We start from the raw sequence: 121,508 nt of genomic DNA on the forward strand, positions 1-121,508 counted from the left end.
TTCGGTGCGTTTCCTGTCAGGTTGGTTGGTTTTTCACTCGCTTCGTTCGCTTCACGGTCGTTTCGCTTTCTTCCGTTTCATAATTTAATAGCTGCCTGCTTTCGGGCTGCCGGTTTGGGGTTTTCCCATCGCATTTTCTTTCGGTTTCCTTTTGCCGCTGGAGTGCAGTTTTCGAGCCTTTAAAATAAGCCACAATTTGTGGGTTTTTTTTTCCTATGTCTTACTTGCAACTTTATTACTCACCAATGTTGTATATTTTCCACTTTTCCACAGAGCGCTGCTGTTGTTCATCTCAACCCTCTCAGGGGTGTCAAACACCCACTTGTGCCACTGCAGTTCCAGCAGATCGGCTGCATCCCACAGTAAGCTGGCGATAGCAAATCCCTAATGAAAAGTAAGTGTTTTCTGTTCTTTCGCCCAATCCGCCCAATGCCCAATGTCCCCCGTGTTTGGCGCTTTTATTTTAGCAAAGTAGCGTTCCATGTTTATCTCGCCACCCATCCGGGAACGTTCGCACGTTTCCCAGTGTCTCTTGCTGGCGCACGAGCAAAAAAAAAACCACGCATACCTCCAGAACCTCAGCAACCAGCACCATATCCAGAAGAGTTCGCCTGATTCTTTGCCATTTTTTTTGTTTTGTTCCTGTTGTTGGGTTTGCTGTTGCGCAGCGTTGATTTCATGCCGAGCGTCGAGAATCGCGAGCAACTCCGAAACCGAACGGTTGCTCACCAACACACAAACACGCCCAAGCGAGCATGCCCGGCCAAACACTTGCAAAACCCAGGTTTCCACCCAGCCAGCCCCCTTTTTTCCAACCTGCCCTACCCCGTTTGGTTGCCAATATGTTTGTTATGCTGCTGCTGTTGCTGCTGTTCGTTGCGTACGCGCGTACGTCCATTGCGCGAACCGCCATGCCATTCTACAGCCGGCCGGCGTGTTCTGGGACGGGTTTTTTTTCTTTTCTGCTGCTTCTTCTTCTTCCTTTTCTGTTCCGTTTTTGGAAACTCGTTTATTTTTGCAACAAACCGTACTACCGCGCACCCCAACCCATCGGAGGCGCATCCGTTTCGGCGCTTCGTCCGGCAGCATTATTCGCGAATTTTGCGTGCACGCTGTCTCTCTCTCTCTCTCTCTCTCTCTCTCTTTGGTGGGCTCGAACGAGTTGTTGAGAGGAGGCGAGAGTTCCGGAACCGGGTGTGGGACGGTCAGCATTCACTCAGCATGTGCGATGGAGCCGAGGTCGTGAGGAGACACCGGCTGGTGGTGCAATAATGGGTTTCGTAAATAATTTTTGAATTACAAGTGCCGTCCAAAACGAGCTGTCGAAAATTAGGGGTGGATTAGATGGCACTCTGTCGGGAAAGCAACGCTGTTTGTAGCGAACGTGGTCAGGTTTGGAGATATCCGCACATGCGTTCGATTAAAAGATTCAACAAATGCACTGTGTGATGATGTAATGTGAAAATGCCACTTTCAATGTGTGTTATAGCTCGTATTTCAAAGAAAAATAAAATATAACAGGAATATATTGTTTTTTTTTTTCGTGTGCTTTTAAAAGACTTGACACAATCATTCTCTTATCCTAGCACGTTTTGGGAGGCATTTTAAAATCCTGCTGTCATCGCCGTCACATTTCCGTCAGCGGCCTAAACCTTTGGCTCGCTTCTTAATCCCACGCTGCAACGCCGGTTCTTTGGTTTGTTTCCGAACTCCGGCATCGGATTCTATTCCTAGCCTACCCTTCGCACCCCTTGTTTGGTACGAGAAGTAACTAAAAGAACACGCGAACGTTGGACCAGAGCCAACAGAAAGCGCGAGTTGAAGCAAAACGTTGCATTCACTCCGACCTCAGCCGCAAAGAGAACTCAACGTCGGTGAAGAGCGGAACCTCCACCTGCTGCCGCATGCAGCTTTTCCGGAAATGCTGGAAAATGCTTCCCACTCCTCCCACGCACACAAAGGCGCATTTCAGGTTCTGCTGTTCGTTCGCTGTTGACCTACAAAGAACCTCTGCCGGATTGCGAAAAGGGCCCCACGATAAGGCCTCCAGGAACTCCATTAGTGTATTTTTAAATCCTAACAGTGGCCGCCTTGGTTTTGCCGATTCGCCCAACAGCGGGCGCCATTTTTCTTTTGCTTTTGTCGGCGACGAGTAAAAAAAAGGGTCGCTTTTTGGGCGGACTGCGGGCTTTCGCTTTGCTCTTTCGCATCTTTGTCGCTCCGGTTCGCTTGAGACCGGCGCTCTTTCGCTATCTTTCGCTACCTTCCGTCCCATCGCCCGGTCCCGGAAAGCCCAATCTCATCCCCTGTCCCGTGTTCGCTTCCATCATGGCGGCCTATTATGTATTTGCCGTGTTTGCGAAACCCATTCCCGGGGTCGGTCCTTTTTCTCCGCTAGCTTGGCTAGCATCCATCATGCAGCATCCCACTGCCCTGACGACGACGATGACGCTGCTGCTGTCGGCCTAATGAGAGCCCACGTGTATGGGTGCGATTTTCCACCGCACGAGATCGCATTTCTCTTTCATTCGCACCACCGTCCCCAGGGGCCATCGGATCAAACATAATGTGCGGCGTTCTTCTTCCCGTCGGTTGCATGCCCATGCGTTTCGTGCCCTTGGCCTTCAGGGGGGAATTGTGTGTGGTAACTGAGGCACCCCGCGGACAAACCCCACCATCTTCCGTCGTGCCGCGCAGTCGACGTGGAGTCTTCACTTTCCGTTGGCGATAACCGGGACTCGCGGAACCGGTTATATCATCGGCCACAACTCCCCAAAGACTGGCTGCACATGCACCACGAGCGCAGTGTATGGGTGTGAGTGTGTGGGTGTGGGTGTGAGTGTGTTTGTGTGCAATTTCCCGAGCAGGCTTTCAGTCAGTAAGTTACCAGGATCGTTTGGGCGTTTGTGCGACTTCTCGAGTGGAGAAACACTCACTTTCTCGCGGCGATTGAGACAAAAGAGGTTGGGAAAAAGAACGGAAAAAAAGCAGAACGATTCCTTGGTGGGGGTGTGCTTTTCTAAAAACAAAACCACCCGACGCGACTCAAGCGCAATCCTTTGCCCTGCTGACCCTGAGCGTAAAACCGGTGACGTTCGTTCGGCAAGCGCACTAGACGAGGTTTGGGTTTTACTCCAGATTCGATTCACTGGTGGTTCGCAAATTTGCGATTTTCCGTTTCTTTTGCACAATCTCTCTCTTTCTGTTTCCCACTTTAAACTGCATTGTTTTGGGTACAAACGTCGAAGCTGGACAATTTTCGGGGACGGTTTTTTGCCCCATCGATTTCGACCTTTAATGTCGTGCGAAAGAATGCGCACCGTCGGTGGAATCTTCGCTGATTAGCGTTCGCAAACAGCGTGAAAACGTGCCGTTGCATAAAACGCGTTGCTTCACATACATTCAGTAGAGTCTGGGAGTTTACCTTTAAAAAAGCAACCTCTACCACCGAAAGCCAACGCGCGCCTTGAGCCGCGCGTCGAATTTTGATTTTTATTTCTTCTCATGATCCTCACAACCGAACGACATTGTTGCGATAAAGAGGCGATTTTTCGCCTTCAACCGAGCCGCTTAGTCTCGGTTTGCGGTCGGTTTGACTCGTCAGTGAGCTAGAACTATTCCTGAGAACCCGGTGCGGATTTTTTTTCTCTCGATCCGGCCCGTTCCTCCGGAAAAAAACAAAAAAAAACGATGAAAAGAAGCCTCCCCGAACACTTTTGGCAATGTGCCGAGGCAGCCCTCGGTCGGCTAAAAATAAGCCCCCAGACGGAGCCGGGGGCTAAATTTTTAATTAGACAATTAGACCACTTTCCAGCCGGTTCGGGAGTGCCGCAAAAAGTCTTAAGGCCCAAGTTGCGTCCCGGGGCGCGCATTTGCGAAAATCGAGACCCAGCCCAGTGTCGCACCGCACTTAAGCAGTCATTTAATTTAATTAATGCCCTGCCGTTCTCGCACCGATGCCAATGTCGGGGTGGTTTTTCTTCGACTTTTAACTCACTCCCGGCCTTTATGTCACCGATCCGGGCCGCGCCCGGAGATTCGGGTGGGTCTAATTTTAGGTCCAGTCCGTCCGCCTTTTGAACGGGTCGCATCCGGGCAGGGTTTTTGTGACACGCATTGCGAGCCCGCGTACACACACACACACACACACGGACGAACGAGCCAAGTGCAGTTTCCGACCCAGACTCAAAACGCTCGGAAAGTGCATCGCTGCATTCGCTGCCGCCAGACAGAGTGCCCCCCTTTTTCTGCGTCCCTTATGGGGGGGTCGAGGGGGCCAGCGGATGGGAGGAAGACACGGAATGTCCCCTTTTTTGCTCCCTTGCCACCCTGTGCCGCCTGGATGTGAGTCTCGCTCTTGCACCACCCGAAACGTCACACCGGATGTCGTCTCGTTCGTGCAGTGAAGTGTGTTAGCAGTGCAACCGAGGAGCCACGGTCATGGGCGCCCCGTCGCGCCAATGAAGGGTGGGTGGGTGGGTGGTAGGGGGTGGGTGCTGCAGGAGGACGATGCAGCCACCCAAAACGGTGCACATGCAGGGCGTGCGGAGTGCGCAGCAGCAGTAAAAGGGTCGTCATTTCAAATGAATGCTACAATGTTCGCCAATGTGTCTGTCTGTTTGCAGCATGGGTTTGGGTGGAGTTGGATGGGCTGATGGACTGCGTGTGTGTGTGTGTGTGTGTATTACATGTGTTTCGTAATGGTATAAATTGCGCCTCAGAACATTCGAAGCATTCAAAGTGTTTGAAAAAGAGGTGGGAAAATTCTAACTAATATTTGACATTTCCAAGTCGTTTTGTTTAGCAACTATTTTACTTGAAACAAACCTCCCTAACTTCTGTTTCCATGGCATTTGATCACAGCAACCATTGCAAGGTGCAACCGAAAATCAAAATTCACCACTGAAAACCAACCCACGAGGCGTTGCTTCGAAAATGTGCGTGGTCTCGAATTTCGTTTCAAAGTCGAACCTGCGGGTATTTATTCTTCTTTCTACGCTTGTTAGTTTTTTTTTGGTTTGCTTCTCGCTCCACCCAACCACCTTTGGTGCACTTTATGCAGCTTGTCGTTCTTGCAATTTGTCTCCAGCGCGCTGGGTCCAGAAACCGCACCAAAATACGGTGCATGTAAATTAGCGTACGAATGCGCTACAGTGCGTGACAGATTTGTGAAAAGGTGTGGAATTTACACTTACAGAAAGCACATAGCTGAACGATCACCACACATTGGGAGGTAGATTTCGTCTCTTTATTGATTAGAAGTTCTTAAAAGATGAGCGGTAGCTTCGAATCTGCTTACCAAGCTTGCTCCTTTCAGGCACATTGGCACGCACTGTACGTGCATGGGTACAGTTTCATTTTTGCTGCATCCATCGCGATCTAGCTGTAGTGGTGCCACGGGGAAATGTATGTTAGTAGCATCGCACATGGCCACAGACACAGCGGGCTGCACTTTACATGCACTCGACTGCACACTCGACATGCAAGCTAAGTTGGTGGAACATGGCACGAGAAGGGCAAAGAAGGATGAATACTCACCCGAAAAAAAAAAACAAACGACACAACCCCAAACTGCGTTAAATCGATATTTCACACACTCACATCGAACCGTGTAGCGTAAATCGAATGTAAGTGGCCGGGGAAAACAACCCGCCGGAAAAACGCGGCAAAGCTGGAGGTGAAAATTGGACTGTCATTTTCACTCCTGGCGCCGCGAGCAGGACCCCCTCTTTGCTCGACTCCCTTTCTGGCCTGCGCTTGTCATTCTGCCACCGGACCCGGACAAGAGACACGCGCGTGTGCGGGGTTTTCCATTAACTCCATCGGCTGCTGTTGCTGTCCTCGCCCTGGCCGACGGCATCGGGTTGCGAATTCATTAAAATCGGTTCCAACAAAGTGCGTTAAAATTAATTTCCCTTCCTAGTAAAATAAAAACAGCACCCTTCGGGCGCCCTTTTTCTAAGGGAACGGCAACGTGGACTGTAATCATTGCCAAAAATTCGCGACGTTGAACGAATCCTTTGGGTGGGGGGGGGGGGGGAGAGGGGCAGGATGTCAGGGTGTCGATGGTGTGAGGGGGGGAAATACATCCACGCGTTTTAAACCGCCTCTAAAACACATACACATACTCGTGCGCGCCCGCGCGTGCTCGAAGGGTTTTTGGCGTGCGTTTCCAGGCACGAAGGATGAAACAAGGGCACGATGGAAGGGACCCTCTCCTAATGCCCCCCCCCCACCGGACTCCGCTCCAGTTCCGAGCGACCCTCCCTCGGGAGGCTTTCATAATACATATATTGCATAATCGCAACATCTCCGGCAGTTTCCGGCCTGCTTCGGCAATTCCTCTTTCTACGTCCTGCGCTTCACATTTTTCAAGAGCAACCCCCGATGACGACGACAACGGCGAGGTCCTACATAATGCGCGCGCGCACACACTCGCAAAAGCCATGGTGGCACACCGTGTGTATGTGTGCTGCGATCAAACGCCACACGGCGGCGTTCGCTGATGTGTGCGACACGATGGCCATCTTGTCCGAGAAGGGGGTTGCTTTTATTTGCTCGTGTTGCAATTTCGTCCTGCACGCCATTCTGCTTCCCCGTTCTCGCTCTTCCTGGACCTCCGCGGAACAGCAAGGACTAGGGTTTCAAGGCACCACACATACACAGACACGAAATCGACAAAACAACGGTGGGTTGCTTCGGATGTTTGCTTCTGGAGGATTTCTGGAGCGCTTTTCCTCTCGAGCTCTGGGCCGCGAATTCGAATTTGAAGGACAGGTGCCGAGCACTAATGGGTTTGCGAATGGCCGGATGCGTGCCTCGGGGAGAAGGCAGCTGGTGCCTTCAGCCGGCCCTTTTCGGGATGGTCGGCTGGTGGCCAATGTTTTGTTACACGCGCTCCAAACGCCGGCTGTGTTGATGGGCCGAAATGTGCAAATATTCGCCATGGGTTGCTTCCGTTTGGAGGGTTTTTTTGGGGATCAAAATAGCTGATATTTAGGGGTAGTTTTGGAAGCTAATTAAATGTACTCTTCAACAACTTTGGGCTTTGTTTATAGTGCAAACCATTGCTACTAAACTATCCCAACTATGTACACAAGCTATGCTACCGCTGGATGTCCTTAAACGCTGGCGCAAAAATATTCGAATAAATCACTCAGTTATTCCGAGCGCCCATTGGAATTTACTCTACTTGCTGCAAATATGCTCCTCACCAGTCGAATTGAGCCATTACGCCTAACGGCTCCCAATTTCCAACCCCCCAAGTGGCCGTGGAAAATCGCGCATCGGCAGCTCATAAAATCGCAAAAAAAAAACGTCAGACGGGCGCCTCCTCGTTGCGGTCGTACTTTGTGAGATTTTTCCACAACATTAAGTTCCCAAGCTAGTGATGATGTAAAAATCACCCATAACGCTTGGGACTGGATGGAAACCCCCCCCCCCCCCAATATACATACACTCACACAAACAGCAGCGCTCGATAAGATTGCAGTGCAATTTGTTATCCTCGATTCTGGTAAGCGACCGAATGAGCCGTTTCGGAATGGAAAAGAACTGAAACCCACCATTCGATCCAGGACTCGCCGTAGGATATTCCACCAACACGCCTGCTACGCTTCTTCCGGGCGACATTATGCTGCGCACCCGCGTTGCCATGCCAGCCGCGCCAGCAACCGACGCAGCAACCGTTGAAAGGACCGCGGAAGGACCTCGCCCTTCGCTCGAGCGATGGCGGTGTTCGCAATCATGCGCTTTTCAATTGCTTAACCTTGACTTTGTGCCCGTACGTCGCAGCAGGACCTGCACAAACACAAACACACACACACAGACATACAGCACCATCGTGCCCGGGGAAAATACTGCACTGCAGTAACGCTCGTTCGCCGGCGCAAGTGTATGTATGTGCTTGCCGGTGTCTCCCACTGTGCCTCCTGGCACCGGCGGCTTTTTCCTTTCCCACTGGGGTCTTTTGTTTTACGATGCCTTTGAAACCATTTTTCCATCCCGAGCGCTTGGCGGGCCATCCTTTTTTTAGCGGGCTTTCAATCTTTTCCAACCCATTTCGCTCCATGTGGGGATGAGACTGTGTACACATGTGTGTGTGTGTGTGTGTGTGTGTGTGTGTGTGTGCGATCAAATACGCTCCTCTTGACCTTCTTCCTCGAGCCGGGATGGCGACACATATGGCGTTTCCGCCGGATCCGTCGAGTTGGCCATGAAAATGAGAAGTGAAAGCGAAAATATGCTTCCCATGCTCGGGCAGCCATGTACTTCAATGTACATTATGTGCGAGCGTTGTTGATGTTGTTTTTTTTTTCTGTTAATTGAAAGCAAAACCAGCGCTTCCGACCGAAGCGATCGAATCGATATTTTCCTTCCCAAAGGCGGAAATTTGTAGCCACGCCGCAGCGCAAAACTCCCATTTACAGGTGCGGGCTTCACTTTCCATGGCCTTCTTGGATGGTTATCATTGATGAGCTCGTCCTGCTGTGAAAAGGAAAGTGTCGGATGAATAATTGATAGCCGATAATTAGCCACCGAGTCGGCCGTTTAAGTCGGTGAATTTTCTTTACAATTCCACCTCCTCAATGCCGCTTCGGCATCGCGTTTCCGTTGAAATTTATTCCCGAAAAACCTCTCGAGATGACCCGCCCGTTTTAATTGCGACATTCAAATTACGTCCGCGCTAACTGCTTAATTGTGGGTTCATGCACAGTGCACCAAAAACGTGACCAAGACCCGTCACCCCATCTGGATGTCGTTTAAAAACCGACACTCGGCTGGACCCGGTTGTAGGAGGAGAATTTTCTCGCCGATTCGAGATATGCTCTCGTTTGTTTTTTGTCTCACCCTTTTTTTCTAATGACTCAACACCCTTCAGCTGCGGATGCACGTAGTTCGCTTCGGCCGTAAAAAAATGTGCTTAGCACCGGGAAATTGTGCTCGAACAATACCCGAAATTCCACGGCTCATAAATTGGATTTTATTTTGCTTCGCCTACGCGGAAACATAAACTATCGTGTCACCGCGAGTGCTCTGAGTACGTAGGTGAATAAAGTTGTTTGTTAAGAATCACCATTTACGATCGTAAAACGATTTCCAATGCGTTGCTCCCTCGATGAACGATGAAGTGAAACATAATCGTTCACACGATTTGTGCCTCCGGATGGGCTTTTCATCCACAAAAAATCACGCGCTTTATGCGCACTCCACGCACAGTTCTTTGTCGTTTGTTCTATTTATTGCCGTGTGCCGTTTCAAACACCGCACCACATCTCGGGCACCATACGGGGTGAGATTTGATGCCCTCCGAAACCGAAAGTAAGTCATACCGATCCGGTCAACCGGAACGATCGCTGCCCCGGGATCTCAAGATCTCGAAGCGCGCCAGTTTTCCCTCAATGAAATCGGCTTTTCGCGCATGAATCCAGCACCGATCGCACACATGTGTGTCCTCTAGGGAGGCATAATTTATCACTCCCGCTCCACCCTGACGTCGTGTGAAATCAACGGAATTCGTTCACTAATGAAAACCATCCCGAAAACGCCACGCCAGCTCGCGCTCATCCCCAAATTGCTGATTGCGTGATTGCGAAGCCGCCCGCAGTCCAATTTTTTTTTATTTCTTCCCATTTCCAGCAAGCCCTTTGGCGTGACCACGATCGTGCTGGTGGTGCCGGTGGCGTGCATATGTTTGCCGTTCTTTGTTCTACGTCCGGACCTCCGGGAGAACCATATGGAGGCGCATGTCGCGGATCGAAACGCGTTTGCGTAATGCGTTGTCACGCGGAATCAGGTCAGGGCGAGCTGATCGTCACCACCGCTGCCGGGGGTTCGGCTTTTTTTTCTTTACGACCCCTGACGCATCGTATGCTGGCGGGGCTCTTTGGTGGGCAATGTTCCGAAAGGGCGTCTCGAGCCGTCCTGGGTGAGTTGGATGCCCAGTTCGCGTGATTTGTGGCCGGTGTCACATGGGCGCGCGTTAGGATCATGCCGAAAAGGTCAACCAATCGTTCGGCACCATTCGGAACTGACGGCGTGAAGGAGTCGATGGGGTCTTGAGGAGGTTTAAATTTATTCCTGTGCCTCTACGCTTTGTGCGCCCTCGCAGAAGACGGCGTTTGCGTTCTTTGTTCAGCCTATTAATTCCGCAAGGTGGTTGAGGATTATTTACTTACTTACAAACGCCAAAAAAATCACGTACTGTACGCCTTAAATGAGCATACAGTTTAGAGGTCCACGTTTTAGTCGAATAAAATGTGCTAATAATAAGCTTTGCCACATCAAATTCAAATTTTCCACCCTGCCTTTATGTACATAATTATAATATACTCCGATTGCGTCCTTTTTTTGTATTGTCGTGTTTGTGCACTTTCAAAGCATATTCCCCAGCACGTTTTCATCTTCCTTTTTCACTCCATTTCGGTCAAGATTGCCATCAAAACGCAAACGGCAGGTGTGACGTACACTCGCTCTCGTGCATCTTCGCTTCGCATAAATTCGTTTTCATTTTCCACCGCTTGCGTACCACTATTATTACCCCACTCTTTCCGGCTTAGCTTCAACACATGGACACATGGTGTCGAACGGAAGGATCACACGGTGTATGCGCTTTTCCCGCACGCTGCAATTTCTCCCCCACCCAGGAAGTGCGGCTTTTCCAGGGTACTGTGTCATAACCTAATTGTGCCCATTCGCAAGAATGCACCGATGGTCGCTGCACATTCCGGCAGATTCCTGTCGCACTTACGTAACACCGTCTCACGAGCCCGTGGTTCTCCCACTGGGTCGCTTTGTTATCCTCTTTATTTTTTTTCTTTCCAAAAACCCCTTCAACCCTCATCTTCCCGCCTGTTAACGTTTCGGCAAAAACGGCGCAGTTCATTCCTCGGAACGCTCGAAAATCGCTCCCGCCTGTGTTATTGCGCTGCTAAATCAAACTCCAGCGCCCTGTTACAACGGCCGAGGTTCCTTTCCTGAGGGTGAGCTGGTGTGTGTGTGTGTGCGGGCACCCAGTTCCTCGAGATCCATCGTTCGCACCGCCGAAAGACCGGGCGATTGCGTGCAGATGGTATTAATTTTAAATGAGACAGAATCCAAACGTCCATGGCAGGGAGATCGGTCGTCAAACGGGAAGCAGGCCAACATGCGGTCTCACCATGTGTGTGTGTGTGTGCGAATGCTGGATGAGATCATGTAGAACCCTGCGTTGAGGGCCAGAAAGCGAAAACGGCCCGATAGGCACGCACCAATGCCCCCAGTCCTGGCGTCAACTCCGTCCACGTCAAGATCGTGGAGGATTACGTTCATCGAAAGCGAAGAAGTTTGGTAGGGAAAGGTGGAAGTGCTTGGTAGGAGAAGAAGGAGGAGGAAGGCTGGCTTTTATCCCCAGCATATCTGGGGCCCGAATCTGGAATCTGTCCGCCTGGTTGGGTCCGCTTGCAGAAGGTAATCTCCGGTCGGTTCGGTTGTTTGCTGTTTGAGAAAGGAACCCACTTGACGGATGGACAAAAGAATTCGGGAGTCCGGTGGGTTGGTTGAAAAGGGAACGGAGGGAAGGAGGGACACCACGTCTTGGCATTGCCCACCCACCGATAGGAGCGGACCAAGATGTGGTCTGTTCTGCCTCGGGCTAATTAGAGCACATTTGCGTTCGTCTGGTTGGTTCGCTCGAATGGTAGGGGTTTTTTTTTCGCGAAGAGCAGGAGAATTGCGCAGAAATTTCCATATCAAGTTGTTGAAAGTACCTGAAGCATTTGTTATATAACCTTCTTTTCTCTTCTGTTTTTGTGGGATGTGCTCGAGCAGTCTTTCAAAAATATCTGATATGTAGAAATAAGGTTTAGAATACGCAAACAAAAATATCTGGTTAAATAAAAGTCATCTATTTTCTTCGTAAATTTATTAAAATCTGTTGGCTATATTTAGACAAAGAAGGGTTTATGTTAAAATGATTTAAAATTAATCCATTAAACAAAAAAATCAGGCCCGTGTTTTCACTCCTAGCCCTTTCTTTTATTTAAAACGTGTACTTCTTCACAAGCAAACGTATCGCCCTCGGGGACAGAGCGTCTTAAACGTCTCGCAAATTGCACATCCGCTGTATGGTGTAACTGAAAAAGAATAAAACAAAACAAAATCACATCCACCGAAAAACAAAACCCCATACAAAACAAAGATGGGTTCTTCCCCTTAGCAGTCCCATCGACCAACCTCTTTTTCGTCCTTTCGCAAATTGTGCACTCCCTCATATCCTCTTGAGTGCACCAGTTTTCCCGGTTGCACTTGTTCCTTGTGGCTCGATTGTACACTGGAGATGCCAACACACACACACACACACTCACATATGCACAGGCCTGAATTGTGCCCAAAGGGCCGCAGGATGTCGTACCGGAGTCGACATTCCGGTACCAACCACTCCCGAATGTGGAAACAAAACTTCGAGTGGCTACGGGCCCCGTGCTCGCGAGGTTCTGGGCTGCAAATCTGTGTTAGAAGGTCAGCAGAGCAGAAAAGGAGATGCGAAGGAATTACGAGTACGTGTGCGCGTATGGGAGTGATGGAGCCACCTTCGCCTTCATCGCAAGAATATGTGTTCATTTTCCACCCTCACAATGCGGGTGCTTATCCTGCGCGATCGCAGCTGGATAGCGGATCGTGTTGGGGTACAAAACGGGGCTATAATTAGACGGCAACATTCGCATATCAATTTCGAGCCTCATCGGTGTCTAAAGTGCGGAAGCAGAACCTTCACCGGAGCACCCTTGGAGCACTTGATTTGGCGAACGGATCGTGTTACATAAGGCGCAATGCGGGACGAAGACACGAAGAGAACACACGGGAATGAACGAAATAGGGATGGAAACAAAAAGCATCGAGAAGGGATTGCCAAAAACAAAAAAAAAACAATGCACTCGAAAACAAATAAAACTCTAACTCACAAAATCAACGCCACCGGCTTAGCGATGCGATGTTGGTTAGACGAAAATCGCGAACCACGCGGCAATTAAGCGTAATAAGAGAAGTTCGGAACGATTGGAGGCTTCTTTTTTATCTTCCTTTTCTCTCTCTCTCTCACTCTAGAGTGGTGGAGCCGACCATAACGATTTCAAAAGGCACCGAGGAAGTTCGTTAAGCTAGCCGCCGAATTAGGATGATTGATGTGTACAAGGTCGATCGAGATTACCGCGTGGCGATTGTTTGAGTCGATCGCGATCCAGTGCGTCTCCGAGGCTCTAAGGCTTTGCGATGTGAGCCGTGCCTTTTAAGAGTGAGCCACCGATGTGACGCAAAAGAAAAATATAAAATAACAACTCAAGCCACCTTTAAGACTGCCCAAAGAGTGGCTCGCTAAATCGCGGGAACCAATTCGCAACGAATTTTGAAGCAATCAACAAAAGGCACTTGGTTGCGGATTTCGAGGATCGGCTTTTTGGGTTGGTTTGGGTTGGTAAAAAAGGACCAAAAACAAACACAAAAGCTCACAAGGCAGTTGTTTTTGCAAGTGGAAGAATATTACGAAACATTTTCATTAGGAAACGTTTTGCGAGTTCGGGAAATGGCAGTGCAATAGATGCCATCAGTCGCGTGAAATTATGTGAACAAAGTTGGTGTTGCACGTGCGCATAAAATTTTACAAGTAAATAAATTGTAATTAATGAAAAAAAAATCTGCTGACCTTTAGCCAATTCGTGGACACCAGCTTTCGATGGTTCCTAAATCAATTTTAATCCCCTTTTAATTCGAAATGATCACACACGAAAAAAATGCACACACTATCACAAAGGAGCACTCCCCACGTGCAGGTGTATCGAGCGCAGGGCTTGACACCGTAATCGCTTTCATTGTGCCGCTGGTGTCGTGCTAGAAAACGGTGTACCGAAAAACCACAACGACCCAGCTGGCGGTGACCTGCTGAACGGCAGGCCAACCAATCGGGGACCGTTGAGGTTTACGTTTTCTTCCCTATCGCCTTTCCCTATCGCCGGTGCGCCCGATCGCGCGGAAACCGCAACACTATTGAACTAATTTCAAATTTATGTTAAGCAAACAGCGTGAAAACTTGGCGAAAAGTCCGTACCGCGCGCGGTTAAGCGCCCTTGGCACGCGGTTCGACCTGAACAGAGCAGTAGGTCCTCGTCTTCTTTGCTGCGTGGTTCGATGGAGTTATGCATTTTTTATGAGTTTTTCCCGCCCCACAACTGCCGCTGGGGTGCGTTTTCAATTACTATCGCGGTACGAACGACCGAAGCCCATCTTGCGGCTTGGGAACACAATAGCGAACCATGGCCAACAATAGCTCCCGCGTTCAATTTTCTTTACATCCGTGCAAACCACTTCACGTTCTTCATGTGATGACGCCACCTGAACGAGGAGACCTTCTGTTCCACTACGGTGGATGATGTGGCTTAAAGCAAGCCGCGGAAACGCTGCCTTTCGATTATCTTTCGATCCAAACCCAGCGCCACGTGTTCCACGCAACATTAAGCCGCCAGTCCAAGGTCGAGCAAAAACAACGGACCGGCTTCGGATTGTGAGGAACCGTCGGTAGAAGATGGTCCGCTGTGGAGTTGGCATTTTCCGCTTCCGCGTGGAACGGTTGGTTGCGAGTTCAAATAGGAGCTCGCGATGAAAAGAGAAAACGCTCCGTTCCTGAAGGGAGTTTTCCGTGTGCGAGATGAGCATTTTCCGACGGGGAGTTTTGCTATCCCGAAAATAATGCTATATTGTCCCAGAATAGGACTACGCGGAGTAGAAAAAGGTGACAGGCGAAGCGAAAGGGAATTTTCAATCGCACCACTACGCACTCACGCACAAGCACATCCTTAAACGCCAAGGATATGAACTCGCGTTTGGGCGCTTTTGTCCTGCAATGGTACAGTACCGGCAAAAAAGGGACAACCAGCAGCGGTCGGAAAAATCCCAGTGAAGAAAAGCGGGATTGCTTCGGCCCTTCCACCCCTTTTTCCCATACCCCGGGTGGCGTTCACTTTCACTTGCGCGGACGCATTTCCCCTCCGTGCTGCGTGGCTGCTGAACGATTCGAGCAGTTCGAGCAGTTCGAGCGAAAGCGATGCTCGCCGACAGCGTTACGGGCTAGAGAGAGAGAGAGCTAGCAACACAGATCCGCACTACAGCAGGATGAAGAAACACACCCTTGTACGTGTGTGTGTGTGTGTGTGTGTATGGGAAATAGAATTTTCCAGCCCCGCCACGCCCGCGTGTTCCTCCACCACGCGTCAAAACGAGAGCGAGAGTGAAAATTCCTGCTCGTCCGTGGGGGTTTTTCCTTTTCATCCTCGTTCCACTGACCGTGCGTGTACGCACCAGCCGGGAACGCGCAAGACAACCCAACACGCGCAAAGGTGTAGGGCACACGCACAGCGGGTCGAGCTGCTGGACTGCTCCAACACTCTGTCGGCTCGCTCGCTCGCACGCACGCACGTGTAGCCGTGGAAGGACACGGAAAAGTAGGTTGGACGGTCGCGAGGACGTAAAACCCGCGTGGAAAGAGACCTCGCACGCATCCCACCCTTTTCGAACACCTTCCGCTAGCCGGCTTGCGATGCGTTTGTCTCTTTCTCAGGGTGATGGAGATAATAAAAAAGTACGCACACTGAATAGAGTCGGAGAAAACAAAATACACCCAGTTTATGGGCATTATTGCTAGGCCTGGATTTTGGGGTGTGTGGAAAACCTACGGGAAAAGCATGAATCGGGGCAGGAACTAACGGTACCGGGATGGGATGCGTGTTACGCAACCGAACACAAACGCACGGCAAGCACGTACGCAGCCAGTAGAGCCAGGGGATTGCACAGGATAGGCTTGGCCCGTCGCAACCCCGAATCCAGGATGCGGATGGGCAAAATACGCCTCCTTTCCCGGGCGCGGATATCCGTTCCCTCGTCCCGCTCGCCGACAGACCACAGGCAGGACCTTCCAGAGGGGTGAGTAAAGATAGAACGAGAGAGAAGGAGCTGGTGCGAGAACAACGGGTGAACGAGCGAGGGAGGAAAATTTAAAGATGGCTGCTCAAATTGGCGAAATTTGAGGGGATTTTGGGCGCACGGAGTTAGGGAAAATGTAATCAAGATATCCATCCACCACCAGCGGCAGTAGTTAGACTCGGCGTTTATTCGAACATGGCCGAAATCGACCGGAGGGTTTTCGCTTAATAATGGCGCCGGCCAACAATGTTGACCAACAGCCCCTTCCCGTGTGGGTTGCGGAGAATGCGAATTACGTAAGAATAATGTCGAAAGTTATGGCCACTAAACGGGGTGGGAGTGCGTTTTGGTTAGGATTTATAGTTATGACCTTGAGCGGTTCGAAATGGGAACGAAGTGATGTGGGCTGGAAAATTGACGCGGGCTCTAATTACTGCGAGTTTTCATTTCGCACGCCTTTTCTTCGGCAGTTTCTCTCCCCCGGCTGTGCATGCGAAGTAAAATGGATAGCGAACGGAATGATGCTTGAAGCGGTTTAAATCAAACGCTCGTCACATAAATCAGCCGCAAGGGTGTTCTTTTTATTCCCAAACAGTTGAATAAATATGAACTAAACGTGTATTAAAACTAATAGCAGCGTTTTTCACTCGAGCCCATCTCGACGATCGTTTTCATGCTAACCTTGAAGCATTAATGGCTATAAAAGCTAGCAAAATGCCCTCAATGATAAATCAACAACACGCTTATCGGTCGTTTGAATGCTGCTCAGGTACGGTAGGTTTTAATTGAAAAAGAAAAAAAAGCAGCCAAATAAATGAGACCTCTCAAATATCATCGAAAAACTTATGCAGATTTTAGCAACGCATCTTCAGCAAGCGATTGTTTCACTCGCCGATTAGTATGCCGAACACTGAATCACGTCCGCGAACTGGCGTGGTCCTTAAGCATTGTGATTGCGCTCCGTAGAGTCACGTTGCTGGGCGTACAACAAAATAGTGAGTTATTTTTGTGCTCTAGCAGCTCATTTGCATTTGAAAAATGAGCATTAACCACCCAACAGCCTATTCCTGGTTCGCTCGTAAGGATCGTTCGTGATGGTCGAGAACTCGGAAAGGTTTTGTAGATTGTGCCGGTCTGTTTACCTCCAAAGCCACAATTCCCACCATCGTCGTCACACCGTACAATCCCAACGCGCTTCTGGAGAACCCGCATGTCTGGGATCGTCCACGTCCAAACCCAGAAGGGTCATGTTTGTCCACCAACCACTTTGCCGGCCGTTGCAGGATGCGCTCAAACGACGGGTTCGTCCCGAATTCGCGAAAGATCCACATGCAGCCACTTACTCCCCGGGACGGAGTGTTCACAATTGTGCTTGAAATTCAAATTTGTTTGTGCTCGCTTCTTCCGCTCTCTGTGCACCCCACTCGGAGGCCTCATCCTTTGGGCTGGAATGACGCATCGGAATTAAGGACCCCATTGCCGGGAAATGACGCGACTCCGTGGCCACTGCAGCCGCTTCCGAAACGGTTATGTAATTTGCTTTTATTGATTAATGTCCTCCACGCCACTGCTCGAGTGGTGTTAGTGAGTCTGGTCACCCCAATGTGTGTGTGTGTGTGTGTGCACGAGCTTTTAAGTGTGTCTATTTCCGGAGCGCCATTTGTTGGGATAAATAAATGAATTTTCACATCCCCAAGAGCTCGCATATCGTTGTGCTGGAGGACAACGAGAACGGGTTCCAAGGGTCCTTGCAGGGGTTTGAGGTACGCTCGGTGACGCGTTCGAGTGACAGAGAGCAAATAAATGACTCCTCGCACAGGCCAAAACCACCCCACCGGTGGCAGCAGTTGGGGACAGTTGTGCAACTTTTCCTTTCGACAGCCGACGGCAGGATGGTGTCCTGGAAAACGGGATACGCCCGGAATGAAGCGCCCTCTCCCCATCAAAAGGCGAGCATACAAATACACTTACTCGTCGTGGGGCGATAGCGATGGGGATAAGAGAGAGAGTGAGAGAGCACGTGAATGGGAAATGAGACGGCATGTTCGAACTTCCTCGCCCCGGGTATGGCGTTTCAGGATGTGGCCCGGGAGCATAAATGGATTATGGGGCTAAAGTAGGTGTACGGCAGCAGGACTCGGGATCAGGACCCGAGGCCGAGATACGGCCGAGTCCCTCCGGCCATGTCCCGCACGGCCCACAGGACTCAAAAACTACGCCGTAGCTGTTTTTTGCGTTCATCGTTTTTTTTTCTCGCTTCACTCGAATGCCCCTCTAGGAGCAAGGACACCGCGCAATAAAGGACACACGGTGGTCTGGGGAGGACCGTAAACGACGTACTGGTGAACCGATTCGCTCGAATGTAGGGCTGCCTTCGGGGGACGTGTGCCAGTGCTGCCAATCCACACAATCTGTCGCTCGTAGCCCTTCGCCGGTGTTGCCCTTTGTTCAACCCGCCCGCCCGTAGTTCCGGTGGATCCGTTTTTCCGCGATCGAAAGGGACGAGATTTTCTCGTTTCAACTTCCGCTCAGAACTAGTTTTCCCTTTCCACGGGGAAGGTGTACTTTTTTTTTCTTGCACGCAGTCACACGTGGGACACTCTGAAATCGATTTCACGCGAACTACGGCAACATAATGCCGCAGTGGAGAATGAAACTCAGCGTTAAGGGCACCCGTTTTGACTCTGCATGAAAGAAGATCTACTCGTTTTGCATGAATCCACGTGAAGAGGGAAGAAACGTTGATGGAGTTATAAGTGAGCAGACATTCATTCCTTATGGAGCTTGGCATAAGGACTTTACTTGGTATGAGAAGGATGTTGGAAAACTTTTCGAAAGCCTGCGAATAATTTCCTCAACTTGAATGCAAAGCGCCAAAAGGTGCGCTGTTTACGTAAGGAAGAAACCATAGCCGAAACGATGGGAAATGAAGTATACTGAAAGGTAGCATAAATGTTAAATACTAAAAAAAACATCTGTGAATGTAAAAGAGAAGCATTTTTTTATGCAAACGAGATATCAAAAACAACTTCTAAAAAGAACCATGTTGCATGGCAGAGGAAATGAAATTAAAAGAATTCAATCTCAGAAGCTAAGACGCGAACATAAGGGAATTATTCGCTGTTCTGTTGAACAACTTCATGGTCATCTACAAAATAACATCACATATGAATGTCGCAATTAAACAAAAAGCATTCGAACAGCCAGAGAGATAGTGAGCCTTCGCTTTCGGTGATCGATTTCGTACGCATCTGAAGGATGGTCGGAAGTGACGGTGAAAATAGACGGTTCTTTGTGTGCATAGCTTTTCCAGCCCACCACCCCAGCCCTTTCGATTATCTTGCTCGCTCTTTCATTCTCTCTCTCTCTCTCTCTCTCTCTCTATCTATTCGCAGAGCCTGACTCCGTTGAAAGCGAAAACGCAACTAAACGTACCCGAGCGCGGCTGAACGCGCGCCACATCCGAAGGGTGGCCAAAACCACCCAGGCCACGCACACCATCGCGCACGCTGCTATGCTGCTGCACGCGTTTCAACGGTGAGCCAGTTATCTCGCTCAGTTTCATAGCGCTCTCGCTCGCACGTGCACTACGCAAAGGGACACGCGATGTAGCATAGCATAAAATATGCTGCCGCCTGCATCGTACGCACGCATGCCCCGGTAGCAGTGACATGCTTATTGGGAGATACATTCTGTTGCGCCCATACAAAATCGACCAAGTCGTGAGACTCGAGGCCCCGAAGGGGAAAAATCTTAAGACTTTTGGTGTATTTTCCTGGGTGTTAGGGTTTTTCTTGAAGTCGCTCGATGCTTGCGCTGAAATTGACGTGTATTTTTCTGGGTGTTTGCGTTTTTCTTCAAGTTGCTCGAAACTCGCGCTGGAGTCTAAGTTCTAAGCAACAGAAAACCGTTACCGAGCGTGCTGGATGAGAACGTGTTATCGAATTGACGATTATAAAAACGGTTTTAATATAGATAATTAGATTTCCACTTGCTATGTTTATTATATAATCTATATATTTCTTAGAAACTTATCCAAAATGAACTTTTCTTTTAACCGAATATTCCTTTTAAAGAAGAAAAAGATTGTTAGAACATATGTTTATTTCTTCGATCCCCAAGCATTACTTGTTACATTCTCCCTTTAATTCCGAGCATAGTAGATGCGTGAGTTCATTAAAGATGCTATGTTCCTTTCAGCAAGCTAGTTTTCTTAATATTTTTGAAACGTTTGGGCCAAATCCAGTCGAAACGCATGGCTCAGAATCAATTGGCATCGATCGACACGAACTCGCCTTGAAATTGGGTAAAATCTCCTCAACACTGTTGGGCGCTGAGAAATAATAAATAGATAAGCTTTACTTCATTTGATAGCAAACGCATTTCAAACTTTAACTTATCCCATCACACTGGCATACGTTATCTTCTATCCCCACGTCTCGAGAAAATCGAAAGCAGCGTGTGCGCGAACTCCATCCGTATTTGTAATTGATTTTTTGCTTGGTAGGTGAGTATATTATATCGCCCAAAGCAGTGAATACTAATTTACTTTCTTCACGAATAGTCTAACAACAAAACTATTCCTAAGACTTAAAAATAAGAGCACTGATCGCTTTCCAAGTTTGAAATGATTCTGAAAATGCCGATTTTGAAGTGGACTTGGGCGTGTAAACACATAGGCTAAATCGCTGATCAGAAGCGATTTACGAATAGTGGTCAAACAAACGATCATATATCAAAAGCTCTTTGCATTTTGTAAAAAATAAATATGAAAATCGATGTTTTCAGGGGTTTCTTCCAGCAACAACAAAAGTTTATTATATGTTTGAATTTTAGAAAACCTATCATTGTAAATTAATAGAGATTTGTACTATTTATTGAACAAGCTAGTTTATGTATCATTTAGGTTAAAATGTCCAATAAGCTGCCCATAAGTGCACGAAATTGAAACTTCATATTTTTGAAGAAAAATAAGAAGTTTGTAAACAAACTGCAGCTGGGCGAGTGCACCGTGAAATAGTTGTCCGAAATAAAAGCAATTTTATAAATAATAGTTGCTTTTCATAATGTGCAAACTAGTGCAATGCTTTAAAAAAACTATTTCGAAGTGATAGATATAGTTTGCAGCTTGCGGTTAACGAAGTTCGTGCGAAAATCCGCGATATATTCCACCAAGGCGTTCGGGTGAGTTTAACCATATGAGCCTGCGCAAATGAAGTTGATGCTTTAAATTTACTTATTATTTTCAGATAATCACAGCTGTATGGGTTCAATTCATTCAACGGAAGATCCAAAATCAACGAACGACACGAACGGGATCGTGAAATGGATCGAAAGAATCTAAATAAGATAAGTTTATATTCCGTGCTTACTGTGAAGTGAAACCTTCAAATAATCGATATTGTTTCTTTTCGTGTGTACTTTGTAGATCCTGCAATCGAAGGAGCGAAGAATAAACGCAGGAGCCACTTCCATACGCGTTATTCCGTGAAAAAACTGAAATGCCGGTGATCCGAACCTCAACAAGGAAGGAAGAAGAACGCGAAGAAGAAGAGTGCGGTAAGTGTGGTGAACACTATTATTAACGCAGTTTTAACTAACGCAATTTGTTTTATAATTACAGATCATGGCTTTACCGGTGGGTGAGACGTTTTAAAATCATGTAAGATATATGTTAATATAAATAAAATAAGTTTATTCGTAAAAAATGGGTCTATTATTTTCATATATGCTGAGATATCACAAACGGCTTGTAAATACAAAACAAAATGTCACAAGGGTGCTGCGCAACACATCAATGTATCTCCCGTTAAGGGTGCAAAATTACTTCCGTCGGGAGATTAATTGGGCAGCCCGTTTATCTCCCGATAAGGCGCAACTTGGCCCGATTTTGCTACCGGGGTGGACACGCACACACACACTCACACACGCTCGCTCTCTTGGTGGTGCCGGCGTTTTCTAACAGCGTCATGTTTTCGCTGGCCGTGTGTTGTTTTTTTTATTCCCCACAGCTCATGCCGGCCGGTCGACTGCGGCGGGTGAATGTCGCCGTGACATCGAAATTCGGTCGGGAAATCTGGGAAAACTCATTGAATCGTAGTTTCTTAAGGATCTGAAATGGTTCAATTATCATGCATTCAATTCTGGATATTTTTCAAAAGCAGATTGATGTGTTTTTTTGAGGAATTTTTACAAACGTCTATGGTATAAATCCGTGAAAGCAATGCAATTCATACAAGAGTTTGTTTAAAGCTCTTAATTTTGCAATTAAACCAAAACCTAACACTTACGCTTGATAAAAGGGCATAGAAGTAGCACTTTTCCCAAGATCTTTTCTTATAATAGCAGCAGTTTTATGCTAAAGTTGTTGATTCAAAAGAGGAAAACTCTGCGGAAAAACAGTAACCAGTTAAAAGAACTTTTATGCAATTCACGTTTACCCACAGGACATATAATTAGGACACCCACATAAATCAATGCGTCCCCTATCTTGCTCACGCGATCCGTGACAGGTGAAAAGTCGGGCCGTTCCGAGATTTCCCTCAAGTGCGTGAACGATTTGTCCATCACGCCGTCACTCTCGCATCGTGAGCTGCACGCGAGCCACGTGAGAAAACCATCTCACTCACGCTCACTACCGGCGGCGTTGCTCACCTGGCCGTGAACGTGTGCATCGCATTGTGCCCACTCTGATGGGGGTGGGTGGGTTGAATTTTCCGATAGCATGATTTCGCTTTCCGTTGGCCTCCGTCGACGCGACGACTGCACGAATGCATCACGAAACCCGATGCCGAACCGAGTGCTGAATGCGTTCGGCTCGCCGGTGGGTGGGAAAAAGGAAAATTCCACCCCCCTAACTCCCACTCCGCACACTGCGCCGTCAACGAAGTGAGAGTGAAAACGCGAGCACTCGCATCCATCACACCGCCTTCCAAGTGCCTGCAGGTGTAACCCCTTTCCCGATGCACCGACCTGCAACGAACCGAGCCATTGAACAGCACGGCCACCCACCACCCGAGCGGAAGTTCGCGACGCGACTTCGGAGCCGGCTTTCGTTGCGTTTGCGCACGAAAGCTTCTTTGCCGGTTCCGCGCGGGCCGTTGTCCACGAGCCAAGTCAATGTGCATTTACCGAACCGATTGCTCCCCGGTACATAAGTGTCCCTTGCCTGCACTGCGCTGCATCCGCGACGGCTCTATGCACCGGGTTTTGGAAGGTAAACGCTTCCTCGCTCGGGCTCGGATGCTATGTGGACGATGACGGAGGACAGGACACTGCACTTCCCTTACGATGCAATGTCCGCGTTCGTGCCGGTGGCGTGTTCGTCCCGGGAAAATGCTCCACTCGGCCCATCCACCCGGAAATGACGCCGCTACCTCCCGCCAGGGGGTTGCAAGGACGACGATTCACCGACCGGCAGCTTGTAACGGAAAGTGAAATTGTATTACATTGTAGTGGTTGCGGCGCGGGATTTTACGAGCTGCCATTACAAACTCATGCAAACCCCCGATAGACCGGCCGTTCGGGTTTGGGAATGGCACATTTTTTTGTTGTTGCTTCATGCATTCCTGCTCCCTGCTGCTGTTGGGGAACACTGAAAACTGGGTTTTTCCTCCCGGCGGTTCCGGTGGGGTCCCTGTAAGGGCGCAAGCGTTCTGTGTATGTGTGTTTGGGTCGGTCGGGCGGCATAATTCAAGCTCATGGTCATGGGCACATTTCCCGGCTCTCCCAGCACCGTGTGGCCGAGTGCCGGTGAAAACTGCATCGGTGTTTGGGCTGCAGGTGGATGCAATCGATACGAACTGCAGCAGGATTTTCCCATGCATCGGCCCATTTACATGGTCCCTTTTGGTGAGGTGATCTGAATCACATTTCGTTGAAAACCGCTTGATGGTCAAATCGAATCCCAAAAGCAAATAAAAAACGGTTCTAGCCCCGTGAAAAACCCACCACCCTACGCCAGGACGATCGATCGCTCGTAATTCGCACGTAAATGCATTCGCCGTTCATTATTCAACGAGTCCTTCCTGGATCCCCGTTCCGGGAACGGCACGCTTTGTTGGTGTCTGTGTGCGGTGGCATGTGAGCGTGTTTGGCTTTACTCTCGTTTTTTTTTTGCTTCTCTCACTCATTGCACCCCATCTTTACCCGGCATTCAGGTGCCGTGACATTGACTGAATTTTCCCAAACCACAGGTGACGATCGTCATAATTATATGGCACAGTGGGTCGACCGGAAGGGGACATGTAAATGGTTTGCCTTCCGGCTCCAACCGGGCTGGTCCGGGAAAATACCAGCCCACCATCGGCCGGGTGTGAAGGATTCGAATCGCCATGGGAGCTGTGGGTGGTAACGGATTTATGGAGTTGAAGCCGTTTCTGGGAAGGTTTTTCAATGCAATGTAAGCCGTCTCGCATTAGAATAGCAGTTTGTACAATCGGTAAATGGGTTATGTTTTTCATTACTCGACCTCTGCGAATGGGGAATGCATTTTATTGAGTTTTTCCACCAAAGCATTCTCACCGGAATTCACAAATATTCATAGGAAATTGAATTATCGAGAGGGAACAATTGCACAACAAAAGCAATTTCCATACGCTCGTGTGCATAACTGATGCATTTCCCGGCACTTAATTAGATTCGTCCGTTGGTGAACGCTTCTTCCAAAGTGTGGTGACGTGAAAAACTTTTCCCACACGACCCCTTTCGGTTCCATTTTTCTCATTGTCCCCCGAACGCTTGTCGCAAAATGCAAATACGACAAATGTGCTAACAGAATACATTAGGCTCGGACCACCACATCTCCCCCAATCGCCGAAACGAAAGCTCGCTCCGAAAATTGGTGGCATTTGTGGTCGAATCCTGGCTCCATTCGGCCATTTTTATTCCGCCTCGGGCTTTGCCGTGGCGTGGGTGAGCCTTTTCCAACTTCCCATCCTGTGGCCGTAAATGAAGCGAGGATATAATTGGGCCCACCGCCGGGAAACTCCCGGTGACAAAACGTACAAAATGACACCCGAGGACGGGAAGAAAAATGTCGACCCAGCGAAAAAGCGAAAACGAAGCACCCAGCAGCACGAAGCACCGTTACGATCTAATAATTTCCAGCTCCTGGCTCCATAAAGGCAAATAAAACGACCGTTCCGGGCTGCCATCATTTTCCGGGTTTGCGGGTGTATGTGTGCAAGCGTTTTTTTGGGTGAGTGCTGGCTTAAGTTTCCCGGGTTTTCCCGGTTTTGACCCGGGAAAGCTAGGAAAAATCGACACCGGTGGTGAGTAAGGTCTGAGCGGGGTAAAATTTAATTTTCTTCAACAACAATTTCAAATGACTCACACTCAAAGCACCGCCCCAGAACGTCCAATGCACGATCCTTTCCATGGCCCCCCGTTTTCTCCTTCCCACAAGGACCTCACCAAGCACCATTTCTCCCACCCACCGTACGCTTGTGTCGAGGAAGGAGGCGCTTCTCCTTGCGGTAGTCGGGAAAAGGCCCGCACACAGCCACGCGGTCGTCCTTACGAACACATGCACGCTCACGTTTGCGGTTCGTTCCTTCCCGCTCAAACACCCACGGTTCGAGGTCGGGACGTGGTCCAAGGAGGCGGATGCTTTTGTGCCAACGTTTCCCGGCCTGGGTGGTTCGCTTCCTGCCGCTAGGGGAGGAAAAAGCAGGAAAACTCACCTCCATCCATCCTCGTGCGAAACAGGGAAACAGAACCTGGTTCGGTTCGGTCACCTGTCGTCTCGCTTGTACCGCCGGGAAAACCCCACGGTGAAAGCGAAAGCAGACAGCGAGTTTCCTTGGAACCGGTGCCAGAATGGGAAGGATACAAGCGCCCGGTTCGGCCACGGCCGGTGAAAGGACAAGGGCACCGCCGGTGGCCGCGGTCCAACGGGTTCGTTGCTTTCGTTTTCATCCAATCGAAGGACACGAAAATGTTGAATCGCTGGTTAATAGCAACACGGCCGTCATTTACCGGCGCGTTTGTGTGGAGTTTTCCGAGCTTTCCCAGCTTCGGCGTTCGGGTATGCGCGTGGAATTTTCTCCACCCGACCATGGCATGGTTGGTCGCTGTTGGATCTTGCGAGCGCATTTGCAGCCCTTCCGTGGAAATTATATTTCGAAACCATTTTGATAAGCTGTTTGGTATTGATTATCAAACCAGCCGCCATTATGGTGTTGGGGAGAGGGCTTTATTTCTTCAAAATATGTTTGTAAACACGAATCGAAGCATGGAGTTTTTTTTTAAATTGGTATAGGCACTAGCAACACATAACCATAAAGCATATCTTAGTTAATCTGATTTTTCAACAACGAAATGAAACAAAACCTGCTGCATGTGAAAACCCCTTGAAAAACAGATCAAACTACCGATGCGTTATCATGTTTGTGGTTCCTAAACGCTACAAGGAGTTTCCGCAAGTGCACTTGCTGGAAGGATTGCGTTTTTCCACTCGAAAAACCGTGCTCTGCCTGCATGCAGAAACATTCGCCACCGATGCAACAATGCCACACTCGAGGAACGCCGGCCGAATTTCGATGTCACGGCGACATTCACCCGCCACAGTCGACCGGCCGGCATGAGCTGTGGGGAAAAAAAAACAACACACGACCAGCGAAAACATGACGCTGTTAGAAAACGCCGGCACCACCAAGAGAGCGTGTGTGAGCGTGTGTCCATGCGTGCGTACGATGCAGGCGGCAGCATATTTTATGCTATGCTACATCGCGTGTCCCTTTGCGTAGTGCACGTGCGAGCGAGAGCGCTATGAAACTGAGCGAGATAACTGGCTCACCGTTGAAACGCGTGCAGCAGCATAGCAGCGTGCGCGATGGTGTGCGTGGCCTGGGTGGTTTTGGCCACCCTTCGGATGTGGCGCGCGTTCAGCCGCGCTCGGGTACGTTTAGTTGCGTTTTCGCTTTCATCGGAGTCAGTTCGCGAAGAGAGAGAGCGCCGGAGCAGTAGCAGCAGCCGGACCAGAAACCAGTGCCGGTCAGCGCAGGCTATAACACCGAGAGGAAAAACAGGCCCAGCGAGAGATACACACACACACACACACAGAGTCGGCAGGAAGGAGAAGAAGGCCTAGTGTGAGCGCGTTCACTTTCGTCATCATCGTGGGGATAATTTTTCCGTGCAGAGTGTGCCGCAGCACGAAAGGTGAAAAGTGAAAAGTCGTTGTGTTTTGGCTTCACGCGCCCGCGAAGCTGGTTTTAATGGAGTGGCCACAAACGGCGTGGACGAACACGATTCCAGCAGTCAGCCGAGCAGCACGCCGGAGGCACCAGCAGTTGAACGGTAAACAACCTCCGGTGTCGTTGCAATCGAACCGCCAGCTTTGCCAGCGGACAGCAGCGACCGCAGCACCGTGAAAACACACCGTTCTCTACCTCGTCGTTGTTCGGGTGGGTGTTTATCCTTTCGTTTCACTGTGACCGGTCGAGAAAAAACGGCACCCCAACGAGGAAAGCGGCCAACCTGTGCCAACCCCGGTGCAGGGGGCTCCGTTCAACGACACTGTTTCCCGCGCGATTGAACTTTCGTGTCAGCGGCACGAGTGAGTGAAAGCAAAAATCGATGCCACCGGGCCGGTGCCTGTGCCACCCACCAACGGAGCAATAGGGAAAAATCGCGGGAGTGTTGTAACCCACACGAGTGCCGCGCGAGAGCGTGAGTCGGAGAGTCGGTCGGAAAATCCTCGAAGCAAACGGAGCAAGGAAAAGGAAAAAAAAACAAAACGATTGTGCGAAGGTGCCTGGCGGTTTTTTTTGCTTTTTTGGTTTTGGTGAAGCTCCTTGAAACAGATGAACCGGCGGTGAATGAACATAAGCGAGCGCGCGTTCGTTTCGAGGAAAAAACAGGCAAAGTGCCGCAGGACGAAAAGTAGGACGTCCAGCGACGTCGACGTCCGTGTGGTCGTCGCAAAAATCGAACTTTAGGCCGCGGCTGGCATAGCAACAGACACAGTAGGCGCTGCCCTTTCGGAAGGCAAAACGTGTTGCCTTACAACCCGTTCGCGACAACAGCGTGTCCTGTGCGCTTTTCTTTTCCTTCGTGCGCCCAATAACGACCCTAAGCAGGAAGAAAACGGCAGGAAGAAAAGGTCCACCACAAAGCCGCGCGCGTTTAAGATTTCCGGGCCGGTTTTGTTCTATTGCGTTCGGGAAGCAGCAAACAAACAAAAAACGGCCGTCTGTGCGTGTCCTTTTGTGCGCGCGAAACCACGAGTGCGATTCCTGGAAACGAAACAAAAGACCACCGAGGTAGCTGCTCGGGTGCGTGCGTGTGTTCGCTTGTTTTTTTGCTCGTCCTTATCTAGCGCGTCGACGGCGCGACCCCAAAACAAAAGGCCCTTTTTACAGGCTGTCAGCGTTTTTTTTTCGGTGGAAGACAAAAGAGAGTTGAAGAAGAAAAAAAGAAGAAGTGCCACCGTAGAAGTGAAAACGTGCGAAAGAAGTCGCGAAGAAATCGACCAGCCCAAACGAGCCGTGGCGAGTAAGAAGACTAACAAGCAGGTCCCTCCAGGGAAGTGGTGTATGTGCGTGTTTTATTTTGTGTGAAGTGTTAGCGGAAAGACCTGAAGGAACATTCGGCACCACGCGTGGGGCTGTCAGGAAGAAACGTCATTTTGACATGTAAGTTGTTGACGCTGTGACCTCACAAAACAGGCCGTAAACGCCGTGAGCAGAAAGACCACCAAGTGTGGAAGGTCCTGACCGAAAGGCTTCTTCTAGTGTCCTGTGTGTCCTGCGGGGGAGTGTTTTTTGTGTGACTTTTGAACCGCGTGTGTGTGAGATCGCGATGGCTCCACTACGAGCTGGCCGAACGGCCGTCGGGGACGGACCAGTGCAGACGCAAACCGTTTCGCAGGTTCCTGCAGGTACCGGTGGTATGTACGATCCGTTCTGCTGGAGCATCGGAACCAACGGTAGCGTCGGTGTCGGTGGAGACTCCGATCATGGGTTTGAGTCCTGCCAGTCGGGAGATGGATCCGGTTCGGAAGGTGCCGGTATGGTGCGGTGTTGCGTACCGATCGGTGGTGAATGCCTGAAACCACTCGGAGGACATCCACTGTCGGAGTTGGGCGCTATGATCAATCTGGAGGACTTGCGTGGATGTGTGCGTGTGCTGTGTAGCAATGAGACCTGCACCGCTGGCCAGTACATGCACCGGGAGTGTTTCGAGCGGTTCGAGGACGAAGTGCTCGGGTATCTTAAGTCTACCGGGCGTGCTAGGTCCTGGTCGGATAAGCAGCGCCAGCAGAACCTCTGGACGAAGAAGGGTTACGAGCTGGTGCACAAAGTGTGCGGTTGTCGGTGTGGTCGAGGCCATCTTAAAAAGGACCTCGATTGGAATCCGCCCACCACGGCTAGTTTGTTTGGGCGAGCTCTTGTTGGCACTGGAGGTGGTGGTGGATTCGAAGGTGGTCCCATTGGGCATGGACTAGGACCTCAGACAGGTGAGGAGGAGAATGCTAAGAAGCAGAAAAAGAAGAAAAACCGCCACAACCAAAAGCTGGCCATTTCGACGACGGCAAGCAGCAGCGCCAATAGTAGCGCCACGAGCAGCCCCAACAACAACCATCATCATGCGAACCAACAACAACAGCAGCAGCAGCAGCAGCAGCAGCAGTTGCAGGTGCTTCAGCAGCAACACCATCAGCTGCTGGCTTCCCAAGGTCAACAGCAACAGCCACAGGGTGACGAGTTGATGGCGATCATGAGCAAAATCCGCTTAACGTTGGCGACTCCAGTACGCCGCAGTAATCCACCCGGGTTCGGATTGATCTCCGGTGGAGCTGGTGCCGGTGTTGGTGGCCATCACTTCCAGCAACACCATCAGCAACACCAGCAACAGCAACAGTCGCTGCTAAGCACTGGCACGGGAATTGCCGCCAGCATGGGAACTGGAATGAATGCATCGCTTCGGCTGCGTGCCAACAGCCTGTCGTCGATTAGCAATGGGTCATGTACACCACCGGCCTCTGCGTCGTCGATTGGAGGCTCGGAACAGTCGGTTTCGCCTATCCATCATCAGGCTCCGAGCCCAGCCAGCATCGCTAAGCTGCCGTTGACGCCCCGTTCGAAGGTGGAGCTGTATTCTGAGCGAGTTCGGTAAGTTTTCCCACAGAGGGCCGATTTTCTTTTACCGTTTTGTTAAGGATCAGGAGATTTCGCTTGGGGTTTAGCGAATTAATTTTCATTATTTTTTGTAAAGACTCATGAAGCATATTTCAAACATATATAAGAATATTAGCGTATTGGCCATTTTTGGTATGGAAACCCTGCCTTGTTCCCTAACCTTGCGTACATCAGCTGATAGAGTGGAGCACTGCCTTTGTGCGTGTGCGTTTGTGTGTTTTCCACATTTTCCGAAGCCCACGCTGCTCTCCGTTGCGGCGTGTAAGTAACTCACGGAGCTCGGGCCGTGTTCATTCCGGTGTGTAACTGCGGCGGTACGAGTTTTTCCCTATGTCTTCTTATCATCACACCCTCGTCGTCGTCATCACCCTCCAACTCCCCCCAAAAATCGGTGGCTGTTTTGGTTTTGGGTTTCCTTTTATCGCACTCGCCGCACTCACTCTCTTCGCTCTGGGTTGGGGGTTGAAGGTTTTCCTTCGACCGCACTCTCAGTGGAGGGAAAATCCGTTCCCCGCCGAGAGCCGACACGGGCGCACAACAAAAGAAAAGGGAAAAAGGCAGGTCAAGGAGAAAAGTGTCGTTTTTCACGACCTCCCACTGCACGGAGGATGCTGTCGGTGGTGGGTGGGTGGATTGCGATGACGGGAGAGGCCTACAGGCTTTTCCGACGGCTAGAGAGTCCTTCGAGAAAAATTGTGTACCACCTCACGCAGCGCGCTTTGTGTTTTGTGTGTCGGTCGGTCTTTGGTGGGCCGTTTTTTCTTTTTTTCTCCTCCCAGTGCGGTTGACCTTGCTGTGTGGGTGTTGGATATTCCATCCCAAGAGGCGGATGTCTCGTGCCGGCTCGTGATAGTAAAAGTTAGCCCGTTCGTCGTAGGCCTGTTGCGCGTGCTTTTTGCTTTTATTGTTCACTCCCGACCCGTGATGGAAATAGATGGAAATCGGGCGCGCGGTGGGAAATAGATACAATTTTATCGTCACCCTTCGGATGGTCGGTCTTTTGAGTGCTTCTTTTTTGTGGCCTGTCTGGGTTGTGGTGACCGACCCAGCGAAGGTTTTCCCGAGGCGATCGATATAGACGAGCCGCTTTAAATGGGTACGCGAGTCGGGCTGATCCGGCTTCGTTTTAATATGCTTTATTCGTACGCCAGAGAGAGAGAGAGAGAGAGAGAGAGAGAGCTTTCAAGAAAAATTACCAATCGAAATCGGCCTGCTTAGGTGGAAAAAAAGCTTTCTCTATCGCCAAGAGCTGGGGAAGTTGAAGTTAAAGCCTAAGGATGTCACAACGCCACGAAAGAAACGTTTATTAATCGCTTACGGCATGGATCGAATCGAAGCCATCCGTTTCGCCGTTAGGAAGGGATTAGCTGGTGGAATTTGTTTCGCATTTTCTCACGCACCAAAACCAAAGGTCAGGGAGAGAGAGAGAGAGAGAGATAGAACGAGAGTGAGGGAAGAGAGGACACCCGGCGTCGTCGATCCTTTATCATAATAGCACCTTTCTGTGTCCTGCCGGCAGCCGGAACGGAGCAGAATCGGCACAATGCAAACAATATTTCCACGCAACCCTTCTAAGAGGGTGGGGTGGCATTTTCCTGCACCCTGACGTCGCCCTCTCCCCCCGCCAACCCGTCGAGAGAGAGGTGTGTGAGCCAATCGTTGCAAAATAGACAAAATCCAATCCAATTGGTGCTTTCGGTGGTCCGGGCGCTGGCGGCCGAGTGTGTGTGTGAGTCGGAGAGGGTTTCATTGATTGTGTTCGAAGAAAAACAGAAGGAAAATCAGGCGTCAAAGGCAATAAGGGAAAAAGGAGAAGACGAAGCAAAAGGTTAGGATTTCGTCCGATTCGTCGTGCTCTGGAGCTCTTTAGCCTTCGATATCAGGATCGATCGCCTATCGTTGATTGGCGCGAGAAAAGGCACGCGGGGTTGGAAAAACAAACACATAAAGTTTTTCCCTTTTTGGGCGTCTTTGCACTCCGCTTCCTTTTGCCCTTTGCGTGTGGTACACTTTCCTTAGGGGGGGTGGGCGAAAATTCCTTTTCTTTTTATTTCCTCCTCCTGCTTGTCTAGAGCGGGCGGGTTTTCCGCTGATTGGCACCCACAGACGGTGCAGTTTTATGTGTGTGTGTGTGTTAGCTTTTTTTTATTGTTTGAGGGCTTGAAGCATGAATAAAAGCACCGAAAAAAAAGCGGACACAATATTTTCGAACGGAATTTTCCCGAGTTTTTCACCGTTTTGTTTTCCCGTACCTTTCCGCACGGCTTTCGACCGTCCGTCTTTCCATCTCGTTTGTTTTGAAGCGTCGTTTTTGTCCTTGCACGCTTTTCTTTCCTCGGTCCAGTAAGCGGCAGTTCGGAAGAGGGCACTTTATTGATTCCAAAGCCCCGTCCCGTTTCGTGTTCGGGTGGGTCGCTTCTCGCCGTGATAATGAAACGAAATCATATCCTACACTCGAGGTTGCCCTCAAGGAGCATGCCGCCGATGGTCTCGTAAGTGGGATTAACATTCAATATCGTGCAGCTGCCCGAACGGGCTCTTTTTTTCGAGTTCTCAGAAGCGCTGGATCGTCCTCAGAAGTAGCATGCCAAGAGCAAATTGAGTCGTCTGCTGAAAACAGCGGGAAAGACTCGCACGAAGGAATGCCAAAGCGTTGGTCGCTCGGCAAACGCGTACATTTATGTTGCTTGCATCAACCCTCCTACCAGCGGTGCATCGCATGCTGAGTGTTGCATAATTTTGCAACCCCATCCCGTGCCTAATCTTGCAGGTTTTTTGTTCCTTCTTCGCGCGCATTTTTCTCAAAGTAAACGAATGAGTGATGGAAACAAAAAAGTGGGGAGAAAACATAAAACAAAACTACGACAACGACGACGACGAACACCACAGACAAAAAAAACCGGTACCGCGTGTGTTGTGTAAGTGTGTTTACTTTTGTTTGTTTCTAACACCGCGCTCTCACGCGCGCATTCTCCGCGCTCACTGCCGCTGGGCCCAAATCGCCATCTATCAAAACGCGAAAGCGGAAGATCGACACGCACCGGGGTCGGGTTTATGGTAATGACCTAGAAATTATAAACCGGTTTTTTTTTTCTGCTTCTTCCTCCAAGGCGGTAGAGAGCGTGACTCCCGTACGGGGCAGCTGGCCCAAGGAGCAGATCCTGTTCCGCCTGCCGCGTGCATATGCTGTTGTTCGTCGCAAATTCGCGGCCAACTCACGGCGGGTTTAGTTTCGGTGTCGCATAATTACCCAGGCACGCGCTTCATAATTTCAACCTACTTTTGACGGGGTGAGCCGTTAATGTGGCGTGCTTATGCTTCCTGCAATCTGTGGAGCCACCCCCGTTCGGTATTGTAATGCAAATTCACCCCCCAAATTCGCTCGCGTATCTCACGCGAGTCACGCAATCGCCCTTCATGGGCTTTTAGTCACTGAACGTGCGTGGTTTAGACTCGAATACGCGCGCACCCGTCGATGATGGCAGATGATGGTGCGAGAATTTTCGGCCATCGACTGAATTGGGAAACAATTTAATTACACCACCGTGGTCACGCGTGAGCTTGTTCAGCTGCAGAACAGTTGCACCTGCCAGCCCTTTTCAGAGTGAGACACGCGCAGTTGACCGCGTGATAAATTGTAATGCACATCCGTCCAGTGGCATGGGCCAATTTGCGATCCGGAAGCAGCTTTTTGGGAAGGTGCCACCCGAAAATACGCACCACCAAAATGGACGATTCTTCCCCGACGACGGGATGTTGTACAATAATTGTTACATCCATCTTGAGCTCTCACCCCACGCGAAAACGAGCGACCAACCAAGAGGGCAGCTGGTCGTGATGGAACGTTCGGTTGATGGTTGTTGCGTGTGTTTTTTTTTATTCGCTCTCACCACCATCACCCGGCGTTACGGTACGCATTTTCGGTTTGGCGCCTGATGGTGCTGCTGCTGCTGTTGCTGCTTGCCACCTTCAACCATATGATGTGTTAACCTTGAATTTTAAGTTTGTCAAAAGAATTGCCTTTTTCGGGGTGGGGTTGTGTGCGTTTCTTTTACACAAAAAATCCCCACAATGCTGGCTAACCTGCCCCGGGGTTTGGGGCCAACCTTTGACGCGTGTGGGGCTTGTTTTATTTGGTTTGGAGGTCAAACGGTGGAAAATGGGTGCACTATTGGTGGAGAGTAGCGTTGCTGTGCTGCCACAGAGCGTGAAGCACACTTTGGTCGTCCAGTTTGTTGGGGTCGCTTTTACCCGGGGCCTACCGAAACCGACACCTATGATAATGAGCCTTGTTTTGGTTGGTTCGCGGGTGTCGCCTTTTTGGTTTCGGGTTTTTGTTGTTGCTCTTCGTATTGCCACTCGCTTGCCTTACGAAAAACCGCGTGTGAGCAACAAAAACTAAACCAGCTCACTATCAATTCGGTTGGGAAAAAGCACGGAATGCATTTGAAAAGCGTCACCGGCAGGTGGTGGCCTCCAGGGCGTTGGATAACCTTGAAGATTTGGAGCAGCGTTTCCGCGAGGTTCGGTTCGCCTGAGCGCCTCTGCTTCGATGTCTGTTTCTTTTTTAGGGGTTTTTTTTTCGGCGGCTGTTTTGGTCGGTGCGTAAAAGTGGGCGCTACTTTAGGAACGAAAATCTGTTAGTTTGCTTAGCAATTCAAGCGTAAGAGCTCGCAAGAATGGCTCATTTTCAATGGCTAAGGCATGAGCTTTGCTGTAATACGCCCTTTCTTAGCGCGTTAATTTTGCACAAGCTCACAAATCAGTAGGGCCACCAGAACGCCACGATTCTCGCGTCGCATAACAGGGTGGTAATTTTGTTAATTAATTTTTGGCGTTTATAATTCAAGGACAAACGCGACATTTACATTCGAGCTATCGCATAAAGAAGTTTTTCCGTTCTTTAGAGAACCGAATGGAGGTTGAGGTTGAGTTGGTGGCCGTTGTTTAACATACCTACTGACCTCGAATTCGGCGCAGGCTGCTTTGCATGTGGTTCAAAGTGTCTTAAAAAAATCAACCACACAAAGTCGTTCGTTCGCGCATTTAACGCTTGGCTTGGCCCCTGAGCGATGTCATCCCCTTCTGTTCAGGTGGTGGGTTTTAATTGTGCCCTCTACTGGAGGTTGGAAGACGATTTCCGTAAACCTGAACTCATCAGTCTTTGCCAAACTGCTCGCTTGGCTGTGGAAATAGAGAGGGCAGTCTCCCACCACCTTCTTTGCACGGGAAAATCATCGCTTTTTTTGGAATGGGAAAATCCCAAGCTAACTGCGTTGGCTGTGTGTGTATGTGTGTTTTAAAATTGGAAACAGCCAAATTTATCACCTGCCATGGAAGGGCGCTTCGAGGTCTTATGAAATGAGGTCCATTTATCGCGTGCGTCAGTTTTTGGCCGTACAATTAGTGGAAAAAGCGTGTGCCTTTCCGATGAAGCAGCCGATACTGCCCTTATGCTTTATCGCGCCACCAAACCCCTATGAGGCAGAGAGTGCCCCGTATGATTCACTCGGTTGCGCTCGAGTGGAAAAGGAAGTGCATTCTCATAATTAAGGCGTTGGGAGAGACGTTCGTTTTTTTTTTTTTACATCACACAGCTCTGTCTACTGTACCGATGGGCTTTTTATAGAGTGGGCCAGTGCTGGGTGTCTGGAGTTTTGAAATAGAAAACCTTCAGTAGCACAGAACACAAGCAGTGCGTTTTCTTTGGGGGTGTATTTTTTTTTTACTTAAGATCGAAAACGAGAAACGATGAGGTGAATTTATTCTCCGCCCGTTCGTTCGCACGCTTTTGTTCATTTAAAGACCCTATCGCTCTTTTCTGTTGTGAGTGTGTGTGTTTTTTTATCTTAAATTTCCACCTTTGCCGCACGTAGACCTGCCCGTGGAATTGAAGGGATTCATCTCGAACTGCTTGTGTTTTTTTTTTGTGTTTACAAAGCATAGCGAAGCATCCGATTTTATCGCTGATGACCTCGTTTCGTGCCATTTATACGCGCAGGCAAAAAGAAGGATATCCGTTGGTGTAATACCGGGATTTATATCATCGAAACGAATCCATCGCCGCGGGTGGCTTTTTGATAGTCTTTGTTTTTTTTTCTCTTCTGTTTTTCCTTTTGTGTGCGATCAGCTGAAACACGGTGTGCTGTTCGGTTTATTTTGACCTTTTTGTTCGTTTAAATCCCGCGCACGGTTACATACCGCACGAGACAATGCTCAATCGGTCGCTGTGTCGCTCGGAATAAAATAGGTGCATAACGCGGATTTAAATCCCTTCCCTTATCTCACCGGTGTGGCAGCGTGAAGAGGTGGATTTCGATCCTCCGGAAAGGATATAAAGCATCCCTTCACGCACCTAGGTCTGGGTGGGAAACCGATGAATGGCACTAGCGAAAAGGATGTGGATGCTTCACGGGCCAATAAATCATCCGGCGGTGCTGATCGGTTGCCCGGGGTGTACCGGTTTATGAGCCTGGCTTTCCGAAGGACTTCTCGTCCCCGGCTCTTCCTTTTTGATCTTGCTACACCCCGTGGAGTGTCGACAGCCGGAACCTGGAGAAGAATTCGTGTTGGAACCGAAGAATAGCAACCCCGAATGTCTTTATTCGCCTGTCCGCGCCATTGCTTGATAATGCAAGGACCTGGCAGCCGCCCTGTCGTTCCGCGTTATTTATTTAGTGTTAATTTTTTTTTCTCAATTATTCCAATTTCTCAATTTCTCCGCTTCCCCGGCTTATCTCCTACCCAGCCATGACTCATTTTCTGTGCTACGGATGATAAAAACGTCCCTTCAAGTTGACTTTCTTTGTGTATTCACCCACCGCTTCATTGCATAATGATCTCGCGGTGGTTCCGATGATGATTCATGCTAAACTCTGCACCTTCGTCACCAAATATAGGGTGCAACGGGTGGTGGTTCAATTGCGCCACCGACAATTGAATTTATCCACCTTCCGTTCCCGCGAGAAGTGCTGCGATGGACAGTTCCTTGCTGACGTGCTTATTCCGGTGTGCCGAATGCTACCGCTTAGTTATATCCTTGTGCCTCCCTCGATGGCGTGAGGGCAAAAAATTAATCTCATTTGCATATTGATTGAATTCGTTTCGGTGGACGACGACCGTTTTGTTTACGTGTGCATGTGCGTGTGCGTGTGTGTGTATTCAGTTTGCCTGGGCGGGCGTATCGATGGCCTCACTGGGTTTCATTGGGCGATTTGTTCTTTTCCCCTCGGGAAGCATAATTGCCATAGATTGGGTGAAGTGAGCTCTTAGAGCGAATACAGTGGCCATTATGAGGAGGGTCTGCTGGTTGGTAATGTCCTTTTACTGAATCACTAATTTTACGCTCTCATCCAATCGCTATCGGCGCACGATTTTTTGTATTGTTTTTCCAGCTGGTAGATTAGGAAGCATTTTTTTATGGATGGTTTCTTTTTTTTTTCCCTTCCTGTGAAAAAGTTCATGATCCTGATGCAACCTTTAACACCCGGTGCAACGTTCGTTCTTTTGTGGTGTTTCGCATCTTTCCCGCACACCTTGAGGAAAGTAACTTTTTATTAGATGCCCTTTTTTTGTGCACCTTTCTATCGTGTATTAGGGTGACTAGAAGCGTTCAGGAACCCATTTACGTTTGCAAGAATTTATTTTTTGAACATACCATTAGCAATATGCTGGCTTTAATAGCGGAATCTTCTCCTGCTTGGAGTATACTGAACAAAAAAATGCGTTCTTTACGCGTCAGCACCCCAACCCTTATTAATTTTGTCACATCACCCGGCGGCAATGCACTTTAGCGCATGTTCATCCCGTCGAGCAGGTGGCCGAGGGAAGCTTCCATCGCAGATAACGAGAAACTAATCCCATTACACGACGGGTCCGACCCTCTGGTGCGATCATCGACTGCAGCGACAGTTTTGCAATGTGTACTTTTTGGTTGTTGCGCAAACTTTCGTTCTTTTCCATCCGTTTCCGATGCTTTGCGCTCTCGCAAGCTCCCCTGAGTGAACGAGTAGAAGCGTGTGCTCAATTTTAGATGCTCCGTCCTGTCGCCTTTCCTTGTGCGGATGCCGTTGGGTTGATTGTTTGAAATGCGTATGCAAATGTGCCCCCAGTTCGCCTTCATTCCTCCCGTGGCAGGGATATACGAAGATGGGGCGCTCTTTGCAGCAAGGTTGAGAAAAACCCGCTCCATTCGTGATGCGGGAGCTGCTTTGCGTAATCAACCGAAGGAAAACTTGGTGGAAAAAGCTGGTGCAATCAAGGCTCGCTCGAGCTGCCAGGGGGTTTTGGGGTCGTGTAAGGATGTTAGTACGTTTATTCGCCGTCGGTATGCGAGAAGAGTTTCGTGAACATCGCAAATGACGTCGATATCTGCCACAAGTTGCTGCAGCAGCAATGGAAAACGCTCGTTGATGCAAAACGTGCGTCATCGTGCTCCTGCTCGATGGCTCGTTAGCTGATCCTTTTAAAACCGGTTCCCTTAGGCCATCCGATCGGGTCGACGTTAAAGGTTAGTTGTTTTCGTGATATTTGTACGCTTCCTTGCGTAGCGAACGTTCTTCTCGGCCGATGGGGGTGAGCTGCGTGAACCTGTCCGTTAATTTAATTGAAACGTGTACAGGTAGCCAGTTGAACGAGAGAGAACCCTTTTTGCGGTCATTCCACGGGTTTTGTGGAGTGCATTTAAGCGAAAGTAGCTGACTTTTGCTCACAGCAGGACTGCCACCAAAACCAGCTAAACCGGGGTTTGTCTCGCGCGATCAAAGGGAAAGCTCACTGCTGATTTACAACCTGCTACCCAACCGTAGCGATCCTGCGCGCTTTTACGACCGCTTTATGTTGAGTGACCTAATTGCTCGACTGTGGAGATCGCCCGTTACGATCTGCTGGCATTTAAAAGGCTCCTGCGATCGTGCTCCATTGTGATTGTCCTTGTGGAGTTCGTTAGCCTCGAGGGTGTGGTTGAGGCCGTAAAAGGAGCCTTTTCTTTTCCCCACGTTGGAAGGCGATGGAAGGCGACTGTTAATTAGAGCGTGAATGAAAAACGACACAGGAACAGCAACATCCTGCCACCCTGGTGGCGCTGGGAAATGCACATTTACGTCACGCTGACGGGGCATGAATGGAATATTTCCCACCCGCGTCAAAGCGATCGTGGGGGCAATAAAAATTGCAACCGGTAAAAGAATCTCCCCAAAAACACACTCCTGCGTGTTATGAGTGGGGTGTGTTTGGGACGGCGGAACCCAAAATAAACCACACAATTTGCATAATTTACGATCGCCAAGCGTGTGTGCGTATGTGTGTGTGACCGAACGTCACGTCCAGCGCAGGTTGATTTCAGCGGTTGCTCCGTTCGTGGCTTTCTCGTTGTTGATCCAATTTAAATTAAATATAACACCCAATTACTTTCGCGTCCCGGTTCTCTGGCCCTGCGAAGTTGTTCCACGCTGCAATTGCTGGAGCAAAAACGGACCGCTTTTGGAATGGGGACGTGCCGCCAAAACGTGCTCCTGTGCGTGCCTGCGTGGAGGGTTGCGTCTTGAAAGGAGGTCGGCCGGCCACCCTCCCGAGTGGGGGCAGATCGGATGGATTTATGAACAGTTTCCGGTGTGCGGGTCGCTGGGTGGCAAACGATCCTCACGCTGTCGTGGCGGTGTCGCTTTGTGCTACGCGTGCGGGCCACCGGAAATGGGCTGGAAGAAAGTTTACGCAATGCTGCCTTTCGGACGCGTTAGGGGTGAAACCTCGGGGTGATGGGGATGATTCCGGCGGGACCCGTGTTTAGGGCTAGGGTCAGCTGATAGTGCTGCCGGTGGGGTGTTGTAAATTTTTGGAAACCCAATGCCCACCCACCATGTTGGGCCAACCGGAACAAAAGGACCCACCCGGATGGGGGTACGAGTTTTCCTGTTTCGCGGTTTTTCTACAGTTGATTTACGACAGTAACGGCATGTGCTGGCGTTATTAGAACAAGGCATTGTGTTTGTGTTTTTGTGCCACGAGTTTGAGCTCATATTTTGGCCACAAATATCAGCCGTACCTCTCGAAACGGGAGGTTGCAATTGCGTTGCGTTTCTTTTTCGCGATGACTCCTTGTGTCATTCAACAACGGGTTTTTTGATGATGCATGAATTCCTCTAACATAGGGGCAGCTGCTTCAGTATCCGTCCAGTGGATCCAAACATTTCGACACCGGTTCTGGTAACAGAGCAGATTGGTCAGCAGATCTTGGAGCTCTCGCTGGACGGCTCTCACTCGCAAGACGCCACTTTAAACGCGGCTTCAATGTGTCACGTACAAGCATGGCTTGGAAAAGGAAATCGCACACGTCTCTTAGCCAAGAAACAACAACTTAGACGCTTCCGTGGTCCGTATATGGTACTCTGCGCTCTTTATCGGTGGCGTGAAACTGATATCGCGCACGCTAAAAGTAAATAAACAAAAAGGGCTGTGGCAGTAAAATTGATTACGCCTTAAGGAAGCGAATCGGTTGCTTCCAAGGCGCTTTAAAGGGCCCCAGCATGGGGTGGCTCTTGTCGGTTCGTGTGCGCAGCTGCCATGATCGCGATCGATAGCCTGCTGCTCGGGTGGGTCCCGTTTTTCGAAGGTGCATTCGACAAGAATGCAACCCATTGTGTTCGTTTGGCTTACGTTGCGTTGTTTGGCGGCGTGTTCGATGCGCGATGTCACGTGCGCGTTTATCGCGAGTTGGTTTTTTTTTATGTTCAAATCTTGCGCTAGACGATCTGATACACCGAGAAGGCGATTAGTTTGAATGTTTGTTGAAAAAATGTCGAATGCCATCACCTCTTCCGGGGGTTGTTTCGTAGGTAAAGGGCTCGCGATCTTAGACCACTAAATGTTCCGCAAACGCGTGTTATCTCCCCATATTTAAACGCTGCTTGTTTGCTGGTATAATATTTTCCTGCACATACATGTTCGCTCGCGAGAAAAGGCGGGTTTTTTTAAATCCGAAATGGGTCAGGCTTACCGGCGCTGGCGGATGGGCAGACGGGCGCCACATCGATCTTCGCTTTTTGGTCTCTCCTTCATGGCGACATATTTCGTTTATTGTTTCCCTACTCACGAAGGGGCAGCTGGTACGCTGAAGACCCAAACACGCACAATGGCATTGCGGACAGAGAAAAAAAAGGCCCTCCGGACGCGTAAAGTGCCTCGCGAATGCGCGCCGTTACGTTTTAGGGACGCACTGTGGGATGGTTTTTGGAGCTTCTGCCCTCCTCGGGCGCCGATGATCGATGTCTTGTGCGTGCGTATCTTTTTATTTATTTTTTGGAGTGGCAATTGTTTCGTTAGGTCTGCCTTTGGAGACTCTTCACCGCCTCGATGGCGGCTTCAGATCACGGGACCCCGGTTCCGAATGAAACGTGTTTCTGATGTGTTTCGATGTCGTCGGAAGGCATGCCATTTATGCTTGTCCCCGGGCATAAGATCCCCTTTGGGTGGTTTGTTCGTTTGCCAGACAACGTCGTGGAAACGCGCCCGCGGAACGATTAGTACGAATGGCTCAAGATGTGCGGCATTGCTCAATTCGCCGGTCCGCGGATCCCTTATGTTACGCATATTAATTAAGCGCCCGAGTCCGTAAGCCAGGCGTGCGCGTTCATTTTCGTGGAATGTTTTCGATGGAACCGCGCTCGGTTAATTTTTTGTGTGCGCGATGCCGTCCAATTATCGTTCTGAGAAGGACCCCGCTCAACTGGCGATCAACTGGAAATTGAAGGTTCAGGGACGAATCAACGCGCGAGATCACAAACGGCGATCGTGAGCTATTTAAGGTAGGATCTTGATCTCATAAAGCTAGATCTTTTTGGGGTCCGCGAATGATTTCCGTCATTGGCTTTGGGTTGGATTTATGACGATTACCGATTCCACATCGTAAATCTCGCATCGGCAGCTTGGATGGAAGCGAGCATCTGTCCCGCTGGGGACGTTCGAGAAGGACACAAGGACAACGTTAATCCTCAATAGATCGAGGATCTAGCGCAATGTGAGATTCCTTCGCCCTGAAAGATTCCATAAATCATCTTTTCGTTGTCTTGGGCTCGAATTTTTGATTCCCCTGTTCATAACGGAGGCTCTGTTCAATTTTTGAGTAAAGATATTGTCGAGGTACAGGAGGACAGAAAACTGAATTGGGGACATCCCACAAAACCTTCGAAAGTCCGTTTCTTCGCCTGGACTTGCGAGGGAGCGATTCATTCAGCGCGCATTGCACAATTTCAGCGCGTATGGGACAAAACAGGGTCGTCGTATCAGCTACAGCTACTGCTGCTGCTGCTGCTAAAGCCGAGACCGTTTCCCATGTCGTGCAGATGCCGGGTTGACGCCGGAGCCATAAATATACTACAGCTGTGTCCATCGTGCGTGGTTCCAGCCAGTCGCGCGCGTACCGAATCGAATGTGATCCGGAATAAACGAGCTTGCCTGCCTTAGCTAGCTCGTATTCGTAGAAAATGGGCTGTATCATTATTTTTCTTTTTATTGCGCCCGGTTTTTGGGGGGTGAATCTCACCCCCCCACCCTCTCCACCTTCTCCCCACCCACCATGTCCTCCATCGACCCAGAGTTATCTGCTGCGTGCGATTTGGCGCGCCATTAATGGTGATTTGGGTTAATTTTCATTTTGGAAGCGGTCGATCGCTTTGGTCCCGCTCTTTTGAAACCGCAGGTAATACCGTCGATCGCCGTTTGACCTTGGCCGTTTGTCGTGATCTCCCTCCGACGGTCCTGGGACGCGAAGGATCTTTGATCTACGCATGGGGTTTGCTGCGTACCTTCTACGGCTAGAGAAAAAATGCGACCCATCCAACAATCAGCTAGCGACGATCGTAAAGTTTTATGCCATTTTGTCTCTCGCCGGAGTTGAGAGCTTTGACGCGCGTTTAGGTGTTCTAGCCGCGTTGAATTTTCATCCCTCGTGCCATTGAAGAGCTCGTTCCTCGATCTCGTGGCACCGTAGACGCGCTGTTTGAATTCCAACACGCAAAGGAACCACCTTTGATGCGCTTACCTCCTTACGAGTCCCACGCGAATATCTCGCGCAATGACACTAAGCTGCCCTAGTTACACCGGTGTGTGTGTTTGCGTTGGCATCCAGCTAAAACCCCTGTACACGCGGAGGTGGCCAGACATCGTTGGTTGGGTGGTAGCTTGAGGCCATTTTCCGAAGGGCAACATTGGCATTTCGTGTCCCACTCGTCGCACTTGTCGCGAACGCGGATATCAACGCGAGTGAGCGGTTTACGGTGACTAAAATGGAAAGTTGTCGCTGGCACACCGTCTGGGTGTGAGACCCCTCAATATCATCCCCTTGTGGGCCATCCCCTACCAGCCGGGGTACGACGGGGGGGGGGGGGGGGGGGTGGTTCTTCGCAACAATGTGTGCAAACGCGATGATTGATTATCCAAACGGAGGACGTTGGCGCAGACATACGGCGGGTGGTCGCACTGTGGTGGTGTGTTAGTGGGTCTTCCTTCGCGGCATCCTTCCTACCTAAAATCACACCGCTTTCCCACAAAAGGAGCGAGCTTCCGGTCGTCAGCGTATGCGCGCGGTAAAAGGCGCGGCGATGATAGGGCAAAAGGAGCTTCCCTGAGAAGATGGGCAGAGAAGGATGATTAATTGCGCGAGCTTTCGTGTTCTCGTGGTCATTCTTCGCGCGCGTCTGCCGGATGCAACTATGTTCTAAAGTCGCACAATCGATACGTGCACCAGTGTGTGTGTGTGTGTGTGTGTGTCGCTATGATGGAGAGTGTTTAATTTGTGGTCGCTTCTTTAAGCGCAGTAGAGGGTTTCTTTTCGCTTCTCGCGTCCGTCGCGTCGTGTAGCTATTTTTATGTCCATGCTGAAGGAAACGCGCGGACCTCAGGGTTGTTATTTTATTTCATCCCCTCCGGTATCGCAACCCCCTCGATGTCCGGCGAATGGCGGCGTCGGAGTGCGATCGTTCTCGCGGCGCTACACACATGATTTATATCGTCAAATTATCTCCGGTCGATGGGTGGCGATCGTTTCCAAGGCCACTCTGCAAGCCGCTCGAGCGCTACTCTTCTGCTGTCTCTCAGCAGAAACTCGCGCCCGTTGTTGTTGTGGTTGGCGATTGGGGAGGGTTTTAACACCAAAACGGGACCAGATTCGTTCTTCTCCTCGAGGAAGGAACCCCATTTCGAGCGTGAATCCGCAGGCGATCGCAACCGATCGCGGTTATGTCATTGAACAGCGCTACTCGATCGGTTTAAATTGGCGCACAAAATGTCACACGGCTCACGGACGTGCCGTGTTGGTGTTTTAGAGTCTCCGAGTTCCAACCCCAAATCCGGTTGATTATTCTCGAATGTGCGTTGTTTAATTTCGCATCTCTCTGGGCGGAGTGGCATTTAGCGCGCCTTGATGACCTTGCCAGTGTGTGCAATCGCGTTCGTTTGTGTGCCAGCATACTCCAAACAGGCCGCTGATAAATGTAAACCACCCACTAAGGGCAGCGATGCTTTATGATCGATTGAATAACCGGCGGAAATGTTGATCGCCGTCCGTCAGGAACGGGTTTTTTTTCTCTGTTTTGTTTTCTTGTAATATATCCCGCCAGCGCCGACCAAAACCATCCCCAAACGCGCAACCCCCTTCGCAACGAGGGGTGAGATTCCAATGGCGAATGGTTGGGGGCTCTTTCGGTCCCTTCTTAGTGGCCACCCAACCAAACGTCCAGCGTCCGCCGCGGTTTCTTCGCGTGCCGCTCGAAATATGTATGCCACGGCGTGCTCTGGCGTATGACGTGAACGTCGCGAGTTTTTTTTCCCTTCATTTTTTGCTTTACTGCTTATTTTGAAATCAACCTACCTCACTTGGGGTGGTGGTGGTTAAATAGGGGTGAGTGGGGTCTGTTGCAGCCTCTCGCTTCCCGCCTCGTGCCTCCTTCGCGAGGTCCGATAATTTTGCCGTCTTCTCGCCGTCAATGTCAAGGTTAAAAAGTGCTGAACAGCCAGCGCCTGCCTACGTGTGTGCGAGTGTTTTTCTTACCCGCGTGTTTCAGCCGGAACTCTGTGTGTGTGTGTTTCGTGATGGCGGTGTTTTCGGTTTCTTTAGGCACGCTTTTCGCTGATCGCGGTTATGAGTTCCGCCCACCCAACAACCACCCACCCCGTACGTCGCCAGCGTTTCAATGTTGGTCCGTGTTTTTAGTTCCTCCTGCGGGCTTACGAACGTGTGCGTGTGTGTGTGAATGGCCATCGTCCGAGATTTAATGTGTTGCGTGCGTCGTTCCGGGGGTGGAAAAAGAAAAACACTCCCCCTAGCCGCCGGGAAGCCCGCTTTCCGATGGAGGCGTTTTGTTCTGCTTCAGCTCAGGTTTTCCACTTCCATTTGGTGGGGGATGGGAAAATGCACCCTTTTGCGAGGGGTGGCTGGCGGAGCAGGGGAGTGTGTGGGTGTTGTGGCGTAAATATTTCTCTTCATCTGCCCTCATTCCACCCTGCTTCAGGTCCGTTGCAGCGGTGGTGGAGCTCTTTAATTGCGTGCATAAATCTGCGAAAAGTGAATCCGGGACAAAAGAGATGAAGCAGCAAAAGAAAAACAAAAAAAAGGAAACAAATGAAGCCAGATTAGATAATCCTCTTGGTGGCTCGTTTTCGCGTGGTTGGGAAAGAATTTAGACCTGGCTTGCATTCTTTTGAGTATGCGTGTGTGTGTGCGCGTTAGGACACTCCTTTGCCAGCTTCTTTCATCGCAGTCTACCCCCCCATTTGGTGGGTATTTTTGCACAAACCAATCTCTTGTGCCGCGGGTGGATTGCGTATTCCGAGCGAGAAAATATTACGGAATAGCGTGTTGCTTTTTTGCGCTTACTTTTGGCAAAGAACCGTGGTCGCGCGCGCGCGCACCCCCACTGCAAATGAATTCCCGTCACGTAGCGAACTCGCCGGTATCCGCGTGTTTTGGGTGTTATTTTTTCGTTTTTTTTTTCTACTGCCACAAAACCAAACCGAATATCAAGGAAGAGGAAATCACGATTTGTAGCACGAAGCGTCTTTTACCCCTGAAGCATGGGGGTGGGTTTTGATTGAGCGAAATATTTCCACCACTTTGCTCCAGCGACTGCGAGTCGCCGGTGATCTTCCAGTGCACGATCTTCTGCAACACCTCGGCGAATGGGTGTATGTGTGTGTGTGCGTCATCGGTGTGATAAATTGACGAGCCTCTGGAAGAGATGGTGATGGCTGAGGGATGGGTGTCCATTCGTCCGCGGAATATCTGATCGTTTGGTTGAGAAGCAGGGGTTGTTCGCCTCCGTCTGTGTTAGGGGTTAGTGCGAATAGTTAACCTTGAGGTGGTTCAGAGTGAGTTGTGCGTCTATGGCGAAGGGTTGGTGGCACCTTCTGGTCTCCTCAATCCAACCCTCACACCCCTAACGGAGTAAAAAAGCAAACAAACTTGTGTTCGAGAGCTCTGTGCTCACGTTTTGAGTAAACATTCACGCCTCGTTTGCCAAACCGGCTGCTCCATCGCAGCTCCATCGATGGGTGCGTTTTTTTTGTCGTTCCCAAATGGTCTCGCATGTCCACCCTAATGGGTTTGCTAAACTCTATCGCTCGGATGTGAGCGAAACAGCAAAACAAGCCAACCCCCGTCGATGAATCATTGTGCGAAAGTTTTCCCTCGTGCATCTCGACCGGTACGGTGATCTTCTTATGCAATCGTTTACCGCACGAGGTGTGTGTGTGCTTTTTGGCTAACTATTTGCGTTCTTGCCATTCGGAATCCATCCGAAAGTTTAGCCAGCGACGAGGACGACGACAAAGCGCCAGAAGTTTTCCAATAATGTCGTTCGAAAGTGATGTATATGCGAACGGCCCTTAGGGAGGAATGTGTGTGTGTGTGTTTGTGTGTTGATATTCGGGCCAATAATCGACCTTTTGCGTCGAAGGGTCCGTGTCATTGAATGCAAAAGTTAAGGACGAACGCGATACCCCGAAACCGATTAGTTTCGTAGAAGCGTATTTTTATTGCAGCAGCAGCAGAGGTGTGTGATGTGCATTCAGAACAAAATGCTCATAAATAACACCCGTCGATGGTCGTCGCGTTCAGTTTAAACTCTTCAAATTGAGCCTTTAGCTGCAGGGATATTGGGTCAGTAATAGTGATAGCGACGATTCGTGTGACATTCTGAATAAAGTTTTGCACCTCGTCCTGGCGATGCAATTTTTGCGACGTGTTAAAGTCGATAGTTTTATTGGAACAAAATTCACTCGCGTTTGTTAAAGCTCAATTTATCTTCATCTACATGCAGCTGCAATTTATCGCCAAAAACACAATCCACTTCTCGCCACCGTAACACGAGCGTTGGAATTGCGCAGTGCTTGTGGGAATCCTCACAAACCGCGGGTGTTCTTGGTAAAGCAGAGGAAAAAAAATCAATTGCATTTCGACGAGACGTGCTTGCATGTACGGTGCATTCGAAATTGGACACACACACACACACCCAAGCTCGGGCGCCCACACATGCCATGCAATCTTTCTTCGCCCGTGTCACGTTCCGGGTTTGGATTGCAAAAATTACGCCAGCGAGAGTTTCGCTTCCGTTCGCGAAGCGTTTCGTTTCGTGCGCCTCGTGAAACTCGAGCGTAACCCTCGCGTGCATGTGGCCGATGGCGCATTGGAGTGTTTCATTTTTCACTGCCATTGCTAAGATTTTGCGATAAGGAGCCACCATCGGGTTTTCTCACATCACACACCCCTTGCATTCGATACGTGCGCCGTTCGAGTTTGCTCGCCTCGAAAGGAGTGTCCCTTTCGTGGGTTTGTTTGGAGGCGATTCATTTGATTCCGGCTTTAGATACGATTGCCTGGTGATGGCGTCTTATCTTTTCTTATGCGCCACCAGCTGGGCGCTGTTCGTGCTCCTTTTTAAAGAACGCAACTCCCCTCGAACCGATTCACCTTGGGGGATTCGCGACGTCACGTGGAAAGCGTTTGGCCTGATACAACCGTGACCGATAAGTGGTTCCATTTTAAGTCGAAGTTTTATTTTCAGCACATTATCCATCATGATTTGTTGCGTTTGTTCACTTCTTTTCGAATCAATCGTCCTGTGATATGCGAGCCTGATTATCTAATGTCTGGTTTATGCCTTCTTTCTTCCTTGCACAGAGCCACATCCGGTGCCAACGGGATCTTCTCGCGTCGTTTGGACTTCTCGTCGTTCAACGTGCTGCCACGACAGCGGATAAATTCCTACTCGATTAAGGTAAGGATTCCATTTAAGTTTCTTTTTTTGTTGCGTTTAACCGATATGTCCGACCAGGAATTTGTTTGATAACAAACTCGCAGTGGTTCGCTATCGACAGATCAGCTTCAGATCACGTGCGAACTCGTCACGATGAGTGTGTGTGTGTTGGATTTTCATGGCGTACGTCCATTTTCCACCGCAAATCATGTGGGAATTTCATGTCATTTCCTAGAAAACCGCAACTCGCGACAAACCGCGCCCCGATTAACGCAAACGTGTCTTGGCAAACATAACCAAACCCCCATCGGGTTGCTCGAGTGGGTTAGGATGAGGAAAAGCAATTCTGAAGTCTCTCTCCTACGCCCTTTTTCTCCACCTGCCATCGTCCTCGCGAGCGTGCCTAATGAGGAGATGCAAATTCTAAGTAACTGACCAGCATCAACATGCCGCGTAGTCGCGTTCTCCCGGTGTTAAGCGGTGCTAGAACAGGTTAGCAGGTTTAGAAGCACCCATTCGGACCGGCTTGGCCCCGTGCCACATATTGCCTGCCAGTTCCGCGTTCCAGCAGTGCCAACTGTTGCGCCGATGACGTCCAACTGTTGAACTCGGGCCGCGTTAATGAGTGACAGTCACGTTTTGTGCATGTCGCGCTCAAAAAACCACAAACCCTATTCCCGCGTGGAGAACATTGTTGTGGTTTTCGATGACCCAACCACCTTCCGGTTCTCCCAACGGGAGTCCCAAAGGGGCGCGTTAAAAACTCGTTTATTACGACAACCTCCCCCGCGGGTCGCCATTTTTCTTTCACCCCAACGTTGGGCGATAATTTGTGCGCAAAATTTATCGAACGAATTTAGCGTCAATATCGAACCATCACGCACACACGACGAGACGTATCGCGTTTCCCTGGTCAGATGTGTTTTAAAGCCACGGTGCGAAGTAAGTGGCCCTTTAAGTGAGTAGTCGCGTTGACACGACGCCGTACCTTCAGGAGGTTAGTGAGAAACGACCGTTCGACATGCGAGCGTGATGGAATCGAAAGAGGACGCCGGTGTTGTATCTCATGCTAGTGGGCTATCCTGATGCATCCTGGTAAATCGGTTTCTCGGGAGTTTGTTCGGGTGGATACATAAATATGCTTCAAAGGGGTGGTACTTGCTCTACCACTCGACTGACCTTTCGGATCGAGCTTCGGCTGTTGATGCATGTCGATTGGATCTTTTTGAAGTGATGAAATCTAAAGCTCCCTGAGTTTTACGTAGGATTTTTTGACGAAACAACTGTTGCTCTTTCTGAATTTGCACTTGAGTGGTGGTATTTTTCGAAGAAGCAGTTTCCTTTCTTCTCGCCGGTAAGAGATACTTCTCCGGGATGCGTGCTGCTTTCCACTTCCAGTGGTGAATGGACTGCCAAACTCACGGTACACGGTATGAGCCATCGATGCCGTTGTGATCGTATTTTTGGCCACAAAAAAGAGGATCAGAATAGCAACATCTTCTCATCAGGAGGTGGGGATGGTAGCCGGTTTCCAAAGTAGCTTGGGTTGAAGATATAAAAAAACACAAACACACCCACAGAAAGGGCACTCGCTTTTCCGACGGGCAAGTACCCGAGGCTCGTCGGTGACTGCGGCCTTTCCAATCGCGGCAGTCTGGACGAAAGAGAACGGAAGTTGAAAAAAGCTGCTGCTGCTGTCGGAGCAAAAACCTTCGTGATTTATTAGTGTTTGATACGAGTTTTGGCGCGCCCGGTCGGGAAGTGGGGAGTCGGAACTTTCGCTTAAGCTTTTCCCGAGACCCTTGGACATCCTTGGGCGCCCCTCGCAGCGTCGTGTATCGTGGGATGAATTCCGTGCGCCGATTTTCGTGCTGCCGCTTGGTGTCCTTATCGTTACGGGAGCCGCCCTTGGTGGCGGTGTATTTTGGGGAAAAAAAACTGCCACCATCCCGTAGTGCTTGACCTTTTTTTGCATTGTGTGGCGTGTTTTTCCTACTCCCGGACGTCGTCTGCTGCTGGGTGGCTCAAAGTTTCGTTAACTCTCTGATAACAAACACGAAAGGCCGGTGGGGCATTCCTGCGATATCTGGGAGCAAGCGCGCGAGAGTGGGAAAAAAGGAAAGTGTAAAAGTTTTCCATTTTCCAGCAGCTTTCCAGGGGAGGTGCGCTGTAGCAGCAGCAGCAGCAACAGGAGCAGGAAAAAAAGAATAATTGACCGAGGAAAACCCATCTTCCGAACGACAATCGATAAGCAATCAATTCTCGGCCATTCCTCTTTTGCGCTCGCGTTCGTTCGCTCGTCGGTGGTTTGTTCTTTTGCGTAATGTTGCGGGTTTGTCCCGGCGAGTTGTCCCTTATCGGTCGCTGACAATTTCCCGGGTGAGGTGACAAAAAAAAAAAGAAGACTCGAAAAAGGGACCGCCGGTTGGACGGTAGTTAAATGTCACTATTTCGAACGTGGCAAGTGTAATTAAAGTTTAATTTCCACTTATCTCCGTGTTGTCTGGTTCACAATTTCGAGTTTTCGCTTCCTCCCAAAGCTCGTGGAATTCCAGACCATTTCGCTTTTTCAACCACGTGTCCGGTCACGTCTAGATCGATTCTTTTATTTCTACTGTCAGGATCATCAGGTCATGTGTGGACGAGTTTTCGTCATCTGCGGGCAAGATTTCATCAAAGCTTCCCTTTATGGTGCGTCCCGTTCCAATTAAATCATAAAAATTCAATTACATCCTCGTAAAGCTCCCTGAGCACGCGTCATAAAGGACTCACACCCACGTCACTTTCTCATGGCGCCAACCCAAGGTCAACGGGGGTTTTAGATGAGCCGGTAGCAAGGATAATCCTCGTCACTACTCTATCTCTCTGTCTCTCCTTGGAGCGCCTTGGAGTGAAAATAACCCTCCCCACATTTATCGATTGTGTTTATCATAAATATCTGGTGCGAAGCTGCGTTCTTTCCGCTCGCTAGCTCAGACTTCCTAAACGTGTGTGGTTAAGGACGAATGAACTCTACCACATGTTCGATGGTCCGTAGATGATCTACCGAGCTACTGGGAAGTAGATGGCGTTTATCATGCAACCCTGGACGCGCGTCCGAGTTAGTTAGAACACTCCATCCTCGGGCCCAGTATTTCGTTTAACCATGGATAAATAATTCATCACCTCATCAAACACACACGCCAGCGCGTGAGAACGGTTCGCAGGATACACCAAGAGTTTGACCCCCGCTCGGGGTGTTTTTTTTTGGCTTGTCATCCCAAAAATCTGTCCTTCCTTCGTTTTTAGGTTAGCACGGACGGATTGGCCGAGACACTCGAAAGAGGCTTGCTCGGGGAAGGTTTTAAAGGATTTTATGGGAGTTTTGGAGAAAAAAAGCGAGAAAGAACAAAAGCATCGAATGAACGACCAGACGGACGGGTGTTGGCAAAATTTGCTCCCGGTAATGTTTCGGATGGCCTGTTGCTGCTGATAAACGGTCGAAACATTGTCTGGGGACGTTAGTGGGCGCACAGTCCGGTTTTGTGCGCGGCCGCCATAAAAATGATAATGAAAGTAATTAAAGCTAATTAAGGATGAAAAATTTCTTCCTCCTTGCGAAATTTTCCTTCCACGTTCCGTAAGCTCTCGATGGCGTATTCTACCAGAACCCGGCCACCGGAGGGATGTGAGAGCTTTTGTGGGTTGGACCAAAAAAAAACTAGAATAGAGAAGAAAATTACTGGCTTCCCGCTCAAGTGACGCAGTCCCTGGAATGGGTTCATTAGTCCCCGAAACCCTCGGATCTCGAGTTCACTTTTAGAGGGGCACACCGAGAATGGTGAACCCTTTTTGATCGTTTGTTTCGTTCTCCCATGGTTTGTCCGTCTACCTGTTCGACATTAGAGTATGAGGGTGGATTAGGAGTGTCTCGTGTGCCATAAGCACTTGGACGAAAGTTTAACTCCCGTTTTATCACGCTTCACGCGTGAGAAGTAACGAACCACGAAGCGAGAAGTGCTTCCGATTTGATTGGACTCAGTGACAAATGAATGGCCAAATGTAGACAACTAGGCGCTTTTTTCAACTTCATCAATCTTCGCGCCGTTTTCGTTATCTGTGCAGAGATGGCAAGGTAGAAGGCATACGGCCAAAGCACCCATCCAGGTGTCTTATTCCGCGACAAAGGAAAATAATTGAGACGCCCGCTTATGCTAATTGGGTGAGGGAAAATTTTAATTTTCGTTAGCTCCGGCGCGTAATCTCTTTGTGTGTGCGCACCGGGCGCGCATATCGGTGTTGTGTCCTCGGCGTAGCATAAAACCATCCATCAACCTCGCGCGGGTGAAGATTGATTTGTCGAGTTAAGAGTGGCCCTTGTTGATGTGGGATGAAGGCGCGGATGCATACACACAACCTGGTCCTCTTGGTGCTTTTGTGTACACAACTCTGCGAAAGAGCCCGACCCGCGAGATGGACTTCTCCAGCCGTGCGTCTTTGTCTCGTGAGGGACACAAACATAATTTAATGTACACATACAGCGCAAGCAAAAAGGCCAAAAAAAAGGCGCTAGGTAACCAACTCCAGCACTCCACTGAGAGCGGTTACTACGCGTTCGTCTTCAGCTGGTTCGTTAGTTTTTACGACATAATCTGGTGTCGGAATTTAGCAACGCAACGCATGACGCTACCTTCCCTTTCCGAGTCGATGGTGAAGTGATTTCCGTTTTTACTGTGGGAAAAAAAGGTGAGCCAGCAATATCTCAACTGGCGGAAGGTTCACTCGACTCGACGGAATCGGGCGAGTTGCGCAATTGGGAGTGTGTGAAAAGAAGTGCAAAACTTTGTCCCATCCTCATCGAACGCTAAACCGGATCTTAGCGAGTCCTTTGGATGCAGCATCGCGGATGGTTGTGATTATGGCCCTGTGCGCCGTGAGAGAAATTTTGGCGAAAAAGAACTGCTGCACAAGCGTGCATCCACCGCTGTGGCGTATTTTGTCCGAGGTCCGCTTTGACGGCAGGTCGTAAAATGTTCACAGCAGAAGTTCTTCTCGAAAACTTTCGCCCGATCGCAGGAAGGAGAGGGATTTTTTTCTCTTTTTTGTTGAATCCGATGCTGCCGGTGCAGAAAAGCAGCACAAGCATGTTTTATGTTTTGCATGATTTACGGCCACCCAACATTACCGCCGGTGGGGAGTAAAAGCCGTTAATCGTTCGCGATGCGCCGTTCGGGAACCGTCCGCGGATTGGCGAGTCCGCGAAATGAGAGCTTCAGGAGCAATTTCCGGACGTTGGCTGGCCATTGGTAGCAGAAGGTCATCGCTCCTAGTTCCCGGTGAAGCTTCCGATTAAGAATGTGCCTGTCGTGTTTAATGACCGTTTGTGTCACGGATGAAATTTGACAATTTTTTTTTCACCAGCTCCAAGAAGGATTATTTTTAAACTTCACGGCGACTGACGCCTCTTTAACTTCGATAATTTCGACAAGTTCGACAGCTGCTTCAAGAATAGAGCAACAACAAAAAATCCTCCAATTTTCCAAACGTTCCCGCTCACGCTGCGCATTGCGGAGCACGAGTTCCCTCGGTATTTTTCCCCAACGGCCGGAAGCGACAAGACTCACACACAAACGCACACACACACACACATGCACGCCCACAGGACAAGGCCGTGGGAAAAATCGGAAGTGGAAGTAACCGGGCGTGACAGTGTCGTACGGACGTGTGCAGAGGAATGCCATTTCAGCGAGAACACACAGCACGTCTCGGTTTCCTCGGTCCGGTTTCGTCACACCCGGCTTTCCTGGGTGGAATTTTGTGCCTCCCCCTTGCACTAGACACGGAAAAGCTGCCCCGGAATGATAATAAATTAAACGAGGAAGTTTAATGAGAAAAAAAGTTGCTGTAGGAATTTGTCTGCCATTTTGTCGATCTTGGGTCCGCTCTGTTTTTTTTTTGCCCTCTTGGGTGGCTTGTCCTGCGGGGCATGGTTTTCCATTTCTTCCGTTGCTTTTTTTTCTCTCTCCGGACGTGGGTGGCTGTGTGGCTGAGCCGGAAGGCACAATCACCCCCCTGGCAGATTCATCGAGCGAGACAAATGTGCTTTCGGTTTCGGGTGAATCGATTTGCGCGTTCTGCCTAACGTCGTTCGGTTGCTTGCCTGTTTGTCCTGGGAATCGTCCTTTTCAATCGCGATCGCGCGGTGTGCTGCATTTGCATAGCTTACAGGCGGCAATAGCATGGTATTTTTTTTTGCTTACTGCCTTTTTCCGTTCGTTACTTCGGAGTATTTTGGAGGTTTACATTGAAACTAGACAAGGGAAGCGTTTTCCTTCGATCTGCAGATTTTCTCTCCCAGCTTTCCCGTGCTTCGAGAGCTTTTCCGAACCGCCCCAGCGAAGTGAGTTATTGGCGAAGGGACAGTAGTATTTCCTTTAATCGTTAGCGTCGATAAAAGCGCCCCCCCCGATGGAGTGTTGTATCCTTCGAGCTCGGGGATGAAACGTCCCTCCCTAGATCCTGACAGCACCGGTGCAGGCGAGAAAAGGGAGTCGGTTATGCAAACATTTGTTATGCTTCGACGTACGAACATTTTTCACGGTCTATCGCCGTCGGGTTGGTTGAACCTCGCGAAGAGAGAAAGGTCGGTCGAGTACTCCATCTTGATCCATCCATCGCCGATATCGCCGTCCAATCCAACAGCTAGTGCCTCTCTCTCTCTCTTCCGTTTGTCGCCTAAGGCCTTTGGAATTCGCTGGGGACCGCACGTTTTCCCGCATGTGTGTAGCAGTCGGTCTACCTTTCAGGCGTAGCCTCACGCCCGTTCGCGCTCGATCGGTACACCAGGACCAAACGGAGCTTTTCGTCCGGGTTCACTATGCCTTTTTTTTCGCCTTATGCTTCTCTGCTGTTCGGTTCGGCATTGTTATGGAACCACTTGTCCTTGCCATGGTCAGTGCTAGTGCTGACGCAGGCTTCACGCGGCGTACGTTCAGCGCAATTTAACCCACAAAAAAGCGAACACCGGCATCCTGTGCTAGTGGTGATAATAAAGGAAAAGAAATTACAGCCTCTCCGCATGTGTGTGTGTTTGTGTACTCACGACGCTAACGCTTCGTGGGGCAATCGAATCGAAAGGATTCGTTTGATGTCCGGTGTTGATATTGGCACCCCCGGCCCGGCTTGGCGTGGCTAGTCAAGCATTGGTGGAGGTTTACCATCCCTCGATGGGTTCCTGGAAAGCGGTCGTATATAAATTTCCACATTTCACACCTGCTGCAGTATTGTGCGCTGATGTGAGAATGTTTGACAGCGGCCAACACACCCAAAAGGGCTAGCGGAGGTGGGCATTTTGTGTTGCTTTATTTCGGGTAAAAATAGTTGCCTTTAGAAGTTGGGTCATTGCACTCACCAGGACCAACGGTCGGTCTAGTAGTGTGCGATGGGAGGGTCGGTTCGCACACCGTTAGAGGGAAGTCCTTTGCCACGTCACGGTTAATGGGCGGCGTGAAAATGGCTCCGATGGATTGGAGCGATAAATTCGTCCGTCATGATTTGACGAGACGCACAGCGAGCTTTTTTCCTTTCGTGAGGTCTCGGTGTACTGCGTGCGGTGGCAGCTCGCAGTGGAGATAAATGGAATCCAATTTATCATCCCTTTTACCGAAATCGCACCGTTGGGCGGTTGATGGACAAAACTTTTACACCGCCAAAGGGAAGGTGGCCATGTCAAGGTGATGTACACGGTGCTCCGGAGTCGTTCGTTGCAAATGCGATGTTAATTAGGTTTAATATTTTACTGCCGCTTGTTGGAGCAACCGCCGGTCGTTCGCTTCTCGTCGCTGCTCGGTGTATTTTCGTGCTCCTTCAAATTGTGGTTCCCCAGAGAAAGGTGTCAACATGTTTGACAGTCAGGTGGAAAGGATGGCTGCTTTCAAAACGCTTTCTTTCTCTCTCTCTCTCTCTCTCCTCATCGAAAAGCTGCTCGATGAAATGAAGCCATCAACGGTTTACACCGGCAGCTCTATAAAATCATAACCTTAACGCGTACAAACGAAGAACGAGGCGACGTGTTGGCGAATGATTAGTACAAGCGACGGGGTTTTCCAGAACTTCGTTCTCTCGGTTCCGGTTGGGTGCGAAACGGACCTTGACGGAAGAGCGACGTAGTAGAAGTCCACAACAGAGGCGAGAAGGTCCTTCTACAGCGCCAAGAAGCCATCGTGATTGTGTGTCCCCACAGCCTGTCGCAGGGTCGATGTTTATTTTCATTCGGCACTCTCGTTACGCCTCGGGATGCTTCGAATCCTTCGGGTTCGATTGAATGGTCGCACCAAACGTAAAGGATCTTCGTTGACCCTCGTCCTTTTGCCATCACTACCGGAGATCGGTCGACGTCACGCGCTGCGTCTCCGTTCGGGCGAAGGATTCAACTGATGCTGCTGCAGGACGAGACAACTATTATGATAACATTTGCGGTCTCGTCACTTTCCCAGCCGTTGGAGGAGTTTTCCTCGAAGCTAGGCTTCGCTTTCTTGCTCTCGCTTCACCTTTACCCAACTGGTGTCGGTGGCAGGACTGCCTGCCGGTGGTTATGTTTTGATTTCCACAGACGAACGAAGAGTCGTCTCCTCCGAAGGAAAGCTGGCACGAGGAAATGAATAATGATAATGACGCACCGACGGTGTGTCTACCGTTTTCTGCTAACGGTGTTGCAGGAGCTTTTGGTAAGCGCAAGGAAAAAAAGAAACAGGCCGATTGTCCTTTCTGTCCTTCGTCCTTCCTCGATCTTCCATCGGTCATGTCCTGCTTTGCTCGAGCAAAAAAAAAAACGAAAGCAATCAATTTAATTCTCGGTTTGTCCGGCGGAGTTTTCGTTTCCTTCCGTCCGACCGGATGTGGTCTTGGGACTGTAACTACTTCCAGCCGACCCGAGAAAGGAGGGTGGTGTGAGAGGAGATAAAACACCTGAACCACCACCAACCCCTGGGGAGGAGTGTCAAATTAGGGGTTTGGCTCGATTCGCACAAGGAAGGAAGGCCGCGTCTAAGGTTAGGCAGTTCTCGCCGAGCTGAGGTCGTTAGCCTTTCTGCTCGCTTTCGGTGCGTGTAGTCGCATCCCTTAAACCCCTCTCAATCCCTCTCCACGTCCGCCGAAAGGACACCGCTGCTGACTGACGAACGGAACGGTCGACGGCGCTTATCTGATGACGGGACGGTCTCGAGGAAGGATTCTCCGTTACCAGCGCGTCACGGAGGTTCCAGACGCGCGTCGGCACGAAATACCTTTCTTTTGCTTTTCATCCTTCACCCCGACGCGTCACACCTCCCTTTCCATAAACCAGATCCGGTGGGAAAGGAAACACGGTTTGACATTGATATTCATTGAATATTAATATCGATAAAGGTTTCCTCTCGGCTGCACGAGCGCGCGAACACTTTCTTCGTTTTCGCACGTCGGGAAATGATGTTTTTAAAAATTTATACCAAGAAGCTTTTCCACCGTGCGCTGGAGTGGGGTTGGAAGTCGAGGAAGTCCAGGGGGGGTGGGTTGTTCATCTTCATCGATTCCTCACCCCCCCCTCCCTCTCCTCCTCCTCCTCCTCGTCGTCATGGAGCCCTTCGACCTCGGCGACCACGTCGGTTTGGCTTTTTCGCCCCTGCCGGGCACCACTCGCCGGAGGAAATCCTTCGTACGTGATTTTATTAAAAGAAAATTAAATCCTCTTCGATTTCGCTCCGTGGCACCGAAACCCTGCCCTGCGTGACCAGGCTACAATTTGTATGGCAATGTGTGTGTGCGTGTGTGTGTGTGTTGTGGGGTGGTGTGATGAGATTCTGTAAAATATAAAGTCAAAGCAACCACGAGACACATTGCCAGGCAAGCAGAAAGCGTCTTTTAAGCGCTGCATTTTCTTCGCTCGCTGTTCAGGCGAAAGAGCGCGGAAAGAACGTCGATTCTTGTTTATTTTCCGGGCGGGTTTCTTACGATTGGGTTTGGCCTCCTCTCTCTCTTTCTACCACCTGCTGTTTGAACAAAACAGCATCCAGCAGGATTCTGCTGGTGCAATTTCGTAGATTTCCGTGGGTATTTTCGCGGAGTCGTTTTCGTTGGTTCGACGGGAAACGAGCGTGTCTTTGGGTGAGTAATTTTTTTTTTCGTTGGTCGATTTTGCTAACCAGAACGAAACGATGATATTTATTGAATTCAAAGTGAACGGGATTACTACACCGCCCCACCCGATGGTATTGATGGTCGTAAAAGTTCGCAAACGCGCAGCCATAAATTCGAATGGAATTGAAAATTGAATCCTTTCGTTTTCCGTTCTCCTGCCCACGTCCTTGTGACCCTTCTCGCCCCGGGGGGGGGGTTCTTGTGTTGATCCGCGTGTGAAATAAAACCCCGGTTAAGCAATTCCATTCGCAACACCACGATTGGTGGTGCGTTTTTTGGTGGTTTCTCTTCATTCAAGCGGGAGCTTTATTAGCGGCGGATAAGCTTCGCGAGATCTAAACAGTGAACCCTTGCGGGTTGGTGTGAAGCGATATTGGTTGGAGGCAGCTGAGTTGCAATTGCATTATTGCAGCATCGTTTTCCGGTTCACAATCGGGCTCGGTTGAAAGATTTTTGTGTCTCTCACATCCGAAAGCCCGAAAAAGGGTAAAGAGAAATCAATTTATTCGGCGAAAAATTCCCCATCAACATTATCCTGCCATTGCATGGCTGTATAAAGATAAAAAATGAGCTCCAGTCTCGGGTGCCGTGTCCTGCTGCAAATTGTGCAATAAATGCATCGCATCCTGTGGAACCAACAGCGCGCAAATTCCTGTCGCGTTCATCCGCCCCTTGGGTCATCAATCATATGTGCCCTTTGAGTTGCGAGTTTTGAGAGCAATTTTACGCTTTCACACCATTCGTAAAGGGGAGCCATTTGATTTCCCTTCTGCACAGCCGGTTGTGACGATTTAATATTTCTCCCACCCGCGTGAGGCGCTTGATAAATGAACGCAGACCCCAGCACACGGGGACCCACTCGGTGATGGCAGGCGAGTCTGGTTTCCCCGTTTTTCGGACGGGAATGGAAGGAAATTGAATTTTTCGATCCTCACGACAAACCTACACACGCACACACACACACACACAGACAACTTCCGTGTCAGCGAGTTGAGCATGAAAAAAAAAACTTTGAACGATGACAGCTGTCATATATCGAACACTCGGCTTTTTTTTTCTCTCTTTCGCCTTTTCGTCCTTCGCGCGAGTGAGTCTGACGCGTCGCGACGTCTGGCGTCTGTTCCGTTGAGGGCTCAGTGGGTTTGTTTGGCCAGGAAGGAAGGGACCTTTTTTCTTGCCATTTTCCCCAATCCCATCCACCCGGAAAGTCGTGTTCGCGTGGCGTTCGTTGCGTTCCTCCGTCGTGCCGTATGGTTCCGTACGCGAAAAACTACAACACGTTGGGCCCCTGAAATTTATGCAATCGAGAACACACCTCCACGTCCGTCCTCGAGCCCCTTTACGCTTCGGCGTGACCCGCGAATCCTGAGTGGAAGAAATAAAAGAAGAAGCGGTCGAGAAAAACACCGCACCCCAATATCACCCTTAAGAAGGCGGCAACACACTGTTTTCCCATTGAATGCGAAGTATGCACGCGTACGCCGGGTTCGATTGTCGGTCCTGCTCTTGCACTCTATCTCTCCCTCTCTCTCTCTCTCTCTCTCTCTCTCTCTCTCTCTCTCTCGAAATTCTGGCATGCGATGTTTTATTTTCCCGCCCCATACGGGTTTTCCATTTCCCACCACTCTTGTTGTTGCGAGCAAGGGAATATCTGCAGGAAGCGGTTTTTGTTGGCTCCGATTTTGGCATGAATAGGAATGTTTATAGCTTTTTGAAAGCTCACTTTAGCTCACGTCTGTGGAATTTCTTATGCCAGCCTCATCGCCGCCACCCACCGTTGCGGATTCTGCGTATATCCTGAGTGCTTCGATTTTTTCGCCTCCAAAGACGCACCCGGGGGTCGCTGCGTTAGACAAACATAGATAAATTGGGCAAATATAGCAGGCAGAGTCGAGGGCGGACGCACACTGCCTTCCTTCGGATTGGATCTGTCGTTTTGTGCTGCTTCCCATCCGCGCACTGGTCCTTGACCAGCAGGGAAGGAGGGCATCTCCGGGAAGCGACACAAGGAAGACGGAAGTTCACTGACTTTTCCGCGTTTTCCTTACCCCGGTGGCTCTCGCTGTCGGTGTGGTTTTTCCTGTGGTCCCTTCCTGCCAAGCCTGCATTGGTCGTCGATGTCTCGAGGGCTGGTGGGGGAGTTCTTTTTTTTTTGTTGCTGTTGTTGCGTCCTTTTCATCACCGAACTCGAGGTCGTTCAAGTTATGCCGCTTCCTCCCATAGCACACTCGTCACAGGCAATCGTTCAAACTTACGCATGACTGCGCATGGGATGCTGTGTTCGCGTTGTGGGGTCTTTTTTTTTTTGGAGTGCGCTTTTTTTTTCTCTCTCGGTTCAACCCACGATGAATCGTCAGACCTTCCGCGGGCTCTCCAGACGCGTGGTTGGCTGAATCTCGGTGTTGTTGCAAGTACGAATGGGAAGTAAGCTTGCAGCGCGTGACTCAGCTCCCATCGACGGATGCTCGGGTTTTGGGCTGGGAAATAAATTTGAAAAGCTCGCCATCTGCAGATTAAAAATGAGTTTTCCGTGGCGTTTCTTCACCTTACGGCTTGTGGCACGCAAAAAAAAGTGAGGTATGAAAAAAAGGACTCTCGAGCTGATGCTACTTGCTTTGCCCCCTTTAATACACCGCATGAGTTCGGGAAGGGGCGAAACGAACTAGCATATTTTCGATGGAACCGTCGTCAAAGTGTGTTCCTCATTTGCCGCCACTTTTCGTCATTTTTCGCTGGTTTGGTTGAGGAGAGACGAGAAGCGAATGGAGTCGCCTGGTAATTTATTACGCAATTCCAGGAATTGTTACTACTAGCCCGCTCTCTCGTCTCTATGCCGCCATCGTCAGCCAGCCGGTATTACACGAAACGATACGATTTCGCAAGAGGTGGTTAGCCCTTGTGCCCTTGTGCTCGTGGAAGGAATAACCGGTGGAGGTTATTTATGGGCATTGGGTCTGACATGGCATTCAGATTCATAAGTGGCCAATTTAGACGGAAAAAGTCTTCATGATGGGGCTGCCTTTGTGTGTGTGTTTGTGTGCATTCCACTCCTTTTTGTGGCATTCTGAAGACTCTTTCATTCATTGAGGAGGGATTTCGGAAATAAGGTGGCTTTTTTGCTCCTTAGAGTGCAACGGCATTCGCACGTCGTGGATTTGTAGAGCCTCGGTACCGATGAAAAAGGTGGTGATACAAGAAAAGGTGGAGCCACCACCAACTGGCCGGACGCGTTTAAATTTCCCATTTCCCAGCCAGTCTGGGTAGCTTTCACGTCCTGCCGCTCATTTACAGTGCCAATGATTAATCACCGGCGGTGTCCTTTCGAGCCACGTATTCAGAAACGCACACAGTTGCCATTCTCGTCGTGTTTTTTTTTTTCGTGCTCCGTCTGCCGTCGTCTGACGTGTCATCCCATGGAAAGCTCTTCGGTCCCAAGGTAAAATCCTAAGGGTGATTATCCGATTAGGCGATCCGTTTGGATCGCTCTTTTATGTCTTTGTTCCGCCGCCACCGACGGACACTACTTTCCCTTTTTTGGCTCCCCCACACTCGCGCCATTGCCAGACGGGTGGAAAACTGACAGTCACCCACGCTCCTCGTGCGATGATTCTTTCTCTCTTTTTCACTCTCTGTCTGGGTTGGTGAAACTTCCGCTCAGCTGGTGCTTCATTTCCGATGCGGCCTTTGTCCTTCCATCCGGGTGTGTATCCTTCCACCTTCGTCCAAGAAGGCTCGTGGCCACTCACGCCGATCGATGCAGCCTGAACGAGAGAGCGAGAGAGAGTGAGAGAGCCTTCGTGGGGTGAAAAGCTCCCAAAACGCACTCTCCCACGTTTACGCATCCAACACGCACTCAGTCTCGCGCGGGTGGGGAAAATCGCATCGAGCACAATGGCGTGCTGTTCGCGTCGACTTCGGGTTCTTTGTGTCGTCAGGTGGCTTTTCCCGCTCCCGTCCCCATTTTCAGCCGGCGAAAAGGCCTTTTCCGGACCCGGCACGTAGGCTCGAGACATAAATTGGGCCTCGTTTTGGGTTCAATATACGCGCTTCGGCTCGCGCCAGACAGGCTTTTTTGCGTGCTTCGGGAAAACGAACCCTTCGGAAAAGCTTCGGCCGCCAGTGATGAAAGCCTACCGCAATGGTCTCCGGATGGCTCCCCGATTTTTCGTCTAGCCTTTCTACCCATCTCGGTCACTCGCTTGGTGGAATTCTCGCACACCAGCGCAGGTCCGCAATTTTCGCACGCAACTTCCGCACGTCATCACTCGCCTTTGTATTGAGGTGGGGTGAAAAGGGCCGTTTTCCCTCGGTAAGACGACGTCATAGAGGCAGCGGGGATGCGTGATCCTTCGACGGCATCCGCGTGAAACCGGGGGTTGCCGAAAGGAAGGTTGCCATTTTCGTCTGGGTCGTAGGCCGTCTCAAGGACAAGGTCAAACGGTACGGCATCACGAGCTACTGGGCGGCTCCATGGTTGAGGCGGATGAAAAAGGACGTGCGAGTTGCGGCGTCCGAAAAGTTTGGTGCCGTTTCTTTTTCGTCCTTTGGACGCGCGCGTGCTCGCAGATGCGTAAGGGCGAGCGAGCACCCGTTTTACGATGGGGAGGACGACGAAATTGAACGACTCTTTTGGTGGAGGAAAATCGTAAGAAATCAGCTGACTTTTTGGGGCGAAGAAAAGCGGCCGGTACTGAACGATGTTTTTTTTCTTGCTTTCAAGCAGACGACGACGATTTCTTTTTCCTGTGTATTTTGCGTATGCACACGTGATGTTGATTCAAGCTGTTTTTAAGGAGTCGCATGATGGAACTTTAATGACACGGGAATATTTTTTGCATCTAAAAGCAAAGGATTCGTGGTAAACTTTTGAGATTCATACCAGCAATAGCTGAAGGATTAAAACAGGGTTTCCGCAAAACTTTCCGAGGTTAAGGGTCAATATTTCAAGCCAAGTAATGTAATTTATCATGGATTTACCAGCGATGAGACTATCAGATTAACGATCGTGCGTCTCGCATCCATTTCTCACTTTTAAAACGGTTGACGCTGGTACCAGTGGCACCAGGCGCAGTAACTAATCATTTTAAAATATCACATGAACCAGCACCGGCTCCGGCTTATGTCTCAACGTGAGCAACGACGTGTCGTTCGTGCTGTTCCAGCCTCTGGCTCCTTCGCGCGTTCCCTTGGCGAACGACAGCCGAAATAGTTTTATCACTCCCATTCGAGCTCGGTAGGGCGACTAATATCGACACAAACCACCCCGGCCGTTGATAATCCGCCCAAGTAGCTAGGTGGAACTTTTACGCTCCCATCGCGCATCAGGCAGACGGAAGAGCAATGGCAGCCTGTGCTCGTGTTCCTCGAGAACGAAAAGCTCCTCGCGCTCGCGATCGTTTCGGTTGGCTCCACACGGCTGGGGAACAATAATTAGGTATGTTTAATTAAATTTCTTACAATCTAATTTACGATGCGCTGCCTGGCACCTGGCGCTTCGCCATACGAGGGACCACATCTTGCGAGTTTATCGTCCTTGCTTCGATGGAGGCGCCCCATGCGAGAGCGTCACGTGTGTGAAAGCCGAGCGGAAATGGAAGGGCCGCACGGGATCGTAAACACGCTGCTAGTTTGCTAAACGATGGCAAGGATTAGGCAAGGCTCCGCTTCGGGACAATTCAAAAGAGCAGTCTCGTGTGAGATTTTAATGAATTCTGGAGTCCTTCCGTTCGCTTTCGGTGAAAGGCAGCAGAGGCACAACAACACACGAACGCACGGGGTGGTTAGTTTTTGCACCGGCTGCGGAAATGCAGAGTGACAGCGGATCTGAACCGAGGAAACGAACTACGCGGTGATAGAGAGAAATGTAGTTAGACAGGTCGACTTTAGTTGGGTTATTTAGCTCCCTTGGGGATTACTTGAGTGACGTGTACCCCGTTCGTACGGCGGATGCTCAGTGTGAGTGCGCAAACTTTCGCTATCGACGCTGGCTGCCGTGATTCGACGTGGATGAAATTCAATTATCCCATTTTGCAGCCCCCTTTATATTTGCTCTGCACTTTGCAAATCTTTTCCTGCCTGACATTCCGGTAGAGGCGTCCCTTTTTGCGCTAATCACATTTCGCGTGTGACGTTATGTCGAAGAGAGAGAGACTCTACGTGAATTCCTGCACCCCCGAATGTCTGTCGGAAGACTGTGGCACTTTGGCATTTTCTTTTGCATTGCACGTGTAGAAGCCCCTTCGCGCACGTCTTCATTCACAGGGACACCACCCTTTTTCTGCGCTCGCGTTCACCTCCGGAGATCATTAATTTCGGAAGAGCGAGACTTGAAAAATGGTCTTTCGCGTGTTTTTTTTTATGCAGGTTTTATTTTTCTCGACTCATCCTCGCTTGTGTGCCTCACAATGCATCTGTTACCGCTTAAGGAGGCTACTGCTTTCTCCTGGGGGTTTGCATGCGCTTCGCCATGTCCGTGTGATTCGGGGTCGAACGAGGGAAAAGATTTATGTTTCGTGCGGCGTCATGGCGTATTAGCGACAATGAATGATCATCTCATACATCAAACAAACACATCATTAAGCGGTTGGTTTTGGGTTGGCATTTTTTTTTCTCTCTTTCCTTTGGCCATCATTCAGCGGTGTAGTTCTTAAAATTAAGGTGTTTAAGTAAGAATTAAGCAGCGCTACATGACAGGTTTATTCGTTGTTTGCTCAGGAGTTTAACGTACAAGCGCACAAGTGACCAACTTCAACCGAAATGGTCGGCACAATTTATGAGCTATTCGTGCGTTTCGAACAGCACCACGAGGCGTTAACTTAATGACGAACGAAGTTACGCAACTTCGTATCCAAGCAGAAGAAAAAAAACAGAAAAACCACCCTGCTTTGGAACCCGAAAGGATGCAACTCCAACTCCATTATCCAGTTTGTTCGCGCTTCGCCGGTGGAAAAAGAAACACCCCGAACGAGGTAAACCACCACCGCGCCTTCGTTGCTTTGGGTCACTTCCCTTTTACACCCTTTTGTATCCTTTCCTTCGTTTAATGGAGAAATAATCGGATAATCGATCTCGCGGCCCGCGGCTCATTTCGGGCGCGCCAACTTCTCGCTGCCTTCCGGCGTGCGTCCTCAATGGCGGGTCACGTTTATATGGTTTCATTGACCCCCCGAGTGTGTGTGTGTGTGTGTGTGTGTGTGTGTGTGTGTGTGTGTGTGTGTGTGTTATGGCCCTCGAGGAAGAGTGCGGGGGGGTCGGGGGGGAAGGCAGTGCCGGGCGACGAACAGGATTAATGACGCAAAAACCAGCTGTTTGCCATTCCGTTCCGGTCGCGCCCTTTTCCCGGCTCCCAGCTCCAAAACCCCCCGAGTTTGCTTTCGCATTTTGGTTCAACTCACCCCGAAAACGCTCGCCAGAGGAAATCCATATTTAGCGTTTTATTTTCCCCTCGCATGTGTGTGTGTGTGTGTGTGTCGTTCTTTTTTTTTTCGTTGTTGCTTATTCGCGCCCGTTTTGCGCCGGTTTGGATGGCATATCATCATCGTTATTATGAGCATAAGCAAAAATTTCCCCAAACTGCATCGTCGAAGGACGTTGTCTGCAGGGTGAGTGGGCGGGGGAGGTGTGCAATCCCCTCCGCTCGGTTGCCAAGAATAGAATAATTTCACCAACGGCACCACAACACCAACAACAACAACCACCAGCGCTCGTCGTGCTTGTGCAGTGAAGTCATCAATCGAAATGGGAACCGGTGCATTGACATGGGACTAACGAGCTTCATATGGTAAATCGTGGCCCCATGGCGCTTTTTTTTCTTCGGTGGTGACATACTGTGAGGTCGAAGCAGCATACCATCTCGGATAATTGTAATGAGTATGTCTCACGGTTCGTCCTTTCTGGAAACATTGCTGCACATCGTCCCGACTCGTGATGCACTTGAGTTTGTCGTTAAGGCCTTGTTGGATGGGGATGCTGCAGATGAAAAGGATTTCATCGTTTTGTTCTTTCTCACTCATCCACCATCGATTTGTGTGCCGGTTGAAGTGCGCTTCCTAACCATCGTTACTCGCCTGGGCAAGGGCATTCATTTATCAGTGGCTCAGTGCCGTTTAATAAATGGTTGAGATTAAAAAAAAGTGTTTTAAGCTTGAATGATGTCGTTTTGAAGTAAATGATCGCTCTTTATGTTTCTCTTTCATTCTCTCGATTTCCGTTCAAAAGATGATGTTCCGTTTTGCGAAGAAAAGAGCAAAGTGCTAAGCGGGGACGATAGAGAGAGAGAGAGAGAGAGAGAGAGAGAGAGAGAGAGAGAGAGAGAGAGAGAGAGAAAACTTAAATTAAATTTCACTCAAGCATCGTTTAAGCCGCGATGGAAGAGGGAAAGTTGATGGAGCAAAATACAGCATGCAGCTTGTGGCTGAAGGAGCAACAACACAAGAAAAAAAACCCCTTTAAAATTTGCCCAAAAAATCGTCGCACTTTTGGGAGGCGCTCCTGGGAGATGCCATAATGGATCTGCCCAAGAAGGGCGATCTTCCCGCCTTTCCTTTTTGGTGTTTTATGTAATCACACTGGCAATGGCAGCCGCATCAGATGGATGCGCCTGGCGGAGGGTTTGCTTTGTCTACGGTAGTTAAGCTCCAGCAGCTTCATACTAAATTGTGATTATTAAATAGCAAGCAAAACAACTGCACGTTCACCGGCGAGCGGACAAGGATCGTGGAAAAACTTCCTAAATTATCTCTTTTCCACCGGCAGTTACAGCACTGTGTGTGAGCGTCCTTCGTGCTATGGACAGCATTTCTGAAGGATCGGAAATGATTGTCACTGTCTCTAGTACAGTTTTATTCCACCATCATCTTCACTGCTCTTTTCGCGCACAGAGACGAAAGTAAAATCTCGGGTCTGATGGTTGTTTCTGCTCCATTTTCAAAGTGACCAGGAGCAGCCCACTCGTTTTTGTGGGCCGGGATGGAAGAAAAACTCGCAGTTTCATTCGACTTAAGTTGTACAATTATTTGTGATAACGTTCCTTTACCCGCCACGCTTCTGGCACTTCGCTTGGAGTCCGAAAAGGGACACTCAGTCGGTACTCGGTCGCTCTCAAAAGAGCAGTGAAAAAAGAACACGAAGCTCATTAAGGGCCCGCGCGAAAGGAAATTTGAACTAAATGACTTTACTTTGCGCGACAATCACTGCTGAGCGAACCCCGGGATACTGGCCTGTTTCATTTCGGTGGGGTCTTAAACTGTTTTGCTGTAAACTTTAAAGCATAATTCATTTGTGAAGTGAGCTTTTCCTCCTTCGCTCGAGCCCGCGCTTTCGTTTCGCGGAGGGTTTGTTTTTATTCCATTTCATTTCATGTTTCCCCCGTGAAAAGACACTCACTATCTCAATGGCATATCGCTTCTGAGATCGGTCGGTTGGTTGAATGGGAAGCGAGATTTGACAGTGGATCTGCAGTTGAAGTCACCGGACTCGGTGCTGTCGATGCTGGAAATTTGATTACTTCAGCCCCGCACGAAAAGACGGTGTGAATGCAACGCATTTATTTGAATCTCTTGAATGAGACATCCGCGGGACGTGACAACTTCGCTGATTTAGGCGTTCGTTTGCTGAATGCGGCGTGATTAAGTTAAATTTGTCGTTTTCTTTGCAAAAGCATCTGCAAACGGCTCATCGCTAGAGATTTCGAAATAAAATTGGCGTTCCAAGGACCTCCACTAGTGGCAAGAAGCTGATGCGCGATGAAACGCTGGGAAATCGCATCATTTTATTCAGTCCATAAATTATGAACAGATGCACGGTGAGCTTTTTCGCACGTGGCCTCTCGACAAGCGATATAAAATTAAACGCCACACCCACTGTGCGACGTGTTCCTAGGGTAAGGAATTTATGTGGTCACGAGCAAATGGAGGATACACTCCATTCTAACGTGTGGCTTCGACCGCATTCGCTCATTATCAGCGCCTGCTGTCAAGAGCCATTAGACGTGGTTTAATTGCGCGATAACGGAGATAAAAGTAGCTCAAATTGCGCTTACCACTAATTCCCGGAACAAACAGTTTTGCGTATTAAAAGGCGCCTGAGATATGATAGTTGTTTATGATCGAAACTAACATCGCTCCCTGCAGCGGGAACGTAGCTAGTGGAATATTTGAATCAATTAGCTCCAGCCGTTACCGACGCGTCGTTGCCCGCGGATCCTTTTGTGCTGTTTGAAGGTGAAGTCATCGAACTGCTGCCAAATCGCGCATAATATCGCTTCAAGGATCGACCCTTTGGGTGGTGCACCAAGTCTAACGAACTGATAAAATGTAATTTAGGTTTCGTGTGGCGTAGAGAGCACACCGTTCGTTCTGGGAGCTGTTCCGACTACGCAGTGGTGATTTAGGAATTACCCCCGGCTGGAGGAAATTCCGTTCGTTACACGTGCACATGTGTGTGTGTGTGTGAGAGTGAGCCTTTTTTGTGGCCAATTTCCGCAGTGGGAAGAAGTGTATTTCATTAAAATGTTCCACACGTAGCTTGTTCACGTCGTTGCCCGCAAACCGCGGCGCTTAAGGGCTGGGCGAAAGGTGTTTCCGCACGCCGGTGCACATTAGCAGGTCGCTCTCCTTTTTCCCCGGGAGGAAAGCAGTGGAAAATATCTCCCCACACACTACGTTAGAGGCCCACCGCCTCGGAGTCGTTTCCTTTCGCTCTGTTGAAGTAAAAATCGAAAGCGCGCGAGAGCAAAACCGTGGAATGTTTGAGCGGAATGGCGAATAAAACAAAACCACCACCACCACCACCGTGATGAGGATTTTCCGGGTCCCCGATCGCTGACCGATGCGTTCGTTGGGTGGGTGGGAAAAACAGACGCCCGTGGGAGGCTGGCGGGATTCAGTGGGAAAATGAACGATGATGCTAGTTTATGGTTGAGTAATTTTGTTCGTCCAGTGGCAGCAGCCGGTGCCGGTTGGCTAGACATCGACCCCGCCAGGACGAGCGAATTCCCCGGATATCCTGGGAAACCCACACACGTACGTGTGTGCGTACGTGGCGCGTTCATTAATCAGATTTGCGATACAATTTGTTATCCTTATGGTTGCAGTCGGGCAGGAGTGACGGAGTCTGGTGAGCTGTGTGTGCGCGTGTGCATGTGTGTGTCTGTGTTTGAGGGAAAACCAGCGATTGATTGCTTTGTCCGCCATCGAATCGGCACTACTCGCGGGTGGCTGTGGCCGGTCTGTTCCGTCGTCTGTTGACCGCGATTGTGTCATAATGGCAAAGTTCTCCGCACTCGGAAATCGTTAGATCGATAGCTTCGGTTGTTCGCTCCATTTGCGCGCTGGGCCCGCAAGATCCACCAATATCGTGTGGGTGGAATGGAATGTGGTTTCCTGTCCGAAGAGAGAAAGGACAAATAAACGCAAGGATAAGGAATTTAGAATTCAAGTTTGATGCACTTGGGTGCGAAACCGCGTCGCTTCATTCATTAAGCAGTTTATTTTCATCCCTCGCCTTTGATGCTTTTGAAACAAAGACTTTATCCTTCCTTCGGCACAACCCGCCCACACACGTCCTTGGATTTTCATTTGTTTGTTAGAGAGATAAGCGGTAGAAAACGACGATATGCTTCGCCACCATGGTTAGGGGTTAAAAAACGGCACTTGTACTTTGACAATTGGACGACTCACGACTCTCGAGCACACAATCGGCTCGTATAAACAAGGTCATAATTGCTCGGACATGCCATTGTCCCGCGTGCACGGTTCTTCTCTTCTCACTCAAGCCCCCCACATCATCGCCATCGGGGAGTCCTTTTGGGTGGAAATATCTGTGGGTTTTTGGCTCGATCCGTCGCTTCGACGTCCGATTTCACGTGGCTCGATGCCCTTTGACACTCGAACGGAAGGGTTTTCTTCGCAGCACGCTCATCTTCCACAGTTGTCCTGTGGTCCGGTTTGTGTCGGGCGTGCAGAATAGTTTTGCTATTTAATTATTCGTACGTGCAAATGACGTTAACTCTCCTCGCCCTCCACACTCATGACTCGCTTGTGTGAGATCCTTCGCCTTGCTCAACGGAAATGAAAGCATGTTTGTTTGACGTGGCTTTCGAAGGGCGTTGAAGTTTGCTTTTGTACCCTTCGGCGCCATGGTGGTGGAAGGAAAAAGCTAAAAAAAAACGGGCAACAGTAGCGAACAGCTACTCGAGGCGCTACTTTTGCGCTAGAGAAGTCAGCGCAAAATGACGACGAACTGCTGGGACCACTCGAGCGGCTCGCCCGGTAAGATGCAAGCGGATAAAGCTGTAAGGGTCCTTGTCGGGTTTTGAAGTTGTCCTGCGAGTTGGCAGAAACAAAGCACACACACACAAAAAAAAAACACCCCAAAACTTCTTCACCCGCCGGGAAGGTGACGAGCTGCTGTTGCCGCGTGCGTTTTCCCAGTCTCGTAATGAAGCGAACGTCTCCTTCGGCGGTCGAGGAAGAAGGTCCTTAAATACGACCTCCTTCTCGCCTGCGCAATAAGCGCCGTGAATTTCTTCATTCAAAATAAATGTGATTTTATGGTTCTCATTTTTTTTTTGTTCGTTTCGTTACTGCCGTTAGTCCCTCGTCCTGCAGCTTCTCGCGGTTACCTATGGGACACGCGAGTTGGTCGCACAGGGACTCCGGCAAAGGTAAGGACATTCGGGCTCGCGCGAAAGCAGGATGCGCTCTTTTGGGCAAACGTAGGGAAAATATCGCTTGGGCAGAAGAAGCGCAACACCGGTGGCATTTGTTTGCCTCTTCCTTTTCGGTTCGATGTCTTTCCGAGATCGTTTCTCCGTTCATGGTTGCGTTGGCTTGCGCGGCGTCTTCGTCGCCATCGTGATCACCGCAGTCGTTGTCACGCCATAGGATCATAAATTTAATGTTTCGGAACATTATTCTTATTTCCTCGTGGCATGTGCGCCGTCTCTGCCACCAGCAGTCGATGAGAAAGGTGCGCAAACGGCCCTGAAGTGCTAGTAGCAGCAGCAGCCGAGCGGGATAATGAAGTCGTTCGCGTGGGGTTCGGTGGTTGGAAAAGATGGCAATTCCTTTCCGGTGAAGGAACTCGTAAACGGGCTGTTGGGAACGCGAACGATGGCGCGAGTATGTCGTAAAAGGGCTTGAGGGATGCGCATCGGGCGTGCTTGATGTTTGCTTCTTAATCTGCGACTCTCTAGCATCAATTGCACATTATGGAAGGGAGTTTTTCGGCAGCGAAGCTCAAAAACGAATAGGAATATAATGATTTCGATTTCGATTCCTACGTCGTGTTTTTTTATCGATCGACAATATGAAATCGCTCAGTCAAGGGAGACTGTAATCGAAGGAAGAGAACGTGTAATGGTTTCAATAGTAAGCAATCTAACGAGTCAATTGGGCGCAAGATTGTTTGTTGCTTGCCCTAACTTCCTTCACGGTATGGGTTTTCCATCGATGGGGGTGACGATTTTCCTTACTCGGATCGTACAGCACGCGGTAATGGTCATTTTGTCGCCACTTTCCGCACGTTCGTACGCGAAATTGGTTCGTTTCGTGGGCACTGGTTTTGCAAAATGAAAATGGTTCGCTGCTCTACTGTGACCTGGGCACTTGAGTTCGATGTATTCTTGCCGTTGCGTAGTGTTAATTAGCGTGCTACCCATCGACAGTGACATCGGTTCGAGTGGTTAAGGAACCGTACAGCCTTGTTGTGGTGGCCTGTCGCGCGAGTGGAATGCGAAGCTGTTTGTACGCACTCAATTATGCCGCAATGTCTCGCGTTTTCACGAACGAACGAGCGGTCACATTTCACGACACCGTTCCCGGGTGGCACGTTGAGCCGGAAAGCACTAAAATCCGATGGTTTTCGCGGCGTGTTGTGCTCCGTCTTGGTGCCTTGGCGAGTTTCCGGCTGGCGAGAGCAACGCGCTGTGGTTTATGTGTCCCTCGTGATTTTTTAAGTAAAACGCTCGTTAGGAACGGGTTTGATTTCGCTCCTGCGCGCACAAACTGTGGGAAGTTCTGCCATCGTAAACCTTAATTATTAACAAGCCCCGCCGACGGTCCTGCCCAGCCGCCGCATAATGCTGGCGAGTGGATTGGGCATTTGGCAATTGGCAACGATGGATGGGTGTTTGGTCTCGAGAGAAGACGGCGAAATTAACGAAAGTGCAGTCGTCGTTCCCGGCCGGCTGATTTGAAGAAGGATACTCGTTCAAGAGTAAGAGGACGAGTGCATTGTGCCGCCTGGAACGTCGCCAAAGAGGTTAACGACTTGCTTGGGACGGCGCCGTCCAAGAAAACATCTGCCGGCCAAAAACTGTTTCGCTGGTTCCCGGTTTCCTTTTTTTTTGTTGGGGACCCTTCTCTCTGTCACACGAGACGATGACGGACAAATGCGCGAGGATGCGCTCCAAAAGACGAAAGATTAAACGGCACGACGCGAATTGCTGCATCCATCGCTGGTCGTAGTAGATAAGCTGATGTTGGTTTTTAATTAAAACATTGGCCAAATCCAACCACAACACGGCGTCTTATCGGCGATCGAACTCGGAACGACGATGCAGCTGTTTCTGGTTCCAGTTCCACCACAAACACACACACATCGATTAGGATTATTATGGTCCGAACTTTCCGATCCGCAGGAGGGAAACTTTGTGGCCAAGCCCCAATTTCTAAGCTGCTCTCTTCATCTCGTAACGCGTCGGTTATTATCGGAAATTAATAAACCGGATTGATTTTTTACGGCACACACGCACACACATCCATACACAAACATTCGTCCATTCAGTCCAACTTTGGTGGGGGATGATTATCGGTGTTGTCTCTCCGAGGTTGAGGTTTTCCTCGACGTGCAAGTCAGTGCCTTGTGGCAGAACGAGAAGGGTGTCTTGTTTTGCTAACTTTTCCTCCACCGCGATCCGTTGAGGATTGAGGAAAAGCGAATACGAAGGAGCCGAGAAAGGTTGTGGTGGCGCCCCGTCAAAAGTTTTCCATCGATGAGAACATATTCCATTCGGAAAATGTTACAGAGCGCGCCTTGAAAGGAGCTTTGGCTCTCGGGTGACGTTGAAAGGAAGCACCGCGAGACGTTTGCAGGACATCAGAGAAGATGAAGAAGAAGAAGAAGCGACAAAGAATACCAATCACCGACCCCGATCGGTTGTCGAACGCGCCTGGATCGTGATGCGAAACGATGCAAGTCGTAAGAAAACACCCATAATTGAGGATTATCCCTTCCGAATTGGATACGGATAAGGGAGCGGGAAATAATGCTACAAAATAATAACGCCTCCACGGGTGTTTTTGGTGAGCTGAAACTTTCTCCTTCAACACACACGGTTCAGGTGATTTGGAAAACGGGACAAGAAAATCCATTCGTCCGTCACACGGATATCGAAACGATATTCGATTAGGGTTTGTTTCTAATGGGAGACGGTTCGTTTTTTTTTGTATGCAATGGGAAACTGTTTGTAAAGACGTTTTTCTCTTGGTCAACAGTCGAAACTGTTGCGTGGGAGAGAAGAAAATTGCCCAAAATTTCGGTTGAGTCATCAGAATGGCTTTTTTGGTGGTCATTTTAGGACGGCAATGAACGGTTCTTCGTACTAGGACATGCTTTCCGCAAGCATCGTGGAAAAATTTGTTGAATTTTGAGAAAACTTAATATTTATCTGTTTTTATACAACTCCCGAGAAAAGCGGAAGCCGCTTAGGTTGTAATTCCATCGCAACAGTGACTCAAAATATGAAAATTTCCCACAATTCTTGTGACATGAATGTTATTCGCTGGAAGTCACAATGGCATACTTCGATTCCATTTAAATGGAATTTTATCTCCACCAGCATGCGAAATTGTTCTTCCGTTCCTAAATGCTGCCATCATCGAAAGCATTTAGAAAAGCCAATGGAACATTCCGCGAAGGGAGCGGCGATGAACGGCCAGAAACGAAACCCAACCGAGTGAAAGCTGTGCCGTCGACCCGGCTGAAACGTGATTTACGATCACACGATCAACAGGATAGCTGAACGCGAACAATATGCGTCCGTGCTGCATAAATCATTCCGTGCGTGTGGCACTTTAGCGCCCAACGACGGTTGACCACAGCGATGTCCTGCCGGGAACGTCGGTCGTCCTCGGGGAGAAAGAGTGCAGCGTGTCAGGCATTCACAGGGGGAAGAAAAAAAAAAGCACCATCGAAAAATGGAATAATATTTCGTCCGTCTCAAGATGCATTCCGCTTCCGGTGGTGTCGAAATTGAGTTTGGTGGCAAGAAGGATATTCGTGTTCTTGGCTATTGTTATTGCCGCGTACCCAAAGGTGTCCTGTTTGGCTTCCTGTCGTTTCAAAATCCCTCCCTAGTCTGACCGGACGAAGCACAGTTCCATGGCCGTGAGCGACACCCTACGTGACCACAATTTCCTTCGCAATTGTTCGTCTTCCGTTTCGTTCCGTGTGAAATCCGAACACATTCAGTGTCACGAAGCGCGAGAATGTGTTGGGTGAGCAGCATCGCGTATGCAACCTTGCCCGTGTACCCAGAGTCCGAGGGTTAATTTTTTCAATAGAGAATCAATTATCGGGTTATCGTCGAGCTGGCGGTTTTCCCGCACGACGGTGCGTTGTCCTTTCACATTCCCCGGAGCTAGAGATAGCAGTGTGGTTGTTGCTGGTGGTGAAATTGTGATTTATTGCCCAAAATCGGACGTTCGAACGCCGGTAATGATGATACACTCGATCCCCTCACATGACGCCGCTGGACACGTGCACGGGAAGTGTGTTTAAGGAGGCTATAATTCTTTCCACCGTGCTTGTGCGTTAATCGTTCGAATTTGTTTTATGACCATCGTATGATTATTTATTAAATTGTCGATACGTTATAAATGAAGTGACACCGCGAACAGTGAATTAATGTCGTTACTGATTCAATTTCTTATTTTATCCTTTCAGGTATGTGCTGTGCACGAGTTCACTTGCAAATGGAAACAACCGGCAGGTTTGAGAGTATTAAAAAGAATGCATTCAACTAATTTGAACTTCGCGAAAGAGTTCGGAGAGGGATCATCAATTTTTAAAAATGAAAAGTAACAATGACGATGAAAAACTATTGAGTAAACTTTACCGAGTGTACCGGAGGTTCGTTAACCTTCGTTTTTCTTTCCCTTGCTGAATCAATCTCGAATTAAGAATACACGAATTTCCGGTGTTTAAAAGTTTCAAAATTCCATAACCGATCGTGTTTAACCACCCTGCGATGAGAAGGATGCAATTACGTCCCTTCGGTTGCAATTTTGAGCTCTTTTCTTGCCTGCACCCCACCACGGCATTGGTTCCTGAGTTTACTTCGAAAAGTACACTTCGTTCATGTTTGAAGGGCCACCATCCATTCCGGACGACGGCCTCCACAAATGTTGATTCTTGTCGGTGTTTTTGTAGACGAAAGTTAAACCGTTCGTTAGCAGTTCCCATTTTCCGTCAAAACATTTTGCCCGCCACCAGTGGCAAAGAAGGGAAAAATATGAGAATTGATTCATTCAAGTTTTCAACAGACCGTGTTTATCTTCCGCGCGTATTGAGCTGTTGCCTTCGCTAGGTTCACGTTCCGAACGAAATCGAACCGAACAAATCGTTGTTGCGCACATTTTCCTAAGTGTGAAGCTAATGGTGGCTTTCATAGACCATTCGGGGGTGAGATCGGCCATTCCGTCGATGCAATATAGCGCAAAATTGAATCGAGACAGAGAGAGAGAGAGAGAGAGAGAAAACAACCAGCGCCGATGGCAGGGAACTTCCTGTGCCGTGTCCGTCTGGGGTTTTTTTTTCGCTACCCTTTCGTTGCCTCCGTAACGCTAAGTGGTGGAAAAAGTGGCCATAAAAATAAATTCTCCTTCTGATCCTTCGATAGAGCCGGGAAATGGAACGAGAAGGCAAACGAACTGACGACGGGAGAAAAGTGTAGAAAAAATGTTTTTAAAAAGCCATTTTGAATAAATAAACGATTTCGGGTGGGATCAATTTCAATCTGTTACTTCACCGACGCCCGGTTCGTCCTTATATCCCTGTGGATCCTTAGGGTCGAGAAAAAGGACACAACAAAAGCAAAGCGAGATGTGTGCAAGCGCACATGATCATCAGGAATGACATTAGATGGGGTCCTAAATAATGTCGTTTGCGTGATCCGTAACTTTCGCTTGGGTTCGTGTTCGGGTGTGTGTGTGGGTGTTCTGTTTTTCTACCCAAAGAGGCGTGCGAACCAAATTTGATGCCAACAGCAGCATCTTCGACACGCTCGAAGTCGAGTGACCCAAGCCGTGTGCGATCTATCTCATGAATGAACTTTTAAACATACTATAACTTTTTATGGGATTGCAGATAGGAGCGCATCGGGCCGCAAGCCAGCCAAAGCTAGTCGCTTTCCCCGTTTCGAGTTGTTTGTTTGTAGCGGCAAAGGATGCAAAGGATTTTCCAAGAGCTGGGAAGAGTTATCCCGCCTCAAAGATCTGGCCGAACGTATGTCCAGAGCATTTTCTCGCATCGTTTTTCCCAAAGTTCTTCACTCCAGGAGCCAACTTCAACGCCCAAAAGACGGTACATCCTGCCACAAGCTTTTCCTCCCGTTCTAGTCGATCGTTCTCAAGGATTGCTAGCCGAGCTGGCTGCATATGCAAATGCCACCGAAGCACGCCATATGGCCACAGTTTTCCTTCCGGAACGACGCATCAACAACGCTGCCGATTCACACGCTGCTACCGTGGGATGGTGAGGCTTGGCTTCGTTTGGGAAAACTTGACATACCACTCCCCGGGAGCCGTTTCCAACTAACGGCAGTTCGAAAGCTGTTCGAAAAAAGGTCTACCTGAGGGAAGATCGCATCGGGGTGTTATGATAGTGACCGGAGGATACACGCCCGTTTTGTTCCACGTCTATTTCCGCCCATTCGCTTTTCCAAAATGGGAATAGTTCCGTCGGTCGGTCGGTCGGTTGGTCGTCATACGACGCAGTCAAATTTGCGGCAGAAAGCGAGCATGTGTTTGTTTCGCAGGATGAGTCTGTGTCACAGGATAAGGATTCCCAAGCCAAAAGACAAGTAGGGCTTGGAAACTATCAACATTTACGATACGACCCCATACATGTGTGTCTGTGTGAGGAAGCTTTTAGTGAAATGATATGCGAATCCTAGCCTCAAGTCTTGTCTCGCGTTGGGTGGTGGGAAAAAGTACAAAACGGAACGATAAGAGAGCGCAGCACACTGCAAGGGAAAACTTTCTCGTGCACGGTGCGGATGCATTTGTGATTGATTTTATGAGCTAGCGAATGTCACAACGGACAAGATGGCTGCAAAACGAGCCCGTTATCTCGCGCACCAGGGGATGGTGGCCCCGTAGTAGCGTGCATGGTGTGTGCGTTTTCGTGTTGGGTAGCGTATGTTTTTCTCGAACGAACATACGATCCTGGTTTTTTTTTGTTCTGCCTCCGTCAGTTTCCCATGGACGCGCTGGGGCGCGCTAAAAATAGTGCCTTTCGTAACCCGCACGCCGAATGCCAGACCAGAGATCATCATCCCGCGGGTTGTGTCGTGTGGTTGACATCTCCAAAACCCGCTGCGAAACGTGAAACTCACGTCAACGAGCCTTCCTTTGGTTGGCGGCTTGGGATACTCGTCGTGTCGCCTTCCGAGCGAGCGATCCGATGGTTTGCTGTTTCGTTTTCCAAATGTCTCCTCCCAAAAAAAAAATCAACCTCGAACCGGCTTTCTCTTGACATCATAAATGAAACACAGGATTGGGGGGGGGGGGTGGGAGGAAGGATGAAGGGGGGGGGGGGGAAAGCGAAGAGGACGAAGCACGTTCGAACGTCATAACGGGGACGAAACCTCGGCACAGAGCAGAGCCGCGCGTATGGTTGCACATCCTGTCGCATATTGCAACCGGCGGCGTTGCGTTTCTTTTTGGGCTTTTTTTATTTTCACGACTTCGCTCGCATTGGACGGTGGTGAGGTGTTGAGATGGAGGAAAGGAGAACCATCGTGGGTGGGGATCTGTTGTGGAAAGAGTGCGTGCGTAGCTTACGCGATGCGAATGAGCCGCGCGGGAATGCAAATCGAAACCAGGCATCTGCTGTGTGCAATGTGCGAAAAAAGGACCCAAAAGAATTAAAAATAAAATGCAACTGGGCAGAAGGGGACGGGGGGTGGAAGGACGTGGGGATGCCAAGGAAGCGGGGTAGGGCATCCGCGAACCGAATATGACTGATGATGATTGCGTTTCATTCATCAATTTCTGGACTCGGACACATTTTTGGCTCATTCTCCCGGTTTCACAACGGTGTGGTGGGTCTGTTGGTGGGGTGGAAAGAGGGTGTGTGTGTGTGTGCAATATGCAGACGCACCCTCCGCCCTTCACAGTTGATCCCTTCGACGATCCGTCACTCAGTCTTTCTGAAATGCTCTTTTTGTTTAACATAAATTACAATGTATTGCTCAAGTGGCGTAGAAAAAAGAGGCCACACGCGCGCGCACGTTGAAACCGCCGTAGCCCAAATAAAAAGAAGAAGATGCATTTCTTGTGCATGCACTTTTACGTGCACCATTGGTGAAACATATGCTTCCTTTTGGGGGTTGGGGGTTGGTTTTTTGTGCACCCTTTGCCGCAGAAGACGGGTGCTTCAAACGTCTATATCGAATGGCCACCATATTGACCCGCATCGGAAGGATGATTTATTTTCGATTCATTTTTAAAGCACGAAGGGTGTGGGCTTGAGCCTACAATGTATGCAGGACATACGTGCGTGCATATGTATATAAATTTCATCCCCATGGCCCCGTGGGGGGGGGGGATGCATTTTTCTTCCAAAATACCACAAAATTCGTTATCCCGCACCCTTGCGCATTCGGGTTGACTTAACCTCATTTCAACAGCCTCTCCAGTGCCTTTGAGATCTCTGCCCTGTAGTGGCACTGACAGGGCACTTAAAAGGCAAATAAAGAAGCGAGACCGGTACCACCACCAATTCCCCGGCAGCGTAGATTGAGGGTTTGTACATGGGGGTCGTAAAAGTGCATCTTGCCGTTGTCGTTGTCGATTGGTCGCAACAGCATACATCTCGTTGTGGCGAACGTTGCGACGTTAACGTTCCGGGACGCGCTTTCATCTTCCAGAAGGAGCGAGCTCATCTCGTCCTGTGCGCGCCGGGTAAAGTAATGACAATTTTCGTCGAGCTCACAGATAATAACGGTTGAGCGGAGAACGAAGTAAACTAGGACGCCAGGAGAAACCATTGTCAAAAACTGGCGCAACCATACGGGACGTTTTCGCCCCTCCGAATGTCAAGCAGCCAAGGATATATGGGAGAGCTTGTGTGGTTTATGCGTGCGGTTTTTCTTTTCTCCATCCCGCCTTTTCTTTTCGGGGTGGTTTTGAGTGCAGAGCGTACGGAATTGACGGGTTTTGTAGAATTGCATATGCATCAAGAGTCGAGCTGCTGCTGGAGGTTTTGGCCAGAAGGAAGGCCACGTTGAAGGAGTTGAACGTTGGTCGGTCACGTACGTACAGGCAGGGGTGGACAGGCAGGTGGACGTGGGTGGGTTTGTGTGTGCATTGTTATTAAAATGATGCATTTGGGTGGTTCATTTGTTTGCGAAATAAAGTACCTTTACCACCCGTTGTCGTTGATTGTCACAAGAAAGCCCGCAGCAAACAAGCTGGGAGTTGGGGTTGAAGGAAAAAGAAAATGAACAAAAACAGTTGTTTGCTCAACCTCTACGGGCCAGGACTGTGGCATATGGGAGCAGAGTTGTGGTGGTGAAAAAAAAAGCCTCCTTGTCGCTTGAAACCCTCATGTCACGATAACAACCACCCCATTTAGCACGCGAAGGAGACGAAGAGCTGTCGCGGGTTTTGTGCGAGTCGGTGAAGTTTGAGTTGTGTCAGTTTTCGTTTTTAAATATTTGCGAATACCTCGTGCTCCTTCTTTATCGTTTTTCTCTTTCGACTGCAACTGCACGATGGTGGCAGGAGAATAGCACTCGGGAATGGTTAATGCACTTCACGGATACGTGCCCCCTTCCAGCTTCGAATTTGAGTCCCCAACGATCGCCAAATTTTGCCGTTTTTTTCGAGCTCGAGCTGCAACTGCTGCTTAATTAGCACTGATGAAGTAATTTCGGCTGACCACTTCACATGCTGGGCATGCTGCTCCATTGTGACAACGACACAATAAGTTGAAGCTAAAGGGCAATATTAATAGGGCTGCCAATAAACACCACATCGAGTGGAGTGCGCACTTTGGGGTTCGTATTCGATCGATTTTCCGAAACCATTTTCCCACAGACGGCGTTTCCATGCTTGATTGATAATCCATCACCAGGAACACTCATTGCTTGCGTAACAGAAAAAAACGTCAAGTCGGGTGTTGTGGTTTGCCCTTTTTTTTTGATGAATTCCTTCGAGGAACCAAAAACTCCCTGGCCACCAAAGGCCATTAGCCTCAAGCGCAGCACCGACACACGCGCTCGGATCCGAATTGTTTTCACGAAAATGGCAGAATCTACTCAGTCATCGGCAGCTGCTAAAACCCCACGACCGGAAAGAACTGCCGAGGAAAAAGAAACAGCTGATTACAATGTTGACCGGGTGCTTGTGCCTGGAAGTGGAATTTCGCGATAGCACCTCGGCATTGATGCATTTGCCGCGCTCATTAACACGCGAAACTCGCACTAAAAGGGTGTCGCTTGTTTGGTTTTCTCCCGTTTTTGCGCATGTTGCTTTATTTTGTTGTGACTTTGCCACGAGGATCGTTGATTGGCTGCCAATCGGATTCAAAATAGCCTGGCCGGAAAAAAAAACACGCAAAGCCGAGGAAAAGACACTGGGCAGGATGTGGGCCTATTTTCGTGTCGTCTTGGTGTGCGTTTGATTGGTGTTTTTTCATGTGCTTGATTCAGAATAGAATCGATCTTTGAGGCGTCTTTCTTATCAAACCTACCTACAAATGGTTTCCAGCCTTGCATGGGGATTCTCTTTCGAATGTGTGATGTGTGATCCGTATGCGTGTATGATGTGTATTTTCTCTAAACTCCCAAAATATTTGCCTATTGTCTCCGAAGAAATCCAATATTTACCCTTCACTCGTCGCGCAAACCAACCTTTTCGTTCATTCAGCAACCACGCAAGCGAGCAAGCAAGTAGCAAAAAAAAAAGAGAACGCGAATGAAATTGCAATGAAAATAAAGTTGCACACGCTGGAGATGACATCACCGCGCATCGCGTGCTCTGTACAGCGAGCGCAGACAAATGGCAGCCAAACATCATCTCGAGGTGTTCATGACTTCCGTAACGTGGTGTCGTCGTCCGTGCGGAATTTCGCTCTATTTGTACCATCCCTCGAGTAAGGGGGGTTGTTTTTTTTTGCTCATTTCACGATGCAATCGACCGGTGGAAAGACGGCCAAACGTTGTGCGTAATATAGCTGACAAGCTGACGGTAGGAGTGTCATCATCATCATCATCATCGACGACGTGCGGCCATTGCGTAAAGTAACGCAATGACCCCATCGGAACCGAGAGTGCATTAGCCTTTCGTGTCGTTTGAACGTGCCGTTTCGACGAGTTGCGATTATTTAATCTCGTCGATTAGATAGCCCTTTTCTTCTCTCTCTCTCTCTCTCTCTCTCTCTCTTTCTCGAAATTCCCACGTACCTATCAGTCGGGCCCCCAGTCGCTATCGTATGCAGGTGCAATTAGTCGACGGTTCAAAATGATCCTTAATGGATAATTAATTAACGATGCGCCCCATCAGATGGCGCGTGACTCATGATTGCCGTCGGCTCGGAGGAATCGCACGATTCAGGCAACTGCATTCTACCGCTTGCCATAAATGCTATTTGTCTCGCATGCGCCCACGGGCCATGGTCGTAAAAAGTGCGATTACTATTGAAATTTATTAGAAAAATGCTTACTAGGTCGCCACCCCGCCGTGAAGGAGCCGGCTTTTAAGGAGCTCCAGCACACCGAAGGGGTGTTGCACTTGCACACGGGCTCGGCCGCTTGGCCCACTAACAACCCGCAGGGCAATGGCCGCTCGCAAGGTTAAGCTAAGGAGCTCTTGTTAGCTTCTCATGTGGAGGCCGGCGCCAACTGAGTGTCCAACTGCCGCGAGCTTTTATTAGAATATTGCCCACTTGTGGGAGACGGCAAAGAAAAAAACTGACAACACACACACTCGGCTGCTATTACATAAATCGTGCGGCCTAGATGACATGTAACCCTCCAAAGCGAGAGAGAGAGAGAGAGAAAGAGAGACAGTTGGGCTGGCGGACAGGATAATCGCTTGGGGTGGCTACTTGCGGAGGCTGCAATGCGAGTTCAAATGCCATTTATATGTGAGTGTTTGGGGGTTGAAGTGGATGCATTATTTATGCAGTCTCGCTTGCACCGCGTAGTTCAAGCGCCCTACTTCGGATGGTGGCCTCTCGGAAGCCAAAGGCACTGGCACGAAAGGGAGAGAGAGAGACCCCGTTTTGAAGGGCCAGAAAAGAAATTGTGCTCCATTTGTCTTCGACGTTTGTCAGAAGGTAATTCTTGAGGCACCATTTTATTTTTTTTTGCGCTACAAAATGTCGGTGTTCTAGACGGCTAATAGGCCGCGATCTCGCGTTTATCGTGAACCACAATCGGTGAACCAGTGACAGGCTGACAGGCGCGAATGCAAATCGGCCTGTTTCCCGATGGCGGGTGGATGACGGGTATTGCCACGGTTGTTTCTTGTCGAACGTGCACCGGGAGAGATCGGTGGTTGTTGATCGAAAAGTCAAGGTATGCAACTTTGCAATCCCCTCCAGAGCCGAACATGAAGACAGCAATGAAGCCTGAGCTGCATCAGCGGAGGACTCCGTTCAATATTGTGCCAGTTGAAATTGAAATATTATCTCATTCGATATGCAATCTTGGCTCACGATTTGTGGCCCGTCCTTCTTCGATGGACATTCGCGAGGACTGCGGTGCAGTGCGCAGGTTGATCGGGAGCCAACGAACACACGGTGGTGTAATTAAATCAAAGAAACCAGAACGAAAGCTTTGACGGTTCGAGTCGTCGTGACTGGACCACTAGCGCTAGCTGATTGTTGCGTTAATCTCGTGCGAAGGTCTCTGCTTCATCCGTGTTGGTAATGGGGCACGATAAACCCTCGCTAGGTCACACTGTGCATTCCTCGGGCGTTATGTTGGCGTGTGATTTGTACGAAAGGCAGCAGAAAAGCAACAAAAAAAAAACATCCGATCAGAACATAATCTTATCACGCGCTGCTGAACCCGCTGAACTCCTTTCGCTCGTGGGCAGCTTCTGCAACACTGCGTTTGTGAGCAGATTTGGTAGGCTCTCGGGTAGACGAGCTTATCACTCTTCGCAACGAGCCCGTGGTCGAAATCGTTGGAATCGTCAGATCGCGTATGCATCCCCTCTATATGGAGATGGATCCGCTAAGAAGGACGCCTTCGTATATATGTTGTTAGTTGTGGGTTGTCGCTTTGACGAGCGATAACCCGTCCTGAACCAAGTGATGGCAGAGGACGGATGATGCGTGCAGATGCAAGTAAATGAGTTGGAGGAGCGCATGCTTGCACTTTCGGCGTGTCCTTTTCTGCCCCACTTCAAGAGCCCTCTTTCAGGCAATCATCGCACATGATAAGACTCTCTTGGCGTAGGAAAGTAGGCGTTGAGCGATGGCATGTTAAATAATCGCTCCCTCTGGGGTGACTTTTCGTGACTCACAGCGTCTGTGTGTCTAGTTCCAGCTGCAAATGCATCACTGATGCAACATACGTTTTGACAGATCGTTATCATAGGTGTCTGCAACTGTCTGAGATAGCAGTGACGCTGGATAGTTGACCGAAGGGGCGAGCTCGTGTCGCTTCTGACTCGGATGTAACGGAAAACGGTCATTAAACTGTCCGCGAGGCCAAGGTGAGTGAATTTCCAATTCGGTGGCCAAGTCTCATTCGGTCTCGGGCACCGATCCGGCTGGAGAAGAGGGCTGATTTGAATTGCATAAGTACACCTTCTCGGTCTCACGCACGCATAACCACAAACACACACACAAGCGGTGGCCGGCGAAGTGTGGTAGGACTTTTAAATCCTCGAACGACATGGAAAGTGGACGGTTCTCCGGACTGGCATATCAGCCGGGGTGTATTCGAATGAGAACACCATTTTAACCACGCGACGGTAGCGAAATACCGTTGTAGATGAATGTCGCTAGCACACAGACACGCACGCACGGGCCCATTTGAGCAAGGAGCAGGATCAACCAAACCCTCCTGTAGGTGGAGAACGTGGCTAAGGTGGCTGTGTGTCGTCAGAAGGGATGATACCTTCGTCAATCAGTGTGACTTGTCGCAGACGTTTGCGTGTTCAATTTTTAATTCCAATGCTCCCGCGCTCTCCCGGCCATCCAAAACAACCTCTTGGAGCTTTCGTGTCCACGCGGGCATGTTTTTCGGCCCCTTTTCCGGTCGACGCACTGAACGGTGGAATAATTTTGGGAGCTGCGCAGGGGCTGAATTATTCACCACCACCCGGCCAAGGGAAGGTTGGCCCTTTAAATGAAAATGGAGGATGAGAAAAGACATCCTACGTGCGTTTTTCTCTCGCTTCCACTCGTCGACTCAGAGGAAGTGGAATGTCAGTGACATTAGAGTTTTTGACCTCCCGTGCGGAAACCTCCCGACCGGAGAGAAGTCAAGGCAAAGCTCGGAATTTAAATGTCCATTTGCTTATGCGTACAGCTAATGCCCGTTGGCGGAGCATTTGTGAGGCCCTTTTTTGCGAAGGTGTACCGAAGTGTGCTAGACGCGGCTGCGAAGGGCATGTAGCATTAGTGAGCGTAGGAATTCGCCGAAACAAAAACAGACCCCCTCGGAATGAACTGTGGTTTTGATCCCTTAGCCAACGGTGGCTCTCGTACACAGGATCTGTGGGGAATGGACGAACGTAATGCAGGAGAGCTCCTGCCCCAGGAGTAAGGATATTATTCAGTTCTTCAGATCACACTAGGAACTGGAGGTAGTGTAGGTAAGGATCGATGATAAAATATGCAAATCCATTAGAGTGATGTCTCTCTCGCGGTCGCGATGTGGTTGGTTCCGATTGGTGTGGGTTGCTGAGGGTGGAAAGAGCATAAAACCTATGTGTTTTGCCAGTTTTTAGCGCAAAGGAAGAGATAGTCGAAGCGTGAGATTAATGGGAAACAACTTTTCCTAGGAGACTTTCCAGGTGCAGAGCCTCCAGAGCTACCGTTCAAGGAACAGGTTAAAAGCTCCTGAGACAGTTGCAAAGATGCATTTTGGTAGGGCAATCATCCAACGCCCGGTTTTTGAACCAAAACCGAACCAAAGAGCCGTTGCTGTACTCGATTGGTCGTATTTTCAACAGGTTGCTGGTGCATTGGATGTGCCAGCATGAAGCTTGAATTATTCACGACGTGTAACATGCTTCGTTGGGAAGTGTGCTAACAAACTGCGCATAAGATGTTCTATTTTTCTTCTATTGTTCCATGGAAGGGGTTCCGGAAGCCCCTTTCCGTGTTCGTTTCACTAGTGTCTGTGAGAAGAAGTTCCGATCGGGTCGAGTAAATTCAACATTTTACTGGCCTTGCATCAGGATTAAAAAAAAAACACCTTCCTACTCAATCGAGTGACTTAAAGCGCTCCGGGTGAAGCAGATGTTGCTATATTCACGCCCGGCGAGCTTGCGAAAAGCATGAAATCACGGATTTTATTATTTATTCATAATGCATGCACAGTTGGTGGAGCTTTTTTGCTTATTCTGCGTGAGGTTTTTTGTTTCGCATGCAAACGCCGCTTAAAGCTGAGCGAACAAAACGGCTTTCCCTCATCCCACCACACAGTACACAGTAGAATTGAGTTAAACACGCTTCATGAAGGTTATGACGGTTAAATTAATCCCACAAGCGTTTAATTAATCGCCCAAAGCTCCTTTTGAGCAGAATGTCTACGTGCCTTCGAAGGACGTTTGTGGCTCTCTTTCATGCCATTAAAATCTGCTTCTTTAAGAGTCAATGAATCGCAGCTACCGACGGCTCATCCCATCCGCGCGTGAGGTTATACGCGGATCCCTTCCCCAGTCGAAGGCCATTAACGTTCACTCCAAACAAACGCACACACACACACGCGCACATACACACTCCCAGCAGTACTTCCGCTTTAATATTATCGATCGTAAAAATCGTGTAAAACATGTCACCGTTTGCGACCCGGCCTGGCTTGGCGGCATCATAAGTTTACCGACAGCCTACGCAAACCACGAGCGGATGGAAAAGCCCGAGCGAAAATCCACTCCATCTCGGCCTTGGGCTTTTCCATTCGGGGCGGCCGTTCGTTCGTCCGATTCGTTCACTCGTTTGCTCTCGTTCGTACCTCAACAAAGGCGTCGGCGTCCGTCTGCGCGGGCTCGAGACGGTTTTTCCGTCAAGGCCAACGAAAGGAAAAGCGGAAAAGCAGCTCGGAACTCGGTGGGGTGAGCTTGCCTAGGTTAGGGAGAGCCAACGGTGAGTGTTAGTAGGCCTATGCCAAGGGTTTTCCACTTTGCTTTTTCATTGCACGTCGCCTGGGCGCGTGTGCTTTTTCTGTGCCACAACGCTGAACTTTCCGTTGCTTCGTCGGTGGCTCGTTTGCCGGTGGTTTAGCGTGTTTGAAGCTATTTCTGTTTCTTTCTTACCGATGGATCTCTAGCGTGGATGGATAACACGTTGTTTGTCGGCATTTTTTGAGCTGGTGGATGAATACGCGCCTGAATGTATGCTTCACCGGGTACAAGTAGGAAAAGAATTTTCCCGACGAGAGCTCCTTTCGCTAGAACTGGCTCGCATTCAGAGGCGCTTTTTTTTTCTTGGCTTACCGAGCGCTTTATTGCCGCGAGATGTGACTCGCCGTTTCACCCTCTGGGTGGGTGAATAATACGCGCCAAGAATTTATCGTAAGCACGTTCGGTATTCTGGTTACATACGCGCTCATGCCATCGCACGAAGGACGATTATCGTGCCAGCTGATAACATGTTAATGTTGGGTTCCATTACATCGGCGGACGCACAGGGCGCGCGGGCTAATTCATGGAGCCGGTGGGTGTCGCCGCCTGGCTGTATGTGTGCCGTCCGCAAGGGGGTTGCATTTTGCCACCCCATGCTGTCGACGAACGCGTTACGTCGCGATGAAAGGATACTAGCGAGGGATGTACGCTGTGTGTGGGTGGACGTGTGGCGGCGGTCTAGATTGCGGTCGTTAGCAAAATTGATTGCCGAGATCTGCCGGCGTCGTTTTCCGCACAAAGCTTCGATCTTTGCTCGAACGCGCGCAATTGTAGGCGAAATGGATAGCTCGGTTTTTTGTGTCCGAGCCACTTCAGCATTGAATGGTTGCGAATTCCGTTGAGCTTTCGGAGAAACGCCAGGCGAATATGTTAGCTCTCTTAACCCCCTGAACGCGATTCGGGCGATCTTTGGTATTAGCAACATCATTAAAGGGCTTGATTAGCGATCAACCGGGTACGATTCATCCCGATGGGCGGTGATAATTGTTCCGCAAATGGCGGCCAGAAAGCAACGTGAGGGGTTCGAATAGGAATAGTTTCCTTTACTGTTTAGGTCGCCGAAAAATGGGTTTCTTTTCAAATTCGGCTGACTTTTGGAAGGGGAACTTGAACGTGAAATTTTTTGAAATCAATCAAAATGCGCCCTTTCGCCACAAACCGATCGCGCACAGCTTCTTTCGTTCACCTCGATAGGTTCGTGGTAGACAAATGTCCTTCTGCATGTCGCACAAAATCGATATTAAATTACGACGCGGTGGGGCTTTTTTTTTTTGGGTGCAATTCCTGTAGTCTTGAAGCAAATAAAAATGAAAAGAAAACAGAACCCCTAATCGAATCCAATTTGGTTTCTGTCATTCCGAAGCGCTCCCAGCACAAAGATCACTCCACATGGTCTCGGTGCGCGGTTGGACGTCTCCGAAATACGTTCGTTTCGGTCAGGGCAAGGGCCTGAGATCACTCGTCAAGTCTCGCAGCATGACGGATATTGATTTCTTTCCGTTCACTCTCTTCTTCTGCTTCTCGTGCGTCCCATTTGTCAACGCAAAATGTATCTGTTCAACTTTCAACCCCCTTCCGGATGTACGGTGGTTTTCTTTTGCAAACTTCTCATCGCTTTTCGCGAGGGCATTTTTACGCTCTTTCGCGATGAAGGACGCATGTATGCATGTGTGAGTGGCTGAGCCTGCCCTAGGGCCCAAGGAGTTGGGCTTGATTTTTATTGGTGGCCGTCTGCAGAATTGGATTTAGCTTCAGGTGATGAATTGACGGCGACACGACGGTGAGAGTCGGTTGCACGAGACGAGAGGCCACACGCCGCCGAATCGTCCTGCTGACTCTGTGTCCTTCCGTCCATGTCATAATCGTCATCGTTGAGTTGTTGATTCGCTACCGGCTCATTGCGCTTGCCTTCGGGGAGCTTTTTCGCATGCCCACAGATCCATCTGTCAACGCGAGAAGCAGCGCGTGATGTTGCTGAACCTTTGACGAGCCTCGCAACCTCGACTTCGGAGAGTTTGAAGCGTAACGGTGCCATCATAAATTCGCTTTATTTCGAACGCACGCGCCATGGTTTCGCCAGGTGTGCATCAGCAATATGGTGAAATGTTTGCACTCATTGCATAGAAGTGGAATGTATCCGTTGAATAAACTCCATTTTGCGCAAAACTATGCTGATTGAAGGCAGATTTTGAATGTTTTTCCGCACACACCATTACACGTCGACACGTGTTTTGATTCCCATTGCAGTGATATGCTTTTCTTTTTCGTCAAATATAAATACATCAACTGTACAAAGGATGGCAAATGGCGTATAATCAAATAAAGGTATGATCCTTGACCCTCCGATGGTGTGTCCGTTTTTTTCTTCTTCCGCTAAACGAATCACCCTCAAATCGGATCCATTACGCTCTCGACGAAAAGGAACACGCAGATCTGCGGCAAAAGGCATTCGATGATGGTTGACTGACAAGCGCATCGATAATCGAACACCGAAAAGCGGAAGTAGCTTACTGTCAATCATACTCGGGCCCCCACCATTGTGTGCGGGACTCGGATCGGATTTGTCATCAAGCCACGCGCTGTGTTTTGTTGTAATCTCATTGCAGAGACCCTTTTCGTTTCACCACCCAAGGGATCACCAATCGAGTGCGGCGGAGCGAGAGAGCAGCATCGATTTTCCTGTTTTCCGCTCATTGATTGCACATATGGTGGGCTGGCAAAGGTCGGAAGGTGACACGCTCTGGGAAAGGTTGATTTATCCCGGAAGCAGCGTGGTTGCGAAAGCTCTTCGCCGCTCGTCACGGAGGGATTTGTGGCTGCGTCAAGTCGGTAAGCGGTAAACGCGAGCCGATCAGTGAGGAGGGATCAATTCCACACGATGGAAATCAATTTCCATATCAATTAATTAAATCTTTACGCTCTTTTGCACCAGACCATCCGTCGGTTTCAGCATTAGCGCTGTTCAATGTCCAATGTATTTACTGGCTCGAAATGTCCTTCGCATTTCTAGTGAACAACTAACGAACTAACCATCGGAAGGAGTCGTTTTCCTTGTTAGAAAATCAATCAGCCTGCGTTTTTTTGTGTGTGTCTCTAGTTTGACGACAAAAAAGCCATCCTTTTTCATCCACGAAAAGTGCGTTGGTCAACGATTTCCAACCGGTCGACCGGAAGTCACACGGACACGTTTGGTCAACCGTGCACCGGTGGGGATCGATAAAAAAAAGGTCCTGCGCCAGCCACCACCACGGTTGGCTTGCGTTCGGTTTGGGATCCTTCCCGTCAAAGAAGCCAAATAGATGTTTGTTATTCTAACGACGAAATACAAACTCTTCTCACACATCGCTACATTCAATCGAACGCTGACGCGTGTTCGGGTAACGTCTCGGTCTTCATTTTCCACGAACGCTGCCACTGGCCATCGGTCAGCTCGCAGGGCATTTATTTATATTCGCACCGATGTTTTCCGCACCGATGCGAGGTGAATACGCTCTCGTTTTCATGTTTTTTCGCCCCTTTTTTTTCGAGAGCAGCTTTTTCATCTGTTTTTCCATTTACTTGACTCCCCGTTTCGTTCGCTTGATTGGCCGCAAGGAAAAAAACCCGTCCGTTGAAGCGCGTACTCTGCGTCGTCGGTGTGACCAGATTGGACCATCGGTCGGGAATGGTTCGAATTGGTTGGTTTGGAATGCTGTTGGTGGAAGATGGTGTTGGGAATGAAGTGATTCGATTGAAATGGGCTTTCCTCCGCTACTAACGAGTGTGAAGGATATGCTCAACGATTGGCATTCGTTTGGGAAAACTCTTCACTCAATCGACGCAAGCAACAGTTGCGTTGGACCAGCAGTATCTGTCTGTTTTAATTCAGTAAGAATAAATTACACTTTACCAGCGCTGTGCAACCTGCTATCCTTTTTATAAACGCCAGCAAAGTGCTTGTTAAATTGAAAAAAAAAGGAATGGAATAATTCGGGAAAACGTTGCACTGTGCGAACGCTTCTAGGAAGTGGCGATTTCGTGTTCGTTTACCGCCGCCGCTTGCCGCTGGCCGTTTATTAAAGCTCCATAACCATTCTAATTGAATTATGGATGCTTGCCAAATTGTTGTTAATGCAAGCGCGGAGCTGCAGGGAACGCTGGCTAAACTTTGTGGCTAGAAAATCCACCGAGAAAGCTTCCACCGACCGGCGTTTGCTGATGGCTCGAAGTCCGACGGCTAAAATTATGATTCCGCCCATCCGACGGACGAGCGCGCTGTCTGTTTTTCCTTATCAGACACTTGTTATGGTCTCGCCCTGAGTAGTCCGCCTTGAGTGATTTTCGTGTAGTACCGATTGCTTCCATTTAGCCGCATGAAAGCATCGTGCATAAATCAGTTGCTTCTTCTTTGGGGATACGCTTGGGAAGAAAAACGCTCTGATAAACCACCGGTCGTTGCTTGCAGCGAAACACTCGCTCGGTTTTCATATTGATTTCCTTGATGAACGATGGTGTTGCCGTTGGTGTATATGTGTGCGAAAGAGAGCTTTGTTTAATATTGGCGAACGGGCGTTCGGTGTGGGAGCGGTATGGCGCCGGACAGGACCTCTCTTTGACCTGCGGGAGGAATTAAACTTGATGACACCATCAACCGAAACTGAACACACACACGCGTCCAACTTCTACTGGTGTCTGGCCAGAATAATCTGACTGGCTCCTCTTTTTGGCCCTCAACACTGTGTTCCTCAAGCGGCATCGTCCTGGCCAATAATAATGGCAATAATGCACCACCTGTTTCGTCCTCCTGGCGGCCAAACTCGTCTACCGAGGAAACGTTAACGGGCGTCATATTGTGAAATTTAATATTCAAACCCATTCCGAGGCTCTAGAACCCGCAGAAGCGATGGGTGATATAGACCCACGAGGCCAGAAGGATAGAGTCGCGAACCCGCCTCTAGCGAAATGTGCTCCTTGATGAAGGATTTTCACGGATAGCTCGGAAAAGAGGTGTTGCTGAATGTTTCGTTCTTGTTTTGCAACCAGCTAGCTGATATAAACAAAGACCTACCAAAAGAATCCGAGTGATATGGCTTTAATGAAAGGTCGCACGAGTCTTTGAGGGAAAGGTTTTTTTTCTCACTGTTCCCAGCGATTGTATCCAAATCCTTCTGTACATCTGGATGCGATTAACCCCACACCTTCTCGAGGTTGCTGGCCGTTAGTTCCGGATGAATAAATTCAATTATGTCTAGAACTCTCAACGGGCACGCAATTGGCTAATACCCCGACGACGTTCGTTCGACGTCGCAGCAGATTAACGGCCGGAAAATTTCGGTCGCTAGCTGCAGTAAAAATAACAATTACACTTTTCCGCATTTCCACTCAGCGCACGAGCCACACCAGGAGCTGACTCTCCGGTGTTTGGGCTCAGGATTTCACCTGACCCGTGTTCTCGATGGTCCGCGTCTGGTTGCTATAAAAATGAGAGCAAAATTTCGGGCGATCCCCTCGAACAAACCCGAACAGCTAGAGGACGCAAACGGCACTGATCCCATAAAACGCAAACAAAAAGGCTACCAGCAAACGGACTTTGTAGTGTCGTCGTTTTCGCATCCCCCTTAGTCCCGACGGATAATTAAATCGTTCGCCTTGCGCCGGTGCAGCACTCGAGCGCGATAATATGTGTCGTTTTGGTGGCTAAAAGCATTCCCAATTGTTTTTACTGCCCATGACGAAGGAATGGATGACAATTACATCAAGTCAATTGTTACGGCCCCGGGCGCCATTTACGGAGGAAGCTGCTAATGGGCGCTAATTCTCGTCCGCGAACGAGGCGCGCGCCATTCCTGATGCAGCAGTTGTGCGTGGATCGCTCGTTTGTCGCCCGGTTCTTGTGTTTATCCTCTTCCAGGTGAGCGCGCTTTCAGGGGGAGAGCAATTCGTCCGATTTTCGATTCAAGTACCGACGGAAGCAAATTTATTCACAGCTAATTGATTTCCCTTATTACGGTGTGTGAAGCGAACAGGCCAACAATACCAAGCAACCGAGGGCCTGGTCGATGCATTCATCTAATGCATTCAAATGTGTCTGTTTAATATTTAGCAAACGGTTATTGGAGCCTTTATGGTGTGGGTGGGGAATGGTGTTTTAAATGGATTTTGGGAAGGTGAACGCCGCCCAGTCCGAAGGTCATCTACCTTTAGGACGGGCCCGGAAAAGCGCGGTGTCATTACCGCCACTCGACGATGGTGGCGTGTCTATATCCGAGGGAAAGACTAAAAGCAAAAGCCAAAAAAAAAGGAAGAAAAGAGCAAACATTAAGGAAAGCTGTCAGGAAGCGGTGGGAAGGACTCCGAACGACGCAACCGAAGCTTTATGATGGCGAATTTGAGCAACCCTCCGGGTTTTCGAGGGCGGCTGGCACGCCTGGATTTTCGTATTGACCGGCGTGAGTTGCCGGTCGGTTAATGATCGCGTTTGCCGAGTTTTCCTATCCCCCAGCTCGTCTCGATCCTTGCTCCGTCGACCTGCGATGGATGCTTTTCTGTTTTTTTTTCTCTCTTCTGTCGTTCTCTTCTCTTCCGCCTTTTTTAGCCGGCTAGCGAATGAATTCGATGGATTTTTCGTCTGAATAAGACACATCACACACACACACCCATAAGCACGCATTCACGTACAAGATTTTCCGACGAGGTATTCGCCCTGACTCTCATCCCCACCAGAGCTCCAACCCGATGGATTAATGGGGTGTTGAAAATTTATTGCCCCGGCATCGCCAGGACGCGCGCACAGCTGGCAATGGCAAATTTCGGTTTCAGTTTCAGGTTCCCGCACACAGACACTGGTTTCCTTTTTTTCTGTCGGTTGTTGTTGCTGCTGCCGCTGCTGCTGCTCTACTCTGTTTTTCCACCCGGAAAAGCGACCCTGGGGAAGAAGGAGGGGGGGGGAAGGGTGAGGAGAACGGTTCGTCTACCGGCCGGCCACTTTCTTCGTGCCCGTAGGGGTGCTTGGGTGCCACTCGCTCGAATCGGTGATTTATACTTTCGTGATTACAGTCTAAATGAGATCGTCTCTCGCCGAAATGGGATGTGAGCCGTCCGGGTGGTGTTGGTTTTTCTTCCCGCTTCCAAGTGAAGGCAACACAAAAAATATCCTTTTCCACATCGACACACGGAGTGCCATATGAAAGTTTGAAAAGTTGAAGGAGTGCCGCCTGGGAAAGGAAAATATGATAAAGGATTTATTAATGACGAGCACCCCTAGCACATGGGCCTGGAAGCCTTGGTTGGTTCACCACACATGGGCTTTTACCGCTCTGCGAAAGGTAAAGGTTTACGGTGTTGTGCATGTGTTGGAAGTGCTTGAGGGTTTGAGGGCCAGTTTCATATTTATGCACGGGTCGAATGATGAAAATGTGTGGCTCGTCCTAAAATATGTTCTCGTGTGAAGCGGCGTTTTAAGCAGCCGGGTGAAGGTTGCAAACCGAAACCATCCCGGGAACACCGAATGCCCTCGGGGGCCTAGTGCGGCTGAAAACGAGTCAAGGACTCCAGATGGTGGCAAAGAGCTCTGTTTCCAGGAGAGCTCTGGTGATAAAGCTAGGAAGACGTGTAGAGAAAAAAAGACTGTGAGATGTGGGTGGAACGTGTTACCGCCAGACACCTTCATCACGTGGTTTTCTTTTTGGACGATCGTTGGTAGCGAGAAAAACTTCGTCGCTGTTCTTCCATCTTCTTTGCCCGGAAAAAGCGCCTCAAGTCGCAGGGTGGGGTTAATGTTTTAGAAATTATATCATCGTTAGCGTCGGTTGTAGGACGAGAGAACCAACGTGTACGGAGGTGGCTAATTGGGTGCGCATGCAGTTGCCGTGAAAATGCCGAAGTAAAACAAGGCACTTTCGATAAATTGCTTCAAACGAGCTTCAAGCACTACCCGGAGGCGAGTGTTCTGTTCACCTCGCAATATATTCGTATTTGTGTGTTTTGTTTCCATTTAATGTACCCACATTTGACCTGTGACCCGGCTGTGGTGGCGAAAAATCATAAATCGATTGTTGAAACAAAAAGCTCAACGTGAGACCGCGTTTCAAAGCATCAATAACGGTTTCGGTTTCTGTGCAGTCGCTACCGAATATGATTTATTGAAAGGCACTGCTCGAAATGGGCCGGCAAATTTTATGCGCCGCATAAAAATTGATATCACCTAATCAACGGAATTCGTGAAGTTTCGTTTTGTTTCTTTTCTTTGGTTCTCGTCGGTTTTAGAGCGTGGTTTCTTTTCCACCGGAAATCATCGCCCTCGGGCGGACGCACTTGCAGAGGGCGTGCATTTATCAGGAACACATTTTACAGCTCATTAATACTTGATTAAGCAAATCCGCTTATCGTTCGATACTCACCTCCTGGTGAGCGTGTTTTCCTTCCCACAAGCTTGGTGGAGGAGCTTTATTTCTAGCTACCTTTTCGCTTTGCGATCGGCCAGCATTCGTGGAAGGAAAAAGTTTTCCCTGCCAACCAACCAACTCGTCGTTTCCATCGCTTTCTTTCGTTCTCGCGTCGTCAGCTCAGCTGATTGCACGGAGGGCAGCTAATTTGTGCGGTGGTGTATGTGCTTGGCGAAACGATGGAGGGAAAATTCGGAAAACGCGGATAATAGCGCACACAGTAGTAGTATAGCTGTGTCCTCGTCGTCCTGTCGATGGCTCTCGTGCGCGAGGAACGTTGCAAATTGGCCATAGTTCGAAGTTCATTAAACAGAGCCCCTTCACCATCGTCACCTTGCGCTGTTCAACCCATGGCTCGAGCGGTTGGCAAAGTTGGCGAATAAAATAAAAATTTATAACTTTTAATTGAATCCGGTATTTCACGGTGTGATTAGAATGCGGCCCCTTGAAGCGTAACAGAGAGGATTAGGACTGGGGATCAGGTTTTTTGGACGGGATGTTTCGCATGCTTGATTTTTGGCTAAAAATTCGGAAGTGATGCAAAGAATGTATACAATGTCCGGCCTATCCGCCTTTGAATTACGGTTAGTTTAAGGTAAAAATTCACTTTTTGAAAACTGATCGTTTTCTAGTACTAATCTGCTCTTTCATTGATTTTTGGGCAGTCAAAATCGCGACGAGTATGATTATTTCTCAAAAGAAATGGCAAGCTTATTTCGTCCACCTTTTCCGTCGGTTCCACGGAAGTGCAAACAACAATCCCACCCCATCCAAACTGCCCCGATGTGGGTGTGCCAGACACCCCACAAAACAAGACCTTTCCAAGGTGGCGTGTCTGGCGCGAGTTTTTCGCGCGACCGACTCATCGCGATTGAAATGCCGCTCGTCGCGAAAATCGGTTTTAATGAAAAGTAAACAAAACAGCTGTTTTTCTTCGTTGCTAGTGGGTGCGTGGGTGTATAGAGAGTCAGGGTGTCATGGGCGGAAGCCGCATTTCTGCGGTCGCTGGATGACGGTTGAAGATAAGCGGGCGAGTTTGTTCTCCGGCGCCCTTTTCGAAAGCGCGCTTGGCCACAAAAAGTCACCATTTTCATCACTTCACGTGGCTCACCCCCGGCTTGGCGGTAGCTTTTCGTCCTGGCGACGATCGTGAAAGTGTGTGTATGCGTGAGGCCACCAAGTTCCAGTGGCGGTGTCGATGTCGCCGAGGCGTAAATTCAGTCACTGAGCTTTAACGCAACCATTGACCGCGGAGAAGCCTTGGTGGTTTGAGCTTTTGGGGCGTGGATTAAGCCATAACACACCTCTGGCGTTCCACCTTTTCGTCGTCGTCCTTTTCCGTTTCTGGAAAGCATTGACAAATACCCCGCGTACCAGCACTTCCTGTAACGTTTCGCGGGGAGATCCTTGGCCTCGGTATTACAGCTCAATCTCGTCCTCTCAACCCGGAATGCCCCGTTTTTGGCTGACGCTTTGTTTAATTACGCCTGGCGCGGCCTCGGCAATGTTTTCTGTCCTTCCTCGCTATGCTCCCTCAGCTGGCGATGAGTTTGACGTTTGTTTTGACCGAGCGGGGCGAAAAGATGGGGGCGTCACGGAAAGGACGAGACCTTCGTAATGAATTTAATCAATCACAACTTTAATGGATTTCCGTTTTTCTTATTCGGTTCGGCTGTTGTTCCCGGGGAGAAAAGTTTCTTTTGCAGACTCGGCACCCATCGAAAGCCGCCCCTCCACCAGATCGACGAAGGGAGGCCATGCTGTGCGAATGTCCTTACCGTGTCTGAAGGAAACGCGGTTTGAATTTAAATTGCAAATGAGCGGGGTGAAATACGCAAAAGTTCTCGTCGGGTAGCCCCGTCGCGAGCTGGAGAAAATTCTTTCTTTTTTGCATTCCATTTATTGCCGAAAACGGATTGTAGATTCGTTTGTCATAAGTAATCGTTGGAGGTATAATTTGATCGTTTTCGTTAACTAATGCCAATTTTATTGTATCTTATTTATTTGCAGGTAAGCTTGGTTAAACATCAGCACACTTGAGAGAAGAGATGGAAGTAACTGGGAAGTAATTATTTCGACCATATGATATCATATTTAACAACAACTGTATGAAAAACTTCGTAAACTTCACGTTGAAACAAGGAACGTTATTGAACCGATGTATAAATAACCCTTTTTTATGTCTGTCCTGTCGCTTTCATGCACAGGTTCTGCTACTTGTAGTCTCCTGTTGCTGGTATGAAGTGGAGAGCTAATGGAGCAACTCGTGCTCTTGACATACGATATCCTCTTATCGGAGCGTTGCTTTTGCCTCATTGTAGCACCCAAAGGGGACCAGTTTTTGAGTAAAATTGTTGAGCCTGCCGTGGCTGAAGAAGGATCTTGAAGTATTTTCCTCATTCGAAGCATGAGATTATTTCGAAATTTGTGGTTAAGTTTATTGCCCTCTTATCGGTTGACTTAAGGAAATGGAAAGGCCTTTTTCGTAAGAAATTGTTTCTTAATCGTTTCCTGATGTGCTTTTATGCAATTTAATAATCATATTCATTCGGGAAAAAATCTATACAACACTACGTTTCATGTTTCTAAAAGCTGATAAACAAGGGAAAAAAAAATATCATGAAACATCCTGCGACGGTGATGCATCTTTTGCTGACACAAAATATGCACAACCACAAGCTCAAGAGCTACTACTCAGCAAATCCCGAACACGAACCAATGTCTGGACTTTTTTGCTTCGGTTTTCATGATATGCGGGTTTTTGTGTGCAACAGCAGAATGGCTCATTTTTTACGTCCATTCGATCCGATGCGCCAGATGGAAGCCAATTCCGGGAGCTTTGGGAAGGATTTTGCACCCTTCACGAAACAATTCTCGTTAGCTCGTCCCCAGGAGGTGGTTTCGTTGTGGATTTTCGTGCAAAGGTGCTACCGGAAGCGGAAGGAGGCGAATTGAAACCGAAAAAAAGGTAGAAAATACGAAAAGGTAACAATAAAGCTTTTTTTTGCCCGCCAACTCCATGAAGGTGGATAAAGCGATATTGCGAAACACAGAGCAGCACCAGCAGCACCAGCAGCAAGTCGTGCAGACTCGGAAAACGACCGCGGTTGGATTTCGAAACACGATGACGAAGCATACATACAAACGCACCCATACACACAGCCGTTGTGCACATGCAGACGCATTCGGAATCGCCATCGGCGGCTGTCGGTGGCTGAGCGCAAGCTGTTTTCCCACCAAATGCGATTTTTCCACAAGCCACCCACAGGCCGCCTGGTTGTGCGAGAGAAAGAGAGAGAGAGAGAAACAGGATACGAACCAGCACGATCGAACTGTTGCCTTCTCGCGCTCACAGTCGTCCTCTCGCTTGCTCACACGCTGCTTCACTGCTCAGCTTCAAGCTCAGGACCCCCAAAATGCCAGACGGTCGCTTCGAAACGTTGCGCACACGTACGGGATGTCCTGGCGGGTGCCAGGATGAAGGTTCTATGCGCACTATTTACCGACCCGGAACAAGGAACGAAGAAGACTTTCTTCTCGCTTCAGTTCGACTGGCTGGGTGGTTATGTGTGCGCGGAGGTTTTTGACCTCGTTTCGTATTGTGCCCCAGCGGGCGGGCGGGCGCGCGATCCTTCGTTCTCGCTTTTTTTGACAGGACGAAAGAGAATGAGAGAGAGAGAGAGATGGCACCTGAGTCCACCGAGCAGACACTCTACTCTCGGTCTGACTCCCACGACAACCAACCGAACTGGAGGCTCTTCCTCTTCTTCAGCGAACGGTGGTTCCACTCTTCCGGTTCCGGTATGCGACAAAGGATCGGTGAGCACGAGCCTTGGCGGGAACCGGGTTGGTGTGGGTGAGAATAGAGGGTTACCACCCGGTGTCTGCCCGGTGTCTGCGCGAGCTTGGGGGCTGCAAAAAGCTGTGTGTGTGTCGTTGGGAGCGGAAGGTTGCTCTGTCATTCATCATTGCCGCCGAGCCAGACGGACCAGGAAGAAAGGGCACTGGCAGAGCACGAACGAATGACGGGTCCTTTGGGGGCCACAGCTGGTTGTGACGATTCGCCTCACCACTCACGCTGACGCTGGTTGTCAGATGCCATTTGTAATTATGGTGCCTCATAAGAATTTAGTTTATTAGATTGTTTCGGTGTGTCGGTGGCTCTGGTGGTGCGAGACAGAAGACTGCGAAGAAGGAATCCCTCTGGAGGGACTTGCGGCTGCCAATATCACCATACGCGCTCGTCAAGGGTCAGTGTTTCGCTAGGATAATACCAGATTTTTGGTCCGTCATGCTCGTAATGGTAATCAAAAATGTTCGCGGATTATGTAGCACCGGTTGATTACGCAGCATTTTCCACCAAATGTGCACGTTGGGTAGTAAAGGTGCAGCTTTTTTGCTTGCTTCAATTCATGCATCAACTAAAGGAAGCTTTTTTCATTTCCTAGTATTCCTTTTAACGGATCACCACGTCGACGTGTACACAGATGGATGTGCTCGTCCTTTAATCGTCGGGACAAATGAAGCGAAATATTTTCATTACTCTCACACCCTTACAGTTTTTCTCTTCCAATCAGCTTACCTAGACAAACACCGAGCTTTGGAAGGTGGTACGTCGTCGGTGCATGCGTTCCATACGTATATATATATATATAGATATCCTCTCATATAATCCTGTTTGTGCCACACGGGTTGCCTACCTACCAGGCGCCGTACTAGCACTTTGAGATGACAAAGCAAACGCCCCCTTATCCTGTGCGTGTGTGTGTGCTCGTTTGTTTTACGCTGGCCAGCAGGAGCAGCAGCAGCAGTAGTTGCGGCAGCAAACTTTACTTTCAATAACATCGTCATCAGCACACCACCGTACTCAATAATCGTTATTGTCTTGTCGGATGTCGTTCACCGTGTGGCGCATATCTCCCTCCGGTGGGCGTGCTTTTTCCACCGAAATTGCCAACGTCTTCCTTCTTCCGCTTGTGTGCACCTGACCCCCCCCCCCCCCCCCGGGCCCCAACGCGGTTTCTGCTGCATCGTTGCGAGAAATCCTTCCACAAATCCTCTTCTCCCGCAGGCAAGCTTCTCCCGCTCGACACCGTAAGCCCGCGAGGCGATAAATTCCCTATCGAAGACCAGACAGTGCCACGGAAGATATGCTTCCTTTCGGTTTCGTCTCCGTAACCTCCCATTTAACCCCCAGCACGGGTTGCGTCGTGCTCGACGCGGTAGTACACCTGTCCCGGCATATCTACGTTTTGTATCGTTATCGGACTGTTGATCCTTTATGGCGCCTGATCTTGCCTCAGGACGTGTTTTCCTGGGTGTGGGGGCGGATTTTCACTCTCTCTCTCTCCCGTCCGTTCGTCTGCGGCGGCGTAATCATCGTCCCATATCATATCTATTTGTTATGGAAAGTAATGTATCCTGGGTGGTACGCGTGCTTTCCTCTCGATCTGCTCGTGTGTGGGGAGGGTTTTTTTCTTTTTGCGAATCTAAATGAAAGCACAACCATTTGGTGTGCTGGGTAAGCATTTCGCGAACGGAACACCCACGGAAGGAGCCGGATGTGAAGGATGCGGATGTGGTTGTTGGATGCGAAAACCGAAATATCGCCTTTGGTGGAAGGCACATACTTATCACATCATTGCGAACATGCGATCGCGACACACGCCGCCACGTACACTAGGAAGAAATGGGTGATGGTTTGATAGGTTTTTTTTTCCAGGACACCCAAAGTGTCTGTGGCTGAAGCCCTGCGGTCTTTTCCCGGAAAGGTGGCTGCCATTATTGGAGAGTAGGATTTCTTTTTTTTCTCTTCTCTCATTGCATGTTGTTCCCGTTGCCACCGTAAAGATCCACCGAGCAACGGAGTGCGTGCCGCGGATGGTTTCACTTTGGTCGAGTTGGAAAATTACTTTATAATCCGTTTCACAGACGAATAAATTTTCCCTACGTTCGTCCTTCTCGCCTCTTTTTTCCGATGCTAGTGTGCGCGATGCTATGACGCGTGGCTTTGGAGACATCCTTCGGTCGCGTTCCGGGAAGTTCCCCCTCGTTTGGGTGCGACCAAAAAGTAATTAAAATATCGAAGAGAAGAGTGCAAGTGGTTTCCAAGATGCGAGGTGTGGTGTCACTGGCCGTCGTTAAGCCGTCTTTGAAATTATAATGATTCGTTTAATTTTCTAAACGATACTGAGTTCAAAAAAAAAAAACGATGGTTGTGTGTTTTTTCATTAGCAAAAATAAAAAGCCAACACCCCCAAATATATTTCCCCAACTTCCACGAAGGACTGTCAACAGGCATTAGGGGTCGGAAAGTTCACATTCGTGACGACGGCTGGCCGCCTAATCCATCTCTGCTCTGCCGTGCGGTCCGAGAGGATAAAGTTTTGCATTCAGCTCAAATTTCATAAGCACACACTTCTGTCCGCCATCCGTTCGTGTTCGTGTGTCTGTATTTATATATATATATAGCGCCATTGTGCGTCCCTTTTTCGTGTGGCTCTTTAAAGGGGGGCATTAGAGGGAGCGCCACACGGGAGAAGGAGCCTTACGGGGCAGGTATTTAGAATGGATGGCGGAAACGTGTGCGGTGTTATGGTATTCGGAGGAGCATTTTTGCAGTCTCTTCCCCGAAGTGCCATTACCCTTCGACCTCCAACCGCCGGGGCGAAGGTGGCTAGAAGCAGGCCAGGCGCAAGGACGAGGACGAACCACCAACTTTTCCCTCCCCGGAGGGTGGCGACGATGGCAATGGCTGATGGTGAACCCTTTTTCCGACACGCCGGCGAAAAGTCTCATAAATAATACCACATCACTTCGCCTTCCGCTTTTGGTTCGACGCGGCACGGCGCGGCAAAGCTCGTGGTTATATTGCCAGTGAATGCGGTATGTGGGAGTGCGTGTGTGCCTTTGTATCTGTGAGCTTTTTGCGGTTGCTCGGTTGTCGGAGGCTTGCTGCAAGGAGCTCGTCCTCGTATTTCGCTCCTCCCACCTGAGATTCCTATGAATAAACTGCACTCGCTTTTCTTTACAGGGCGTTTTTTTTTTTACTCTCATCACCGCTTGGTAGTGTGGCTGAATTTTCCTGTTGGCAAGGGTGCGTGGTGTTGGGTGGGACTCCTGTGAGAGGGAAGGACCACTTTCGCACGGCTACGACGCGTCAGCGGCGAAACCTTCGGTTGTGATAATGAAAATGAACTGGAAAGTGAAGCGGTAAAACACTCCCCACAGGACGCTAACTTCTCTCGAGTGCGCTTCACCCCCATATGGTTGGGTTGGGAAAGCCTCAGCATTTTCCAACCCCAACGAGCGTGGACGAATGGACGGGGGAACGGGTGCATCATGATGGTGAGAAATTCGCTCCCAAGGCACTTCGTCGGTCCTCGTCAACTCTACGGACCGTCTAACGCCGCTCGTGCGCTCCTTCACGGTGGAAGGTTTGACTTGTTATCGTGTCTGTGCTAGCTAAGGCAGGATGAGCGGTCGTTTTGCCAACGCGGACAAAGGAGCAGCCACGCCACGCTGCTGGTGTGTTGGCTAAAACATTCAACGGTGGAGTGGCGCGTCGAGGGCAAAAGTAGTTTGTTATCACATTTTAATAACGTCAACCCCAACAATTCAAAGCGCTTGCTGGTGGGAGCGAAAGAGCGACTCCTTGCGTGGTACCGGCACGCAAAAGAAGGAAAAAAGAAGCACCCGCAGAATGCCATGACAACCGCTCATAAACGTCGGAATAATGTAAGACGTAAAGTGGAATCTTCTTCTCGCGCTCGAACACCACACCCGCAGGAGTGCGAGCGTTTGTGAAGGCGAAATGTTTAATGCTCAGATAAATTTAATCCTTTTCAAGGGGTTTCCGGAATTTGGCTTACTGCACTGCACTGGTACGTGGGCGCTAGCTATCCCGTTGCTGCAGCACCCATGCAGCAAATGCACCTTGAGTGGTATCACGCCCAAGAACACCCCTGAAAGGTATGCAATCCGCTCGACTCGCCACGGATGCGCTAATGAAGGTGTACGAAGACGTTTTAGCGTGCCATCACCGCGATGGGCGGTGTGTCTCGTTAGTGGGAAATCAAATTTAATTAGCACACTATCACGACCGACGAAGCGAGTGTGTTATTAAATGTTTTACGCTCCAGCGACGCCGTTCGTGGGCTGAACGAACGTTTCGGGTTTCTGGTGCTTCTTCGCGTGTTGGATCGGCAAATTTAAGCCGTTTTTTTTCTGTGTTTGCTCATACCTCGCTTGTTATCGTTGGCGAGCATACTAATTAATTAATGTATTCATACAGCCGCGCTGACAGCAAGGCGGCGACCACGGCTCGATAGTTTACGTGACCGGAACGAACGGGGAAAGCGTGCTGCATTAAAGGATTGAAAATTTATCAACAGCCTTTTGGAGAATGCCAATTAACCTGCCCCATTTTGGTTCGGGTCGTTTGTTGTCTGTTGCCTGAAAATCCTAACCCAAGGCGGCACATGGTGCCGCCATCAATCGATTCTGCAAAAACAACAAAAATCACCCTACACTCTTTTGCAGTAAAATCGGCTCTCTCAGTCCCATTCTCCTTCGGCACCAATGCTGTAAATTTTACGACCATCGCGCGGTGCACTTCTCGCTCTCCAGTGTGCCGTCTCTGTGTCGCGAATTTCAATGAGGTTCAAATTATTGCATCCAACCCTGCGAGTAGAGCGACCATTCGCGAGGAACCCACTCTGGGCGATGATACACGCCCACATTGGTGATGTTCGTCCTGACGCGGTGCTTTAAAGGCTTTATGGCACCTGTGGAGAGGTGTTTCCTTCGAGAGGAAGAAACCGAATACAGGATTGCGTAAAGCAATCCCGCGTGTGCAGCTTTCCAAAGCAAGAGTGACGTTTTATGGCGCTGCTGTTCATCCACACCGGGAACCGGTCGCCGGGTTATTTCTTGTGAGATTTTTTTTCTTTTCTTTCTGGCAACGCTTTTACCGCTTTTCACCGTCTGGAAGACAATGCCCGTTCTCATGTTCTTCTGGAGTCATATTTTTTTGAATTATTGGGCTTCGTACGCAAATAAAATAAATTTGTATATTCGGCGCTCTCGTCGGGTTCGGCGATATTCAACCAACGCCGGAACGTGGCTCGAGCCCACGGACGAGAACGTTGTGGCTAACCTTTGGGTGCCTCCGCAAATCACTGTGTCGATTCCTCCGGTTGTGTGCCATCCGTGCGCTTGGGTGTTATGAATATTTCAACGCAAAATTTTCGACACGGCGGTTGTGGTTTTTTGCCCTCTTTCAAACACAGAACTGCTGCAGAGCCTTCCAAACGAAGGCAATGAACATGTGAACCTTGTGCCCGGTGCCCGAATGTAGATGCCTGTTTTTTAGCAGTTCTTCATCGAAGGGCTTTGCAGGCCACGCTTTTTGATGTAACGGGTGTGTGTGGGCTTTTGATGTACTTTTTGCACGTTCTCATGAATGTGCTGAATGCATTATTCGTTGGAGGAAAATTGTAATTCATACGCGTTCTTAAACCATCCTCGTGGTGCTTTACACGGCAGGTGTAAAGTTATTCATTCCGCCTTTTCGATGATTGGGAGACGAGGCTTTTTCAATACCTAAGATATGTTTTACCTGTTTGAGACGTTTCGTGTGTCACTTTCTTTTTGTTTGTATCACATTGAAAGGACATTCCTCCCGATGAGTGGTATTCTTGACGATCGCCGCATAATCGTAATCAACACCAGCTCTCCGGCATAATCATGCTAATCAAACACTACGTTTTCCTGTCATCATCCTCTCGTTATCACAGTGCACGTTCGAATGCACTTGAATAATCTTACGCTCGGTTTCCGTTGGCTTCTCCCCAAGGCAGTCGAAGACGTCCTTCGTGTCGTGGTGGAAATAATACCGCTAATAATAACACACCGTCCTTGCGGTGGCGTGTATTTGCATTCCATTTTATTTTCCGATCCATTTTCGATTCCACCCGGAGGGCACGTTTTCGATTGGAATGCGACGTGGTTGAAATTTTCCCATTTTCCTTCCGCGTCCGGCCCGCGATGCTCTGGGGATTTTTGGAATTTGTTGATTTTGCGCGTCAACCGTTGAGCATCAGCCGGGAAATGGTTCAGTGAGCAGGAGCCCTTCTTTGGGGGCACAGAACTTATCTTCTGGGAGCAAGAGTGCTGGCCCTTGCGCTTATTAGAATACAGCACGGCGTGGTTTTTCCAATCCGATTTCACCCCACCTGGATACGTTCCAATGATCCACGTCTTTGTCTCGCGTGCCAACTCCACGTCAGGTAGTGTTTACCGAGCCACTTGTCGACGTTCGTCCTTGCCCAATTGCTGTCGACGGTGAAACAGGAAAGTAATAAAGATAATACACCAAAATCAACTCACTCTCACCGACCGAGTCACGGAGGGTGATGTACACAATTTGTTTCAATGAAAGGTCCTTGTATTGTCCAATTTCTCCCTCGCTCGACACGCTCGACGGTATGTGAGGTAGCGTATCACATTCAGCGTCCGTCCGGCGTCGTCGTGTGCAGAACACCCAATGATAAGGGCAGAGGATGGTCGTGATTTAATTTACTGTGTCTTTTCGCCGCATCGTCCACCGGGAAATGGACCAGCAAAGTGACGACCCTCACGTATAGTGGGGTGAAGCAACGCCGTGATATATTGTCTTCGATCGCGCGGGTACGCCTGCTCTACGCTGGCGGTTTGCAATAAATTATCGACGCCATTATCGACACCGAGAAGCGGTCGAAATCGCCCCAATGCACTCGATGGGTCTGCTTTGATCTGCGATAAAGCGTCCAAAGTGGGGTGGGAAAGATGGAAAGGATGCTACCTCCCATCGAGGGAAAATAATTAAAGCTGCTGCCGCTCGAGAATGTGTATGTTTACTTTTAATCGTTACCGGCTTTTGTCGGCTGCGGTCGGCGAAAACCAATAGAAGGACGACGCACGAATCGATTAGATCTACCGTCCAGCTCGTGCGCTCGTCCTGGAAGGCACAGGAAGACGAGAAGAGTAAGTAATGTTTGCTCGCAAACTTCTGCTGACGGTGTCAATATTGACAGACACACACCAGCATCGCGCGCATCCTGCTTGATTCAATTTTATCCTTTGTCTTCGCCCTCACCGTTTCGCATGGTGGCATCGTCCTGCGGGCTATGAACTCATCATAATTGATGATTAGGAGGGGTTGGTGCAGTGAAAATTTTCCCCATTCAATTAGAGATGCCAAGATGGCCAACGGGGGCCTGGCCGGTCGTTTCTTGTCCTGCAGGAGCGCAAGAGAATAAGAAAACTACACTCCTGACGCAGAGCAAATGCACTTGTGCACCATTGATAGTAATATTCCACTTGCTTCCATCAACGCGACCACCACCTATCGGTGGGCGGTAGTTGCGCATTTGCATTTTGATTTAAATATTATTCAATCGTCACCTCATCGTGACTCGTCCGTGTCCCCGCGGTGGGTAGTGGTGATGGAAACAAATTGCACCTCGACGTGGCTATGGTGTTTTTTTTTTCGCTTTTTTAGAAGCACTACCAAGAGCTTGATGCGCTTGCTGCAAAACGCTCACTTAAACAGTGTCATTTGAATTCATCAACTGAACCACCGGGCGTCTCCATCACTCGTTGGTGCACTCTTCTTCTTTTACGCTTCGTGTTTTTCTTTTCATCCCAAAAGGCGTTTTACGTCCAGGCGATGAAACAGAGAAGAGAGAGAGAAAAAAAAACACGTAAACCTTTCTTAATCTTTGCTTCGTGACAGCGACATTGACAGCGACCGAAAAAAAGGAAGAAGCAAAAAAAATCCCTCCGCCTGATAAGGATAGGGAAATGATGGGTACATCGGAAGGATAATGCCGCTCGTTTAAATGCACACTACGATCCCGCCGGAGCTGGGAACAGCGAACGTTAACACGATCCACAGAACGACCCCACGCGTCGCGTTGGATGGAAACGCGTGGCCTTTTTCGGTGGTAAAGCTGTTGTCGCCATCGGATAAACCGCAAACAGACAGCACTGGTGACGCGTTCGTCCCCACGCAAAGGGCGATCGGGCGACAACGACGACGACGACGACGACGTTTGACAATCCTATCAAATTAAATGCACATTAAAATGGAACTGCTACTCACGCCCCAGGTCCAAAGGTGAGGGAGGAATCCCTCGAGATGGCGATGGTGAGGTTGATGGAACCGACCAGCTTCGTTAAAGCACTCGATTTCAGCCGCTAGGCAGACCCAAGCGCCAGGACGATGGTTGGGGTGAAGGACTCCGGTGTTGGTTGTGCGGTTTTTGCAAAAGCCCGCAAGCAATGTTGCAGGATTTTGCGATTCACCCTGCTGCATCGTCATCGACCCGGCATCGTTCCGGTGGTTTGCGGTATTATAAGCTTAAATAACGTTCCGAAGCCGTTTTTAGCCGGAGTGTGTGGTGGATGAGAGAGGGACGTCATCGGAACGTGTGCATCGATACCGTCATTGGCCCGACTCGCGACACGCTGCTGGTCCGCATGGTGGAGCTGAAGGATTAAAAACAGTCGAAGAATCGTTTAAGGAGATTGCTCGGGACGTAGTGAAGCTTATTTTTATGGTGGCATAAAATGTGCATAAACAGTCAAAGAGCATTATTAGGATTCAACCAGCTTCAAACTATTTATTAACGCACGAAAAAACCATTCCAAAAATGCTGCAAAGAAGAAGAGAGCATTCTTTACATGACCATGGCTATAGGAGTGACAATTTTTCTCCTCAAACAACTGGTTTTTGTTTTATTTAAAGCCACCTCGTAAGCGCTCATGTAAAAAGGCCACAATTCACGAGAGTTGATAACATTTTGGGTCGAGGAAAATTATGCTGCTCGCTAATATGCCGCAGCAATCGCACTCCATCGCGGTGGGATGATTTGTACGGCGTGTTCTCGAAAGCGGAAACATTAAATGTAACAAAGTTACCAAGTTCCCGTCCCTTTTTTACACCGCATGGAATGACGGCGGCTTTTCTTTGGCGAGATGGAGTAGCTTTGTTTCCCAAATTGTCTTCACTGTCATCCCGGGCTTCTCTCTCGTTCGCTCTCGAAGCCCGAGCTCAGTGCACCGTATCAAAAACCGCGTTTATCCTGCCTGTCAAGTTCATATTTCTGCTGTCGCAAGATTATCGCGAGGAAAACGCCGAAACCGGAGATAGCTACACGATCGTGTCAAGCGCGCTTGGCCGTCCCTTTCGGGGCCTGTTCGGAAGTTTCCGTTGAGCTCCACCGGCTTTCCAGGGGCGAAGGACAAAGTTTAATATATTTATGAAGTTATTCTTTCTTTTACATTTTAACGGGGGAGAGTATTCCGACCGAAACTACTAACCATTGCGTGTGCGACTGGCGTTGGGGGCCACTCAACCACAACCTCAAAGGCTCACCTCACTTGGGCGCTAGTGTGCTTTCGCCCGTTGTTCGCCTTCTCGCGGTGTCGCTTTTTATGATGGTTTATGTTTAAAATTTTGCTCACGCTTTCTCCATTTGGGCGGCGCGTTTGGTCGAGAGGACGCACGGAAACGTGCTCTGCTGCAACGCGGCCAAACAACCCGCGAGCTCTGTTGTTTGTTTCTTTTTTTTGTCCCGCTTGTTACAACTCGTTCATATTTAACTGTCGTCTGGTGGCTTAACATCGACGGAAAGGCTTCGTGGGGTATTTTTTTTCCCTGCGCTTCATTTAGAGCGGTTAAGGGGAAACTTGCCTTCAAGTGGATTTTGAATGATTTGTGGAACGGAGCGATCGTTTCGTTTGGAGCCTTCTTTCAACAAGCGATCACGCATATGGTCGAGGATATTTCGGTGTGTTCACAGGCCAGAGGGTTTCTTTTTGCTGCACTTGTGTGCCTATCAACGGCTGGCTGGTTGGTGGATCGTATTCCCAATAGCAATACCGATAGCTCTCTCATGACTGCTGCACAAAAAAGCGTCTGTTTTAACACAAACATACCGAGTGTCGGCTGTGTTGTTTGAAGTGTGCACCATGCTACCGAAAGTGCACATGTTTTTTACAAAGTGTCCCATCACCCATCGAGCTGACATGAATGTGCTGCACTTGGGCAGGCTCGGTTTTTTTTAGCCTCGATACATATCTGTCTGGCTTCACTTGAGATGGTTTGTGTGCGTCAGTGGGGAAAAGTGCACCCAGGCAGCCTCTCGATCCGAGCCATCCGATGCGATTGTAATCGTATTTCAATCAAATTGAAGGACATCTCGGGTGTGCTCTTTCGTCTCACCGATCGAATGCATTTTCCATCCGGGCGTTTCCGGGGATGCAATTGTCCGCACTATCAAACTCGATAAACAGAATCCTTCCATGGAGCCGGATACATCCCCAAAGTCGGATGTTGTCTGTGTAGCATGTACGACGGCAGTCTGTGACGCCTGTGTAAGAGTCCTCGTCGAATGAGGCAGATACGGTTTGACGTACAAAAACCCGGTTTGTTCCTCCGTAAAATCAGTGCACTCTGTAGCGTTCCAAGTGCCGTTCCAGCTCCCAGACGAAACTACGGACTGCAAATTCTCTTCTTTATCTGTTTCGGATACATCCCCGGGTGTGGGAATCAGTTCCGTCTGACGATTATCGAGCGTCTGTCTGTCTCGAACGGACTAGGAGGTGGCGAATGGGCCATAACACTTTTCCTGATTACATTGCCAGCATTACACAATGGTTTCTTTCCGTTTCCGGGACGCCAAAGCGCGTGTTGATGAACCCTCGAAAGGGCAAACGGGAGCATATCACACCCACCCCAGAGATTGCACAGGAAGACGTGCCGAAAGATGTAGCAGTTGCAACTGCGTTCGTCACGTTGGTCTTTTTCCCAAGTGATCTCAAACGCGCTCCACCCGCAGAAGATCATTGAATTGATTTTATTAATCATCGACCATGTGCAACAAATCCCGTGCCACCGTTGTCCGGCAAGAAAGCGAGTTTTCGGGCTTTGCTGGGTTGGCTTCATCCGCCACCGATAAAGCGTCTATAAGATTCACTTCGAACCTCGGCAAACCACCGTAACGTCCCATTGAGGGAATCGTTACATTTTGCACTCGACTGGGCTGCGTCATGTCCCTGGGTGATAGTTTTACAGTCACTTTCTCTTCGTTGGTAGCTTTTTTTCCTGGATCTAGAGTAAGCGTCCTTCTTCCCTTCATCAGTATTTTAATCGAAACCAACGAGGAGTGAAAATGACGAGATTGAAAGGAGCGAAAAGAAAAAGCGAATCTTTCGATCAGCGCTTCCTCGTCGGTGACGAACTCTGGAGGCATCTTCGGGCGAGAAGTCACTCGAGCTTGGCGTGTGCTTGACGAACGTTTGCCTAGCCGTCTTCTGTCAGGACACTGCCAGGACACTCGTTGCCAGGACAATCTTCCCTCTGCTCAGCTCAATATCCTGCGGCACCCTTGGGGGAAAAGTTTCCCAAGCACTCTCTCGCTGCTCCACCAGAGACCACAGCTAGACCACTTTCAAATCGGAACTTTAGCGCCGCGGTTAGTTTCTGGTTGCGTTTGCCCCCATCGCATCCGTCGGTTCGCTTCTAACGGAGTGAGAGATGGCACTAAAACTCACGATGATGACTATCATTTTCGTGTTAGTTTGCCACCCGACCGCAAGCGACCCAAAAGGGCGGCCAATCATGATGCCACGCCACGTCACCGGTTGCGGCACGTTGAGTTCGCATTTCATAAAGGAAAATCGGCAATCCCGAAAGCTGTTGCACAGCGCAATATGGCACACCGGGTGCGACACACCACACCATGCCATGGTGAACGGGAAAGCGGGAAACTCCTTCTGCTCCTTCTTTATTTTTCTTTGCTGTCTGTCAAGAAGAAAGCTTCCATTCCCACTTGACGCGTTCTGCTGTTGCGTGTGATGGTGGTGACGACGCAATCGGCGGCAAGAGAGGGCACGTTCACCATTGAATCGAATCTCTGGCCAAAAAGGATGCAGAACGGATGGTGATGTCTTTTGTTAAGTGAAGCTTGGCGCGCCCGTGATAGCATCCCCGGGTTGGCTTCAAAATGGTTCACGCTCGCACTTTTTAGTTTTGGTAAAATGGAAAAAGTCCATCTAGCTGGATGGCAGGCAGCCACGGAAGCGCAACAGGACGGTGCAGATAGCGCCGTTGCCTAAGACGATGTTGATGATGATTTTTATGGCACATAACATATTCATTCTCCGCTACTTTTGAAGATATATCATGAGCGCGGCTTCGGGTCGCTGTGAGGCCACGCCAGAAGAAGAGATTGTTTCAGTATGCTGCGTGCATTTTTTTTTTGCTTCTGCTTATGCTTGTTCGTGCGGTCGCGCTGATAGTTTTCGCTTCGTTTGTTGGTTTGTCTTGCCCTTTACAGTAACGTACGGCATTACTGGCGCGGAAAGTAAATAAAATACATCGTAGAATGGCTGGCAACGACAGAAGATGCTTGTCCATTTTCGACGCAAATTACATGTCGGCCAATGGGAGCCGCCTTTTCCACCCAAAAATGGCGTGTCAACAGTGTTTTTGGGGTTCACAACGAGCGTTCCTTTTCGCTGGTTCGAGATTTGAAACCACCACGATACGATCTCTCTCTCTCTCTCTCTCTCTACACGACGGTCAGGGTCTGATGCCACCCTCTGTATGCCAACCGAAGCGACGAGAGATGTGGTGACCCACCGATAAAATGGCAGCACGAATGACTGGAGAGCGCATGATGATGACCCCGTAAAGATACATCCCTCTTGATAGTTGGGCGCTTGAACTCCGCCGGCTTTTGAGTTGAAAACTTTCTCTCCAACCGTTCGAAATCAACTGCAGCAGCGTACAGTGGTGTGGGATACGGGTCGAGGAATCGGGAAAACACGGTGACAATTGTATGCAAATGATTTATTCTTCAGCAGAAGCACCAACTTGATGTTTGGAGAACAATATTGGCTTTGAAAAAATCAACAATTACATGTTTACATTGTCAATTCGAGGTATCAGGAAATCATACGCTGCAGCACGGTGTACACAAAAGTCAATCCCAGAAGGTATCTTCGACGACTTGGACGGTTGGAAAACTCCACCGGGAAATAAAGAGCGATGCGATACTTAATTTTCCATCCTATCTCCATCGTATAGCGTGTCCAACAAAGGCGCGAGGCGGTCCATTTGCTCATTCAACCCACCGTGAAAAGGCATTCGGGGCAGAGGCACATGGCTCCATTCGCAAATACACCCGAGAGCCCGAATGCGAAAAGGTTAAGCGATTTTATCGGTTCCGTTGCCCCGAAAAATCCGATAAACATATATAGACGCCCGGGCCGGGTTGGGAAGCAAGTCCCGCCGGTCTGGTGCATTCCCGCTTGACTGCCGCCATGTTCAGGACCCTTACTCTCCCGGACGGGTACAACAACGACCGGCTGTGGACTGGCTTTTTTTTTTGGCCATACAAAACAACACCCGGCTCAAGCGAAGGATCTCCGGCAACGGTTTCGAAGGACCTCGTTAAAAATGCATAGAATGAGTTTAAAATATTTAAATAGCTGCTACGGCATTTACACCTTCTGCCTTCCATTTGTGTGCGGCCTTGTGCAAGTGTCTGTGTGTATGTGTGTGAGTCACTCGTCCTGGCATTCCTCCGCGACCTCCACCACCGGCAGTTGAATAGGTTTGCGAGGTATTTCTCTCTTTGTGTTGCATCGCGTCTTAACTTTTCCGTAGAAAAGGAAACGAATGCATCGCTGGTAAAGGACGAAAGGAAATAATAAGTACGATCTGGTGGCTGGTTTTAGGAAGAAAGGAAAACCATAAAAAAACCTTTCCAACACCTTTTTCTACCCACTACCAGCAAATGAGAGCGAGAAGAAAATTTGCTTGCTGAAACGGTGTGCTGCGGGAAGGCTAAATGGGCGAGAGATGCAAAGGATCAGGTGCTTAATGCGCTCGACGAGAATTTAAAATAATATTTATCCTTTCCTATCTTCGCTTTTCCTCGCGACTTTGGTTCTTATCGTGGGCGAGACCGTGAGCCATGCTCTGTGCTCTGCCGGTGGAAAATGAAGCCACTGCACGCGGGAAAACAAACCTCGCCTGAAGTGGGGATGAAAAATGAACGCTCGAGCGCCCTCGTCCGGTGCATGTCGAATGGCGGAAAAAAGAAAAGCGACGCTTCCTTCCAAGCACTTTACGGTCCGTCGCCATTTTGCTGCAACGCTGCGAATGTGCGAGGACCTGCGAGCATCCCGAACGAGAAAGGTGAGATTGGTGCATGTACACACACACACACACACTCATTTACCTGCAGGGAATTTGCGCTGAAATGAACACAAAAAGATTCCCGCCCGCATTCTCACGCACCACAGGCGCAGCAGTTGTTTGTTCCGTTTTGGGTGTGCTTTTTCCCGTGCACCGTAATCAGATTTCGGAACCGTTTAATTTTGCGCTTAGCGGAGAATTAACCAACCGTTTTGTTGCCGAGCACGCGACTACTCGTTCGCGTTTTCTTGGGTTTTGGTGTTTCATTATATTGTTTTCGTAATGGAGCTTCTTAAAATATCCGCAAAGCGAGCGGGCCACTTGCTTTCAGCTTCACTTTCTGGTGCAGCAACAACTTACTGGTGAAGCAAGTGTGAAATTTGCTCAGATTTCTATGCACTTCAAGGTGTGTGGGTGTTTCTTCCAAATCGAATTCGATAGCTATTGTTCTAGACCGAACGGAAAGGTGTCCCTTTTTCAGGAACCATTTCGCCATGATACCACACAGAACGTCACGATGGATGATTTTGTGGAAGCGAAATTTCGGAATCCTTTGTTTACGAATGTTTCATGTCGTAAACTTGGTCCTGGTTCGGTGCATACGAGGACCTGCTCGAGAGAGCCAGCTCAACCCCGGTCGAGTGCCGGTCGTTGCAAATGGCATTAGTTTGGTTTCATTTCCGCAGTGAAAACGTCCCCGTCGAAGAGGTCCTTCGCATCTACGGCATCCGATGCAGACGTGTTTCCCGTTTGCCAGCGTGTCGATGCAGGTCCCATTATTTAGAATGTGTTTCTTGCCTTTGCTACTGAACGCCTCGTTCAAGAGTTTCAAGTGTTTGTTGGAGCTGGAAAACGTACACCAGCGGGGGAGGAGAACTGATCGTACAAACGGAAGCAACGTTTTTCGTTCGATGCATCGGTCGTGTCGGGAAAAAAAGGATCTGAGTATGCAGCTTCTTCTAGTGTGCTTTCAAAAGTTTCTTCAACTCGATGCAGCAAAAGCTGCTTTGTCGAACGGTCGTGATTTTTCCTCTTGAAAAGATGCGCAAAGCGCGTGTAGTGAGTTTTTTTTTATTCGTGTTCCAGAAGGAAGAAAAATTCCAGACTCATAAAAACACACGGTACCGACCGTTGCGCTTCTATTGCGCTGATGGTGACGATTTCTTTCCGTTTGGTTATTTGATTTTGCTATTTTTCTTTCGAATCTACATCAAGAGGATCCTGGAAGGAGCAAACAGTCACGGAAGAAAAGTATAATAAATTCAACCAAAAACGACTGGGTAGCCCATTGCAGAGCTGCTTTAAACTACAGCATTACACTGTCGGTACCGAGCGATTCCGGGGTGAAACCATCAATAAGAGACTGTGTTGAAAAAGACCATTCCGTGTAATGAGTGCTTCAAAGCAAAGAACATTAATGGAACGCTGATTCCTATTACAAACACTACGTTCTTTCATGTTGCGTGCATGAGAAAAAAACAAATTCCTAGCGTTCATGACTCAATACTTGTTGGGGAAAAGCTTATAAGGGCAGTGATACCCGTATGCCTGCGTTGCATCGAGGAAAATCTCATCACGAAATACTGTGGAGTTGAGCAGGTGAAATATACTTCTCGATATTTATGATTTTATTGATAGCTTCGTTCGGATCCTCGTGTCGTGAGTCATTATTGCTCTTCCTATAGACTAGAAGGCTTCTTCGTGAACTTTTACACCACCAATCTTGAATGATGGTTTATCATGACAGCCCGGTCGTTGGACACAAAAATCCCCGCCGACACTTGCAACAACGGTAATACCGAAAAAAAAATCGTCACGAATACGACCACACCAGAATGGAGTATTTCTGGGTCAACGGCGTGCCTGGGAAGTCCTTCGAGAATGTTTTGCCAATTGTTGGCTCCTTCAGCAACGCTTTGTTTCTCGCAATTTTGTGCCTAGCTTTCCACCGTGCGGTTATTTCAAGCACGCTACTCTCGAGGGAGTTGTCCTCGGTGTCCGTTCATCAACCGTAACATCTCCATCGTTCACGGCTCACAACGGTGGCATCGAACCTTTGGCAACCTCTGTTGCCGGCGGTGCCAATGCTCGAAAAGCAGCTTTCCGCCTAAGTACGGAAACGCATTTTAATGAGATATATTTCAATTTCCTTTGCGAATAGTTCTCACAAACCGCCACCAAGAAGTAGCCTGAGAGCTGCTTGCTGAAGAGCCAACAAACAAACTTGAAGAAGCACTCGAGGAGACGTTGGTGAAGTTTGCGCGCGCCATCCGACAATGGAGAATGCGCTCCTGAGGAACGGTTCTTTTATGTCATTTTTCCGCCTGCAAAAGTTGTTTATCTTTTTCCTTAGGCGGTCAGCCATATTCACGCGATAAAAGCAGAACATGATCGAGTGCTGCAAGACGGAAAGCGGACGTTTGAGTGAGGCATTAATGAAAAATGACTGCCAACGATGGTTGGGGGAGGAGCGAAACTTTTAGCTCGCCGCCGGGCAGGCTTCCTTTTACGCGACTGTGAAACGCTAAAACATTTTCCAATAAATCCGTTCCTTGCCCTCGCTGCACTCAGTGAAGCGGAAGCCGAGAAAGGCGAACGAAATGTTTCGAAAACTGCAACGCAGAGCAGGAAGTGATGGATTCGTGGAATGGTTTTGACATTTTTCTGCGCTTCGACCACATAGACTGAGTGGCGCCTGGGTGGTTCAAAGAATAACGACGTGCCGGATTGGCGTCTTTGCTTGCACTTTGATCACGAGAGCAGGAAGCTGGAAAAGAGCAAAAGATTGCATCAATCGTTGATTGCTGATCCCGGTGGGAAAGGCACTCGAATGGGTGCTTCGTCAGGTCAGAATGGTTGAGGTAAAAACTGCTCCTTTTAGCGGAAAAGTACTGTAACGAGATTTGTGCTTTTTTGCCCTTCAATGTTGTGTCTGTTTATGGTGCTCATTCGCTTCAAGAAACATCAGTGATCTGATCAAATTGGCTTAAGGTTAGCCTCGGACAGTGGGTGCAAGTGGAAAACGCTCCAATCCAGAGCTTCATCGTAAGCTCTTTTGCTTGAGAATTCGTATCAAGATGTTTCTAAACACATTTAACTCATTAAACTTCTCCACTCATCGATCTCTAATGTGCTTTAATTGTTTTTTTTTTCTGTCTTCTACCCCTACTCTAGATCGAAGATGAAGGCAACCACGGTAACGATGAAACGCGTCTCTTCATTTTGTCCTCGTTGGCCGCGCAGCATAAGAGCCGTGTCGCCTGTGTGCTGTGTGACGAACCGATGCTAGTCTTCGACCGCTACCCGTTGGTCGACGGAACGTTCTTTCTTAGCCCGAAGCAGCACACCAAAGGATGCATTGAGGTAAGCTTACCAAGCCAGTGGGAAATGCTTCTCTCCCCATCAGTATCGCGCGGGGAAGGATTTATGAGCGTGTTTTCCCTTTTTCCTGGGCATTAGCGTGAGCCTCAGGCTATTTAAAGCTGCAATCAAATCACCTTTCGTTTCGTGATGGGCAGACAATCGGCCGACGAGACCGAAATGTCACCGTCCGTCTAACCGATGACCCAGATTCTCTACGTCCGCCCAATCGCATAATCGCGCGGTGTTCCATCTCGCGCAGCGTCTGGAGGTGGAAGTGACACAAAGAAATTATGGCCATGACTGTATCGCGACGATGGCGTGGTATCGCCAACCCCAAAAACGAGCGCTTCACCTAATGGCAGAACATGATTTAATGTTGCTTCCGTCGATGTTGCTCACTCCCACATTCCGATCGGGAAACAAAGAGAATCGGGACTAATCCAGACGGCGACATTCGTCCCTTCCGTGAGCGACGATGAATTAATAAACGATTAAGTACGTAACGCTCCTTCACCCGGCCGGTTTTTTTTTCACCTTGTTCCGACACCTGACGAGGTTTCTGGCAGGACGGCGTACACCGTGCGCCCGAAAGTTATGCAAATGTTTTACACCGAACGCGTCCCACCAACCGCACGATATCCTTCTTTATTATTGCCTTCACGTAACACACGATAGCACCGCGCGCGAGGACATGTTATGACTGTATTGGTTTTCTTTCTTGTCTACAGGTGAAGTACGAGAGCCGTACCCAATATCTGACATCCGTCTGCATGGCGTGTCTGGAAGGCGTCGAGCCAAACCGTGCCGTTCGATGCAGGTAACTATAAAGCACCCGTTCGTTCCCTGAGGCTAGAGCTGTCTCACGGAATTAGAGTGTGTTCGATCGGACGACGGCGATGATGATGATGATGATGGAGCCGGTGGGTGTAATGTAAACGAAATGCCATCCACCTGCAACCGGGAGGGAACCAATGGCTTGCTGCTCCGTCCGAGTGCGATAGATTATCGGCGAATTAATTTCATGGAAATTCTTGTTCTGAACGGTCAATTAACCCGAATATTCATGAGTCGTTGCTATGCTTCCCGACCGCGTTCGATGCGCGTTGTTAAACCACTGTTTGGTTGTTCCAGCCGGATGATTGATTGGCTTTTCAAGCGGGGTTTGGTATGGTCGCATGCAAAACCAGCTGATGGAAGTAATTTTTATTGCACACCCGGTTCTCCGTTCGTCATCCTTCGAGCTGTAGCCTGCCGTCAGATTCGATCAACTCAGGCCAGTGCTGCGACAAGACGGTTTATTGATCGTTTTCATTCCTTCGTTTGCCTTCGCAGATTCTGTGTGAAGAAATGGGACGGTTCATCGCTCGTGCTTGGAACGATGTACTCGTACGACATTTTCGCTGCAATGCCGTGCTGCACCGAACGATTGAAGGTACGGAGTTCGAGGCGCATGATCCGCGCGGGTTTATCTGACTAACGCGTCCGTGTTGTTTCGTCTCTTCCGCAGTGCAACAACTGCTTCAAGTTGATGTTGTCACCGCACCAGCGGCTGAACTTCTACAGCGACTACAGCCACAGCGTGTCGTGTCCGTACTGCTCGGTTCAGGACACGCACTTTGTGAAGCCGCTGTCCTACTGCTACACCAAGCAGCCCATGCAGTTCTTCCAGCAGTGGCCATAACATGAGGCCACGTTGGAATCCCCCAAGTCGAGCGTGAACGGAGGCTTTACGGCGGACACTCCCGGCCGCCAGGAACAGCAGTCCCCGTTCAATGGATCGTCCGCTTCGACGAGCGCTGTCGGTGAAAAATCCGTCGGTGGTGCCGTCGATTCCGCTGCCATGCACTCGTTCATTCAGGAGCTGCGTCACCTCAGCAACAGCAGCACCGTGAGCAGTGTCAGCAGCACAAGCAACGATTCCGGCTTTTCGACTTCCTACTGCGGGGATTCCAACGTCGGCAGTGGCCTGGCCACTGCCACAGCCACCGGTAACGGTGTGTTTCATCACCAGCAACAGCAACAGCAGCAGCAGCAATTCCACGACATGTCGTCAGTGGGAAACGTCGTCCATCCTTCTCAACAGCAGCTGAGCTGTAGACAGGCGCCACAACCGGGCTCAACGGGCGCGGTACCGAAAATGGAACCTCCGACATTGACCACCAGCACCATCTGGGGCAACAAATCACTCTGGGGTCCCGCACCGTCACCTCCTTTACCGGTGGCAGAACCAACAGCGCCATCATCTCTGGTGAGTCCAGCAACTCTCAATACACCATCGGGTCTTCCTGATGCAGCCACAACAAACCCTACCTCGAACGCGTTGTACACTAGCCTAAGTAAAGAAATGTACGCTCCCTGGACAACACCCACTGCCAACAACCGCCAGGCTACGTCAGCGATGGTGTCTCCTCATATGCAGCAGTTGTCCCGAGCGAATGAACCTACGGTCCTTCCCAAAGCTTGCGCCTCGTCCTGTTCTGCCGGCTTTCCCGGCAACAACGGGCCGAATATCTGGGAAAGCAAGTTGGGGCTCATCGCGAGTCCTCAGCAAAGCGTCATCGAGCCATTGGAGTCCGTCTGGATGAGTCCGGAATCCACACCCGATGGTCAGATGGAGCAAGGATCTTCTGGTAGTGGTGTTGTCGTTGGCCCGAACCATGCCTGTTGGTCCGAAGGACGTCTGCCGTCTGCAGATGGATCTCAGATTTTACGGAACCAGACTTCCACGAATGGTACCTCCAGCGAACTTGCTTCGGGTGATGCCATCGACGCAACACCAAAGCTGAGTTCCTTGTGGACGACCCAGACACACTGGTCGTCCGCACCCGGTGACGGTGGCAATATCAGTGTCCTCCGTTCGCTCCGGATGGGCGGTTCCGGATGTTCCGGAACGTTCGTGGCTCCCAATGCAAGTAGCACCAACATCGATGCGAGCGATATGCCCGCCGGTAGAATCGACACTTCAGCCAACAACACTTCGTCCATGACAATGCTTTCGGAGGAGGTCATGAGTTATCTCAATATATTTAATTAGACAATTTGTTTTTTGTTTATTTTGATTTCCTTTTTATTGTTCTCCAGTTTCATTGAGCTTGCGAAAGAGAGAATCAGGCGCTAGAATTACGCTCTGCGCGTATTGTTATTTAGTTCTATTTTATGGTTTTGTTTCGAGATATATTTCATCTTCTTTTTATATTTTTCCTTCAAAGTGATGAATCATCATAGGTTGTTCGTTGGAATATTTAGTTTTTTTTTGTTTATATTTTGTTCCTTAGTAGATCTTTTTTTATTTTGGCTGGAGACAAAACCCGTTGTTTATCGAGCGCAATTTTTTGTTTTGTTTAGTACAACTTATCTGAAATCGAAAGCTACTACTGTTCACCATGTTTACAATTTTTACCGTATAGTTAATCTCTGCTAGCAGAAAGTTGAAAGTAAGGATAACGAGTAACGAGGTTCAGTAGCGTGCTTCCTTTGGCAGGGAATCGAAGGGACATGTACATTATCACGTAATCGTCAAGATCGTTTGTGTGGATTCTAGACAGCATAAGAAATCTGCATATGAGGAGTCGTTACTACAGCTAGGTAATGTACGTAGATCTAAGCGAAAACCTATCTGTTTATGTGACACAACACTACGTTAAGCGACATCTACCACCGCTGCATCCATAGTATACTGAAGTAATCGAGCTGTTTTTAGCGTACCCCCGTGGGCCGGAGGACGGTTTAGCATTTAATCTTAAGCGCTTATCTATAACCATTAGCCAGCAAAACTAAACGCAAAAACAAAAACCAAAACAATTACTTCATTGTTTCTTAGTTACTTGTACTTCGTAACCTCAGGGACTATATATTCGTCCAGCATGTCTCCGGTGCGCGTCGGGATCGGTCACAATTCGAACCGCGTGCTGCCCGAGCTGCTGGACTTCCTTCAGTTGGTCTAAACGACGAGGTTAGGAATTGCGTTTCGACAAATGCACACAATCATTGAAGGGGAAAGCGTCGCATGATGCACAAGACATGGGGCAGGGGAGGAGGAGTAGGAGGAAGAGGAGGAGGAAGAGGAAGTGTAATTAAACGAAAAATTCTTACTGTCAAACTGTGAAAATGAACGCCCTCTCAACTCAAAACGTTGTTGTATATGCGCGAGCCATAGCGCCGGCAGGTGACACGTGGTGTGACTACGTTTTAACACACGTGTGCTGGGAGGAAAAACGTGTTGTCGAAAACGAGTCACCACGAAACCTCCGCTACAAGTCGTCTACACGATGGCTTGGAATATCAGGTGTATCGCCAAGCGTGGGTCGATATGAAACGCGCGTTAGCTTCTAGGGTTCTAGTGCGTAAGGTACGGTAACTAATATTCATCTTTATATAGCATCGTA

The 121,508-nt window shown here is 49.3% G+C and overlaps 1 protein-coding gene across 1 annotated transcript; it reads left to right on the plus strand.

The window, feature by feature from the left end:
* Positions 1-28,752: 28,752 nt before the first annotated feature.
* LOC128732046 (headcase protein) lies at positions 28,753-118,804 on the plus strand. The gene is made up of 6 exons (XM_053825208.1): positions 28,753-30,065; positions 48,262-48,358; positions 116,935-117,123; positions 117,852-117,940; positions 118,456-118,555; positions 118,631-118,804. The coding sequence occupies exons 1-6, from the start codon at positions 28,753-28,755 to the stop codon at positions 118,802-118,804; spliced, it is 1,962 nt and encodes a 653-aa protein (XP_053681183.1).
* Positions 118,805-121,508: the final 2,704 nt, after the last annotated feature.

This window comes from Anopheles nili, chromosome 2, assembly GCF_943737925.1.
Source record: "Anopheles nili chromosome 2, idAnoNiliSN_F5_01, whole genome shotgun sequence".
NCBI lineage: Eukaryota > Metazoa > Arthropoda > Insecta > Diptera > Culicidae > Anopheles > Anopheles nili.

Coding starts and splice junctions, on each gene's coding strand:
- LOC128732046 (XM_053825208.1), top strand. CDS start 28,753: ATGGCTCCACTACGAGCTGGCCGAACGGCCGTCGGGGACGGACCAGTG. Junction 48,359..116,934: donor TAAATTCCTACTCGATTAAG/GTAAGGATTCCA, acceptor CCCCTACTCTAG/ATCGAAGATGAAGGCAACCA. Junction 117,124..117,851: donor ACACCAAAGGATGCATTGAG/GTAAGCTTACCA, acceptor TCTTGTCTACAG/GTGAAGTACGAGAGCCGTAC.